Below are 144,179 nucleotides of genomic sequence, written 5' to 3'. Positions count from 1 at the left end.
AAAAGGTTAAAACTTGGGCATTGTCATTAACAACGCCCTTTCCAAGGGACCCCAGATCCAAACTCTCATTGGCTCATGTTTTCGCATACTTCGCTTCCTAAAATAAATTCTTCCTCTGTTCCAGTGGACACGACGAAGACTGTGGTCCAGGCTTTAGTGACTTCTAGACTGGCCTACGCCAATAGTCTTTACCTCGGCCTACCGGACTATCTCACTCAGCTTCTACAAGTGTTTCAGAACGCAGCGGCTAGAACGATCCTTACACCTAGGCCTAGAGGTCACATGACTCCCTTCCTTAAATCTCTGCACTGGCTCCGAATGAAAGAAAGAATTAAAGTCAAGGCCATGGTGATATTTTTTAAAGCATTCCATGGTCTTGGCGCTGAGTACCTAAAGAAGCGCACTATTGGTTATATTCCAGTGAGGTCCATAAGATCCTCTACCGCAGACCTTGCACACATCCCTAAAATACGCTTAGCACGCATAGGGGGAAGATTCTTTGGGTATCTGAGTGCAAAAACATGGAACAGCCTTCCTGCCTTTTTGAGAGCCTCAGCTGACCTATCAACGTTCAGAAAACATCTAAAACCTGGCTTTTCAGGATTTAGTCCCACTTCTGTACCCTGCCACTATGTTCACACAGGCACGGTTTTTCCATCTTAGCGCCAGGACACTCTAGCTGCAGTAGCTGTTTTGCGGTATACCAAATTCCTTTCAATCATTCATTCATTCATGTTTGGGCTGCTCCTTTATCTATATATTAAAGTCATGCATCAGTCTCTCAAGTAGCAGGGTAGCAACCTTTTGTTTTTTAAGTGATAAAGTATCTCCAGCCATGCATTTTAAGGATATTGCAAGTCACTGAGGAGTTCCATAACCATATAAAAGAGCGAGACTGAAGGCTGAGTACCTTTATAAGGTTAAGGAACTCAGAGGTGACTTGCAATATCCTTATCATGTACGCCAGGTGGTAACTTTTCTAATAATATACGTGGTCACACATCACCTTTACCACAAAACCACTTAAAACCTTGATGCCTGATTACGAGTCTTGCGACCACGATACTTGCGGTGACGCAGGAATGGCGGTCCACTGTTTTGCCGATTATGACTTTGTAATTAGTGTTGGCAGCAGACCGCCTGCTGTACCAGGAAACAGTTGTTCCCTGGTGGTGGTGCAGAAGGGCCACAGTGCAATATGCTGAGTGTGGACTGGCTCAGTACCTCCGAGCATATTTTGAGTGCCAGCTCCGCCAGCCATTTCATAGCGAAGCCCAGCCATGAAAAGGATTGCGGAGCCTGAACAAAGGGGGCCCTTCAGGGTCCCCATGTGGCCCCTGCTGTAGGGATACATTTAGGGGGGCACAACATGTGCCCCTCAGTCTGCATTCCCACAAAGTTCCAGCACGGCATGGGCGTCCATGTTCATGCTGTGCTGGAACTTTTTTGCCGTTCCCTTTGCGGTGTCTTGCGCGGGTGGCGCAGTGGAGCCGGCATTGAGCCAGCGTATTGCGCCAAACTCGTAATCAGCCCCTTATCTCTTTCAGATGAAAGAGCCAATATGTTTGCAAACATGAAGAATAAAAATAAAACCTCTAGTGCAAAATTAAACACATCAAAAATCATGTTAGATGCTTGTTGCAAACAGATTGTGGAAACAGTTCAATACAAATCAGTTTAAAATATTTTAAAAAGTAGCTCGGAATGTGTTGCTTTTCTCCATCTAAGGAATGCGAAAAAAAAACATATTCTCTCTGCTTGTCACTGTAAGCTTTTAAAATAGAACAGAAGAATGAAAAGCACTGTTCCATTTGCTGCTTTAAACAGCAGTTCACTCCGTGCCCTGGCCTGCCTTTCACCTTGGCGTCTGGCTGGGGCAGCAGGCATTGTGACATCAGAACTCAACGGCAATAACTTATGATCGTCGGGTTCTGACTCTTTTCTGAATTGTTAGCGACTGGGTGCCTCTCACAAATCGGCAATTATAAAGAAATTAGGGGCATATCAACAAGGGCTTTATCTCTGCTTTTTTGGCATTAAAAGCCAAAAAAGCAGAGATAAAACTAGCGCCCTATCAACAACAGGGTGCTAACACGCAAATTTGCATGTTAGCACCCTTTTACTCTACGCTTCCCCTTGCATCTCTAATGAGATGCAAAAGGGGCGTTCCAGAGTTAAATAATAGAAGAAATGTCACTAAGCGACATTTCTCCTATTATCAAGAATGTCGCTAACCCTGTTAGAGACAAAAAAAGCAGCGCTAACCGCGGTTAACGCTGCTTTTTTACATCTGGTATTTTTCAGACTTAGCCATGATATCCTATGTAAGGTGGATATCATGGCTAAATGTGCCTGTCCCTATCAACAAGGTAACGTGAGATTATCGCTGGGTTTCCAGAGATAATCTCACGTTAGCCTGTTAGCGTGAGGATTTTTATCGCTATTGAGATAAGCGTTGCTAATAGCACGCTATCTCAGCGATAAAAATTCACGCTAGCCGGCGATAATTATCCTAGCGCTAAGTGCGCTTAGAGATAATTATCGCCGGTTGTTGTTGATATGCCCCTTAGTATTTACTATTTTTTTTCGTTTATAAGGCACTTGCATGAGCACAGCATAATCATCTAACGGAAATAAATAATTTCAAATTTAAATGTGTCATTGCATAATGAACAAAAGTAAATGAATTAAAGGAAACACCTTTGTTGGAATTCTAACATGCAAGAGCAAGCTCTTATTTCAAAGGCACCAGTGTAACCACTGGGCTACAGCTGCTGCCTGCTAAGCACTCCTCACAGCAGTATCATCTATGTGAAGAGATGGCTGCTGGCTACTGGCTTAGGAACAAAGAGAAAGTGCAAGAGATTGGTGGCTTACAAGGCACTTTCATAAGCACACCACAATATTCCCAGTAAGGAATGATTTCAAAATGAAAGTTTTTAATATAATAAAATGAATCAACTACACGAAACACATTGGTTGGGATTCTAGCACTTAATAAAAGACGGATCACTTACAGCACATTGGAAACAAAAAATATCATATGGACAGAATTTTGTGTGAAAAATATCAGGCCCAAAATATCGAGATGGTAAGTGCAAATAGGTAAGTATAGATTTACTGTTCTTAACTCCAATCTACGTACCTTGAAGATATATATTTTGTCAACGTATATATATATGTGGAAATATATATAGTTACACTTTGCTTACCTATAGAAAGTACCTTCCCAATATTTCTGTCCTCGATATTCTTGGAACGATATTTTGTCCCACAATATTTTTGTTTCCGATATTCTGTCTAAACGCCATGAAAACAAGCTTGTATACTTACTCCAAGGCTGTGACATCAATACTGTACAAGAGAAGGGAGCTGCGGTCTGCTATCTAGGTGACAGTAAAAAGTGATCTGAAGTGAGCAGCTGGTAGCAGCATGTTGGGAGTGCCTGATTTTAGCCCAAAAAAATGCAATGACAAAGCCAAAAATCATTTGAAAGGCCAAACATTATAAACAAAAACTCAAAAATTAAATGAAATTAGACAATGCCTTACAAGCACTGTGACTGAAGTGCACTACTTTTCTCATAAATATACACATGGGCAGAGGTAATATGCCGTCACTCACAGTGAGAAGAGCCAATAAAATAGGCTGACCCATTGCCCCGTGCTGCATACTGGTGGTGGAAGGACACAAAATGTGTATGACAACTGAACAGACCAATGGAGAGGATCACTGCTTGAAAATTCCTGTAAGTATTTATATACTTATATATTTTTCATTCATGAATTTTTCTGAAAACATAAGACTGGCGGGAAAGCTCTAGGGCAGAACTAATTAGCCAGTACATCTCAGCTTGACTGCGTGCTGCAGAAATTTGGAAGGAGAGAAATGGGCAGGGAGGGGAAGAAAAGGATGACAAATGTGACTTCCATTTTAGAAGAGATGTTGGGGTATATTATCCAAAAGCCAAAAAAGCTGCGAAAAATTACATCGCCCTATTAACAAGGCGGCGCTAACATGCATTAGCGCATGTTAGCAGCCGTTTTTCAAACGCCACACTTTGCATCGCTAATGAGATGGAAAGTAGGCGTTCCTTTCAGGAAACAACAGGAAAATGATCGCTAACCGAACATCGACGTATTTACAAGCTGTCCCAGAAAAAGCTTAGCGATGAAAAACTCTGCGCTAACCACTGATATCGCCTAATACTAACGTCTGCTAAATTCTCAACTTAGCCATGTACATAATGGGAGGTGGATTGTTTGGTTACATCCACTTCTCCCTATTTACAACATTTTCTTCAGCGCTGTTCTAACATCGCTGGTTTTCATGCGATATTGATGACAATCGCCGTATATCGCCTGATTTCACATCGCCTGTTAGCAAATTGTTGCAAATACGCCGCTAACATGGCAATGTGATCTGGCGATATACGGCGATAATGTAAAACACGCTAGACGCGTTTAGCGATATTTATCCCTGGTGTTGATGATATGCCCCATCGTTTGTTCCACATTTGTGGCATGCTTAACACAAAGCAGGAAAACACATTTTTACATAATGTAAAGAAAGTACGCTAGAAAGCAATAGTGTTACATCAGTGACATATAATCAAGTGTAAAATACATTCTCCATGGACCTTCTTTTTTTCTGTCTCCCACTCTTCAATACTCTCTCCCCATCCCTCTGAGCTTCCAATAGCACTATCATCACTGTGAGTGCTTCATGATGCTGAATAGATTTGCTTCTTTCTGTTTTCAGTCAGTATCAAATATCTATAGAAATCGGGGCCCCTTCAACATCGAGTACAAGAGAGTCTGTAAACTACTGAGTGAGAGAAAAAGGGAGTCTAGACAGACCCAATTTTTCAATCTATTAGACTTGCACTGTTCTAACATCCTTGTTTTGTGAATGGACGCCTTTCACTCGTTCATATTAGCTGCCACTGGTTTGCTAATAGCTAATATCTCTAACGTAGTATCCCTCTGCTGTTGCTCCACTTAAAACATAGGGGAATATTAGCAAGGGCCTTATCGCCGCTTTAGCGGCACATTTTGCCGCTAAAGCGGCGATATTTGTATCGTCCTATTAGCAAGCTGTCGCTAACGGCTGTTAGCGACAGCTTTATGGCAAAAGCGACCGTTTTGGTGCCGCTTTGCATGACAGTGATATATATCGCTAATGATATGCAAAGTAGGCGTTCCCAACTTAAAGCGACTGAAAACAGTCGCAAACACAGCTTCCCCCTATTAGCAATGCCTGCGAAGAAATATAAACATTTGCGCTAACCGCGACAATCGCTGGAATCTAACACCTGCTAAAAACCTGACTTAACCATTCTAGTCAATGGGAGGTGGATTGTAAGGTAAAGTCCTCACCTGCCTAGGTTTCAATTTATTGCTGGATTTCTCACGCTATTGCTGGGTTTCGCCGCTATCGCTGGATTTTCTATCGCCTTGGAGATAAGCGTTGATAATAACGCGTTATCTCCGCTATGAAATCCAGTGATTAATTAATTAATTATCGCAATTTCTTGTTAATATCCCCCATAAGTTTTTCTAACCAAGATGGCTTCCTCTGCATTGGAGAGATTCTGCCCTTTTATGTATCTATTTTTGTCAGTGCTTACATCCTCCTGGAGGGTGCTGTGACCAGTCTCTTTTAAGAAAAACCTTGTTGGATGTTGTCACTTGGCAGAGTTTTATTTAACTAAACCTATTTGGGACCTACCCATTGCTAGTCATGGGGCAGATGCCGGGTGCCTGTAAACCTGGCCCAATCTAGATCCCTGGATTCTTATGATAGGATACGGTTGCACCACGAGGAGCATTGTTTGAAGAAATATTATTGGAACTGACCACCATGCCCGCAGACAGGAAACAATGAATGAATGTTTGACTGAGCTACATCATCCTGGAATTTTCCCATGGCACTAAAGTAGGCAGGCTGCAGGACAAGAGTGATATCCTTGTTTTAGGAAATACAATGAAAGGCGCAGCTCTGTCTTCCTGTCCATTCACAGACATGTGCCTCATAATCCTTGACTCCTGTAAAGGACAGACCGATTTATTTTGCTTGTCAGGCTAAATATTTACTCAGGAAACTATTTTATTTTAGCATTGCCCATGCAGCATGAAACCATTTTGCACTGTTTCTGCATTCATCTGAAATATATACATCAGTCTTCCAATGGATCTCTTGAAATCAATCAACATCTTCTGCTCAAACTATGCAGATGATACACAGGAGCCTGGACTTTTGTTCCCTAGGACAGCCACTCTAATGGTGGACCATCAGATGCTTTTCCATCACCTCAACTCCTCAGAACAAAACAGAGACTCTCACCTTTGTATAATGAATGACGTATCCCCCACCATCATCTGGCATCAGGAACTAGGACATCCACCATTAAACTCAACGCAAGTAAGGAATCTGGGAGTAATTATGGACTCCAACTAGTGCTTGTTCCAAAATTCAATTATATGACCTAAAATGCGTCTTAAATCATGCAAACATTAAGCAGTGTATTCCCTCCTTTGCCTTAGCCCACAACATCCTAATCTTGCCATGTCTAGATTATGCCAAATTCACTGTACATTGGTTACTCTGCACCACATCCTAGGATGCCTCTAGGTAACCAAGATCACAGATGAGAGGCAACTCCTGCATCTGTGCATATGGAACAGCATCTCTCCAACCCTGCAAGACTTCCGTTGCGTGCATGCAGCCAGATGAAAATCATATAAGGTCCTCTGCTGTGCCCACTAGGCCAGCTAGATACTTCATTCTAGGCGGCATCACAGACTGACTCCTGCCCTACCTAACAGCCCATTAAAGGATGACGTGTTGGTGGTACAACCTTTTCCATACAGATTCCTAAGCTCTACAGCTCACTACTGACATGTAAAAGGATGTCTACATAGAACTCAGCAAGATGGTAAACATCGAAGAAGAATGCATTAAAGGGGGTAAGTACACACAAATGTAACCCGATCTTTTATCGCAGTCCCAACTTTGCAGTAAAAAAAGTTACACACTCTTCACACATAGGCTGCACTATTTATTTTATTTAGAGTATTTTATAAAGCGCGTACATAACCCAAGGGTATCAGAGCGCTGTACATAGGGATGAATGAACAAAGTGATAGGTGTAGACAGGTACATCAACAGTACAGGGCCACAGTAGGCTGTTGCAACTGATATCATATAAAACGCTCATCGGTCCATTAATATTGCCTTAGCCTGCATTGCTCTAGCATCGTCATGGAGGTTATTGTGCTGCTGCTTTGAAATTATTCAGACTCAGGGGATCAACGTTTTCAAGGGTTCTTCTCCAGCAAAGTAATTCGGACCAATCTAGAGAATGTTGCCATTTTGATTACCCTTGCGCCCTGGAGAAGGGCTCTCTGAGAGTCTATGCAAGGAATCTATTTAATAGGATCTTTTTCACTTCTTATTTGAAAAAGTGGGAGGATGGGTTTGAGCTCACCTTGGGTGATAAGGAGTTCCAGATTCTTGTCGCCGCCCCGGTGAAGGGGCGTATGTAGCTTTTCCGTTTACGGAATCTAGGAGGTTCAAGCCTGAGAGAGTTAGCGCTTTTTAGGTAGCGGTTGCCACCGGAGAGTCTAATCTTTTCTGCCAGGTAACTTGGTTAATTAAAATGTAGTGCTTTGTGTGTAAGGCAGGCAATTTTCAGTTGAGTTCTTGCCTTGATAGGCAGCCTGTCTAGATACCTAAGGGAGGGGGTGATGTTGCCAAGCATCTAGTTCCTTTTATCTGTCTGGAGACCACAAGTGATTGTACTGCTTGTTTGAAGTCTGAAAGTGGCAGAATTGGTTTCCATTTCTACAGCAATCTGAGTTGGAATGTTACATTGTGCGTGGTAGCACTGATGTGAGCTCTCATGTATAGATTATTGTCTACTGTTATTCCAAGGGATTTTGTGGAGTCAATGATGGTAGGTTTGCAATTGAGGGCGTCTTGGATGAACGTGGAGCTGTTTAAGGGGGAGAAAATAAGGAATTCGGCTACCAGAGAGTTCAGCTTGAGGTTGTTTTGAGAGATCCAGGACTGAGTTTTGACTAACGTGTTGTTTAGTTGAATGACGTCTTCTAGGGAGGAAATCTTTAAGAATAGTTGTGTGTCGTCTGCGTGCATGTGGTTTGAAATGTTCGATGAATTGAGGCTTTCAGTTAGTGGTTCCATATATAGATTAAAGAGCGTGGGGGAATGGTCAACCCTTGAGGGACTCCTCATGTTACTGGTGCGGTGACAGAGAATGAGTTTCCTAGTTTGATGCATTGTGATCAATTTTGGAGAAAGGAAGCGAACCAAGACATCACTTTTCCAGACAACCCCATTCTGTGATTTAGTACTTTTAGTAGGATGTTGTCATTGACCGTGTCATGTGCCTATGATAGGTCAAGGAGGATGAGTAGGCATGAGTCTTTGTTGTATAGTATCTTGAGGCTGTCATACATTATGTGCATAATGGCTGATTCAGTACTGTGACCTGTTCTAAATCCTGATTGAAATGTGTTGAGTAGGTTGAATTGTCCAATGTGCTAGCTCAGTTTGTTGTGTGCACACTTTTCCAGCAATTTTGTTACAAAGGGGATATTTGACACAGGGTGAAAGTTCCTCAGGATTGTAGGGTCCGCTCCCACTTTTTTCAAGAGGGGAGTCACTTGACCAGTCTTCAGGCATTCTGGGATACTGCCTTGTTTTAGAGATGTCCTAACAATCTTTGTTAGTATAGGTGAGAAGAGATGACTAAGTTCCTTTAGTGTTGTGGAGGGGATGGGGTCATTGAAATGTGAAGTTGTCTTCATGGATAGTAAGACCTTGTGGTCCTCTGTTAGTGGTTTGAACTTGCTCCAGATAGCTTGATATTTGGTCTTGGAAGGGTGGATCATCATTAACTCCACCGCCTGGTATGTAGAGTCGTCGTCGGGATGGCGATCATTGGCTATATTGTTTTGTGAGTTATGTTTGTCTGTTGCAATTTCTTTTTCGATGTCTAAGATCTTTCCATTGAAAAATGAAACAAACTCTTCACATTTTTCCAATGTTTTATTGTAATTTCTTGGTTGACAATTTCAAACAGGCGTCTTGGGCGATTCCTTGCGTTGTCTAGCTGGGTTCTGAAGTACGATGCTTTGGCTTCCCAGATGTGTTTTTTGTAGCCGTTTTGTTGTTCACGTAGTTTTCTTAGACGTAGTGTTGAGGGTTCCTATCTCCATCTTCCTCCCGCTTGTCTAAGACTTCTCTTTTTCTCATTCAGGCTTGATTGTACCACGGTTGGGAGGATTTGAGTATTTGTTTCTTGAGTTTCAGAGGGGCTACTGTCTCCATTATATCTGATACTGTTTGGTTGAAGTGTTCGGATAAGTCAGACACATTCTGGTTTTTTGCTCGAGGGGTGAGGTGTATTTTGCACAATTCTGTCAGTGTCACCTTATCCATGTTGTTTTTGGTGTCTCTGATCCAGTATTTTTGTTTGGTTACTTGCCCTTTGGTGGCCTGTGCGTGCGTAATTAGGTGGAATAATATTGAGTGACTATCAGACCAGTCAATGGGTGTTATTGAGTCTATTGACAATGCCCTTTTGATGGATATGGTGTGTGTGGGGCTTGTGCAAGATTGGGTTGAGTATTGATCATCGAGGAATTGTTTAAGGGTAGTAACCTGTGTACCTTCCTCGTCATTCTAGTGAAGGTTAAATTCCCCAAGAAAAATAGCATTGGGGTGTAGCATGGACTGTAATGTGATTGTTTCCATTATCTGTTTAATGAACAGCTGGGTGATAAACAAGGTGTGTTTTGGCTAGAGATTTCTATGCTGTGTAGATTTCGGCACCCATGTACTCACAGGATGTGAGATTGTCTACCGGGAAGGTTTTGACTTGAAGAGAATTCTACAAAAGGAGCAGGTGGAGAAGACAATACGTGCATCTAAACTGGCTATTTCTTCCTTATATCACTTCAGTTCAATCCAAGTTTAATCAGTCACAAGTTTTGGAGCATATGTCTGAAGCTCATACACTAAAGCCAAGCTCTTCTTCATAGGCATCCCTATAAATCCATGCTCTACTATGTACAACAAACAGAGTGGCCTCATGCTCAACCACTGGCAGATCTTTGGGACCGTATCGGGATATGAGAGTGTATACATATACGAGAATATAATGTAATTCAATACTCGCAATGAACACATACACAGAGCAAGACAATTATAGGCTTCCATGTGCACATACAGACTGACACGCATACAGGCACTAACGCATTGAGGCAACACTTGTACAGGCACCCATACATACTTGTGTGTGTTTTTGAAGGGAGGCTTCATCACTCAACAGTAAATTTCTTTGACCAGATAACAAGACAAATTAATTCTATTTAAACAAAATACAGACCCTGCCAAGACTTTTTCAGTATAGTGAAGAATTTGCATTTTGTTTTAGCAATATTGGCTATTCCATACTGACACACCATTACTGAGCACCTAAAGATAAGAAGAAGCTTGGGAGGCGAATAGTGATGGATAGTCTTTTGGGGAGTGGAAGAATCGCACTGACAAGTCAGGACTTCGGAAAATCCATCCTGATGCGGTAGGGTCAGTCACATGGCAGACTAGGTGCTTTGACTAGACTGTATAGATGTTCCAGTGAGTCATGTGTTAAGCCAATACGACTGGAGAACGGTCAGTCCCATGTAAGGTGCACCATTGAATGGGCAGTAACCCTGAAAAAAGTAAGTTATATCTTAGATACACCTATACCTGGGTAGTAGAACTGTAAACTGAGCGGTAGAACTGAAAGCAAATCAGTTATATGTGAGATATAATTCTCGCAGGCCAGTAAGCTATGGGTAATATCAGTCAAACGCTAGACCCAACCTTGTAAGGCTAGTAGAGCTGAGATGCTTGAGTCACAACAGACACAATAGTGAAATGTCAGTGACACTATGGATAGGAACAGAGTCAACCACATTCCACACAGAATTAGAGAATAGTCAGTCACATGCCAATTGAACTTTCAAAAATATAGGTAGGACTGAAGAAAAGCCAGCCTCACTCTAATTGACACTTTTAGGGATGTAGGACAGGGGCGTGACCAGTCACATGCTAGAGGTTTAATTCACAGGCACTAGAAGCTCGGACAGTGTCAGTCACATTTCAGATGCCATCTTTGAAAGGCTGGTGGCACTGTTACTGAGTCACATGTCAGCATACCTGTGAATGATAATTTGTTCAGTAAGGTTGGGGGGAGTGTACGGCACATAGTACATGCACATCTGGCATAAAACATCAGGTCTTCTAAGAATACTTACAAAATAATTTAAAGAATTGATTCATTATTTCTTTTACGTTTTCCTTAGGTGCTTCTTTGTTATCTGTAGCTAAGAAAGATACATCTGAATTACATCTGTGTGTCGAATTTAGGACATTAAATCATGTGAGTATAAATGTTAAGTATCCTCTTCATCTTATCTTTGATATTTTAGCGACAGTGCTGGAAGGAAAAAAATGTTATTATACTATATCTATCAGGAGCCTATCATCCTTTTCAAATTAAATCGAATTGTCAAAGTGCCCAAAGCATCTATACCAGTAAAAACGACATCCAGCATAGCATCAAAAATACAGGAGGTAGAGGCAAAAAGTCAGGGGTAACCACGCCAAAAGATGCCAGGTCTAACACGTGTCCCCTCCAGCTGAAATGTGGGGAGAACTACCCACCCTCTTGGGAGTTCTCATCACTAAGGCGGAAAAACCTGGACAGACCGTCAGCATTGGCGTGGTCTGTACCGGGACGGTGTTCCACCGTGAAGTCCATCCCCTGTAGGGAAATGGACCACCTCAACAGCTTAGGATTCTCACCCCTCATCTGCATCAACCATCTAATGGGCCTGTGGTCTGTCTGAACCCGGAAGTGAGTCCCAAACAAGTAGGGTCTCAGCTTCTTCAGAGCCCAGACCACAGCAAAAGCTTCCCTCTCAATAGCACTCCACCTCTGTTCCCTGGGAAGTAGCCTCCTGCTAAGGAAAGCTACTGGTTGGTTCAAGTCCTCATCATTTAGTTGTGAGAGCACTGCTCCCACTCCATGCTCAGAAGCGTCTGTCTGCACTATGAATTCCTTGATGAATTCAGGCGCCTTGTGTACAGGTGCTGTACACATGGCCTCCTTCAGGGCATCAAAAGCTTCTTGGCAGGCACTGGTCCAAATCACTCTCTTGGGTAACTTCTTGGAAGTTAGTTCTGTCAGGGGAGCACCAATGGTGCCATACCCCTTGACAAAACGGCGATAGTACCCGGTGAGTCCTAAGAAGGCTCTCACCTCTGTCTGGGTCCTGGGGGTTCCCAAGCCCGGATGGTATCTATCTTGGCTTGTAGGGACGCCACCTGGCCGCATCCTACCTGGTGTCCCAAATACACCACTGAACCCTGCCCTATCTGGCACTTACTAGCCTTGATAGTGAGGCCTGCACTGTGCAGAGACTTCAACACTGCGCAGAGGTGTTGCAAGAGTTCTTCCCAAGTGGAGCTGAACACAGCAATGTCATCCAGATATGCGGCGCTGAATTGCTCCAGCCCGGACAGTACCTGGTTGACCAGTCTCTGGAATGTGGCAGGGGCGTTCTTCAACCCAAAGAGCATGACACAGAACTGGAAGTGCCCCTCTGGCGTTGAAAACACAGACCTCTCTTTGGCCCCATCAGTTAAGGCAATCTGCCAGTACCCAGAAGTTAAATCAAACGTACTGAGGTAGTTGGCAGCTCCCAACCGATCCACAAGCTCATCAGCTCTGGGGATGGGTTGTGCGTCAGTCTTCGTGACCGCATTGAGCCCACGGTAGTCCACACAAAACCTAAGTTCTGGAGTGGCACCTGGCGCAGCAGCTTTTGGTACAAGTACCACTGGGCTAGCCCAGGGGCTGCTGGAGGGCTCAATCACCCCTAGTTCCAACATCTTAGAAACCTCCTTCTTGATGCTGGCCCTGACCTTGTCAGCCTCCCAGTAAAACTTTTGTTTTACAGGCATGTTATCTCCAGTGTCCACATCATGGACACACCAGTTGGTGATACCGGGGGTCAGGGAGAACAGAGATGCAAACTGACCCAACACATGGCGACAGTCCCTCTGCTGTTCTTGGGTCAGGGTGGGCGAGAGGACCACTCCATCCACTGACCCATCTTGCTCCTTAGCTTCCAGGAGGTCAGGAAGAGGATCGCTATCCTCCTCCATCCCTGCATCTGTAGCAAGTAGCATTGTTACTTCAGACCTCTCAAAATGGGGTTTGAGGCGGTTCACATGTAGGACCCTCATGGGGTTCCTGGGAGACCACAAGTTGACAAGGTAGGTCACTTCACTCTTGCGCTCCACCACCTCATATGGCCCAGTCCACTTGTCTTGGAGCGCGCAAGGCTCCACTGGTGCCATTAACCACACCATCTGCCCAGGTTGAAACTCCACCAGAGTGGTATGCTGGTCATACCATCTCTTCATCTCATCCTGACTGGCTTCCAGGTTCGCCTGAGCGAGTGTCCTGAAGCGCTGTGTCTGGTTGCGGATGGCCAGCACATAGCTGAACACATCCTGGGGGGTTTTCCCAGGGGATTTCTCCCAACCCTCCTTCACCAGACTGAGAGGTCCTCTAACAGGGTGCCCGTACAAAAGCTCAAAGGGACTGAACCCTAGAGACTTTTGTGGTACCTCCCTGTAGGCAAATAATAGGCATGGCAAAAAGACGTCCCACTTCCGTCTCATGGGCTCTGTCAGCCCCATGATCATGCCCTTCAGGGTCCAGTTGAACCTTTCAACCAACCTATTTCCTTGAGGGTGGTAAGGAGTGGTGAACTTATCAGTTACCCCACACTCCTCCCACAGAGACTTCATATACCTGGAGATGAAGTTGGTACCCCGGTCAGATACCACCTCTCTGGGGAAACCCACACGGGAAAAGATCCCCATCAACGCACGGCCCACCACCGGGGCTGTGGTTGTCCTGAGAGGGATAGCCTCCGGGTACCGGGTGGCATGATCCACCAGGACCAGGATGAACCTGTTGCCCAAGGCTGTCCTGGGGTCCAGTGGTCCCACAATATCTATCCCAACTCGCTCGAAAGGGGTGCTCACTACAGGAAAAGGCTGGAGAGGGCCGTTGCACTTCCCTCCAGCCTTGCCACTTGCCTGGCAAGTCTGGCATGATCTACAAAAGGAACCGACGTCCGTCTTCATCCCGGGCCAGTAAAAGTGGGTGGCAAGCCTTTGTCGGGTCTTGTCCTGCCCGAGATTTCCTGCAAGAGGCACGTCGTGAGCCAGACCCAGTAGGAAGTCTCTGAACCCTGCGGGTACCACCAGGGTACGTGATCCACTGGGCTCAGCAAACCTAGGCTTACTGTACAACAAGTCATTCTCCCAGTAGAGAAAGAAGTTCTTTGGATCAGCACCTGCTGCCTGGTTTGCAGCCTGGTGCCGCAGACCTTCAAGAGTAGGGCATGTCTTCTGCGCCTGGCAGAACTCCACTCTGGAGGGACCACCCTCTTGCTGCCAATGGGTCAGCTCAGGTATGTCTCCCAGCTCAGCTACCTGTTTCCCTGTAGGCTCCAGGGCATCCCCCTCAGGGTCTGCTCCTTCCTGGACCGTGGGAACAGAGGGGGAGGACGCACCACACCCCTTGCCCTTCCTGTTTCTGGCAGGGATCTGGGCCACTGTTTCAGGCTCCAGGTCTGCTTCACAACCCTGTCTGGCTGCCATGGACCGAGTGGTCACACAGACCCACTCAGGCAAACCCAACATTTCCAAATGAGCCTGGCGTTCCTCTTACTTCCATGGGGAACTCTCCAGGTCATTACCTAGCAGACAGTCTACTGGCATGGATTGACTCACAACAACTCTTAGAGGTCCTGAGACCCCCCCCCACTCAAAGGGAACATGTGCCACCTTGCAAAGGCGCACAGAGTTGTAAGCTGACACTACAGGGTGAAGTACATCGGGAATGATCAGCTCCTCAGGGACCCACTGACACCTGACCGAAGTCACACTGGCTCCAGTGTCCCTGAGAGCCTCCACCCTCTTCCCATTGATGGTCACCACTGCCTGTACTTCTTAGTGTTATCAGAGACAGGGGTTTCCTGGACCATCTCTGTGTCTCCTAAAGAGACAAGGGACATAACTGCTAATCCTTCCAAATCACTAGAAATTAAATCCCCACCAAAAGCTACACTAGCTATACCCGGTGTTGGAGCACCAGAGGGTGCCTGGGATTTCTTGGGACACACAGGGGATTTGTGACCCAATTCCTGACAGTGATAACACTTAATGGGACCCCTGTTATCCGACCTGCCCTTAGGGGGCCAGGTTGGTTTGGGTTTTGACTTGGGGGGCTGGGACTGGTTACCCTGGGAACTGTTTTGGGGCCCTTGGGAGAACTCCTTTTGGTTACCCTTGTCCCCCCCACTATTCTGCTGGGGACCCTGCCCACCTTTGGCTGTGGTACCCACAAAACCCCTATGGACCCTGGTTCTGACCCAGCGGTCCGCCTCCTGTGCAAGCTCAAGGGGATCAGTAAGCTTGCGGTCTAAAAGATGCTGGTGCAGCTCTGGAACACATATACTACTCAAGTGCTCCCAAATGATCAAATTCAACAACCCCTTATAATCATTCACCTTGCTGCCCTTTATCCAACCTTCCAGTGCACGTGAGAACAGATTTACACATTCTTCAGTATATTTGTGCTTTCTCATCACAGTCATTGTAAATGAGTACCCTTGAGATCTGAGTGTGCCCTCATATTTAAATATATTAACATCCAACAATACTTTAGACCTATTCCTTATCTTGCCTTCTACTTTTCTCTCCCTTTACTCCATACTATGCCCTCGCCTGCTTAATACTGCAAGGCAGTTTGTGCAAAGAAGACGGTGCTTCACATGCCCTTGGCAAACTGCAAGGAATTCCTTTATCAGTAAAGAGCAAATTGCATGCTGGAGGCAAACAAGAAAACCATGTTAAAATTGTAATCCCAGTGTTAATTACTGAAAGTCAATACCAAAGCGGCTGTCTGACAGACAATCAGTGCTCCTGAGAATCAGAAGACGCTAAAAGCAACATCGAACATGACAGCAAACACTTGACTTATTTTCCGGGAGCAGTTTGAAGAAGTAGAACATTCTAGAAAAAACAACACTGATTAACTATACTGTTTGTCTTGCGCCAGGAGCATTATAAATGTGTGGGAAAGGCATATTTTTTCAATCAACCTCTCCATTACAGGCTTTGCATTAATGTGAAAAATTGATTTGACAGACATGTGGAGTGCCTACGTAAAGAGTAAGCCAAGCAGTGTATGGCAGTGGGGTCTCTACAGGTCTGACACGGAGTGGCACTGCATGGGAGCATTCAGGACATTCTTTGATAAAGGTGTCTTATTTGGACCTACTTTGACCTTTTGTTTTAACAAATGCATGATACATAATGAGAGAATGCTCTCTGGGCAGAACTTGGGGGCATATTAGCAAGGACTTGCGATAATTATCGCAAAGCGCGCTTAGCGCTGTTTTTTTTATCGCCGGCTATCGCTGGATTTAAATCGCAGAGATAACACGTTATCGTCAACGTTTATCTCAAAGGCGATATGAAATCCAGCGATAGCGGCGAATCCCAACAATAACGTGAGATATCCAGCGATAAAAATGCCATAGCTAATGGAAATCTTGCTAATAGGCAGGTGAGGACTTAACTGTAGAATCCACCTCTCATTGACTATAATGTGTAAGTCAGGCTTCTACCAGGTGTAAAATCTAAGCGATAAGCGCGGTTAGCGTGCATTTTTTTATCGCTTTGCGGGCCTTGGTAATAGGCGGAAGGTGTGCTTGCGACTGCTTTCAGTCGCTTTCAAGTTGGGAACGCCTCCTTTGCATGTCATTAGTGATAAATATCGCTGACATGCAAAGTGGCACCCAAAACGGTCGCTTTCGCCATAAAGCTGTCTCTAACAGCAGTTAGCGACAGCTTGCTGATAGGGCGATAAAAATATCGCCGCTTTAGCAGCAAAAAGTGCCGCTAAAGCGGCGATACTGCCCATGCTAATATGCCCCTTAGGTGTATGTCTTTTGTCTAATTACTTTTGTTCCATGCAAGACTCCTGCCTTTGTGGGCAGGAGCGTCTCTGCAGATCTTTTTCAAAGCAAGGAGGCGGATAGACATTGAAAAAAGACATAAAATGAAGCAATGCGCTCTATAAGATTGTTCACAATTCTCAGATTTAGATCAATACAAGACGTTTTATAGGCTCTCTAAGGTAGCCGTGGCTTTCACCATCGTGGCTTAGTTTAAAGTTTTACAAGCCCAGTCACGATAAGCTGTCACAGGATTCGATTTCCATACATTATCTGGCTTGGTATAGTGCAGGAGGAGGAAATAGCATGGGGCCTTTTTGGAGCAATAAAGGCGGAGATAAAGAAAATAGGGGCATATTTACAAGGGGGTTGCAGCACTGGTGCGCCACTTTTTACGATTCTTCGGTGGTGCAATGCTCTGCACCATATTTACAAGGCGCCATTAAGCCACTTTGTGTGGCTTAAAGCCGCTTTGGAAATATCATACCCTTTCACGCAGGTATCTGCATGAAAGGGGCATGCAATGGGTGCCGCTGTGGCCATTCCGCCGCAACACCCATTGCTTTTTGATGCTACCCCAGATTCACAAGGATGTGTAAATCTGAGGCAGCGCCAAAAACTAACGCCAATGAAAAGCAGGTGTTAGAGTGGCGCAACAATGAGAAATACGTTTTTGCTATTTCTATATGTGCAGCATTCTAAGCACACATAAAAGGAGCAAATCGCCTTTAATGATTGTTCCTTCCTGCACATAAACAATCATCCCAGCACACAGACACCCCTGTGCCATGGTGCAAGGGTGCCTGCATTCAGGGGTGATTTATTGCAATGCAGGCCCCCTTGCACCATGGTGCAAGGGTATCTGTGTTGGCGCTATGAAGTTTTTTTTAGCACCGGTGCAAGAGTAACCACAGGGGTGCGCTGTATTCTTGTGAATACGATGCATCTGAGCGTTTTTTAAATGAAGCAGCTCCATGCTGCGCCACTTCTTTGTGAATATGCCCCATAGTTTGTTGATTTCCTAAGGGAGGATCTTTCTTTCTGGGGTAGCAAAGGACTTACCTGTGTCCAGAGTGAAGCGCTCTCGTAGAGCAAGGACTGGGTCAAGGATGACTTGGACTGGGCTTGGGCTAATACAGAATAATGATAATGATCGAAGCTCAGGCCCCATCGAGAGCAGGACATGGGATCCTTCCATAGGTGACTCTTACATTACAACATGGGGAAACCAAGCAACAGTCTTTCTGAAACTTTTTACCTTTCATTTATCCTCAGGATGTAGGCATGATACACAGAGACGCAAACACTGCGACCGGATGGGCAGTCCAGCTTATCCAACAGGACGGTATTTTAAGTCTTGAATAACTTGAAGGAGGGTCACATCTGAGATTGGGTGTGTTGCACTGGGCTCAGCTGCGTGGCACCAGGCTGTGCATTGCAGATATCAGCACATGGGCAACCCACTGCCAGTTTTGACAACTTCATCCGTTTTGCAGCAGCTTATGTCTCCCGAAAACCCTGGATTTCCCGCAGAATTAGCGGTGCCATCCATCCTGACACGAGCATGGCGCGTGCTGCGCGCCAGCTCCCTATCTTCACTTTTGGAATCAGCTCATGGGGACCAAGGCTGACTCAAATCCTCTGCAAAATTTCCATTTCATTAAATCTGAGCGGCCAGTGCTGATTATGCCTTCTGTATCCCATAATGCAAAGCCTTTCGTTCCTCCACCTTCTGGATCCAGGCTGCAGCAGATAAAGTAGATTAATTTGTGGAAGATTAGGAGCTATTTTTTGCTTCCTTCCTTACTCCAGTTAATTGGCACTTCAAAAAGAAAATCACAGAATTTGGGACAGTTTGGTGTTACTATTTAATCCATTATTTCGCTGCGTTTTAACTAGAGCACTTTGAAGTTATGGTAAGGAGAAAACCTACATTATATAACACACCTAAATAAATAAATACTGTACCTTTAGGCTATCACTGTACTTCAAATAATTTCTGAACTAAAAATGCACTTTGCAATGCTGGGTAAATTTACTAAATCTTTCACACAACGCAGGACAGCAAGCAAAGTTGCTACGCTTGTTGTGCGAAAGGGACCGAGCAGAAATGTTCCATATTTATAGAGATATGGACCACGTCTGCTGCCTCTTAAGGCAGGAATCCTTGCACTATAGTTCAAGGGTGCCTGTGTTATGGGCAGGATTGTCCAGCAAACTTTGGGGGCATTTTCCTCTTTTTATGTGTGTTGTGGAATGAATCATACATAGAAACAGCAAGCAATGAGGAGAAAAAAAGAAATTTCTCCTTGTTACACCTCACTGGGGAAGGCATAGCATTTTGATGCATTCCCAGGTTTAATACCCTAAGTAAATCTAGGAATACAGCAAAATCCATGGATGGTTGCATGGGAAAGCCATACTCCAACCGTGGAATGCTTCGCAGACCTCAGTTTAACTCAGCACAAGGTTCTGCTTAGAGTAACGTTTTCTGTACAAATCACCCCTTACATGGCTTAGTAAGGACTTAAGTCGATTTACGACGACTTGTGTAACGCAAGGACAACGCAAGTCGTTAGTGACTATGGGCTGCCATATTTTGCTATGCTTTGCATCGCGTGAACATCTGGGCTAAGGTTGGCAGGGCTTTAAGTGGGTTGGCTTCCTTTGGCTCTCAGACACAGTAGAAATTAAACATAGGCATTGAAACGGGTCCCTATCAGGCCCTATGTTCTTAACTGGAATGGCAAACACAATGATCGATTTCTGAACAATGAATATAAAAACCTTAAGGAAATCCATGTCAGTGATTTAGTTCCTGTTTATATTTCACTTGTGTTACTTAATCTTGAGAGTGTTAGCTATTTTCAGGATGTTGTGTTTCTGTATTTTTTTCATGTAGCATATTACTCTTGAATACGACATATTTTGAATTAAGTCCGATCCAATTATTTATAACGTGCCATGACTTAGCGTTCAGGGTTTGAGGCTGAAGGCAGTGTGAGTTTTCACTGGGCCTGCTGTGGGTCAAAAAAGTGCTCAGACTACATGGTCATCCGTCCTTGGCCTCTTTGCAGAGCGCACTGGACAGAGCAATGGTCTTGTATTCCAGTTGTAATTGTTATTCAGTGCAAATGGGTATTAAGGAGTTACACAGTTTTCAAAATATGGACACAACATAGGTAAAAAAAAATGAAGCGCTTACAAGTGAGTGGGTGCATCCTTAGTTTGGGAGGGGGTGAACTGCTGGAGATGCGAGAAAGTCCACTCAGGAGGTGGTGAAAAGACAGAGCTGTAGAGGTAAGAGAGGAGGTGCAAGATATGCAGATTTACACAATGTGGAAAGAAAAAGGGCATACATGTCTAACAGAGTGAACATGACATAAGTGATTGAGACACACTGTAGAAAACCAGCCCTTCCGGAGGCCTCATTAATGTATAACACACAGTCTCACAATTACAGAATTGAAACATTTTTTATATTAATTATTTACACCAATTCCTTTGTGTGAGAAAGTGGGCTGTTGGTTGAGGAGGCCGTGAACCCTTTCTCAACCAACTGCCACAATAAAGTCAGGGTGAACCACAAAAGTCACTAAATTAACCTGTGCTTATTCCTCTAGTAGCTTGCTACAAAAGCTGTTAGGCTTAGATTAGAGACAATGCGTAAAGTATTTATGCAGCACATAAGCAGTAATAAAGTGAAAACACAGCACAAGAAAAATGCCACACCAATTTAGGTAAACAGAGTAAAACTCAATACATTATTTGACACCAAAATGACAAAAACGGAATAAGTAGAACCGGATATTTGCAATTTAAAAAGTTTAAGGGAAGTATCGCGCCAAAAAGCACAAAGTGCAACTTGCAATCATCTGGCCATGCTAGACTAGGGGAAAGACACAATTTGAGTGGAGCGCAGGCCAGATACGGGGACCAGATTAGTCCCACTGAAAAGTTATCTTCTCAACGTCCAGCACAAAGAGTTCAATTAGCAGTGGAGGAGGCCTTGAGGAGCAGGGAGGGCATCTCGGACAGACGTTCCTGTAGCGCGAATATCCTGTTGGGCGTCGTGGACGGTCATGGCTGGAGCTTCACATTGGCAGTCACAGCGAGCTGTTGATGCTGTAGCATTGCCTGTGTTTGACCTGGCTTTCTCGGCGTGGTTTCCCCTAACTTTGTGCCTTCAGACCTCCTGTTTTTGCTGACTTCGTTTTTGCTGGTTTTAGGATTCTGTGCACTCTACCACTGCTGACTAGGTCTAAAGTGATTATGTTCTCTCCTTAAAACATGGTAGCATTGGTGTATACACAATTGGCATATTACTTATAAGTCCCTAGTAATGTGCACTTCCTGTGCCCAGGATCTGTAAATTAAATGCTACTAGTGGGCTCACAGCTCTGATTGTACCACCCACTTAAGTAGCCCTTTAAACTTGTCTCAGGCCTGCCATTGCAAAGCCTGCATGTGCTGTTTTAAACTGCCATGTTGACCTGGCAAGTTAAACCTTTTGCCAGACCCAAACCTTCCCTTTTAATACATATACGTCACCGCTAGTGTAGTCCCTGGGCAGCTCATATAGCAGAAGCAATCTATTTAAAAAGCAGTACATGTACTTTTAAGTTTTACATGTCCTGGTAGTGAAAAACTCTTAAATTCGTTTTTCAGTACTGCAAGGCCTGTATCTCACATGGATAATATTGGGATTACCTTATGCCATTTTATAAGTGTAATTTCCGAATGGGGAGATATAATTGGTTCATGTTTGATGTCTCTGGATACCAAATTAAAATCCTAACATTTGGTAAATTTTAATTCTGAAAATACGACTTTAAGAAAGTTGCCATGGCATTTTCCTGCCTTAGTCATTTGGTCCCTGCAGCTTGTCTCTGATCATATGACTGGGTATAGTTGGCAGTTTGACTTTGTGTATTCCACCTAGACAGCCACAACCAATGGGAGCGTAGTTGTGACTGAGCTGGCTATCCTGACAGGATGGGAGGGAGGAGGGAGGAGATGGACCAAGCCTCACGTGCACCTGAATAGGCTGCCTACCCCCTGTACTTAGTCTGGAGCCAGAGCTGGGAGGGCAGGGCATCTGTGCACTTCAAAGACATTTCTCTAGAAGTTTATCCCCACTTTAACGGCACAACTGTGTATAAAATACCACCACTTTAGTACACTTCTGGACCAGCAGATACTCTGCCAGGAAGAAGGACTGCTGTGCTGCTGAAAGGACTTCCACTCTACTGGATTGTTACTCTGATGGATTTCTGCTTTGCTTTACTGACCTGCTGCCCTCTTGCCTGGACCTGCATCTCTTCAACCCAGAGTGACTCCAAGGGCTAGTTGGCAGGCCTCCTGATCCGAAGCCTCAGGGACATAACAGGCTTCCAACAACATTGCATCTGCACCTGGATGCTGTTATCAGTGAGTCTACCCTGCCAAGTGCTACCATCCCAGTGCTTGTTCCTTGGAAATGGCCGTAAGGTTCTTACCAGTGGAACTGACTCATCTTCTCTGCTGAGTGGTGCATCCTTGAACCAAACTGATGCATCTCCTTGGCTGCGATGCGCATCCTCGTGCGGAACTGAAACATTGTCACACATGTAAGGATTGGGCCCAGCACAGAGCTCTTCATCACCATTGCATCATTGGAACTCACACATCACAGATGACATGGCACATTTCTGACCCAGGTCCATGCATCCCTCATAGGCAGCAGCTTGATGATGATGGCCTTGGCATCACAGCACCGCAGCTCCTCAGAACTACTGGCATTGCCAGCTGTGCGCTCCGTCCTAGAAACCTGGACTTCACAGCACAAACCCCGTCGACGGGATCCTTGAGGATGACGCAACAGGACCTCACACCACTGCCTCGCCGCATCTCAGAATCGATATCACTTTGACTGCGCAACACTTCTTTACCTCAGATCCACGCAACACTCCACAATTTAAGGTACTTTGTGCAACGGGCCTAACTAGGTCCCTGTAGCTGCCTCACACTTGATGATGTCGGCCTGAACTTGTGACTTTGTCATTTGTATATCACCTGTTTCCCCAATTGGATGTTTGTCTTGTTTTATTTCTTAAAGTCTACTCTATTTTTCTAAACCTGATGTGGGATCTTTTTGTGTGGTGTTTTTACTGTTTTATTTTTTGAAGTGTTCACAAATACTTTACACATTGCTTCCCAGTTAAACCTGACTGCCTGCTCTGTGCCAAGCTGCCAAAGGATGAGCAAAGGTTAATTTGGGGATTGTCTGTGCCTTACCCAGGCAAGTATTGTCGTAGCTGCTTGACCAGGGTTCACACCTCAGTCAACCAACAACCTGATTTCTAACAGCAGGTCATTGCTGGAGTTTGCAGTCACGTGAAAGCAAGTCCAGTTGCAAGTCCAGGCGGGTCCAATGCAGAAGGTCAGGAGACTGGGATGAAGGGAGCAAGTCCAGTCTTCCTTCCTAGACAGTAGGGCAGACCTTCAACAGCAGGCTAGTCCTCTGGCAGCAGGGCAGTCCTTTTTCAATAGTATCCAGAAGTTCAAGGGTATGTTGAAGAGTTGGGCTGTGGGTCCAATATTGTTACCTGATGCCAGCTTTGAAGTGGGAGAAACTTCTAGGCTTCCTTCACATCTTATTCAGGAATTTCCTTCCTCCATGCCCTTGTCCTGGGATGTTTGGAACCACAAATTGCTAGGTGAAGCTTTGTGTGTGTGTGATGAGACAGCTCCTTTGAAGTGCAAGTGTGGCAGGTGATAGCTCTGCCCCTGTCATCAGGTCAGGGTGCCTCATCCTACTGACACCCAGTCTTGAGGAATGCACAAAGGCCACACACCAACTACACCTTGTCATGTTTCCCAGCATAGAGGGTTCAGGCACCAAAGGTTAGGACAAGAAATTACCAACTTTCTAAAAGTGGCTATTTCAGAATTGTGGCTTTTAAATTACAATTAATTAGAGACCAAACTTGACTTTCCTACCTGTTCCCAATCAATTCATAGCACTTACGATAACCCAATGTTATCCTATGGGAAAGGTAGGCCTTGCAGCACTGAAAAACTAATGTAGGGGTTTTTCACAACCTTGTAAAACTTAAAGTACAAGTCTAACTTTTTAAATATACTTTTCTCTGCCTTATGGGCGTTTTAGGGTGACTTATATGTATTAAAGGAAGGTTTATGCCTGGCAAAAGGTTTATGTGTTTGTCGAAATGGCAGTTTATAACTGCCCACAGGCTGAAATTGCAGGTCTGAGACATAATTAAAAGCTTAAGTGGGTGACACAATAAGTGTTGCACTAGTAGCATTTAATTTATATGCCCTGGGTACATGTAGTACCACTTTACTTTGCGCTTATATGTAAATTAAATGTGCCAATTGGTTTTAAGTCAATTTTACCATGTTTTAAGGTGAGAGGAAAAGCACTTTAGCACTGGTTTGTACACAGTCCTAAAAGCTAACAAAAACAGATTCGGAAAACAGGAGGGGTGAAGGCAAAAAGTGTGGGGGTGACCCTACAGAGAGGGCCAAGTCCAACACATTGCTGTTACTCATTTATCTTAAACAGCTGACAATCACTGCCAAAGCCAATAGTCTTGTCTAGTTTTAGGTATGTCAGTTGCTGTGTTATTTATCTGTCTGCAAAAACATAAAGCTCGGAGAGGGACCAAACGGGTGGTACACTATGGGAATCACAGAAAATTAGGGGCATATTATGAAAAGTTCACGCAACGCTGAGAAGCAAGCAAAGTTGCTGTATGTGTTGTGTGAACAGGAGAGAGCTGAACAGTTCCATATGATGCCCTTCAGCTCTCTGCCTGTGCTGGTGCACTTAAGGCTGCCTCGCACCATTGCAGGGACATTTGCACCAACGTGCAAGGATGCCTATGTTAAAGGCATATTGTTTTAATGCAGGAAGAGATACTTTCCTGCATATACCCCGCACAAAAACAATCCTAAGAGCCAATTTCCTTTTTCTGTGCGCGATGCAGTATGAAAGAGGAAGTAGTGAGAAGAAATAAACATATTTCTTCTCATCCATGGTCGGGCGATGTACATTGGTGCAATCCCAGGTTTACTGATTTCAGTACATCTGGGATTGTGCCATATTCTATTGGTGGATGGACAGGAACACTCATGCTCCATCCATGGAACACCTACCACTAAGAAATGTAAAGCAACACAGCACAACCCAGTGCATTGGGAATACTTCATTACAAAGTCACGCATGGCAGCGCAGTCGCCTACTGCGTGGGTTTGTAAATCTACTTAAGCCTTTGTGTGAGGGGACGCAAGGATAATGCAAGGGCTTAGAAACCGTGTGTCTTAGTTTCCGTGTTTAAGCCATGCCCTTAAATATATAAGCTAAGCCGCTTTTAAACCCACCCCACACTTTTGCATCCCACGTAAAGCCCTGGGCCCCAGAGTCAGTTCCCTATGCATGGGGTGAGCTTGCACTAAAGAATAAAAATGGGACTCTAAAGTGGAAAATCCCTGTCTACATGTGAGATGACTCTCCACAGATCTTCTCATTGGATTGTTTAGTAAAAAAGAAAGTTCAAACAACTGTGAAATGTATTTCTAAAATAAATATGCACTCATGGCCTCTGTTGTGATTTGCATTCAGGTGACAACAAAATAAGTATTTACAGCTAGGTTTGTACTTTATAAATCCATAAAGCCCTGCAAACACAGGATTAGAAATGAAGATGTTTTTAAATTAGGCACTGTTACTGTGGTTGACATCTGTACCAAAATATGTGCCACAAAATTACTTTCAATAGTGGTTTTCATTTTGGCACCAGAGGAGACTCAAAAGGGATTGAAAACAAGCCCATCTGATAGCCATCGCTGTCATTTACATACATTTTTTAAAGGTTAGACCAAAACAGCATAATTAGTGGGGTCTCATATTAGGAATCAAAGAATAATATAGCTTATCATTGAAAGGTGAGAAATGGTTCTGTTTTTTTGCATCTTTTATGAAGGTCTACACAAAAATACTCAATTTTGAAAAACTTTACGTGAAAATTGTTAAACTGCTGACAAGTAATATCACCTATAGCCATATTTAAATCAAGCAAAAGTGTTATATATACGATACGCTCTGCAGAAAAGAGGATTACAAGTGGACAGAAAAAGGTCAGATATAATATCAACACATCAGGATGAGGTATTGACTGGGTGTGGTAAATACCTCCTGTTCTGAGCTTTCATCTCGAAAATAAGGAATTCCAAGCAGATTTGGTGTTTCCGATATTGAATTTTGCTTACCAAAATAACCCACATTTTATTCTGGTAAATTTGAGCACATTTGACTTGCCAAAATCAACCAGAGGTAAATGTTGGGGTACGGAATTTACTGCTCAGCATTCCAAACCATATTCACATTGTAGTTTACGAAGGGAGTGGAATTTAGTGGTCAAAACTGATGGAGCGCGATGGTGCTCTAAAATTGTAGGGGTGCCTCATAATCATGGATAGTCCGCATCCACATATATTCTTGTGTTGTATTAACTTTGATCAGTAGAATTGTATTGTAATAACAAACATGTGCAAGTGAATGAACAGAAAAGTATTAATTAAATGGCATATATATTTGAAACTGTAACGTTTAGTATATTGCAATGGCCTAACGAAAAGCTTATGTGTGATGTAATGCATTTTGATTTAAACGTGCACCATAATGAAGATTGCACGAAGAAATAATGAGTTATGCTTAATGTGTAGTAATTGTAGATGTTTGCAACACAAACATTATTAACATGAGTGTATAATTTGACGTGTAAAGGCCTAAACGAAATGCTCATGTTGTGTATACGAAACACCTCTACGTGTATTCTTATGTTGGCCGAATTGTGTAGACCTGAAAATGTAATTTCCCTGGTAGGCGCTCGCATTTGGAGGTAGTCAGCGAATTTCATGTGTATGCAAGGATGTTCTGTTCACACGTTTCAGTTGCAGGTGGAAGAAGCTGCCATTGTTAGTTAGGACTAACACCTTTTGTTTTAGGAGTTAGGCATGGAGGAGAAGTGTTACTTTGTAAATAGAAGGTCGATAATTGGGAGCCAGTGTTCTTTCTCGCTGAGGAGGCCCGGGAACCAAGGTCATCGGACTACACTTGGTAAACTTGAGGAGGACGGTGGAAAACTACCTCGGAGAGGTGTCCTTCAGCATGAGGTGATCTATGGGCGTGTTTTACATCTTTGCATTTTGTATTAGTGACAGTGCCCCGGGGGTTGAGGTAGGAGAAGGGGTGAGGAGACTGATCTGAAAAGAGCATCTTAGAATGAGCTCTGTAACTTTGGCTACCTGATTTACTCTTTGAATGTACTTCTTAGGAAGTCTTCACGAGCTAACACCTTTAACTGACTTTGCCTGGGAAATGCTAAGTAGGGATGTCACCTTATAGATAGATTAGGGATAGCTTAATGCTTCTTAATTTTCAGCCACAGATGAAGTCTGACTTGCATATCGGAGCAGTTCTTGCTTGCGTCTTATTTTTAGAACTTTTTATTCTCTTCATGATTCATCGTAGATACTGATTTGTATTAGTTCCCATGTATTTTTACAACTCGTCTTGAGGTGCTTGTATATTCAGTTGATTTTGGCTTTGTAATAAACCCCTAAACTGGAGTTCGGAGTCTGTGATCTTTTGAGCCATAGTTATTACTGACTGTTGAATTGACTAAAATGAGTTGTCTCTCCCCTTTACGCTTCTCAGCAGGTAATAAAGACCCATCGGCCCAGGGTTCCTAGTTAAATTTGGTAGCGGAACCGTGACCTTATCCACTCCTAATCAGGGTCTCAATGTTCCTCTGCAGCGCAGTGCCATTCGACAGAGAGACGCTCTGCTAAAAGTAAACGTGCAGATACATTTTCATCAAATATCTGCACTTGTGTGAAGAGAACCTCTGCAAAAAGGAAACGTGGACAGAAAAAGTCTGCATTGATTTTTCAGCTCGACTCGTGTCCAGTGGAGTCAAAATTATCTAACAATGGAAACAAAAAATGCACGTGGGTGACTGGGAAACTTTTTATATGTTGTGAAATGTGTCAATCAGTAACTTTGTAAAGCTTTGATGACAAATCTTTTCATACCTCTACTAACCACAGAGCAATATCAACCCTGCAAACTCACACGGTGCCACCATGTGTCACGTGATTTTGAGCCCGGTCACCCCACCTGGTAAGGAACTGATATCACATGGTGGCAGGGAAAAGGAGCTGAAAAACACTGTGAACAGAGGCAGTCAGCAGCCGATGTCCAATGAGAGGTGTGAAAACACCCCAGGACATCGGCTACATCCATCATGACCCTTGTTTTTTTGGGGTGGGCATGAGGGAGAGTGCCTCTTAGATAGCTTTGTGCACCAAATCCCGCCCCTTCTTGCAAGGTGAAATTATTTTGTAAGTTGGCAGGTATGCAATATAATTCTGAGGATACGTAAACATGTTTGATCTTTAGAGTAGATAATAGTAGAAACAGAGGCATAGCAGAAACACTGTTGTGGTCACCACTTGCATGATCCGTTTCTGTTTTAGCAGACTTTTAGAGCACAGGCTGAAAATTTGACATGTATGACATACATAAACAGATGACCAGATGCTACATTTCTGTGCCAGAGTATATCAAGAGAAATATAATTTATGTAGAAGTCTCTTGCAAAAACACAGAGAACTATTTTGTCAAGAATTCCAGCTCAGTTGACTTGTCCTTGCATGACCTAGCAGAAGCATATTCCTGTTTCGCTGTCAACTTTGATTTTTCAGAAAAGACGACCTGCATCATCAGAGACCACAGAGTGTGTTACACTGATTAGCAGAGCCCCACGGTATGTCTGGCTGAAGTTTTTCTGAGAAATACTTGAACCTGTGGCCCAGATTTACTATGGATTTGTGATGTGGAGGATGTAATTTACACATTAAGGTGTTTTGCATTCAAAATGTGCACTTTTCTCTGCGCAAAAAAAACAAAAAACGCTGTCTGCCATATTGTCATGGGGGCATTACTGGGGGCAGAAAAGCACAAACACCTGTTTTTGGTGCAAAGTCCAATCTACTAAGATAGCCAGACCAGCCTTTGCATTTAAAAGTAATGTCCACTGGAAGCAAGCTCCAACCAGGGGAATGTGTTGATGTCTACCAGAAACTAACTCATTGCATGTGTACTGCAGTGCACAGCATTAATCAACTGCATCAGAACATTCTAGGGGTTTCTACACATAGGAATTTGTACTGGAACGGTTTTCTTACTAAACAAATTCTTTGCAAGACAATGCAAATTTGAGGATGACAACAGCAGCAGGTCAGTCTTTGTGGACAGCACTGAACTGTGCTTTCCTTTTCTTTGGTGCAGTGCTGTGGTGCATGACATTTTAAAACAATCTGGGCCATTGTCTCCAATGCAACCCATGCAGTCCTACTGAAGGTAGATTAATTATGATATAATTTAAGAACAGGATGTTATGGCACAAACATTCTTGAATTTACTATGCACATCTCCTTAAATATAAACACAGAATTATGCATTTTCCTAAAGAGAAAAAAAGCAGTTTGAGCAATATATGTGCTGCATGCGATGCATGTGCTAACCTAGCTAAACCGAGCGTTCTACCTCACACCAGACTAGTAGAGTTAGGCCTCGCAACTTCCCAAAGTGGATGTGCTTGGCTGGGGTCAGCAGACCACCATGTCTGTGACTGCTTTTTCAATAAAGCAATTTTAATTTTTTTTTTTAAATGAGGCCCATTTTCCTTAAAAGAAAATGGACTTCATTTAAAAAGAAAAATAATTTTGCACCCATTCACGAAGAGGAAGGGGTCCCCTGGGGACCCCTTCCCGTTTGCGAACGGTTTACCACCTACTTGAAGTATGTGGTAAACTGCGAATGTTTTGCGACCGCAAATGCAGTCACAAAACAATGGTACATACTATTTGGATCCCTATTAGGAAGGGACGCCTTTGGCATGCCCCCTCCTAATAGCAAGTCGCAAACGCTATTTGTGAGTCTGTGACTCGCAAAATAGCGCTGGTACATACCACCGCCATTTTATGCGGTCGCAAAAGGGTTGAATACCCTTTTGCCACCGTAAAAAATGGTGGTACATCTGGCCCTAAATATCACCAAGTGTAAACCAACAGTCCTGGCATGTGCCAGCCCATATTCCTTTCAGTAGTGTGGCTTTAGTAGGATAAATGTGCATTGAATACAGATACAAGCAAAAGGTTTGAGGTGAAAATTCAGGGTTCGTACCTCAGTTGCAATCCAAATAGGAGGGAACATGCAAGCAAAATATTCTGTGGTTCACATTAGGCCTCTTTGAAACGTTCCACTTTTATTTTGAGATTTTCCTTTGAGGATTATGGTCTTAAAACTTTAACTGTATGAAAGGTGCTGGACCCCTCATGAGCTTAGGCAAGGTACCATCCAATGAAGATCCAATCTTTGTCAACCAGATGGAACATGTAGAACATTGGATTATTACTTGTGTGGTATGCACAAGTAATCGTTTCACAATTTTCCTTTCTGTGCACAAAGCACCGCATAATAGTTCTTGACTCTCTCAGGGTAGCAAGGCAGAGCATTCAAGGCCTAATCACCGTTCACTGGCATACAATAATACTCAATAAATGATTGTCCAGTCAGTACTTTTTCTTAACATAAAACAGACGTACATTTATGCACAGACACACACTGCTAAATACTACGCAGTAATTTACAAATATGTGCATAGGTAGATAAAAAATACCATACATGATCACCTTTGACCCCTAAAGTGGTCATACAAACGTATCAAGAAAGTCTATTGGCTTGGGCAGGAGTTCAAGAGTAGCAAGCCATATGTTAAAGACATCATTTTGTATCAATCACTAATAATCATGGGTAAATGCACCTATTAATGTCAATGAAGCGTATTCGCTTTGATCAATAATCATTGTCAGCATTAATATGTCAATAAAGTATTTAAAATTAGCAAAACGTGTCTGTGTACTTTTATTATGCTTTCCAACCATGAAAATGCAATAATAAAAACAGCCCCTAGAGAGAATTGCATTTTGACTACATTAACATGCAACCTCAGACTAAAGGGCAGCTTTACAAGCCCCTTACGCCACTTTTGCGTCACTTTTCCATTGCTAAAAGTGACGCAAAAGTGGCGCAAGGGGCTTGTAAATCTGCCCCTTAGTCCTTAGAGGGCACACCAATGTATTCATCTCCTTTGTACACCTACAGGCCACAATAATTAGACCCATAAAATCAGCCCCTAGAAGGCACAGCACTCCAAGCTGTGGAGGGAAAGCTCCAGCCATGGGGGTGCTTGAAAACATTGGGAAAATCCTGGCGGGGCCCTGGATTCAATGACCCTGCAAACATAGGGTCATTAGTTTTATAACAATTCCTTGGAGGGAGCTGCTGCACTCCTGTAGCCCACCATGCCTTCTTTTTAACATTGGTGGTGCCCCTGCCCATTTTGGGGGCTACCACAAGGGGATAAACATTAGTACTGAAGAGCCCCACAGGTCATTATGGTTTGCTCATTAGGGAGAAGTGAATATTTTAGTAGCGGCTCTCACGTTGTGCCATGGAGAGCCACCTAGCTTTTCCTTTTGCTTTTTTTTAAATCCTGAGGCTGCCCAGTCCCACTCGGGCACCCCCGAGTACTCCACATGGTAGAGGCAGCTCAGGGAGTCAACCCCTGGCTGCCCCACAGACTCCCTGTGTGGCAGCTGAAGCTGGCAGTCTCTTCTTCCCTGCTCACTCCTGCTGGCAGGTGTGCACACAGTGGTGTCCACCTGCTCCCTCAGACATGGACAGGGGAATGGGACAGACCTACCACCAGTGGGGGGGGGGGATGCAATGGCACTCCCCATGTCCTTGTGGCACTCAGGGTTGGGATGGGGTCCCGGATCCCGCCATTATCAATACATCCCGAGGGATTGAGTCCCTGGGCCCAAGGGAGAGTCTGGGCCTATTTTGATGATCTTTGGCTCATTTCACTCATGGTGGAGAGCTCTAGCCACCAGGGGCAGTTGCAGCAGACCTCCAAAGTGGTGCAGTCCTCAGTGAGCTGGTTCTTCTGGCCCCCTGCACTAGCCTTCCTCCTGGTCTTGGTTTCTTGGTACAGGCATCCAGGGCTTTCCCCCGCCTGGTTTTCAGAGGGTGTAAGGAGGCCAGCCTCACTGGCCCTTGGGGAGAACCACTGGTCGTGGGGTCAACTGGGCATAGTTCTTAGCCCTTTGTGGGCATCATGAGGGTTCTTCTTTCCAGTTCTCCATGGCAGCCCCAAGGTCCAGCAGCGAAACGCAGAGAAGTCGCCAGACAAGAGAGCTTCCCTCCCTTGTGAAATAGTTTTTAATGGGAAGAGGCAGTTTCCAGAAGCCAGCCACCCCTGGCCAATCCTATGGTGCCACATGAGCTCTCCACCCCTGTCCCAACCCTTCTGCACAGCATGCTGGGACAGTTCAAAATGGCATCATCCAGGAGTCACTAGTCACTTCCCCTCTAGGTTTCAGCTCTGCCCCTCGCTGACATCACTGCTAAGGCCTTTCTCAAAAGATTTTCAAAGGGGAGCCCCTGCCTGTGTTGGCTCCTGAGGTTTAAGCTCCCTCCTTTGTTCAGTGGGCTTGAACAGGCACATCCCTGGAACAGTGTGACAGCTGATTGAGTGATGCAGATCATTCCACCCCACCCCTTTGCTCCTCAGGAGCTGAGCAAAGCACTTTTAATTGCTCCCGTTGTATGAGGAGGCCTTGGTTCCTGCTGCTGGAGAGAAATATAATTAACCTGGCACAGCAGATTGACAAAAAGCATAACATGCTATGAGGAGACTCCACTGAGTCGGGAGTGATCGCCAACTGCCAATTGTCATTTGCCTTCCCACCTACGCAGGCCCTGAGAGGCAGCAGATCAGTGTCAGCCACTGCCTTAGCTTGAGAACCCAGTTTTTTACTGCTCTGATGTTTGAGCAAAAGAATAGCTATGTTTTGAATCAGTTAGTGTGAACAGAGTCATGTAATAGACATACAGAAAAGAAACCTTTAGAGTGGTCTCTATTTTATTGCGTAGTATAAACCTTAAATCCCTCTTTATAAGTAGTTTGGATTTTCGACCTGTAATTTTCCACTGGTGTGGACTGAATACCACACACTTGCAAATTACTGTTTATTTCTTCTGAGATTCAGACATTGGAATGAGGTTTGACCTGATGAATTAGATCTTCACTAGAGGTCGGCTGAAGTCGTGGAGTTTAACTCCATGGAACTCTGCTGAGCTACATAAAAACTCTGCAGAATTCCGTGGAGTTCCTCTCACACGCTCTCGTAGTAGGGTAGTACTGCTGTCAGTTGTCTGGGTAACATCCGGGCAATTCTAACATTTCCATTTCCATCGCGGAGTGGACACTGCAGACACCTGTGACGTTCAGTGTGCCCTGCTTCATGGCATAAGAAAGTGTGCTCTGCCTTTTTTCAGTCACTGGATTAATGAGCATCAATACAGCAGCATGGAAAAATAAAAACAACACACTTTGCTTACTTTATCCCTACACCACATTAAACGGACCTTCTCTCAAACACTGAACACAGTATTAGGGTGTTGCTGGAAGCGTTACCAGCAACATCCATGGCTTTTTGTCACTGTCCCTGATTTACAAGAAATCGTAACTCTGAGGCAGTGCCAAAAACATATGGGGGAGGCGTAAGTGAGGCACAACGAGGAGAAATATCTTTATTTCTCCTTGTTTTTCCTTATTCTATGTGTGTTGCATTCTGAAGCACACATAGAAAGAGGAAAAAGCTTTTTGTGATTGTTTTTTGTGCAGGAAGGTCTTCCTCCCTGCACAAAAACAATAATCCGCGCAACGCCCACTGTCCACCCCTTTCATGCTAACCATAACTTGAAAGGGGGCCTTATGAACCAGGCAGCGTTAAGCCAATTAAGTGGCTTGATGCTGCCTTGTACATAAGGCGCAGCCCCTATCGCCACCCCAAAGTTGGTAAAAGTGATCCTGTGTTGGCGATAGGGGCTTGTACATATGCCCACAATGCCAGCACGGCAGGGAAGAATCAATTAGGCTACCCATGCTGGACAGATGGGATTTATAGGGGACGCTGGAGTGAGAAGCGTGGAGTGGCAAAACTCTGTGAACTCTGCTGATGGAATGGAGACAAGAGGTTACCCAAATTTCCTTGTTTTTTTACCTTTTTTCCCCTATTATATTTCTGAAGGTATTCCCTGGTGTGATATGCATGTAGAAAAATCCGATATGTAGTACTTTTGTACAACTCAGAATGCTTGGACTGTGCGCTAACACTGACTGCTCCCAATTCTGGAATTTCCTAAGTACTTGTAAGGAGGGCCCGATTGTGTACTTGTGTAGTGAAAGTGAAGGAGGTGCCTCTAGATAAAACTCAACTGCCCTGAGACACATCTCCATAAAAGATACCATATTAAAGTGGTGTGGATCTATGGATCAGCATGGACACAAGCAATACACATTTAATTGTTGCTACTGACACATTAGGGAGACTGGGGTCTGGCAGTTGTATGAAACACACTAAGGAAAAGATGAGGGAAAACAGGTAAAAAGCAATAGCTAGAAGACAGGGATGCTGGTATCTGTTTTGGTATAACAACTCATGCCATTCACCACAACCATTTAAAGAAATGGTCTGTGTAATTAAAAAAAGTCTGCAGTGTACCATCTGTGCTTTTAATTTCCATGAATGTCCAGGTAGTTCAATAAAGCCTGGAGGGTTTTCAGTTTTAGACTGCCTTAACCTTTCTTTTGTATGTAACTCTAGCTTGTGATTTTGGTCTTTAATTGTATACCCATATTCATTTTTCTCAGCTACTGGCCATGCAAATTTAGCACATAAGGTTGGGTGTGTTCAATCATGAAAGTCACATGATCACCTATTGAAAAGAACCTTTTGCTTATTCAGAGTCATTTATTGCTTTAAATTGCAGAATCATATTTTTTTAATTAAAGATTTCAGTGCGGTACTCCTTCTTTCTTCAGAACGTTTATTTTCTTAGTCAGATGGTTTTCTGCCAAGGAGATCCTGAGGTGATGACATGGTATTGTTCCGTGTGTACTAAATAATTAGTTTACTTCTGCAAATGTTAAATAAGTAATTTGAATAATTTCAGAAAGTTAAACAAAGTAATTACAGTAATGCCACCGAGATCGTTTTGCATGAATGTCAGTACACATTTTGAAAAAACCATGATTTAGCTTTAATAAATCACTGTCACTATAGATATGGATGAAAATCCACTCAAGTGTGGAGTGTTAAGAACGTCTTGCAGAGCAAGAGCAAAGGTTTCATTGGCATCAGCTGCTTCTCTACACTGATCAGCCACCCTCGCCTTCTGATAAATAAACCCTTCCCTCATCCTTCATTTTAGGTCTGTGCTAAATTGGGTCTTACTTGTTCTATACTGAATGAGACACTTCGTCCAGCTTCGTCCAGCAATGCCAGTGCTTCTATATGCTGTGCGTGTTGAATTGCTTTATAAGGGCACCTCTGGTGGGTGCTACTGCCAACCTATTCTTACCATGCTGGGTCAATATCTAAATCATTGTTTTGCATTTTTGAATACTGCTATTGATTAATGCTTGCTCAATATAATTGTGCAACACATCTCACTTTTAATGTCGGAAAGAGGATTTCCAATTTCAAATTTAGGGGGATATTCTCAAGGAAGTGTGTGGTGAGAGTCGTTAGCCTCCTGGGCTTCACGCCTCTCACCGCCACTTCGGAAACGCGAGGCTGTACCCTTTTCTCAAGAATGTGGTGCAGCCTGGAGTTTCCCCCTGCGATGGCGCTAAGTTTCACGACTTAGCGCCAACGCAGACATCCTTGCACCAGAGTGCAAGGGTGTCTGTGTGCAGGGGAGGGTTGTTTATGTACAGGAAGGTGACCCTTCCTGCACATAAACAATCCTAAAATACAATTTTGCAACTTTCATGTGTGCAGCACACATCAAAGTTACAAAACGGCATTTTTTTAAAGGTTTGTTCATGTACAGGAAGGGACACCTTCCTGTTCATGAACAAACAATGGCATTTTGCTCTTTCCATGTGTGCTGCACAAGGCAGCACACATGGAAAAAGCAAAAATGTGGAGAAATAAAGCATTTCTCTTCATTTCGCCAACTTAAGAACAGGATTTTTCTGGCCACAAGTTCGGCACTGCCATCTATTATCGCCGCCCTTGATAATAGGTGGCAGCGTTGATCACAAGGGGTGTTGCAGTGGAACGCCCACCGCAACACCCACTGCACGCCCCTTTCATGCTAAATTTAGCCTGAAAGGGGCCTTATTCTCAAATTTAGCCTGAAATGGGCCTTATTCCCAAGGCAGCATTAAGCCACTTAACGTAGCTTAAAGCCACGTTAAGTGGGTTAACGCTGCCTTGAGAATAAGGCGCTGACCCTATTCCCATGGGAACGTCAGAAAAAGTGACGTTCCCGTGTCGATAGGGGCTTCAGAATATGCCCCTTAGTCTCTCATTTTCTCATGGATGTTGCCCAATAATGGCTTATTTCAATTCTAAATGCACCAAAATGCAAAGCTCACATTTTGTTTCCCCTCGTGACAACCTTTGTATAATCAGCCTCCTAGGGTTGGTGAAAACTCAAAAATGTCTTAGAGCTGAACCGAAAAAGAAATCTGTATAGTAGATGTTTCTATAAATATGACTTCATCAGTGAATTTAAATTAAGTCTGTTTTCTACATAACTCTTAATTTAAAAAAAGTAATCAGCTGTAATATAATGAATACACATTAGTATTGTGCTTTCATTGCTGGCAATATATATTAACTTCGCCACCATTACCAATATTTTAGTACCAATCATGACAAAAAAAGTAATATAGGCAAAGTCAGTTGAAGTTGAGGCTTCGTCTTCCTCCTCTTGAGAAATAATACATTAAATAGAATTGTATTCGATGGATTGAATACTCCAGTATTAATGTGAAAATCAAACTCTACATCCTTGATCTCAAATGATATCCAAGAATACTTCTCTGTATCCAGTAAGTCTTTGTTAACTCCAAATGAAAGTTTAATATGTTTCAATCTCCTGTCAACATACTTTCAACTGCAGTAACTAGGTATGTTGATTGACTAGAAAGGAACACTAAAACATGAGGAATTATATACTGTGAATCCATGATGGGCACCAACACTGAACATTTAGTTTGCCTGGACCCCACTTGAATGTTTCCATACTACAGTTTATAGGCTTAAATACTTTAGAAGAATTCCTCTGCCACACATTAAGTCAGCCATTTAGGAATTCTCGTTCATGCCTGTCTCACATATGCTCCTCAAGTGCTGTGATCTGTGACCTGCATTCACTTCTTTGCGCTCAGCTGGAAGGTGGGCACAATACTATGACCTGTCTCATGATGTGCATATTCAGAAGAAGGAAAGACTGTAGCTGCATCCATAGTGTTACTATTACTTGGAGAGAAGTTTCACATCTTTGCATTATGCGAGACTTGAGTAGAAGCAAGGAAGCTATATGTCCCATGAAAACATGCAAGTCTCAGTGGCCACAGCAATTTTGAAGTTATTGAGTACAAGTTCCTCATGCTTCAGAGTGCCCTTGCCAATCAAGATAGATTGTTGCTCGAGACAGGGAATAGCTGCCAGAGTTAGTAGATAACCTTGGAGACTGTTGTGATAATCCTTTGGATTCAACAGAAGTTCGAACTGATTACAGAGAAGTGTTCTTAGGATTTTAATGATATTTTTTTGGAGACAAAAAACTGTTGCTTAAGTTCTGCTTCAGAGCCATCCTTTAAGGATTACAAACTTGATTTACTTGCATACCTTGTTTATGAATATGAAGAATGGGAAGGATCCTCATCACTTTCATAAACTGATACATTTCTTGATGCGCATAGTGTGTGAAGGTAGCGATATGGGTTTGGAAAGTGATTGCTTGTTATGCAGGTGAGCTTCATAATTCTGCTGAATGTTTGTTATGTTTCAGTCTAAGAAAACAGCCTTGAATGTATTTTTGAATCAGAGAGTGTGTCCTCAACAGATGGTAGTTACATGCCCAGTATAAGAAGAAATATAATTAAAATCATTTTATTTTAGTTTTGCAGATAGTATCTAAATGTCTGTACTAAGACTTTTTAGAGTACCTCCACATCTGAGGGAGTCGAAAACACTGAGATAGTCCAAAGATGTACTGTTTATAATTGTCACAACCCTTGCATAACCAAGTGCCAGAAAGTGAGGGCAATCCCTTCTTCTCTCCGGGTACGCTTACTTCCTCTATGAGATTCCAGGATAGTGATATGGTTATGGATGTTTGCAAAGGTAAAAGAGACCTGGGAAAGATTGAGAATGAATTTAAATGGTGGATGTTCAGCCATGGTGGTTCTGCTGGACCTGTCTGCAGCATTTGACACGGTATTGTATGTTACGCATCTAGACTAGCTAAAATAAGATGGCATTCATGGCAAAGCTCTCTCATGGATACAATCCTATTCAGAAGGAAGATCCCAACAGGTGCATCTCACCCTTTTTCATTTCCCCCGAAGCCCCTTTTATATGGACTCCCACAAGGCTCAGCCTTGGGCCTGACACTGTTCAATTTATATCTGGCTCATTTGGTGGGCCTCATTAAATCCTGGGGTGTGCAGATGGTATCATATGCCGATGCCACCCAGCTCCTATTATCCTTTCAAGAACATTGGAAGTTGTTCTCAACCAACTCAAGGAGTGGCTTAAGGGAGTGGACGGATGGATGGATGGATGCGAACTCCCTCAAATTAAACTCTGATAAAACAGAAGTTATCTTCTTCGGTCCATGTGGTCCTCCCCACACCGAGCCCCAGGTGACTGGAGGACTTCATTCCCTCCCTGGTTCCCACTGCCTCTGCCTGTAATCTTGGTATAAACTTTGGTTCAGTTCTATCCTTCTGTGCCCAAATTAAGAAGATTTTGTCAGTATGATTCTCTAAACTGAAATCGCTGAGGAAGCTGCTGCACCTTATATCCTAGGACACACGAATAACAGTGGTTCAAACACTGGTTACCTCCCACCTGGAGTACGCCAATAGTCTATATGTGAGCCTTCCTGCCTTTCTAATTCAAAGACTTACAATTTTTCAAAATGCAGCAGCAAGACTTATCCTAAGAGTTCCTCTCTGGAGGTCTATTACTCCCATTTGAAGCAGTTACATTGGCTGTCAGTCATCAAGTGCATTAAACTCAAAGCCCTCAAGTTGGTGTTTAGAGCATTTTCAGAGGAAGGTGCACTCTATCTGAGAAACAGACGTCTACCCTATGAGCAACATGGATCACTCAGGTCCGATCATTTTTGCCTGATGCAGGTCCCCAATTTTTCTAACAACTGGTGGTGATTCAGTCTTGTTCTGTTTTGTTGTTATTGAGACATGAACAGGTGGTGATCATTTAATTTATGATGAGACTAAACAATTTAACTTGCATTGGTCTTCCATCTTGTGCATATGGACATCATTTGCATGACAGAATGGTCACAGTTTCAGATCAGCTTCTTGACAGGTAGTTGGACCTCGAAAGGTATATATGTGACTTGCACCTGATCCCAGGCCCAGATTTGTGAGACGTCTAAGAGGATACAGGCAGCTGCTGCTCTGACTTCTAAGAATAAAAGCAGCCGCGGCTTGTGCCGGTAAGAGCGGTGGGGCGGTGGGACCGGGTGGGAGGGATTTCAACAGACGACGATGAGGGGAAATAATGATTTATTTAATTTCCCCTCACAGTCGTCCGGCGAATCCCTTCCCAACCCAACCTCACCGCTCTTACCTGCACGGGCCGCGGCTGATTAAGAGGCGGTCAGTAATAATGGCCAGAAGCTTGGTTTTGATGCTGCGGAGAGGGTAAAAGCAGATTAGCTATATGGTTCGGGTTTGTGATTTGCCAGGGTTCCAGGTTAAATGTTGATGAAATGCTGAAGCAAGAGGGAAAGAAGTTGTGTGGGAATGTATGTGTATGGCTGTTGCTGAGATGAATGGTGTATTAGTTGGATTCTGGTATAGATGTTAGAGATTTCAAAGAAGATGAAGGAAGGGAAGTAACTGTATCTTTATGTTGAGGCTAGGCAGTCCCTAATTTGAGCCAGTGGTTGCCGGTGGGGGCCGTTGGAACTTATTTTAGGGACGGGCTCTCATTTTTCTACATTGAACAGTTGACTAGAACACTAACCTTTGGTGTGGCCAAACTCAGGAAGAGGTGGTGTGGCCAAACTCAGGAAGAGGAGGAGTTACTCGCGGTTGCCGCCGCCGCTTGCTGTCCGTTTTGCTGTCGCTGCCGCTGCCTTGTTGAACGGCTGAGCGGCTGAACGGCCGAACGGCTTCACGGCTTCACAGCTTCGTTGGCGGCTTGTAGTCTGCCGCCTGACGCTCCCTCCTCTCTCCTCGCTAACGCCTTCATTCTTTTTGGGGCGAAGCTAACGAGGCTAACAAGGATAACAAGAGCACGGCCACTACACTCTGCGGCCTGGTGAGCTGAAAACGCTTGAAAAGGCTGTGTGCACCGGAGGGAGATGCCGGATTGAGATGCCGGGCCGGGGGTTTGGCCTCGACCATGCACTGTGTCAGGGCTCCAAGGGGTGCCTCGACAATAGTGGGCACAGTGTTGGGCGGAAGTCATTGGCCAGGAAGAAGAATACGGGCCAGAGGCAATGGCTGGACCAGGCTGAATCCGAAATGGAATCTAAAGATGGCCGCCGTTTTCTAATCTTCGCGGCGGTCTAGTTTATTTTTTCCCCACAGGTGTTCAGAGGCAGTTTGAGGCGCGCGCGCTGGAACAAACGCGCACTTCACCGAAGAATTTACGAAGTACGCAGGTTTAGACTTTGGCTCCTCAGAATAGTGCAGAGTATTACCTCGTTGGGTTTCGTCCGGTATTAGTTCGCTACCTCCGTCGGAAGTAGACAGAAACAGAGTAAACAGTTAAGGTTCTCTCCAAGTTTTTTGACAGAAAAAAGAAGTTTGCTGAAGTATCAGTTGGTGGCGCCTCTTCCCTAGTAATCAACTTCAGCTGGTGAAAGCAGCTCGCCGATGAATATCCAACGCTGACAGAACCAGAAGGAAGAAAGAAGATATAAGCTAAGTGACCAAAAGAAATGATTAGAATATGTCAGAACTAATTGTAAATCATTGTATATAGTTAGAGACTTAAAACAATACCTATCTGAAAATAAGATATACAGCAATATTCCTGCAAGGAAGGAAAAGAACGTTAAAACACTCAAGAGACGATATTACAGAACAGCTAAGAAAAGACATAGACTACTACAGGTTAGGAAATTAGATATAATAAACGAAGAGTTCCTTCAGAAGTAAAGCACACACACACTCAAGTAAGTAAGATAGGCTTACCCCCAAGAACAAGAAAGCATAGGGGTAAATCAGGAAATAATTACATTAAGTGATATCTTGTTGACAGGTGAATTCCAGGGGTGCTTTTTTCAAAAGAAAAAAGAAAGAGAGACAGTAACAAGAATAATAGAGGAGAGGCACAGTACTTGGAACTATGGGTAGGTAAGGAACATAGGAGGAGAATAGAATGTTGGAATACAGTTAAGTGTAAAGATTATAATTTAATGCTTGATTTCTAGATTCTCTCAGTTGACCACGCAGTCTGCAGATTGAATGAAGAAGCAGACGAAGGAGAGAAGACAAGTTTCAGGACCAGTCTCTTCTTGTTTATTATTTTATCCACTCCCCCTTCCCCCTTAGGGGTAGATTTGAGGGTCTAGATATTTAGCTGGACCACAGAGATATCCTTAAAGGGGAGTTGGGAATTAGTGTCTCTGTTCCCGTGCAAGACATCTGAAGAATACTCTTGAACCCTTGGCACACTGCTGGCTGCAGGGCTGCTGGGCTAGTCCTGGTCTGGCCTGGCCTCTGGATCGTCCTAGGACCATTGCATTGCTCTGGCTGGCTGGCTGAGAGAGTAGAGAAAGCTAGCCACAAGCAAGCAAGATGTGTGCGAGCTGGCCTAAGGTCTACCCAGCCTTCCAGGACTTGGACCCAGAAAGCATGAACAAGTGAGTGAGAGGAGCGGGGGTTTGGGAACCTACACCTGTCCACCCGGCTGATAGGGGGTGGACAGACCTGGTGAGATATCTGGTGAGGCATCTGGGGAGGACCCAATGGGACTTCTGCTGCAGGACTGTCATTTTGCCACAAGTTTGCAGCGTGTCGGCGGGAGCCACAGGGTGTAGTGGACTGGGGGTTGATTCAGGGTCATTGGCACTCCAGCCACACCCCTTTAGTGGCGCTACAAAGTAATGTGGAAAAAGTGGAAAAGTAAACACAAGCAAACGCAGTGAATAAAAGGTAAGTGATACTTACTCAGGGTGTCTAGGTGTTTGCCTTAGTGGTTTGCGGATGCCATCTGGGCACTCAGCGATTACACTCTTGGCCTGGAACATTGAGATAGGGAGACAACCAAATAACAACCAAATAACAAAAATAAGGAAACAGGGAAACGGCGAATTATGAGGTTAGGATGAGACAGAGCACCCTTCCCTCCAAAGAAAAGGAGGAAAAAAAACAAGGATTGATGGCTAAAATCAACAAAGCAAAAATTGAGCGGGAAGCTCAAACATTAATTTTGCCAGTATTTTAAATCTTCGTAAAATCAAACAATGCACCAAGCAAGTTTGACTTTTTAAAAGACCCAGCGGGAACAATGCTTACTAATCAAGAGGAACAAAAACAATTACCAGTACCACTCACACCAACAAAGAAAACAATAACAAGGGACGCACAAATTAATGATACAAATGAAACAAATGACACAAATGTGACCATAGGTTTAATTGGGGTTCTGTCAAAACAAGTATCAACGGAACACAAAGATAACTCATGGGGATCCATAACAGACTTGGAACTTCTCACAACTAGAGAAAAATCCCCACAATCGACTAAATACCTACAAGAGGAGTCCGACAATCCATTTTTGCAAAAAACTCAAGAATAAACACTAAGAATTGGGGTTCAACAACCAATTGAGGTACAAGTAAAAATCAATAATCAACCATCAAAGCAAATACACCACGTGGAAGTAGTTCAAAACATCCAGGCTCCATCAAAAACTATACACATTTTAACACCATCACCACTAAAACAGTCGCCCACAACACAGAATAATTGAAAAAGGGAAGCATCAGAATGAGACAACCTAAGTTTGAGCATCGAATGCATCAAACGCATGGCATCCCATAATACGGCGGAAGAGCCAGAGGAACATAGCATGCCCAATAGGATGCCTAATAGGATGCCCAATAGGATGTCCAACAGTAATGAAAGTACACTAACTCGTGCCAAAACAGCAAGCGAAACAAATTCCAGCACCAACCTGCCCAAAGGTATGAATCTGTGTCAAATCCTCGAGATAAACGACTCAGTATCAGTAACTAACACAGTGCCAGCAACTGACTCAGGAACCATAAGGGATATCTGCTTTAAATGCCACAACTTACTTTAGAGGCACTGAATTACCAATCAAATAAGATGGATGTCCAAGTAGACCTGCTTAATATCATGGCAAACGCAATATCAGGGATTGATAAAAAATTGCCCAATTTGAACTCCCTAATCACACGGACACAGGCTTGCACAACTACACTAAATACGGAGTGTGCCTGTTGCCCAACAATTGATAAATTAGCAACAATCCCGGAAGTCCTGACCACTCTCATTGAGGATCTAACGATCAAAGTAACCAACGATAATTGCAATAACATACTTGCAAGGCCTCAGCATAACACTGTGAAAGAGGATTCAAGCAAGGTCAGCGCAAACACAGACTCAGCATTTGACAATCAATTGATAGTCACCACAGAAAAACCACATATGGAGGATAAGCAGAAAAATTCTATCCAACTTACGCAGGCGAACCTGACACGATGCATGAAGAAAAGGCTAAGAAAACAACAGAAGTGTGAAAAGACCACACAAATTAGAAGAAGCTGGGGGCAGTCAACATATGCCTCAAATGAACCAGTAAGAAAACTGGCTCAAAAGCAGGACTTGCAACTGAACAAATAACCATATCTGATCTTTACTAAAATTTCAAAAGTAAATAAACAGTCAAGAGATGGTCCTGCCACGGCGAATATTACAACCGAACTAGCTACCCAAGAAATACAGGCAAAATTTGAAAAAGTGGAGGTACCAAAGAGGGGCCCACCGGTTACAACAGAAATCTGCTTGGATAAATCGTAAACGAGCACCTCAAAGAAACAAGGGGTGAAGTAAAGAAGCAACTTCTGTGATTAGAAATACACCTAATTTTTCAGGAGAGATATCGTGCGAAGGAACCAAACACCGGCATAATGTGATTGGCAACAAACCCCATCTTGCTGACACAAGTGATACAAATCAAAGTATCTTTCAACCACTTTATAAATCAAAGGGTAGGCACGATACATTAAACAGGGGAAACTTACTAAGGCTCCTTCAACATATGCCATCACTGTCCAATACAACAAGTGCAGATATGCTGAGAGTTCACTTTGAACCAAGGGATCAAGATTCCCCCCAGGAAAACACCGTAGTGACCTGGATAAATCATCACATTCCAGAAGCGGTGCTCATGGAAAAAGACATCTTTAAAAATTGGGGAATTGCAATAATGATACCTGAGCAAGAAAAATATCTGCTAATTTTACTTGAACTATCAAACAACGCCAACTACACAAAGAAAGTCAAGGAACATTCCCACAGTATATTGAAAGGTACCTTGAATATACAACTAGGTCAGAATTACAAAAACCTAAGTATATCTGTCAGAACACAGGAGGAGACAAACATAAACAGAATAGTAAAAGACAAGGCACCTCAGAAAATCCGATGGAGGGAGCAATATAACAAGACTAGTAGTGAAACACAGAGTTGCACTCACCATACCTGACACAAAAGAGCATATTGCTGATCTCTCGGGGGACCCACAAGCGCAGCTCGACACAAAATTGTCAACAGCTGTAAATATTAGCACTCCAAGCCTTTATCAAAAGACACAACATAGTCTCAAAATTGTCTCCTGGAACATGGCAGGTATACAAAAAGCTCTTAAACAAGTCACAGCAATAAATAAACTGTGAGAGCGAGATATTTTATGTCTACAAGAAACCTGGGCCACAGAGCCGGTACATCAGGAAGGCTATGTTGGTTTCCACAAACTAGCCACCAAACAAAATCGGTACAGAAGACCATCAGGTGGGATCTCGACTTATGTTAAACATGTAAAACAACTAACAGTAAGGATCATAAATACCGACTCACATATGCTGCAGGCACTTGTAGTTGAGGGAAAAGAGGACAGGTAAGACAGCGTTTCACTGCTCATAATAAACGTATATCTAAATGCATTTGGTCAGTCGAAATTAGAGGCCACAAAATCCATGATTACACTAAATACAGGAAATTCTATGCACGTGCTTGTCACCGGCAAAATTACTTGTGGGGGACTTCAATTTGCATGACTTGAGAACGAAGCAGTGCGAAAGGATGCACTTAACTAGCGCTGAAAGAACTTTCAATAACTTCTTACAAAACTATGACCTCAAGTGAGTTGAGAATTTATTAAAAAGTTCAGACCCAAATAGCCCAGGGATGACCACCTTTAAGAATTGCTCAACAATTCAGATGACACTAGTGATCACGCAATACTCCAGGTTGAACTGAACATTACTATCAAACAACGGGAAAGAATCACCACGGTAGCTCAATCGATAGGCATTGAGGAATATGCCCTGGTCAGAAGAATAAAATGGAACAAGCATCGGGCTACTGCATTTAAGGCATGGAAAGAGGAACAAGAACGCACAGGCAAACATTCTGGTGTTGAGCCCAGTATGGAAAATTGGACAGAGTGGACCTCTGCCCTGAAAACAGCTCTGAACAATAGCAAGAAAGCTGACCTCAAACCAAAAGAGAAACCTATTGTACAAACCGTGCATAATAACACAAAACTTAGTGGCATAACTCGCAACCTAAACAAGGCAAAAAGAGCTCATAAGATTGCAGGCACGAAAAGAATACTGGACAAGCGCAACAAACGGCATAATGAGTGGAAACACTTGCTATGGACGCTCAAGCAAAATAAGCTTGTGGAAGAGTGGATCAAGATCCATGAGCTAACAAAAGCCTGATAAACATCGACAACTTTGGCAATACATAGCCTAGCTGGAAAATGATAAATTGGAGAGGCGTAACTATGTACACGCCGACGCATGGTTGAGACATGTTTCCACAATTTATGTCGAAAAGGAAGGCTGCACTGAACCCGGAAGGAGTGTGGATTGCTCCACGGAGAGTATAAACAACGTAGTGGAACTTACTACTGAAGCCATGAGCAAAGATCAAAGATCAGCTGTTGAAAAAGTAGTTAAAAAGAGAAAGACGGGGCACCTGGGCCTAATGGCCTCCTGGGCGCAATTTTTAGGGAAGATCCAACATACTGGGGAGAGTCCTATCCAATCTATTCACTGAATGCCGACTACAAGCCAGGGTGCCAGACTCGTGGCGCGGGTCAATTTTACAACCTATATACAAGAAAGGTGATAACACAGAACCAAAAAACTACAGATTAATCACCCTCCTGGACATCGAAGGGAAAGCCTATGCAAACCCCTATTGACAGAATTAAACAGATGGGTCGAAGAAAATGAAATCCGTCCCCCCTATCAAACAGGGTTCCGCAAAGGTTGTTCAACAATCGATAACATCATGGCAATATCATATTTAAGCCAGCAAGCCAACGTCAAAAATAAAAAAACAGTCTTTGCCTGTTTTGTAGACTACTCAGCAGCCTGCGGCGGGGTGCCACGCTGTAAGCTTTGGTCCAAATTGCGCAACTAGCAAATTCCACCAGGCCTCCTCAACGCCATTATCTCGTTATATAGCAATACTCGGATCAAAGTTAAATTAACAAAAAACACTACAACAGAAAAGTGTCTTACAAATCGAGGCCTAAAACAGGGATGCATACTTGCCCCAACACTTTTCAACTTGTATACAGCAGACCTGGGCAAGACGCTCCATAACGCCAATCTTTCAGTCCCTAAAACCGGAGCCAATAAGCTCCAAATCTTACAGCATGCGGACGATCTAGTGGTGATGGATTATACAAAAACAGGGCTACAAAGGGTGATGAATACAAGCCCCAGCTAGGCCCGCAAGAGACAAGGGTTCGCTCTTCTGTAACGATATCTATAAGGAAGTTGGCACGGAAACTGCAAAGTACAAAAACAACGTTTATTAACCCTTAAGGGTGGTCCTACAATCCACACAACACTCTTCAGTATTGCAAGGAGTAGCACACAGAACTTGCGTACATTGTCCCCTTTTATACACAACAGAGGGGCTCATGAGTGGGTGGATACCACATGAAGTCGAAGAACATTACCATTTAGGGTCATTCTCGATACCAAATCAATACATGGGCGGAGCTAACACATTCCTTGGGCCCGCGAAAACACATGGTCAAGCAAAGCTAATTATAACAGATGTGGTCAAGTCTGGGCATGCGCCAGATGGACGAGAGGGCTATTTATAAACTGTTGCTAGGCAGATTACAAGAGCAACTAACACAGAGGTCGGACTCTCCTCGTGGTGAGCACGTGGCAGCATGTCAATACAAAATGGAGTCCGGACTTCGGCCAACATAATGAGGAAAACACGATAAAAGGGAAACACTAATGTTTTCAGTGAATGCTTAATCACATTCTGCCTTAATTTACAACAGACGACCCTTTCAGCATTTACTGAAGACATCCGGTTTCCAAGAATAATCATCGTATATGTCAATTATCATCATTCCTTTAACCTCTTTAGCTAGACCCTTCTGGCGGGCAACATCGGCAATAGCTTTCTTATTTGGAATGCAAAATGAAATGCATACGGAACAGCACAATGGTCCACATTGAATACACATACAGAGAAGGAACATAATTGCTACAATAATGCAGAGACCAGTTAAGACCTTCCATCCCCAGGCAGTAACCAACGCCCAAAACCATCCAGAAAAGGACCAAGTGCCGTTTTCTGTGTGGATTTCAGCTGCTATTTTATGCAGCTTATTAATGGCGTTATAAACGGATGGCGTATGATCAGGGATGAACACACAGCAGCTACTTCCAATAATTTTACAGGCTCCTCCTCGATCAGCTAGCATCACATCCAATACCATACGATTCTGTAATGCAACAATCCTGGTAATCTGTAATTCTTCCGTAAGATTCCCAAGAGCAGCAGCAGTCTGATTAGTCACAGCTTCTACCACTCTTGTTAATCTTCGGATCTTCCTACTATTCAAAGCAGCTCCAACAAAGAAAAACAGTCCTAAGTTGAAATCAATATACTGTTGCAAGCTAGTATCAGTTTGATCCACCTCATTAATAGATAGAGTACGTTTATATCTATTTACAGTCACATTATTCAGCAATTTCAAATCCTTATGATATGACGCGGGTGCTAGAAATACAGGAGGTAATAGGAATGATACATAGCATACCCCAGACCACCCAGCCGGCAAACGGTAATAACCTTTATTTCCACATACAAAATAGGTATTATGGGATGCTAGGAAGGTGCTATTATTTAACCCATCAATGTTTAACACAGTTATACAATCACTGACACCGACAGGGATAAAACCCACACTCTGGACGCACAGGTCCGCTTGGGCTTGTGCCACTTGGATTACAAATTTTTCCTTCCCCACAGTGTCTCTGGTATTCGTGAAGATATAGGGAATGGATTCATTGTCCGGTCGGTACTCTTCCCATTCCCAAATTGTCCCATTCGCTTGTGGATATCCATTCTTGTCCTGATGGCATTCTTTATTAAGTCTGAAAAGCAATCGTCCCACTGTCGGTTTTCGAGTGGCAAACAACAGAGTGTACCATGCTCTACAAGAGCCATTGTGAGAGAAAGGAAGGGGTATGAATGGCGTACCTCCTTTCTTCTGATGGGCTGGCATCATCCCACATATCCAACAGTTCGTAGCATTTGTAGCAACGTGGGTGTGATGCAGCATCTGAATGAAAGTGTTATTCAAATAGGATTGTCGATGCTTCAACTCTTGGTATGGCAATGTATAAAAGTAGTGCTCCGCAGGCACTGGAGTCGTCAACACAAGTGTCTCTCGGGCAGGAGTTGCCTCCTCCACAAACCATGTGGTTATACCAATGATAGCTACTGTTAGCATGAACCCCAGTGCACAAAGAATTTTCTTCTTCTCCATGTCAAAGGAAACAATACCCTGGTATCTTCCTGTAACTAAAAAGGTCGTTCAGAACTCTTCCCCTTGGGCAGCGGTTGATTTCTTCACCAGCGGGCCAAGACGGGTGTCACTACACTAATGCAGGGCTGATCCCCCCCCCTTGCCTCATCGGCTCTCCGTTTCACTAACCCAAGGGCCGTTCTGACAGTATGTCCCGGTACTGGAAACCTCACTTCCTTGGTCGCAGATGATATCGCCTTCCTCCAGAAGTCGTGTGGTCCGAAAAGAGCTCCTCAGTGTCGTTTGGCTCTGCAGCACGGCCTGTCTCTGCTGCTAGGATGTCTCGTTGATCGGTCAGCACGGCAGACTCCACCAATCCGGGCGGTACCTTTCGACAGTGCAAGGAATGGATCCAATTCTTCCTGTTCGAGACTCGCACAGCCGTCCTCGTTGCAAGAAGGACTTGCTCAGGTCCGACCCATCTCGGCTCCAAACTGTTCGATCTGTCGAAAACCTTTATCATCACATGATCTCCAGGCCGGAGACCATGTCCTTCGCCAGTAGACCGATCAGGGAGCGCCTCTCGGACCTGTTGATGAATAGAAACCAAGTTATCCGTTAACTGTGCCAGATAATCACTCATCATCACACAGGGTACATCATACACAGCCTTAGGTCTTGGTGGACCCCAAATATTCATTGGGCGTCCAAATACAATCTCATAGGGTGTAAGGCCGGTTCGAGAGTGTGGCACCGACCTAATTGACAATAACGCCAGTGGCAAAGCGTCTGGCCAAGTCAAAGACGTTGAAGCTTGAATTTTGGCAATCTTAAGCTTCAGTGTACCATTATATTTCTCGACTAGTCCTGCAGACTGAGGGTGGAACACGGCGTGAAACTTCTGGGTGATGCCTAGGCCCTTCAAGACATACTTTATAACATCCGCTACAAAGTGAGGGCCATTATCACTCCACAGAAGTCTACAGACGCCGTATCGGGGGAAAAACTCTTTCAGCAATAGCTTCGCTGTAGTCATTGCAGTATTGTCTTTCGCAGGGTACGCCTCGACCCATTTACTGAAGGCGCAAACCACTACTAGAACATACTTCAAATTGTTACAGCGCTCAAGCTGGATGTAATCCATCTGCAGAACCTCAAAGGGTGCAGTGGGTGTCGCAAATCCTCCTGCTGGAGTTCGCGTGCCTTTCCCTGGGTTATACTTCAGACAGATCATACAGGTCTGCACCACCCTCTTTGCCGTGCTAGCAATCTCTGGATGCTCCCAGACTTGGGTAAGCAATTTCACAATCGCGGAAGCTCCAACATGTGCTAGCCCATGTGCCATCTGGACCATAGGTTGTACAAAAGCCGTGGGTAATTTCCATCTATCCATCTGCTTATTTCTCCAGCAACCCTCGTCATCCAGTTCTCCTTCGCTAGCCCATTGTTCCCGCTCTTTGTCAGAAGCGGTCTTTTGCATTTCTCGCACTTCCTCCTTCGCATCATGCCATCTCTCCACCTGTGACTTCACTACATACATGGCAGTAGTACCGGGCTGCATCGCAGTCTCCCGTGCTACTCGATCCGCTAACGCATTCCCTTCTCCAACCTTATCAACTACTTTCCTATGGGCACTACACTTAACAATGGCAATTTTCTTTGGGTATGTCAATGCAGTTAAAAGATTGTGGACTAACTCCCCATGCATTATCTGCACCCCATGTGACGTTAGAAACCCTCTCTCCTTCCAGAGTAGGCCGAAATCGTGCGCTACTCCGAAGGCATAGCGGCTGTCTGTGTAAACATTCACACACAATCCTGTACTAAGCTCACACGCTCGTGTTAACGCTATCAGTTCCGCTGCTTGGGCTGATTTCTGTGGTATGCGTGCTGTCTCCACTATCGTCTGTAACGTGGTAATTGCATATGCTGCTGAAGTCGTACCATCTGGTAGCTTCAGGCATGATCCATCTACCCACAACTCTCCATCTACCTCTGAAAAGGGCGTATCCTGGAGATCAATACGACCCTTTGTTTGTTCCTCAGTCACAAGAATACAATCATGCGCTTTCTGTGCCTCAGGCTGTGTCTCGGGGTATGGCAACAATGTGGCCGGGTTTAATGTCACGCACCTTTTCAACGTAATGTGAGGAGCTAAAAGCGTCAACTCATATCCCGTTAAACGGGCACTGGTCAAATGCTGCGTCTTTGTTTGATTAAGCAGGGCATCAACAGCGTGGGGAACTAACACCAACAGTTTATGGGACAATACAATTCCTTCACTCTGTCGTATTGACACAGCTGTCGCCGCAACCGAGCGAAAACACCCCGGCAATGCTCGGGCGACAGGATCAAGTACAGCCGAAAAGTATGCACAAGGGCGCTGCTTATCACCATGCATCTGTACTAAAACTGATAATGCACATCCATCTTTCTCATGCACATACAACGAAAAGGGTTTTGCATAATCAGGGGTCCCTAACACTGGTGCTGAACAAAGGGCCTGTCTCAATTGCTGAAAAGCAGCATCACACTCATCTGACCAAGGGATTGGGATAGGCGTATCTTTTGTCAAGAGGGCTAGTAATGACTTAGCCGTGTGTGAAAACCCCAATATCCACTGTCTACAAAAAGAAACAAGACCCAAAAATGCACGCACATCCTTCTGCGTGGATGGCCTTGGTGTGTCCAAGATTACTTGGATACGATCTGGTGTGAGTGCACGCCCCTCCTTAGACAAAAGGTGACCCAAATAAGTCACCTTTGGTCTACAGAATTGCAATTTCTTCCTAGAGACCTTGTGATTGTGGGATGCTAAAAAGGAAAGTAAGGCTATCGTGCTTTTCTCGCACAACTCCAGGGTGTCAGCCGCCAACAGGATGTCATCGACATATTGAATGAGGGCGACCCCCTCGAGTAAAACAAAGGAATCCAACTGTCGCTTCAAAGCCTGACTATAGATACTAGGGCTTTCTGTGTAGCCCTGGGGAATTCTACAAAAACGATAAGATCTGTTGTTTAGTGTGAACCCAAAAAGAAATCGGCTATCAGGGTGAATGGGAATAGAAAAGAAGGCATTTTTCAAATCAATCACTGAGAACATGGTCGCCGTAGGCGGGACCAAGGTAAGCAACGTCGTGATATCGGAAACCACCGGGTACTGAGGTATCACGATCTTGTTTACCTCCCTCAAATCAATTATGAACCGATAGACCTTTGCATCCGTGTCCTTTTTCAGAATAGGGAGAATCGGACTGTTACAGATATTATAGGGAACTTCTTCCACTACTCCTACTGCGATCAAATCCTGCACAATCTGTATGAGAGCTTCCTCGCCCTCCTGGGAAATACGATACTGTGGGAGGCGTGGTAGCACCGCCCCCTCCTGGACACTAATGTGGACCGGAGGAATCACCATTTGTCCGACATCTGTGTCTGAAGTCGCCCATAAAGCTTGGGGGAGGGTAGCCAACAACGCATCCTCTGAGATCGTACACATCCGCCCAGATCGGGGGTAGTTGTCATTTAAAATCACCCTCACACCCTCAGGGGAACAACGAATTGTAGCCCTAAAGTACTTTAACATATCAAGGCCCATAATGTTATCCGGTGTGTACGGAGCAAGCAGAAACGGACAAGGCGCAGAAAAACAATCAACTTTAAATGCAAGGGGCTGTGAAAGAGGGCTTCGGGAAAGTGTACCGTCAAACCCTACCGATGTAACTATTGAGCCGGATGGGGGAGCCCCCGGAACCAAGTACCTAGACAATGCACTACGTGTCGCTCCTGTATCCACTAGGAACTGATCAGTAGAACCTAAAACCTCAGCCGATACATAAGGACCCGTCTGATCGACCGGCACCTCAACTGATTCGGACCCCCATCCTACGCATTCCTATGCATGCTGAGAATCATGATATCCTGAGCGATCGATGTCCGATACATGATACTGATGCTGGCGATCGAAAACATTTGAGCTATCTCGGTGCTGCCCAGCAGTGTCGAAACGGACATTATCGTTAGAATTCCCTCTAAAGTTCGAGAAGCCCCCTCTACCTCTTTGGCCACCCGGAGTGTGCCCCTGCCGCGAAGCACGCAATGCTGGGCACTCCCTGGCCCAATGGCCCAACTGCTTGCAATACGCACACTGGTTCTTATTCAAATCAGATCGGCCCGAAGGGGGACCATAAGATCCGCCCCTTCCCCTGTTATTATTACCCCGGCGGGGCGGGCCATATACTTGTGCTAACATCACTTTGGTTTTGAGATCTTTCGATTTCTTCTCCTCCTGGCCCTTCGCCTCGTGCTCCTGACGCTCATAATACTGAGCGATGGTCAGAAGGGCCGTCGGTGTCGCGGAGGACCAAGAACTCTCACTCGCTTTCAACCGGGCCGCAACTGCCGGCAGCAGATTGGCCACATATTTGTCCGCGAAAAGGTGGCGGCCTGTGTCGTCGGTAAGCGACTGGCCACTAAAGTCATGGAACGTTTCTTCAAAGCGCGTGAAGAAATCTGCAACTGACTCATCAACTTTCTGCTTACATGCCGCTAACATATTCCAGTCAATCTTTTTAGGGGGGATAATCGTCTTCAACTTAGTCACAATAGCCGCAGGGAGATCTAGAATATTCTGGGGTGGTTTCTGTGCGGGCTTCCGTTCCCTATCCTCATCCTCAAGCTCAGACCACCGGGCCTTAAAAGCAACTGCATCATCCACCTTTCGGACAGACCGCCACGTGTCCGGTGGTAGAATAAGGCCAAAGAACAGATCTATATCCGCTAAGGTCATAATGCAAGAATTCAAGGCCCCCTCGACTTCTTCATAGAAGGCCGCTGGATTCTTGCGGGGGTCAGGCAATGCATTCTTTAACGCCATAACATCGGCCCTATGCCAAGGAGTATAAACCCAATTATACACAAAATATCCCCTAGCATCGGCGGAGTTAATGTCCGAGCTAGTCCCTGCTCCTTTCGGAGGGACATACAAAGGTGCCGCCTCTCGCATCGGTTTAGCATGCACTACATTATCCTTATCTGACTAGGAGGTGGATGGGTGGCCCCCTGCCGCAACTGAATCCGACCGCTTCTCCTCCTCCGCTCGTTGGCGTGCTTTCTCTCGAAGGGCCAGCACCTCGTCCCGCAAGGCGAACAGCCGCCGAGCCGCCTCAGGAGCCTTAGAGGGAGAAAAAGCACCGTTACGTATTGCTCTGGCATCCGAAGACACTTCGTCAGGCTCAAAAACATGAGAATATTTTCGGAAAGCATTAATCACTTCATCCGCGAAATGACCCAGAAAATACACTTTATCTCTCTCCTGCCATGGCCCCCAAATTTGAAATAATTCCTCCATGGATACCTTGCCTTTAAGCGCACGGAAGGAAATTTGCCGAAGCTCAGCCATTTGCTCGGCCGGCAGCATGGACCGTGTGTCTACCTTACCCGAAGCCGGGTCAGAATCTTGCGGCCGCGGAGCGGATGCGCCAACATAAGGGGGCGGAGAGCGATCTAGCAAATAAAAATCATCATCAGGATTATTAAGGACAGGATAAAGCGGCTGGCGAACAACATATTGACCCGAAACTTGCAGCCTACGCTCTTTCTCTTGTCTGTCCGTTTGCTCTTTGTCCTCCCGATGCTTCGCTTCCTGCGCTCGCATATGATCATTCTTTCGTTGCTCCTTATCAAACAGCGCTTTCTCACGTTTCTCTCGCTCACGCACTTCCTTCACCCATAATCGCACACACTCAAACATATCCTGACGAGCACGTCGCTTACACATACACTGTTCCACATACTCAATCTTACGTATATCAAACGATCCATACAAAGGCCATCGCAACTCAGGATCCTTCCTAGTATATTTCCTCCATAACGTGCTGTACATTATGGAAGAAAGACCATGCTTCACGTACATATCCCTATTAGGAGTCCCCTCTGGGGGAGCTGGAGCAGATTCCTCGAGGTTCAACCGGTTACCCAAACAGCAGCACCACTTACGGAGTGCGCTAAAAGCAGGCATGCTAGGAATAATGCAAAATATGCAGTATTATCAAGAAAAATGGCACTTAATCGTTGCGCCGTTCCAAGTTTACACAGCTCCGGAGAAATTTCTCCACATTACCTGCCTATATGTGTTGCAACGCATATATTTTCACAAAGACAAATTCAAAATATGACTAGTCACCATCAATCAAACTCAAATAGCCAGACCAGGCTTCAAAACTCGGAGCAAGTACCGTACAACGGTTCTTACCAATCAAGAGTCCAGGTTCCAACTGCCAAGCTCCACAATCGCCCAAACGGCTCTCACGGCAGGACCGACAGAAGAGGTCTCAGTCGATGACCGGCGCCACCCAGATGGTCAGCTCGGAAGGGAAGGAAGAAAAACCTCGGGATGCCAGGGCTAAGACGCCGCTGGCAGTGATCACGTCCCCGGCCAAACTCCTCACCTTCGTCGCGACCAGTCCTTCGAGCATCCGAGTCGCCGATGAGCCCCACGTGACGGGCGCCAATTGATGAATACAAGCCCCAGCTAGGCCCGCAAGAGACAAGGGTTCGCTCTTCTGTAACGATATCTATAAGGAAGTTGGCACGGAAACTGCAAAGTACAAAAACAACGTTTATTAACCCTTAAGGGTGGTCCTACAATCCACACAACACTCTTCAGTATTGCAAGGAGTAGCACACAGAACTTGCGTACATTGTCCCCTTTTATACACAACAGAGGGGCTCATGAGTGGGTGGATACCACATGAAGTCGAAGAACATTACCATTTAGGGTCATTCTCGATACCAAATCAATACATGGGCGGAGCTAACACATTCCTTGGGCCCGCGAAAACACATGGTCAAGCAAAGCTAATTATAACAGATGTGGTCAAGTCTGGGCATGCGCCAGATGGACGAGAGGGCTATTTATAAACTGTTGCTAGGCAGATTACAAGAGCAACTAACACAGAGGTCGGACTCTCCTCGTGGTGAGCACGTGGCAGCATGTCAATACAAAATGGAGTCCGGACTTCGGCCAACATAATGAGGAAAACACGATAAAAGGGAAACACTAATGTTTTCAGTGAATGCTTAATCACATTCTGCCTTAATTTACAACAAGGGGATTAGACACTTTAAACGCCTTCAACCAGATGAATGAATTAACAATAAACCCAGACAAGACCAAAGTATTGATCTTTGGGCGTTGCATAAAAAAAACATTCCTCAAATGGCATGTGGGTAAAGAGATAATGGTTGTTTCGAAGTCTTACAACTATCTCGGGTCCTGACTGAGTGACTCGGGTAAAGCAACTTTGCCTTTACACAAAATGAAATCTAAAGTAGAGTCTACAATCTACGCCTTGTGCAAATTACATGAGAAAATGCGAAGTCCAACGACCATCCCAATCAGAAAGGTGTTACAATCTAAAATAAGGGCAATTGCGGGGTACGCACAGCAGGCATTCCCAGGCAAAATTAACACAATGTTGGAAAAAGCGCAATGCCAGGCATACAAATGCATAGTCAAACTACCAAAATACACCCGCAATAGCTGGATTCGCCTGGAGTTCGGCCTGGTGCAACAGAGCAAAGAATGCTTGGGTGTGCATGCAAAATATTATTATCAAGTACTCAAAACTCCGGATGGAAGCATGAAGAGCATGCTAAAATCCATCAATGGAGGGCTATCTAACCCATGGCAGGTCAATATGCAGAAAGCAATAGAAATATTAGATTTGCCAACACAGAATTGGGGTCAAGAGGACATAAACTACCCGGCTATCAAAAATGCAATCAATAAACAATGCTATCAATTGTCACTAAAAATTGATTTAGCATATTTTGGGACTGGGGGTGGTCAATCTGGACTGATTGCAACATACATAGAGCATAAATCCCAGCCTTACCTCCACCAAGCGTTGGGAAGAAAGGCCCTAAAAAACATTCAGTGGGCCAGACTAGTGCCCCTCCCAATTAAAGAACTGAGGGGCATATGTATCAAATACCGTTATTGCGATTCTCAAACAGCGATTTTTAGGGAATCGCTATTTGAGAATTGCAAAACGGGATGTAATAAAAAAATCGCAAATATTTTGCGATTCCTTGGCATTCCTTAATTGTGATTAGCAAATTGAGAATCGCCATTAAGGAATACCTTCCCATTCATTCCTATGGGCTAGGAGGCCCATAGGAATGAATGGGAAGACATTCTCAATATGCGATTCGCAATTAGAGAATCGCAAAATGAGAATGCAATTTCAAAAGGACACCCTGTTGCACCCCTGAAATATGTATCTGTGCACATGTGGCGCACATACATACCCCAAGGGCATGTATGTGTGCCACATGGCACTTTGAAAAATGCAAAAAAGTGAATTTTTCAAAGAAATCGCAAATTACCACCAACTTGAAGTTGGTGGTAATTTGCGATTCCTTAAGGCCAAATCGCACTTTTTCTGTACTTCATACATTGCATTTAAGGAATCGCAATTTGTGATTCCTTAAATGCAATCGCAAAATAGAGAATCGCAATTTTTGCTATTCTCTAATTTGCGATGCCCTTTTGGGATGATACATCCCAAAAGGCCTTTTCCCGTTCACAAACGGGCCGATTCTGAGAATCGGCTCGTTTGCGAACAGGAAAACGGCTTGATACATATGCCCCCAAATCCTGGGTGAAAAAACCTTGATCACAAAATCAGCTGTAGAATCTGCGGGCCCGATTCACAGAACTAACTTAAGACAAAATCCGAAACTTACTACCATTTTGGTATTCACAGAAGGCACTTACTCATTTCGGTATTCACAGAAGTTAGGAGTCCTAACTTTAGGACTCCTAAATGCCTTCTGTGAATACCGAAAGTCTTAAAATTAGGATTTTTCTCAATTTAGTAGTCCTAAATCTAAATTTAGGACTACTAAATTGAGAAAAATCCTAATTTTAAGACTTTCGGTATTCACAGAAGGCATTTAGGAGTCCTAAAGTTAGGAGTCCTAACTATACTACTACTAAACTGCGAAAAATCCTAATTTTAAGACTTTCGGTATTCACAGAAGGCATTTAGGAGTCCTAAAGTTAGGACTCCTAACTTCTGTGAATACCGAAATGAGTAAGTGACTTCTGTGAATACCAAAATGAGTAAGTGCCTTCTGTGAATACCAAAATGGTAGTAAGTTTAGGATTTTGTCTTAAGTTAGTTCTGTGAATCGGGCCCTGCAATTTTAACACAGAATCATTACTACATTTGATGTGCTGCTGTCCCGGCCTGTTACAGTCTTGTCAGAAGCTATGGAAGCCAATATGGCTACGCAAAGGTGTTCGGGCACTGAAAGAAGCAGTCGCGGGTCTATTTTCTTGCATTCTACCGACCGATTTTGCTAGAATCGGGAGATATATGGAGGATGTGCGTTCCAGACTTGTTAAAGAATAAGATCTCGACAACCGCGAGAAAATAGACTTGCTGTGGATAGATTAAGGTATACTTTAAAAATGATATAATAACTTCCGTCATAATGCTTCATACACAATTATTTGCTTTTTAGCTTTTAACTTTAAACTTTAATCGTATTTTCCCTGAAAGGAAATTGTTCAAAATCTTAAATGAATTCTTTTTAACGTTCTGATTTTAAATTCTTTTGTTACACTGCAAATCGTTTTAGGTAACTGTGCAATAAATATTCATTCATTCATTCGTTCATTGAACAGTTTCGGATAGCAAGAGAAGAAAGAAGAGAAAGATGGAAAAAACTGTCACCAAGGTATAAAACAGGCAAGAATGCGATAAAGGGAAGTGGCTGGCAGTGGATTAAAAGGGGATGACTGACCTAATATCGAAGCACACAATATCTAAACACAAACATATCAGAAAATAAATATCGTTAGCTAAAATATCGGTTCCCTATACTTAACTAATAAAACCACAAATATAAAGAGCACAAATCTCATTGATAAAAAAAATGATTTTACTTATATCGCAAACATATATATTGGAAATAAAAATAGTGTTGACTATAAATATACTATAATATATAGACTATAAATAAATATAATGTAGAAATTGGGCACTGGTTGCCTGGGGTCTGAGCCCTGGTCAAACAGCCATCACAATCCTTGTCATGGTGAGACATATGATCAATCTATCAATCAGGGATTTGTGAAGCGTGCTACTCACCCTATGGCTGGTATTTCCCTAGTTAGGTCTCTTCAGCCAGGTATAGCTTGGTTCCAGTGGTACAGTGACTCCGAGCCCCACGTCTGGGCATACTGGAACCAAACTGTACCCGGCTGAAGAGCCCTAACTCGGGCAAAACAAGCCCTAGGTTGCTTGTGTTCTGGTTCAGTGCGGGCCTGGCCTGGCAGTTTGCACTAAACTGTTACCATGAGGAGCCAGGTGAAGGCTGATCTGCATATGGCAGGGTCCAAACTGAGGTGGCATGGTGGGGAAAAAACTATAGATTAAGTTGCAGCCCAAGTGAGTGCCAGTGGCTGAGATTAATTCAAGCATTCCATATATCGCCTTGCTGTTTTGTAAATCACAGTATGTCAAGCAGAGCTGCAAAAGAGTTCGCTTCACAACCTTGGCTGGGTAAAAAGACTATATATATATATATATATATATATATATATATATATATATATATATATATATATATATATATATTCACTTAAACCATAGGTTTCACACATTTTATAGTTAGCTGGACATTTCACTCGTAAAAAAACAATGAAATTCCCCCGTTATAGTTAGTTCAGATAACTATAAATCGCACGCCCGCAATCCACTGCTCATGACGTCACATATTACATCACTCATGACATGGTCAGTGGCATCACTCATGACATCACTGATGACATCATCCTTGTGATAGAGTGGCGGTCGCGCGAGTTATATTTATCTGAACTAACTATAACGGGGGAATTTCATTGGTTTTTTACGAGTGAAATGTCCAGCTAACTATAACATGTGTGAAACCTATGGTTTTTTAAGTGAATTTGCAAGGTTTTTTAAATGCTAATTCCTAACTATAACGTGTGTGAAACCTATGGTTTTTTAAGTGAATTTGTACGGTTTTTTAAATGCTAAGTTATGTATTTATTCTTTTTTTTTTTTCAAGGTTTTTCACCGTGCGCGCACCGTGCGCACACCCCGTAATTTTTTTCAAAAATAATAAAATGTTTTTTCCACCCTTGGGGGTCCTTCTGTGACCCCCTGCCAAAGGCTAGGGGGTCAGGAACTCTCTTCCCTGCCTCCTTTTCACGTTTTCCACCTTTTTTCCACCTTTCCTTTTCAGTGCGACAGACAAAATGTCGGCCGACACTTCCTGATTTCGACCGATTCGAATGTTTACTGACATCTATCAACCAATCAGAATTTCGCTCGCGCACGGTGCACGCGTATAGATATTTATATGCTTTTAAATGCTATTTTCTCAGGAAATACTGAACAGATTGACACCAGACCTGCAAAAGGCACTCCCCTGACCTGAGGACTACCTCTCTGCCAAATTTCAAGTAATTCTGTTCAGCCGTTCGGGCTGTACCTTCGACTAAAGGTCCTATGGAAAAATGCATGGGGAAAAACGTGTTTTGGGACCCCCCTTTTTTCTCGGCCCCCCCTTGACGAATCACCCCGAGACTTTCAGGGTAGGAGCTGAGCGGAGCGCCCCATTAGTTTTGAAAATTGCGCGAGGATTCGTCAACCGGCGCCAAAGTTATTCAAAATAGAATTTTCAGATTTCCTATGGAAACACGATCCTAACTATAACTATCTACTGGCGACCGCCAGTAGATAATATATATATATATATATATATATTCAAAAACAAGAAGGTTGCCCAATGAAGCCATCGCACACGAAGGGGGTGAGCACACACGTGCCTCAGGCGGTTGCAAATACAGCTTGCTGGTCATGCTTCTTGATGGCAAGCCAAACGCGTTTCGAGTAACTCTGTACCCTTGTTCACTGGCAGGTAAGCATCACGATTGTGTAAGGATGTAGCAAAACTTTGAAGGGACATCTTTATTAAAATAAACAAGCTCCGCCCATGTGGGCGTCAGCGGTTGCAGTGGCTTTCTGGTTGAAGTAGTCCATAGAAATAAGCCATACTTGTAGTCCCATTCAGTCCCAAGTGGGTTTTTGCACATCCCAATAATGTTCAACCACAAAAGTAAAGTTCAATTAATAATTTCTAAAATAGAGACAAGCGCTGGACAAGCTTGCTGCAGTACATCCCAATATGTACCTGAGGCTCAGGTCCCCCTTCATTCCAGCTTCAAGCTCGCGTTTGCAGAGCTCGAGGAGCCGCTTTCTCAAGTGGCGGGACGGCTTCGCGGCCGGACCAGCCGCATTTATTCAAAAACAAGAAGGTTGCCCAATGAAGCCATCGCACACGAAGGGGGTGAGCACACACGTGCCTCAGGCGGTTGCAAATACAGCTTGCTGGTCGTGCTTCTTGATGGCAAGCCAAACGCGTTTCGAGTAACTCTGTACCCTTGTTCACTGGCAGGTAAGCATCACGATTGCGTAAGGGTGTAGCAACACTTTGAAGGGACATCTTCATTAAAATAAACAAGCTCCGCCCATGTGGGCGTCAGCGGTTGCCGTGGCTTTCTGGTTGAAGTAGTCCATAGAAATAAGCCATACTTGTAGGTCTCATTCAGTCCCAAGTGGGTTTGTGCACATCCCAATAATGTTCAACCACAAAAGTAAAGTTCAATTAATAATTTCTAAAATAGAGACAAGCTCTGGACAAGCTTGCTGCAGTACATCCCAATATGTACCTGAGGCTCAGGTCCCCCTTCATTCCAGCTTCAAGCTCGCGTTTGCAGGGCGGGACTCCGTATTTAATAAAAATTCAGCTGTTCTTACATTGACTTTGTCCTGCTTCACGCCGCCAGTGATCAAGAGCTCATGGGAGCTCGAAAAGCGTATGGCCACAAGGAAAACAAGTAGCCTGCTACCATGCTGCCGCTTGCGAGGTGTTGTGCGGATCCTTCTGTGTGTGGCGTTCTTACTGAGGACAACTCTGTGTTTTGCATTTATGCGGTTGGTCCAGCCGCAAGAACGCCCTGGCTGCGAACAGCGGTTCCTGTGTGATCGTAACCACGATTACACGTCGGACAGAGGGTGCCTCATCCGCTTGGAAACTTGACAGCTGGAAGGCAGTGCTGGCGTTGCTTTCCTACCCACCCGGGATTAACATTTTACGTGAAGTGGGAACAGCATCCACTTGGTTAAAGAACTATGGAGTCTGTTTTGGCAGTATAGTGAACTACTTGTACCAGCATGCCATTGCGCCCACATGGGCGGGACTCCGTATTTAATAAAATTCAGTTGTTCTTACATTGCCCTTGTCCTGCTTCACGCCACCAGTGATCAAAAGCTCACGGGAGCTCGAAACGCGTATGGCCACAAGGAAAACAAGTAGCCTGCTACCATGCTGCCGCTTGCGAGGTGTTGTGCGGATCCTTCTGTGTGTGGCGTTCTTACTGAGGACAACTCTGTGTTTTGCATATATATAAACAGCTCCTACTGGAACGCCGGGACCCTCGAAGGGTGGCGTACCGGAACTCTTATTCCAAACCAAAATTATATCACGTACGCTCTCAGGAAGAATAGGCAAGCAAAGATCTAGATATCCAGTTTATTCCACACAACGCGTTTCGGCGAAAGCCTTGGTCACGTGTGAAAGTAAACATCAAGGAAAGTGACAAAGCTGTTCCTAAAGTGAATGGGACGGACCATGTAATGATCAAAGGAGTTTTGTGTTTGGATATTGGAACCCTCACACAACCATCAGGATGTCGTGAATCACGTACCCTTCAGGATGTGATGCATCATCATCGGGCTGCTCCTGCGTCGAGTCGGCTGGTGCAATACCCGATGGGCTCTTGTTTAGGGAGCACTCTTATGGAGATCTTTTTATCCACTACAGCCGTTAGGTGAAGTGGGAGTATGGGGCTCTTTAATGATGTAGATGAAAAAATGGTAGTTGCTAATTAAAATAGGGGGGGAGTGCTATCTCAATCAATTTATTATGAAGCCTCCTCACCTAATTAAAAATTGTGAGGTGGAGTGTTAGTAACTTAGGTTAATGTTCTAGGTTATATACACTGCCTCATCGGGGTCAACATGTTTCTCGCTTTAATTGAGGAATACTCGAGCGATTCTTCAGGACCTAAAATATATTCTATCTACATATACATCCAGACTGTATTTTTTAGTTAACAGTATGTATTCTCATATATAGCTGGTGTTTTACCTGCGACTCGGTCTACCTGTGAAGGAGAAGGAAGACCATGATAGTTATAGAATACTTAAATACAATCACTGTATCTTTACATGGTGCGTTTAGTGGACTATTTGGTGCAGCTGCAGTGATGGTGCACTCTATACATTTTGTGATGGAGGAAATTTAAAAACATAAGCCACGTGAAGTGATCACTCAGAAAGGTGTTTAAAAAACTGAAAACGGAGAACAAAAGATGTTTGTGGACTTACCCTATAGACTCCATAGGATAGTACACTGCAGTTCCTGGTAGGCTACGCAAGGAGTTCCTCGCGTTCTGTAATTGCATATTACTATATACTAACATACCCCAGAGGGCCACTCTTGATGTGGTGGAAAGCGTCCTCAATCACGAACCTTGGGAACACAACACCCCCATTAGCTTTGTTATGGACTGTGCAACTTTAGCCCTCACAGAAAATTTCTTCGAATTTAAAGAACAGATTTACCAGCAAACACAAGGTACTTGTTTGGGCAGTACATTTGCGCCTAGTCTAGCCTGTTTGTACATGTCTGATTTTGAGACTCGCCACATCTTTCATAACTCGAACCCTTTTGATGCTGACATATACCTTTGGAAGAGGTTCATAGATGATATTTTAATACTATGGAAAGGAGAAATGTCAGCGTGGATCGAGTTCTGTGGATGGATCAACACCCTTGACCCACATCTCAAATTTACCCATACGGTGTCTGAAAACAACATCCCCTTAACATCAATCTGCACGGAGGTACACTCTCAACAACGCTGTACAAAAAACCAACAGACCGCAACAGCCTGCTACTCTACTCCAGCCATCATCCGCGGAGTTTGAGAGATAACCTACCGATAGGACAATTCCTGAGGGTGAGACGTAATTGCAGTAATCTATCAGACTATAAGGTTGAAGCAGAAAACTGGCCGGACATCTTAGGTCACGTGAATACCCAGTCAAACAGATTGCCTTAGCCAATAAAAGAGCTCGCAACAACCATCGGGAGGCCCTGTTGGAACCCAAAACGCAAGCCCATACAGAGACCCTCACATGTGTTACTTCATTCACCCCTGTATCCAATCAGATTACTAAAGTAATTAACCCCTTGAGTGCCCCGCCCTTTCCCCGCCCTGTGCCGGCCCTTTCATTAGCGGGCGGGGTTCATGACGAGATAGTCTCGTCATGGGCACAGCGCAACCGCGGCCCATGACGAGACCATCTCGTCATGGGCACTCAAGAGGTTAAAAAACACTGGAACATCTTGAATACAGGCACAATGACTCTTGAAGTCCCCAGGTTCTCGTTTAAACGTACCAAAAATCTGAGGGACACTTTGATTCACACCCGCCCACGCACACAGAGGCCTGCTACCCAAAGACAATTATGGAACCTGCCACCTGTTACTGGGCACCACCCATGTGGCTCTTGCTCAGTATGCTACCTCACTGCAACACACAAGACCGTCCAATTTAGCGACAGCTTCAAGTGGGAACTACGTCACCATACCAACTGCAATACGACCAATTGCGTGTATATGATCACATGCCCCTGCAACTTACAATACATAGGCATGACAACCCGCCCAGCCAAAACACTCATCATTGAACATCGCAGCAACTTTCGTTGCAAAGGAATTAACACCAGAATGTGCGCGCATTTTCAAGAAAAGGGACATCCTCCAGAATCCCTTAGATGGCTTATCTTGGAAACATTCCCTAGCATCACTAAAGAAGCCATATTAATCAAAGAACAGAGGTGGGTGTACAGATTGGGCACTCACATCACAGGGCTTAATGACGCCATCCCCTGGTCCTCTCTCAAACCATTCTGAGAGTATCCCCCATTGCTACAGCCAGCTTTTGAGTCACCTCCCTCCTGTATGACATCCCCATAAACGCAGCGCCAATTCTATATGTACACCTTATATACATACATATATCCTTTCTCCCTCTGACTATCCCCGTGTTTCATCTACCACTGAGGGTATGAACCGCTCCGTCAGTCATAATGACACACTTTAGCCGTTTAAGGGAGTATTTGGATTCTAAACAAGAAATTCTTTTTAGGCTGATAGATCAGACACGGTTCCTAAGCCATCTTCATATTTACGATATAAAACTTAAGCTATGTACCTTCTATTCGAAGTGCGATGCACATACACCTGTTATCTTGATAACAACTGTTACTCCGCGCGTTCATGCGCTGTTAGTTTGACCCTCACCCAAGATGGCGGCCACAATGAACCACTACCGTTTTTCACAACAAGCGAGTGGTAACAGCGCTCCCACTTCCGCCTCTAAGATGATGACATCCCATTTATACCCACGCGATACTTCTAATCCTTACCACCCAGTCCTGGTAGTGCGGGGTAGGTCTACTGGCGACACGGACTCGGCGTGTCTGTGAGTACAACAGTGTATTTTTACATTTTATCTCTTTTTACTGGCTATCTCTTAACCGAGAGTACGTTAACCCTCACAATGTCAATCTGCAGGAGGGATTCTCACAATAATAGAATAGGGGAGGCCAACCGGCAATACAGCGTCAATGCTTACTTAAACCGAAATGTCACCGTCTATAAATAGGAGATGGGTTACATCCTAACTCAGGTGGTTTATCCGGACAACGCCCCCGTTTTCTGGGGCAAGTCCCAATTGTATAGGCTTACACGGGCCAGTGTTTTAGTTTTACTCTCCCCTTTAATCAAACGAACATCTGCAGGTGTAAAAGAGACAAGGGAATCACTAGAACGCGGGAGGTCGATACGAACCACCTCTCCCGAGTTCTCCTCAGTATACCTATGTGCCCATTTGTCAATTTAAACCGTTGTCAGCTGAACATACAATATGTACGATGAATGAATGATACTAAGGGCTGTCTCAACCTTGAATCGTACAACTTTGCATCTAACGTTCACCTTCTCTTGAGCTTACCATAGGACAATATCACTTGTGGGTTTTCTAATAAGAGAAGGGGCTTACACAACCCCGGAGTACTGTGGTTTTTAACCATTTTCGATCCAAAAAGCTCTCTCCCTATGCAATTACAGAACGCGAGGAACTCCTTGCGTAGTCTACCAGGAACTGCAGTGTACTATCCTATGGAGTCTATAGGGTAAGTCCACAAACATCTTTTGTTCTCAGTTTTCAGTTTTTTAAACACCTTTCTGAGTGATCACTTCACGTGGCTTATGCTTTTAAATTTCCTCCATCACAAAATGTATAGAGTGCACCATAACTGCAGCTGCACCAAATAGTCCACTAAACGCACCATGTAAAGATACAGTGATTATATTTAAGTATTCTATAACTATCATGGTCTTCCTTCTCCTTCACAGGTAGACCGAGTCGCAGGTAAAACACCAGCTATATATGAGAATGCTTACTGTTAACTAAAAAATACAGTCTGGATGTATATGTAGATAGAATATATTTTAGGTCCTGAAGAATCGCTCGAGTATTCCTCAATTAAAGCGAGAAACATGTTGACCCAGATGAGGCAGTGTATATAACCTAGAACATTAACCTAAGTTACTAACACTCCACCTCACTATTTCTAATTAGGTGAGGAGGCTTCATAATAAATTGATTGAGATAGCACTCCCCCCCTATTTTAATTAGCAACTACCATTTTTTCATCTACATCATTAAAGAGCCCCATACTCCCACTTCACCTAACGGCTGTATTGGATAAAAAGATCTCCATAAGAGTGCTCCCTAAACAAGAGCCCGTCGGGTATTGCACCAGCCGACTCGACGCAGGAGCAGCCCGATGATGATGCATTACATCCTGAAGGGCACGTGATTCACGACATCCTGATGGTTGTGTGAGGGTTCCAATATCCAAACACAAAACTCCTTTGATCATTACATGGTCCGTCCCATTCACTTTAGGAACAGCTTTGTCACTTTCCTTGACGTTTACTTTGGGGCATACCTAGCTGGACCTCCCTCTCAAAAGCCCACTCCGCCCCCCCTTTTGTTTCTTTGTCACGTGTGAAAGTGCCATATATATATAAATATATATATATTCACTTAAAAAAACATAGGTTTCACACATGTTATAGTTAGCTGGACATTTCCCTCGTAAAAAACCAATGAAATTCCCCCGTTATAGTTAGTGCAGGCAACTATAACTCACGCGACCGCAATCCTCTGCTGATGACGTCAGATATTACATCACTGTATTTAGACACCTATTTACCCATGTCTTCTTCCATTAATCTTTAGCTATACATATATTACAAATATTTATTTTTCAGAAAGACACATATTTAATCAGTGTTGTAATATCTGACGTCATCAGCAGAGGATTGCGGTCGCATGATTTATAGTTGCCTGCACTAACTATAACGGGGGAATTTCATTGGTTTTTTACGAGGGAAATGTCCAGCTAACTATAACATGTGTGAAACATATGGTTGTTTAAGTGAATTTGCAAGGTTTTTTAAATGCTAATTCCTAACTATAACGTGTGTGAAACCTATGGTTTTTTAAGTGAATTTGTACGTTTTTTTAATGCTAAGGTATGTATTTATTAATATTTTTTTTTTTTCAGGTTCTTCACCGTGCGCGTCCTTCAGTGACCCCCTGACAAAGGCTAGGGGGTCAGGAACTGTCCACCCTGCCCCCTTTTCACATTCTCCACCTTTGTTTTTCACTGCCTCAGACTGCGAGAGACAAAATGGCGGCTGACACTTCCTGATTTCGACCGACTGGAATGTTTACTGTCATGTAACCACCAATCAGAATTACGCTCGCGCACGTCAGCGTGTGCGTACGGTATGCTTACCGTACGCGCACGGTGCGCGCCTATAGATATATATGTACTTTTAACTGAAATCTTCTCAGGAACTACTGAACAGATTGACTCCAGATATTCAAAAGGCACATCCCAGACCTGAGGACTTTCTCTTTGCCAAATTTCAAATAATTCTGTTCAGCCGTTCGGGCTGTACCTTGGACTAAAGGTCCCTATGGAAAAATGCATTGGGAAAACGTGTTTTGGGACCTCCCTTTTTTCTCAGCCCCCGCTTGACTTGTGGTAAATAAAATCTTCTTTACCGGACTGAATTTCATACGGAATCTTAAAATAAAGTAAAATAGCTCAAAATAACAAGAGGCAGAATCCGTGGTATAAGAGGTTTTCTAAATGGGCTTTATTCCATAAAAAATGGCCGACTCGAGTCGCGGCCTTCAGGTTCCGTCACCACGAGGGTTCAGGAAGTGAAGTACAATACTTTATTGACAGACATGCATTTTTATAATAAGTACATTACAATGAAACGAATGTAGAAGGCGTAACATTTGATAAGAAAAGTGACATAACAGGTATGTAATCGAAACTAGGCGTAATAAGGAATAAAAGAAACATGATTGGTTAGGATTATCAGACATAGGTGGATCTATAAGATAATACTTGGCATAGATGCGCGCGCAGCAGCATGACGTGTGAGTGACGTGCAACTAGGGGGTGAAGGGGACTTGACATTTAGCTCTACATGTGGAGACGAGAAGTCTGGGGGGTCAAGTCAACCTAATCCCAAATCATATCTAACATCCTATGTTTAGAGAACTATGTTATCCACAAGGAAGGACTCTCGGACAGAATCTATTCTATACTAACTGTGTGTGCGTGTACAAGCGTCTAAGTGTCTATATGAGATGCGAGGGGCAGAAAACTTTCCATGGCAGCAGGGCTATGAATCACTTGCAGGAGGACGGGAAGGCTGAGTCCTTTGCTTGTGAGCTAAAGGAAATGTTTTACCTAAATCACTAGACAGGAATGCATCGGCTGGAGAGCAAAATAGATAATTCGAAGGTGAAATACAGCTTCTTGGCAGGCAGGCGAAAACTGGCCGAGGCAGGCACCGTTAGCTGCACAGGGAGTAGGACAAAGTTCATGGATACAGATGCGAGCTCAAGCTGAAGCTGTCAGAGACAGAGAGCAGGGAAAGGCTTTGAGGACAGAATCGGGCCTACTTGCCTGAACTGTAAAAATGGAGTAACTTAGCCATATAAAGTCGGTGGCCTTTCATACTTAGGAATCGAATATCCAGCCCATTGATGGCGGATCTGACAGAGAACATGTCGACGGTAGACACACATATGTTTGCGTCTTAGAAACTGGAACTGGAGGGAACATACATGTACTTGTAACATGCATATAGAACCGTTGGGGTCCAAGATAGGGGACATAACTGATCAGGAAAATCCACATTTCCACATTCCCTCCTTGTCCCCTACTTGCCCTTCAAGAGATATCAATCTTCATCATTCCATCGATTTGCTCATGGAGCATCATTTCTTCTTCCTTCTTCTTCCGGTATTTTGAACGAGAACTGTGATATGGAATGCATGATGTGGCACACAGACCACAAATCGCTGGTCCACATTGCAGGCATAAACAACAACTGAAGAGCATAAGAAGGCCAATACCTAGGAAGGATAGAACTCTCCATCCCCAGGCTGATATCACACTCCAAAACCACCCGGACCACGTCCAAGTGCCTGGATTTTCGTGTATCTGGCTTACAATCTTATGAAGGCGTGTTATAGTTTTATATACAGATGGCGAATTTTCTGGTATGAATATGCAGCAGCTGGATCCGATGACCCTGCAAGCTCCGCCCCTATCGGCCAGGATGACGTCAAGGACAAGACGATTCTGGAGAACAACAATTCTCATCACTGATTGTTCCTCTGTCAGATTGCCTAGGGCGGCTATAGTCTCGTTTACTACAGCTTCAAGAGTCTTGGTTAGTCTGCGTATCAGCTTACTATTTGATATTGTACCTATATAGGGAAAGATACCTTTATTGAAATCCACATACTTGTCCCATGCCGTCTCAGTATAATCGACAACTGGGAGATCTCTACGCTCTCTATTGTGTACTAAATGAACATTTCGATAATAATCAGGGGGAGCTAGGAAAACAGGTGGCAGAAGGAATGCTATGTAACAGGTACCATCCCAATCTAGAGGCAGACGCATATATGCAGTCTGACCACATATAAAGTAAGAATGGCGAGAAGCTCTAAATGAAGATTTACCTTGATCACTATATTCTACTGTAGTAACGCATTGGCTATGGCCCATATGTATGGAACCAACTTTTCTCACACATAATTCACCCTTAACTGGAAATACTGACATAGTGGGCAGAATTAGTTCAACTTCGGATTTGACATTCAAAATCATAAGATTAGGCGTAAAATTACCTAATTTATACACTTCATTTTCTAAATCAGTTCCTGTTCTACTGGGGTGACCCTCCTTATTGGGGTGACAGACTTTGAATAAAACTAGATTCAGATTTCCCCATATCCAATGTTGTTGATAAACTGCTGTGTCTGGGTCTATGGAATTTAATAAACTAAACCATGCTCCACAGGAGCCATTGTGTGTGAACGGATGTGGAAAGAAAGGCAGAACTCCTTTGTTATTCTGATAGGGAGGGAGTCGGCCGCACACCCAACAATTGGTGGCATTACTAGTCTGATGGGAATGATGTAACATACTAATGAATGTGTTATTGCGCAGCGCAAGTCTATAGGACAACTCATGTGGGGGTAGGTCACTAAAAGAATGTTCATCAGTTATATTGAAAGCACGTTTAGAAACAGGATAATACATATGCAACAATATACTTGCAGTAACTATTAAAAAACTCAAGGAAAACAAAATTAATAAAGTCACAATACAGTGGCTACGCAGTAATTTACAATAAGCATGTCGTTTCATTATGATTCTGGACTCTACATCATTCAGACCTAAGGGATACATGTCGGGACAGATTCAACCGCTTCACCTTGGAGAGGACTTAAACAATCAAATCGTCCGACAGTTTGGATCTGGACCTGAGTTTCTGCTTATAGAGTTCGGTGCTACTGGCCTCAGCCAAGGGTAGCTTTGAGTCAATGGGGGAAGACACACGGGGAGCACTGTTTGTGTCAGGAGGAAGTCCATGAAATTTCTTTATATGGCTGGAATGCACCCAGCCTTTTCTTCCTTCGATCTTCACAGCTGTTCTGGTCGTCAGCAGGACCAACTTAGGAAGCCTCCACCTTGGCTCCAGTTGGGTTTTCCGATCGAAATTCCTGACGAGAACATAATCGCCGGGAATTACATCATGAGGTTTCACCTCGGTGTTGTCGGGAAAAGCTGCGACTACCTGTGAACGACAAGATTGTAGTGCAGACATCAAGGAAGCCAGGTAATCTGTCAGCATATTACAGTCAACATCAGTTATTTTACGGGGTATAGGCGTCCCCCACATATTCGGTGGTCTACCAAAGATCACCTCATAAGGGGATAGCCCTGTTTGAGAGTGTGCTACCATTCTCATGTAAAATAGCGCAACTGGCAAAGCTACTATCCAGTCCACACCTTTTTCCTGACATATTTTAGACAGTCTGATTTTTAAAAGTTGATTATGTCGTTCCACGAGACCTGCTGCCTCGGGGTGTCGGACACAGTGGAATTTCCACTGATATCCCAACAAAAGTGAGACATGTTTCATTAATTCGGATGAGAAAGGCTGGCCGTTATCTGAATATACAACACGTGGTAAACCGTACCGTGGGAAAAATTCTCGAACTAGCTGCTTGGCAGTAGTCGGGGCAGTTTAATCTGATACGGGATACGCCTCTGTCCAGCGGGAGAGAGCGCAGACAACTACGAGAACATATTTGAATCCTCGACAACGTTCCATCTGAATATAATCCATCTGGAGGACTTCAAAAGGATGGTCAGGAGGCTGAAATCCACCCTGCTCTACGGGAACACCCTTTCCTGGATTAAACTGGCAACATATCATACAGGTACGAACTTTTTGTTTAGCTGCTGCTCGTAAATGTTTGTTGAACCAAATGTGCTGAATGCTGTCTAGCATAGCCTTCTCTCCTAAATGTGCTGGACTGTGAACTGTAGCTATAATGGCTTGAACCATGGAATCAGGGAGAAACCATACAGATTTCTCCTTCGTCATCCATCCTTGATCTGTCTGGATCCCTCCTAGTTCAGTCCACTTCTTTATTTCTTCTGCTGTGGCATGTGTCTGTATGTCAATTACGTCAAGTGCGGGATCCTTAATTGTCATACACTGTGTTGGTGTCTGAACTATTGGCTTTGTCATGTCTAATGTGCGATTCTGAGCAGTCTGTTTAGCTGTTCTGTCAGCTAAATCATTGCCTTGAGAAATGATATCAGTAACCTTCGTGTGTGCTTTACATTTCATAATCGATATAGCAGTGGGTAGATGTATTGCGTCTAACAAAGCATGAATGAGGGGTCCGTGCTGAATGTGGGCACCATGGGAGGTTAAATAACCTCTCTCTCGCCACAGCACGCCGAAGTCGTGTACAACTCCGAATGCATAACGTGAGTCAGTGTATACATTAACTTTCTTATTTGTGGCTTGAATACAGGCTTGTGTTAGAGCAATAAGTTCTGCTGCTTGGGCTGACAAAGTATCTATACAATTTGTCTCAATAACTTTAGTGTCTGTTGTGACTGCATACGCGGCCACTAAATCTCCTGTACTTGTTCTCATGCACGATTCGTCTACATACAACGTCAGGTCTGGATCTAACAATGGAACGTCTGTCAAGTCTTGTCTAGGTTTCGTCTTTATTTCAATGATTTCAACACAATCATGAGCTAGTGGGTCTGTTCCAATTACAGGTAATAGTGTAGCAGGATTCAATGTATTACACCGTCGGATCTCTATGTGTGGTTGAAACAATGTCAGTTCATAACCGGTAAGTCTTGCTATGGTCAAGTGTTGTGTTTGTGTTCGGTTCACAAGAACCTCTACTGCATGTGGTACTTGTACTGTCAATGGATGTCCTAACACTATGGCATCGCTTTGTCTGATTGCTAAAGCTGTCGCTGCCACTGATTTCAGGCATGCAGGCAAAGCCTGAGCTACGGGATCTAATGTACTGGAAAAATAAGCACATGGCTTGCGTGATCCTGCTTGATCCTGAGTGAGTACTGACAAGGCAGTACCTTCGCGTTCTGTAACAAAGAGTGTAAAATGTTTGCTATAACATGGTGTTGCTAAAACCGGTGCTTGACATAAAGCTTTCTTTAAGCTTTCAAAAGCTTGTGTATGTTCCTGAGTCCAAGGGAGAACAGTCGATGTGGCTGCCTCCTGTGTGGTTAACTGAATGAGTGGTTTTGCTAGAAATGCGTACTGAGGGATCCACTGCCTACAATATGAAGTGAGGCCTATGAAAGCCCGCACCTCCTTTTGTGTCTGGGGTATTGACATGTTAGCAATTAACTGGATGCGATCTGGTGTAAGCTGCCTTCCCTCCTTGGACAGCGAGTGACCAAGATAAATAACTCGCTGGACACAGAATTGCAGCTTAGAAGGAGACACCTTGTGCCCCTTGTCGGCTAGAAAATGTAAAACTGTCAGAGAAGCTTTTTCACATTCTGGCTCGCTTCTCGTGGTGATCAGCAGATCATCGACATATTGAAGCAGTGCAGTATTGACTGGCATGTGGATACTGTCAAGTTCTCGTTTCAGTGCTTGGCTGTAGATGCTGGGGCTTTCTGTGAATCCTTGGGGAGCGCGTGAGAATTTAAAACTGCGCCCATTTAAACTGAATCCGAACAAGTATTGGCTTTCCGGATCTATTGGGACGCTGAAAAAGGCATTCTTGAGATCGATTACAGTAAAGAATGTTGCTTCGGAATCAATTGCTGTCAACAATGATGATATATCAGGGACCACAGGGAATTGTGGTACAATACACTTGTTTAGTTCACGCAAATCAATAACCAATCGGTACACTGGTGGGGCAGTAGGATCAGTTCGTTTAAGAATCGGAATTATCGGTGAATTACATACATTGGAGTCTGTTTCTACAACTACTCCCTGGGCAATCAGCTCATCAATGATTTTCAGCAAAGCCACTACAGCATCATGCGGTAACTTGTATTGTCGCATTCGTGGTAGTACCACTCCTGCTTTCAGTGTGACTCGATAGGGTGTAATGTTCATGCAGCCAACATCCGTAGGGCCTTGTGCCCATAGATGCACTGGTAAAGTCTGTAGTCGGGGATCCATGTCTCTAGACACATAGTGACCTTTAAAATCACGCAAAAACAACCTTACTCCTTCCGGAGAACAACATATTATGGCTCCTAGTGCTTTCAGAGTTTTAATTCCTAACAGATTTTCTGGGCATGATTTAGTAAGCAATAAATCTGTAGTTCGTGTCAAAGGTCCTATCGTAAGTGGTAGAGGCTGTGATACTTCATTAACAATAGGTTTTCCTGAAAAACCAAGGGAAACATTTTGAGAGCCTGAGAGGGGTGCCCCTGGAACTTCACTACGTTTTATAGTTGTTCGACTTGCCCCTGTATCGAGTAAGAATTTTCTATCTTGACCTAATAATTCACTATGTACATAAGGTCCTTCTTGATCTACAGGAATCTCGATAAGCGGTAAGTCAACTTCCCTCTCTAGGCTGGTTCATGCGTAACGCTGATACTCAGGATATTCATACTGTGCAGTCTGATACATTTGTCGTGTTGTGGTTTGTGTGGCAGTAGCAGGCAACGGTGGTGCAGCTGGCACAAACTGTATGGGTTGCTGTGAGGCTGGCATGGACTGTTGTTGAACTGGCATGGACTGTCCATGCTGCATAGCTCCTTGTTCATTCTGATCTTGTCTAACTAATCGTGGTCTCTCCTTTGCAATACCTGTAGCTATATTACGTTTCAGGACTGGACAATCGTGTACATAATGGCCCAGTTGTTTACAGTAATTGCAGGTTCCCTTTACAGGAACTGCAGAATCACCAGAATGTGTCACACCCTTTTTGTGACCATCTGCTGGTACTGTCTGAGAAACTAGCATTTTCATTTTTGTATCCTTCATGCGTCTATGCTCGTGTTCTTGTTCATCCCTAATTCTATTGTGATGATACTGTAACATTTGTAGCATTTGCGACGGAGTGTTACTTTGCCAGGTACTCTCGAATTTCAATATTCTATTCTTTACTGGAGGCAATGCATTTTCCACTAATTTTGTCACAAATAAATGTGGATATGAGTCACTACTTGCTTTTATACCACTATTTATACCAAAACATTTTTCAAATCGAGCATAATAATCGCTTGTGTCTTCATCTTGCTTTTGTTTGCAGGCTGTGATTGCACCCCAATCTTCCTTTTTTGTAGTTAATAAACGTGGCAGTACCTGTACTAGTAAACCTGGTAACAGTTTAACTTTATCCCCGAGCCCTGAACCTGCAGTTCGGCCCCTTTCTTCCTCTGCTAATGCTGTCCAGTCTATCTTTTGGTCTCCCACTTCCCACTCTTTTTCTTTCAGTTTTTCATAAATGCCAGCAGGCAAAAGCACCTTTAATATCGTCATAATATCAGGAAAGGTGTACTCTCCCATCAGTAACATGTCTTTAATTTCTCGGTGGAAACCCGCTGGGTCTTTGTCATGACTAGGTACTACTTTTTTCATTTCTTATAATTCCATTTTTGATATGGGTGTGTAAACAAATACACGGTGAAACTCATTGTCTTCGCCTTTTATTGGGTGCACTTCTCGTAGGGGATTTTGTCTATCCATATAGTACGGCGCTCTTTCTCTGCGGGGCAGCGAGAGAGAATCCGGACTTACAAAAAGGACATACTGCTTACGTGACACTAATATCTCTTTAATTAGCTTGTTACTAGAACCTCTCCATCTGTTCGTGAGTAGTTCCGTTAATATATCAGGTAAAGGACCAGGGTCAGCATGTTGGCTCTTATATAATATGAGGAGTTGCTGAATCATATAGATTCCAGCTAAACGTTGTTCATCTGTACTGAGATTAAAAAACGTGTGTGCTACGGTCTCATCACCGTATTTTTCAGGACTGTCAATCCAGTGAACAGCTGATCTGGCTAATTCTTGCTCATCCATGGAATCGAGGAGGTGGTAACCCCTTCGTTCTCGTAGTATTTTATCTGCGGCTTGAAACGAATGTTCAGGAGACTTCAGATTTATTACAGGCGTCGGATACGTTCTGCTATTATTTGGGCATACTGAGTGTATGGGATCAGAAAAACATCTAGCATTATCACAGGATCCTCCTCTGCCTACATAGGCTATGGTCTCTGACTGTCTTGCGGAATTCCCTGATTCGGACACTTCATCTTGCTCAAACTCGTCTGTTCCCAATCTCTCTTCATGAATACGCTCTATTTCTTTACGGATTTTTCGGCACATGGCTATTATACAATTTTGCTTATCGTGTCTCCCTTCTGATATATTCTGACTCCATCTTGTAAGAATAAGCATTGCATTCGGGTCTACCCCCGGACGGTCTTGATTTCTGATCACACAGTTTATGAGGAAACGTAACAGTTCCCCCTGTATCTCTACTTTCTGGAATTCCATAGCTCTGTTAATACATCCTGGATCTCGTCCTGTTTGAACAAAATGATATATGTTATCTAGATGCGTAATCATCCCTGGTAACCTCGCTAAATACTCTGCGGCTCGCCTGATACGTAATGATGCCAGGACCATTTCATCCTCTTTACCAACCACCGGATCATATCTACAATTTACAAGGAGTTCTTTAAGCGTACGTTCACTTACGAATTTAGGTGTACGTGAATGTGCTGACTCTTGAAAGACAAGTTTATTTATTCTAGGTGGTGTAAAGGTACTGCTAGCACCTCCCGTGGCCCCATCTGGGGCGTCGGGTGTGAATGGGTTCGTTGAACGTGACACAGCAACTATGGGCGTCGACACCCCTGTAGAATCGACTGCGGAGACAGATGCGGAAACAGATGTGCTTGCCGAAGCTTGTATCGGGACTTGCTGTTGCACGGGGACAGATACCTGATCCTGACGTTGAACCCCTACACCAGACGGTCTATGTGGTGCGGCGTTAGCATACTCGGGAGCTGCGTCGTCTAGATATGAGGAAAGAAAAACATCTTCTGCGGTTCTGGGATGCCCTTTAGGATGTACCTTAATTGGAAATATTGGGGGTGGCAAGTCTTTTGGCATCTCTGGAGCAGCCTTAGGTAGTCCTTCGGCTAGAAGGGGATACATACCATTCATAAGAGCATTTCTTTGTCTATTTACTTGTTCTGATTTCACTCGGATACCTTCCTCAATTAATAGATTTTCTTGAGCTTTATTTGAACTTTCTTTACTCCTCTCTTCTTGTCTACGTGCTTTTTCTGTACGTCTATGAGATTCTTTACGCCATAACTCAACAGCGTCTTTCTGTGACTGTCTGACCTTTCTTTTCCATAACTCTTCCTCTACTTTCATGATGCACTCTGCATCCCAGGTTCCCGCTACGGGCCACCTTTGACTTTCCGGCAATCCCTTGGTATAATCTACCCATAGATCAAGAAACAATATGGCATCTAAGCCATGCTTATGGTACATAAAATGCCCTGGAGTGTCCCTAGGAGGAATAGGAACTGCTTCTTCAAGCACCCCTTTTCTGGTAGTAATCTGTCTTAACTTCGAGAAAAGCGGCATATTGACAACTGATCTGATACTTACTCTTGAACTTACTTAATACGAAAAACACAATAATGAACAGTGAACAATGAACAATCATTCATACCACAATATGCAAGACATTTAAACACTTTAAATATTGAACATTAAATATTTTAACAATGACCGACAATGATGACAGTCTGCCTAACTAATCACCACGCTGAATTCTTGACAGTAACTGCATACTTCGGAATACTTGATATACTGCTAAACAGTACATATACACTGCTAAACAGTGCAGACCGGATTTGTGTACCCAAATCCGTCTTGACCGGCACAACCTATGTGCGCGTCAACACGCCTCCCCGGCGATGGTACTCACCGAGTAGCTCCTTGAAACGGAAGGCCTCAGAGAATGGACAGGACTCGATGACTGCGGACAGCGGACCCTCTGGACATCGGGATTTCGAGAAACCTGGTGGGCCTCTGTATACCTCGGATCTTGCTCTCTCAGCTAGGCTCTGGTCGGGATACTTCGCACTTCTCACCGCCTCGTCTGGGTTGATCGCAGCCTCAGTCGCCCCCGCTTGACCGGAGGGAGCTTACAGGAAATCCTGCTGGTACGCGTTTATGGTCCGTCCAGTTGTGGCAGGAGACCGGGCCTGCAACGCACCGCCGGCGCGTGAGATGAGAAAGTGTCCCTGTTCGGGCGCCATTATGTGGTAAATAAAATCTTCTTTACCGGACTGAATTTCATACGGAATCTTAAAATAAAGTAAAATAGCTCAAAATAACAAGAGGCAGAATCCGTGGTATAAGAGGTTTTCTAAATGGGCTTTATTCCATAAAAAATGGCCGACTCGAGTCGCGGCCTTCAGGTTCCGTCACCACGAGGGTTCAGGAAGTGAAGTACAATACTTTATTGACAGACATGCATTTTTATAATAAGTACATTACAATGAAACGAATGTAGAAGGCGTAACATTTGATAAGAAAAGTGACATAACAGGTATGTAATCGAAACTAGGCGTAATAAGGAATAAAAGAAACATGATTGGTTAGGATTATCAGACATAGGTGGATCTATAAGATAATACTTGGCATAGATGCGCGCGCAGCAGCATGACGTGTGAGTGACGTGCAACTAGGGGGTGAAGGGGACTTGACATTTAGCTCTACATGTGGAGACGAGAAGTCTGGGGGGTCAAGTCAACCTAATCCCAAATCATATCTAACATCCTATGTTTAGAGAACTATGTTATCCACAAGGAAGGACTCTCGGACAGAATCTATTCTATACTAACTGTGTGTGCGTGTACAAGCGTCTAAGTGTCTATATGAGATGCGAGGGGCAGAAAACTTTCCATGGCAGCAGGGCTATGAATCACTTGCAGGAGGACGGGAAGGCTGAGTCCTTTGCTTGTGAGCTAAAGGAAATGTTTTACCTAAATCACTAGACAGGAATGCATCGGCTGGAGAGCAAAATAGATAATTCGAAGGTGAAATACAGCTTCTTGGCAGGCAGGCGAAAACTGGCCGAGGCAGGCACCGTTAGCTGCACAGGGAGTAGGACAAAGTTCATGGATACAGATGCGAGCTCAAGCTGAAGCTGTCAGAGACAGAGAGCAGGGAAAGGCTTTGAGGACAGAATCGGGCCTACTTGCCTGAACTGTAAAAATGGAGTAACTTAGCCATATAAAGTCGGTGGCCTTTCATACTTAGGAATCGAATATCCAGCCCATTGATGGCGGATCTGACAGAGAACATGTCGACGGTAGACACACATATGTTTGCGTCTTAGAAACTGGAACTGGAGGGAACATACATGTACTTGTAACATGCATATAGAACCGTTGGGGTCCAAGATAGGGGACATAACTGATCAGGAAAATCCACATTTCCACAGACTAATCACCCCGAGACTCTTAGGGTAGGAGCAGAGCGGAGCGCCCCACCTATTTTGAAAAATTTGCGAGGATTCGTCAACCGGCGCCAAAGTTATTCAAAATAGTAGATAATATATATATATATATATTACCTACTGGCGGCCGCCAGTAGGTAGTTAAAGTTAGGACCTATTTTCCATAGAAAATCCGCAGCATTCTATTCCCAATGACTTTGGCGCCGATTGACGAATCTTCGTGAAATTTTCAAAACTTTTGGCCAGCTCTGGTTCGCTCCTACTATCCTGAAAGTCTCGGGATGATTCGTGTAGCGGGGGCCGTAAAAAAAGGGGGGTCCCAAAATGTGTTTTCCCCTTGCAATTTCCCATAGGACCTTTAGCCGCAGCTACAGCCCGAACTGCTGAATGTAATTACACCAAATTTGGCAAAGAGGTAGTCCTCAGTTCAGACTCGTGCCTTTTGCTTAAATGGTGTCAATCTGTTCAGTAGTTCCTGAGAAAATTACAGTTAAAAGTACATATATATCTATGGCCGCACTGGTTCCGCGCACCCTGCGCGCACCCTGAGCGCACCCTCCCGATCGTGCATTGAATGCTAATTGGCTGTCAAGTGGTTGTCAACATTCGAAACCAGGAACTGTTGGCAGCCATTTTGTGCCTCGTTAGAAGCGAGGCTGAAGAAGTCTGTGGAATAAGTGTGCAAAATGTATAAAGGGGGCAGGGTAGAAATACCCTGACCCTCTAGACCTGCTTCGGGGGTCCCAGAAGGACTCCCAGGGCCCCCCCCCAATTTTTTGGGGTTTGTTTTTACACCGCAAAGTGCGCGCAGGATGCGCGGATCCTGCCGTAAATAAATAAATAAATAAAATGGAGCTTTTTTTATAATTAGCCCCCGGGGCGGCCAAATCCCGGGGGCAAAATTATTCAATTTAAAGGGGGCCCAGAGGGGCCCCTCAGCACCGGGGACTGCCACCCCCCCATGGCCACAAAATAAATTGGGAGGGGCTCGAAAGCCCCTCCCAGTATAATTTGTGGGGGGGCTCAATGGCCCCCTCAAGCCCTGGGGACCACCACCCCCGGGGCTTTATGTATTGAGGGAGGGGGGCTGCGTGGCCCCCCCTCCTAGGGCCCTTGAGGGTCCTGGGGACCGCCACCCCCAGGGCCGGCTCCTGCAGTGTCCTGGGGTGTCCTGGGGTGTTGTTTGCTAGGAGAGGGCGGAAGTCTCCCACCCTCCCATAGAAAACTTGGTTTGGATTTTGAAAGAGAGAGCAGGGAGACCTGCTCTCTCTTTCAAAATCCAAACCATATTACTTTTCCACATGGGGAGCTTCATGGCAGCAGCTCCTCATGTGGAAAAGCAATGCTGGCGTTGGGGCTCCCCTCACGGTTCCCAACGTTTTTTATAAGCCCCGGGGGATGGGTTACCCGGGGGATAATAAAAATTAGTGATAGGGGCTATTTTTTTTTTACGGTAAAATTAGGAGTCGCGCATCTACCGCGGCCCCCTGGTGTGCACGCGTTGGATGCAAGACTACTAACCTGTAGGGTGCGCGACTTCAGGGCGTTTGGTGCACGACTTCTACGCTTCGGATGCACGATTCTAACGCGTTGGGTGTGCGACTCCAAGCAAAAAAGTAATAAAAGTATATTTAAAAGAATATAAAATAATAAAAAATATATATATATTTATTTAATTTTTAAATATTTTAAAAAAAATATGTGTATTGTAATTTTTTTTAAAATATATAAAAATAAGTAGATTAAAACATTTAGTTAAAGAATATAAAAAAAATTAGAACAAGAAATACATTTTAAAAATATCATTTCAAAAACCTTTGAAATTCACTGAAAAAACCATAGGTTTCAGACATGTTATAGTTAGGAATTAGCATTTTTAAAACCTTTGAAATTCACTGAAAAAACCATAGGTTTCAAACATGTTATAGTTCGGAATTAGCATTTAAAAAACCTTAGAAATTCACTGAAAAAACCATAGGTTTCAGGGGTGTTATAGTTAGCTGGACATTTCACTCATACAAAACCATTGAAATTCCTCCGTTATAGTTAGTTCAGCTAACTATAACTCACGTGCCCGCAATCCACCAAGAACTTTAAGCACTTTAAGACAATTGTTAATAAAAAAACCTTCATAAAAATTATTGTTTACAAACAGCCAACATGTGTTTTGGGGCAGCAGTCGCTTCTTCAGAGCTAATGAATGTATCCTCCTGCTCAAGCAACAAATGTTGCGAAGAAAATGTCTGTCAAAGTCATAGTCATCTGAAGCAGTACAGCATGTTGTTAGTAGCAATAACTATATATCTTTTCAAGTTATATTTCTACCCATCCACAAGATAAAGGTGTCCAAAAGAATAAAATGTATTGTCTGTATGGATAACTTGATAATTTCGTCAATTGAATTCTATTTAATCTTCAACCACATGAATGAGGATATTGATATTGATTGAGCATTGTGAGAATCTCAGATCTCAGGATAAATCCACCAAACCATTATCACCTTGACGTAGATGACCTTTGGATGATGGTTGACAAAGGCAATGGTGGGATCTATATATCATTAGACCTCTCTGCTGCATTCAATACTGTTCATCACTCAATTCTACTCCTAACACCTCTGGCAATGATATCAGTCTTCACCTGGCTTTCCTAATTTGTATCAGATAGATCACAAACAATACAGTACCATAGTTTCCTCTCTGTTTTTTAACATTTAGTTCATCATTCCACGCTACCGACAGTTCATGTTCAGGCTATCTGTTATTCCTTCTGACTCTACGTACAAGTTATCTAGAGCTTTAGAAACTACCCAAAGATCGGTGTCCAATAATTTATTTAAATTGAATTCCCTAAAACCTGAACTTTTATGTATCTGTAATAAGTATGAATATGCGCTGTAGCCAGCATCCATAGTGGACTGGCCAAAACCAGTGACTTGGGACCAAGATTTAGGAATTCGTTATAATTCTTAACTCTCTTTTGAAATTTAAATCACTGCTCTACATAAATTCTCCCTTCACCACCTGAACAAAGTGAGCAGAACCTTCCCTTTTATGTTTTGTTCTGACAAAATTACAGTAGCGAATACCTCAATCCAGTCTAGACTGGATCTCAGCAATTCAGTTTACCTACACTTGCATAAAAAGATAGTCACCCACCTGCAAAGACCTCAGGTTGCCGTTGTCAGGCTATCATTTATCTTAAAAACACCAACAAATTCAGCTTAAAAGTGCTTGTATAATCCTTTTATGGACATAGCATGAACTTGTTTTAGACAAATTGAAATCATCAAGTAACTTGGAATGTGTGGCCAAAAAAATGATGGTAACTAAAAATGGAGGTCGCTGTGTCCAAAGATCTGATTACAAGAATATGTGCTATTTATCGCACCTGGTAAATAACAACACCACTGTGTTCGCTATTTATCTGATGCGATAAATAGTACCAATGATGAGTTTGTGGGGAATAACATGCAGATTTTGCTGTTTAACTCATCAACATCCGTATGATCACCAAACACCATATGCTTTTCCACCGTTAGATTTTGGCAGGTTTGGCCTGCCGAAATTTAACAAAGGTTGAGGTATTTAATACATCCAATAATCATCGGATGCGTAAAATAACTCCCAACTCGCAATTCTGACCTTGCATTAAAAAAAACGGACTCATAATCAGTCCCCGAGGAGTTATTCTCTTGAACTCCATCCTTAAAACCTACCTCTTGCTTTGAAAAAATATATTCAAGCCTTGAAACACGTCGGCTGTTGTGTGTGCTTCGTTCCTTCATCTCTGGACCATGCTGTTCTTCAAAGAATACATTGATATGCAGTGGTCCGTATCATTACATTTATGCAATTTCAAATGCAAATCTTTGTTTTCCCTGTGATTTGAGCTGCCTGAAATACAGGCAAAACTGATGCTCAAAAATACGAGTATAAATTAAATGATAAATAATAGGAGTGCCAGGGTACAACTGTCAAATTAAGGTTTAGCACAGGAATCTGTTAGATTGTCATGCATTAAGACCCTAGGTAGTGGGGTGCCCTGTTACCTCGATCAGCACCAAGACTTGTGTTGTACAGAACCCAAAATAATATTACGTTACTCACATCCAAAAAGATTGTTCTTACCCTGAGGTGCAACTTCTTATGCCACCACTACCCCCTGGTTATATTGTAAAACAACCAGCTTTGCCTGGAACTTGTCCAACTCCTCCTCTGACCCAACCTTCTACCTGGCCCACAAAGGATTTTGACTACCACAAAATGGACAAAGGGCCGCTGGTCGGAGCCTTTCTGGGCCGCCTCTCGGTTTGTTTTCTGATGCCGCAATTCAATGCTGGCAGTTGGAAATTAAACCAGCCAGTCATTACGGCTGGCTTCAGATGGGCTCAAGGAGCTCAGAGGCCAGTCAGAGGCCAGCTCATAATCCTAGAGGGCGGTCTTTTGAATTATGATACTCGGTCTCTGGCAAGCTTTTCATGCCAGGCTTTCTGACATTGAAAGCCTGCCAGAGAGTGAGTATGGGGGCCCCTAGCAGACCCCCCTTGCCTCTGAGGCCTCCGGTTGGGGGCAGAGGGGGCACCTATGGTGCCCCCCTGTTCATCCCTGCACCGTGTGACAGGCACCCTGAGGTGCCTGCCACACAGTGCAGTAACGAACACAGACACCCATTCCTCTATGGGAGTTTGTGTTATGGCCGGTTTACAGCCGTAACACGAGCTCCCATAGGTAAATGGAAGTATGCGACCGAACAGTGTTTGGTTGCATTGTGATTAGGCGGTTAGGACCGCCGACCTGAGGTCAGTCCTGTTTCCGCGTTATGTCCGCCAGACATCATGATCAAGTTGTAAGTCTCAAGATAAAATCTCTGACTGGCTCAACTTGGTTGGTGTATCCGACCAGCCAGCGCTCCATCGCAGTCAGCCTGAAATCATGCCTATGTACCGGTCCACCATGACCATTGCACACCATTGTTGGTTTTATTTTGGTGGTATTTTACTTAAAACTTGAACAATTCACATCTGTGGTTCCCCTTACTGGATTCCTGCCATTTTGATGTTTCAATTATTCAATTATTCTCTATTTTTATATATTAGAGTTGTATTTCTATTGTGTTGTGTTTTCAACATTTTGATTGTGTTGATAGTTCTAAATGAGTTATACATTTTCTTAATTTTAGCCTGTGTGCTCTGTGCCATAACTTCGAGGGGCTGAGTTTAGGTTTAAATTACTGAAACCTTTAACTGGACCTAACAAGATAGTGGCCTTATTATTGTGGTTGACTACCATTCACCACAATCAATAATTCACTCCATCACAGAATCTAAATCATGAGCAGCATTGCCCCAAGCTACTTCCGATTACAAACTCTGCACCAGTATCTGAGTCGTGTGCTACTGTAGACCATTCTAATTTCACTGGCAGCATAATAAACACAACATCAATTCTGACAGTCGATGCATAACTTGAGTTGGGCTTTGAAGGACAGAGATAACCCATTTAGGAGCATTTACAAATATCCCAAACAATGCTTTCAGTCTGGTTGACAATGTCATGAGCTGAGAACTCCAGGAGAATTGGAGCCACTTCCTGACTTTCATGAAATGTGATGAAGAGCTCCTCTCTGACATCAACCAGAGCAGACTGTGTCCCTCTTGCAGGTTAGAACCCTGATTGAAAATGAAACAAATGATTTAGTTTATTTTAATCCTGCAGTTGGGTCATTATTACTCTTTCTAAAACTTTCCTGTAGTAAAATGAAAATCATCCCATACTTCGGCAATACTACGGCATCTGATGCAGGTTTTTTTTAATAATGGAGAAATGATTGCACATTTCAGATGACAGGGAAACATGCACACTGACTAGAAATACTTTTTTCATTTTGGCTATGTCAATTGTTTAGGAGCAGAGGACTTGCCTTATGCAAGATGTAGGACAGTGATCCACAGGCAAGTCAGACTCTTTAATCTTTGAGGATAGCTTGGCTAGATCCTCTACTAGAACTGGTTCAAAGTGTTAAAAGGATTGCAATGTCTAATGGAGAACTGATGGAAATTTACTAATGAAATACTGAGTTTTAAATATGTAAATGCAAAACTCCTGTGATTAGAATATTGACAACTGACTGACTATCGACTACCAAAATATGGTGAAGAGATGTATATGTAGGTAAGATTAGGCTTACTAAAGTCAACTACACATATAGGTTCTCTGACAACACTTATGCATATCATCAAGGTACAAGGATGGTAAGTTAGGAATAGTGATCTACACTTACCCGTATATTCTTACCTTAGCAATGTACTGGGAAAGATTGGCTTTTTGGGTTCTCCTCCTGTTGTCAGACGTTAAAGCAGTACCAGACAGAGACACACACCGTTGTTGTTTGAGGGTTTACCATTCTTTCTTCAGTAATGGCAGTTTGGAAGGAACCATTTGTGATCCATTTGAGGCTCGAATTTTAGTGGGCAGGTAGCAGCCTGAGTAGGAGCCAGGTAGCCCTACAGTGTAAGGTTTATAAGGGAAAACTAAAGAATTTGGAAATGCATGTGTATGTGTCTGTGTGCGCATGAACATGTATGTGTGCCTTTGTGTGTCTGTCTGTGACTAGCTAGTTGTGAGATTGGTTTGAGTTTGTGTATGTGAATGTGTATGTAATACATTGGGTATGAGTATGCCCTACCCACCGCTGGCATAATGTTGCAGCTGTCTTAAAAAACGTCATTTATAATTGTTTAAAACCACAGCTCCACCTCGATGAGAATGAGGACAGAGGGTCTAGAAGGGGGATTACCAGCAATATTGAGAGCCCACATTATGCTTTCTAACCCTACATGTGGCTCTCACATAGACCGCCATGACTAATATAATAGCTATGACATGGAACGTGAACGGTCTCATAGAGTGCATTAAACCTGGGATGGTCCTGCGATTACTACACCGTCATGCTCCTCAGATTGTGATGCTACAAGAGACCCAATTGTACCTTCTTTGCCAGATACAGCTATAATAAAATATATAACGCAGGATTCACCTGAGGCTCCAGAAGAGTGACAATCATACTCCACAGATCCCTGCCAATGGTGGCCTCTCAGGTTTCCTGTGACACTGTAGAAAAATACGTGTTGTTGGAGGGTTCGATAAATGGAACCCACCGTAATTTGCTTAATGTGTATGTTGCCCCACAACTAGGCTCACCTACACTAAAGACACTTAGAGATCTCATACTGCCCCTGCCCCTTGGTAGGACAATTAGAGGGGAGGGTTAATGATATACTTGATCCCTACAGGCTCCAGAGAGCAGCTCCAGGCCACAGAGTGGACTGACCAACTAGGCTCTCCGATTATGCGACGTCGGGAGGGTGTGGAATACTGAAGCTAGGGAAAATACACATGCCTCTGCAGTGCCCACACCACATTATCCCCTATTGATTTTTTCTTACTCCCAGCCCCTGACCTTCTGCATACACGAGGCTCCCATATTCTTGCGAGGGGTATTTCGAACCATGCACCTGTCACAATTGACATTGGGGACGAGTGGATGGAGGTAGAAAAGCAGATGTGGTGCCTTAATGCTTGGTTTCTTTCACAACAGCAATTCATTCAGATACTGGAAGCCCAATTGAATGACTTCCTAAATGCCAACCAGGCCAGTGCACTCACCGGGGACACTGCAGAAGGCTTTTGAAGCCACTATGTTAGCAGAGGCATGATTCTATGTTAGGGTCAATCTTGTGAGACATATCCCTGAATTTCAGAATTGGAAGCATCTATTTTTACACAAGAGAACAAAAGCCAGCACAACCTGACGCAACTTATGAGCCATCACCTGCTATTGAAGAGGGTCACCTGTCATCAAGAGTGTATAAATAGGTCGAAAATTCCAGCAAACACCTTTATTGACTTGCCACTAAGGAACTGGAGTCTAGAGTGGTGCCCAGTATAACCAAACTGAACGGAGTGCAAGCTGTGTCCTCCTGAGATAGCTTCCACCTTTTGCAGAATACTACGGTTCCCTGTACACCAAACATGCACACTGAGTAGGCGAGGCATATGCCTTGCTAATTGCTGACATCCCACTGCCCAGTCTGACCCCCATGGAATGGGAGGACCTTAATCCACTACTGACTGTAGAGGAGAACAACAAGGTTCTCTTGGATCTTAGCTCAGGTATGGCTCTCAGAATGAATGAATTTGCAAAGGTCTACTATCATACATTGCGCCAAACTAGTCTACCTTCTATTTCAAATACATGATATGAAGCCATCGCTTAAGGTAATTTCCCTACGGCGATAGACCTGGCAACCATAGTAGTGCTGCCGAAACCTGATAAACCACCCGACCGATGTGGCTCCTGCTAGCCTATCTCTCTTATAAATACCGAGGTTAAATTGTTCACTAAGATCATGGCACGATGCCTCACAAACATGCTGAGCAGCCTAGTCCATCTGGACCAGTGCATATTCATTCACCCCTGCAGCACAAGTCATTGCACCTGAAGAGTCTCTTTGACTCTGGCTCACTTCTGAACACTACATTGCTCCACAGCGTCAATGCTACTCAACTTTGAAAACCCATTTGATTCTCTGGACTAATCCTTTCTACATAGAGTGCTAAGAAAATTGGGCCTTGGCACACTTTTGCAATCCTAGGTTCACATTCTAAATGCCAGGCCACAAGTGAACGGTGAAACATCCCCCAGATTTCTGATCCGGCGGTGCACCAGACAGGGATGCCCCTTGCCCCCCCTTCTTTTCACTCTCACAATAGAAACGTTGGTGGCCTGGGTGCAATGCAATTGCCAAGTCTGAGGATTTGACTGGGTAATGGCAATGGAGGACAGGATTACCCTCTACACTTATGATGTTCTTTTTTTATGGCCTGACCAGTTGTAAAAGGTCCTTTCCTTATTCATATTCTAGATACCTTTGTGTCTGCATCAGGTCTAAATGTGAACTGGTCTAAGTCTCTCTTTGCTCCCTTGAGAGAGAATCGAAGGGACAAAATCTGGTACTCTACTCTCCCTAATTGATTCTTGAGTTTCCAGTACCTGGGGATCCACATACCGAGGGAGTCACAACTGTCCTGGAGCCTTAACGTCCATCCACTCACTTGTGCAATTCAGGAAGACATAAACAGATGGGCCAAATTAACTCTCAACTTGCTGGGCCCGGTGGCCCTGTATAAGATGATGGTTTTCCCACACGTGTTGTATGTCCTCCAGAACTTCCCCTTCCCTATCCCAAACTGCTGGTTCGTAACTATCACCTCTGAAGTGTGTAGATTTCTATGAGCTCAGATAATGACAGAATCCACTTGCACCAGATGCAAGAAAAGAATGGAATATTTTTTATCAATTAGTGTGGGGATGTTCAATCATCCATGGATACTGACTTAACATATTTGTGATACTCTCAGAGTTGTTGGGGCAGACAATTGAGGATTCTCCCAAAATTGATCTGTGCAGTATTATGGATGAGTAGGGATGATTACACTTTGGTAGGAACTGAGAACGCTACTGGCAAAAAGAGATGTTGCAAAATACTGGAACATGCCAGAAGCCTCCCTCCCTATTGAGGGAATGGAGGACAGATATGAACGTTGTGCGTAACTAGAAGAGCCCATTTAAATAGCATGTGGATGCCCAAAAAACACTAACAAATATGAGGGAAATGGTGGGTGTATTACGGGTTGGACAGGGGGGCACCTGAAGTTGAATGGATGGGAAGAAATGGACATGGGGAATAATGTATTTGGTTCCTGGGGGTTCCCAGGGAATAAACAGCAATGTGTGTGCATTATCTGTGCCTATATTCATTTAAAAAAAAAAAAGTAATCGTCATTCAAGGCAGCCCACTGATAAAGATTGTGATCATGGAAAATTGTTGGGATCCTTGGAGTGATGATGCTCTGCCCTCGCCCCAACATATTAGTGGTAGTTGCTGACAAGACTTGCTGTTGATCTCCTCTAGAACAGAGCCGGCCCTTGCATAATGGTGGCAATTCTTGGCATAATATAGCATCGATGGCATGACGGTGTCCACCTCCGGTAAAATGGCGATATTTTCTGACCTGTCAATAGCCTTGTCCCGTAATTGACCTTGGTATAATTCTGGTCCTCTCATAATGGCCGTCCATAGTGCTACATCTACTTGCAAGACAGAATCTAACCTAGTAATTACTTGATAAAAAATGTGAAACTTATGCTTTGATACCAAACGTATAATTAGTAAAAATTAAAAACCTGTATTTCCATGAAAAAGATAATCTTTCAAATATTTGTATTTGATAGCAATATATTCCTGCTTTCACAAAGTCGTGGGCTAAGGGTTGGGGGAAAATCTATTGCATTTCCTATAATCTTGTTAAAGGTGTTGTTTGAGTGACAATCGCTGCTGCCAGCGACCCTAGTCTGTGCAACAACAGTCATTGTAACTTCGAAACACAGCCCTCAAATACTATACCGATCAACAGCATTAGGATTGGTCAAACCTGTGTTGGCCCCAATGTCATGTACTAAGCAACAAAGGAAAGCAGAATACTTTTCTTGACAATGCGCCCCAGTGACAGAAGAGTGGGGAGAACTCAGAAACACTCCAAAATGTATCTATTTTGTAGCAGGATGAGTCTTGAAACAATTACCTTGATAACCACAATGCCTGATTGTGGCCAATTTGTTTAGAGGCAGGCACGCCTTTTACACCACCAGGAATTTGGTACATGCTACAAAATAAACAAGCATTGGTAATGCATCAGTTTCGCCTATGTGATGTATAAAAAGCAGTTTTCATCAATCATCGTCCGGGAGAAGACAAGAGCTCCCTGACAGATAAAAAAGGCAAATGTTTATGAAAATATAGTTCCACCAAAGCGGATGTTAACAGCATTTCGGCTTTGGGGAACTAATAAGAGAAGCAGAGGAGGAGCAAGCGTTGGAAAACACAGGAAAATATGCTACAGCCAACAGAAATGGAGGAAAGGTAAGTGGCAGGAACAGGAACCAGTGAGAATCCAGGAAAGAAAGGAGGTGGGATGTAAGTCCCTTTTAGGTTTCTTGGGAAACCTAAAAAAGAGGAAACTCATAACATGTTGCATACTTGTGTATATGTCAAATTAAAAGGACCCACTATAAAGATTCCATAAGTAGGAAACAGTGATGGACAATACACAGTTGAGCCCTTACTTTGGAAGTGGGGCAGGCTATGGGTGTGCCCCACTACTGAGCACTCATCATCCCTGCATCTGCATCTCAGCAGTGAGGGCTGCAGTGCACACACCCCAGGAAGGTGCCATTCATAGATGAAGCTGAGGTGTTCATGCTGACATGAATAGGAAGAGGCTGAAAATAATATTCTTTTACATCTCAATAGTTGTAAAATGCCCCCAAATGCACTTTCTTCATTTTATGATGTGGAACATCTTTTGCAATGCAAAAGACGCAAACGAATATTTAATCACCGCTAATTTGCATGACTTTTACCTCTTTCAAACTGTAGTTAAATGAAATCCTTCTTGAAGACCTCATTAAAAGACTTCACATAATTTTACCAGAAGTGCAAGTTAAAAAAGTTCTGAGGAGACTGCGGCAGAAATCTGCTTAGCAGAGAGCTGCTGCATGGAAAACGCCGCTGCTCAGCCTTATCTCTAACAGCTACTGTAACTTTCCTCTCTGTGAAATCCTCCTCTGTCCTGAAGCAATTTCCCCGTCTTTGTTTCCTAATCCCTAATCCAGTCCTTGCTCGCTTTTCCCCAGCAAGCCCTGACCTGCCGTGATTTTTCTCTACTTTGTGCATGTTTGCCTTTGATAAAGTGGTTACCGTGGCAACATAAAAAAATGATGATTACTGAACATTTTTAAAAATAAGTCAAAAATACAGTAATAAGCTTCCTTGTACATTCGGTGCCACCAGTGAAATATTTGGACGTGAAAAGCAGATGTCAGTGGGAATGTCACCGTGTGGGTGATTTTCTGCCAATCAATGGAGTACCAAAGATGTTCTACATCACTAAACCTACATTGTAATGAGATTACAAACTTTTGATTCTGAAGATACCCTTTTCTTTTTTCATGCCTCTGTTAGCAATGGAACATCTAAGCGCACAGGGATCTGCACCAAGTGACACAAAAGGCTATCTTTAGGCGTATCCCACATCTGGAACCGTCACGGAGGCATCCCATATGTGTGAAAGACTTCTACCTGGGGTTCCCCGTTCGCATACAAGAACTACATGTGGGTGGATGAAACCTCCATCACGGAGGGCTGGTCTGTGGCACCCGTCCCTCCCTGCTTCATTAAGTGTCAGATTCACCCCATAGGCGCCACGTGGTTGGAGGGACAAGGGCATGAAGATATCGACTGGACATGGAGGTGCACCCACTGTGGAAGGGAGACTCATGTCGCTGGATAGACACTAGTAGGGGTGACTCAGGGTAATACTGAGGAGGAGGAAGGGCCTGGAAAAGGCGAGGGCTGACAAGGCCGCGCCGCCATTATGGCGGTCGCACCAGTCCCCAGCCACCAGAAGGGGGCGGGAGGCTGCGTCAGCGAGTGACGCGGCACTCCTCCCCCCGGAGCAACCAATGAGTGAAGTGGTTGTTGTGCGCCGGAAGCACTCCAGTGCTTCCGGCGCAGAAACGTCCAGCTTGCGTCCAGGCTGACCGGTCTCAGCCGGTCAGCCTGGGTGCCCTCTTTAAAAAGAGGTGGTGGGGATCAGAACAGTCTCTTGTTCTTGTTCCCCACAGATAGGGTCCCGGTGGCGAAGGTGTCTGGGAGATAAGCAGCGACGCGAAGAATACAGACACGGGCAAGACGGCTGATGCAGCAGCACCAGCAGGTATGAGGGCAACACTACCTCCACTAGGTTTGGGGGAGCTGCGCTCCGAGAGGGAGCAGTTGGGGCGGCATCTGTCAAAGGAGACTAAGGAAATGATCTGGAGGGGGGAATACGTTAGCATGTTTTCCCTCTTGATTGATGAGGCAGACAGGGAAGAGGCGAAAAGGAACAAGGAATGGACACACTACGAAGAATGGTCCAATATAGTCCTGAAATACAGAGTTGAAGAGAACTTGGCCAATTGGATACAGGGTTTCACTATATTCATGGCTGTCATGTTAGAGCGTTTCCCAGAGGTTGGATCTGAAATGGCGTGTTATCACAATAGGATCACAGTCGCCCATGCTACACAAGGTGGGGATGGGTGGAAAGAGTATGACAAGGAGTTTAGAAGGGCAAAGGCGCAGGATCCAACCCGTTTATTCATCTGAGACACTTGGTGCAGGGCACAGTTGAGAATGTGTGGGGGCAGGTACCTGACGCAATGCGGTCTCAGCCCTTTAAGACAGGCCCCACCGGTAACACGGGGGGGTTCATGGGAAAGGCAGGGAGCAATGGAAAAAAAGGCGTCTGTTTTGACTTTAACAAACGGACCTGCAGTAGAGCACCAGGCACATGTAGGTTCAAACATTCCTGTGGTTACTGTGGTAATGCATCCCACCCAGAGTCCAGGTGTCACAAAAAGTCCAGGTGCAGAGGGGGAAAGAAGCAAGAATAGCAGCCTACTACTAAGGAAGGCTATTTCTCCTATTAACATTAGCACTATGATACCTTGGTTGGAGTCTTACAATTGCCCCGAGTCAGCCAGGACGATCAGAGAGGGGTTTGTGGAAGGTTTCAGGATACCAGCCCTGGGTTACAACGGGGTGGCGCACTGTCGGAACCAGCTGTCAGTGAGGTCCAATGTAGGCATAGCGACAGCAAAAATCCTTAAGGAAGTGAGCCTGGGTAGGGTGGCCGGGCCTTTTGATGACTTCCCAATGAAGGATTTTGTGTGTTCCCCTCTAGGGGTAGTACCTAAGAAAGCGCCAGGCGAATTCAGACTGATTCACATTCTTTCTGCACCAAGGGACAGTTCAGTGAATGATGCCATCTCTGACACACTTTGTAGTGTGAAATATGCATCTTTCGACCAAGCGGTAGACATGCTTAGGTCTTTGGGTCAGGGGGCTTTGTTGGCAAAAGCTGACATTGAGTCTGCATTTAGATTGCTGCCAGTGCACCCTGCAGATTTTCACTTACTGGGTTTCCAGTTCCAGGGAAAGTATTATGTCGACAAATGCATGCCAATGGGTTGCTCAGTGTCCTGCGCCTATTTTGAGAAATGTAGCTCGTTTTTGGAATCGGCATTCAGACGGGTGTCAGGGCATCGCTGGGTGCTGCACTACCTGGACGATTTTCTGTTTTCTGGGGGCGCCACAATCTGGGGAGTTCAGGTCAGCATTGTCAAAATTCTGTGCATTAATGCAGGAGTTCGGTGTGCCTTTGGCGCCTGGCAAAACAGTGGTCCCAAGCACAACAATCAAATTCTTGGGGATTGAATTAGATTCTGTCCAAGGGGTCTCGAGGTTACCCGCTGACAAAGTCAAGGATTTCGGGGCGGCTTTGCAGCACTGCCTCAAGAAAGAGAAGGTTACATTGCACCAGCTACAGCAGGTGGTGGGGCACTTGAATTTTGCACTACGCATAATCCCAATGGTGCGCCCTTTCTCTCGCTCTATCGCGCATGCAATGTCAGGCCTCAGGGAGAAGCATCACCACACCAGGCTGTCCGGCGAGGTCAGGCAGGACATGTTGATTTGGAAGACATTTTTGCGCGATTTTAATGGGAAAGTGATGTGGCCCAGCCCACCTAAGTCCAGCCCGGAGTTGGGCCTCATGACTGACGCTGCAGGTAGCGAGCGTTTCGGGGCCATCCTGGGGCGCGAATGGGTAGCTCAGCGTTGGCCAGACTGGTGGAGGGAATCACCACGAACATAAGTTTCTTAGAGCTTTTTCCAATTCTAGTGGCACTGACTGTGTGGGCGGAAGTTTTAAAAAATCAGTCTGTGATATTCTGGTCCGACAACATGGCAGTAGTAGACTGCGTGAATAGCCAAACAGCTAAATGTAGCATGATGCTGCGGTTGTTGAAGGAGATTGTGTTGCAGTGCATGAAATTGAATGTCCTTTTTAAAGCTAAACACGAACCAGGTATTCTGAACCGCGCAGCTGATGCATTGTCTCGTTTTAAAATGCAGGCTTTCAGGTCACATATTCCAGAGGCAGCAGTGCACCCATCACCTTTCCCAGAACATCTCTGGCAGCTTGGTGCCCCCGAGTATCGAACCTCGTGGCAGCGAGCCTAGCACCCAGAACCAGGAGTGCCTACGAAGGGGCGTTTGGGTCTTTTTGCTGGTTCTTGGGGGAACAGTGGGACCACAAATGGCATGACCATGAATCAGTAGTTGAATACCTGGTGTTCATGAGGGAGCAGGGGTGCACGGTTGCAGGGGCAAGAAGGCATATCTCAGCCATATCATTTTTTGCAAAGATGAAAGGAAAGGGGGATCCCACAAAAAACTTCATAGTACGCCAGGCGCTGAAAGGGTGGCAACGCTTTCGGGAAGGGCAGCCGGATGTCAGAAGGCCCATAGATTTAGAAACACTAGGGAAGCTATTGGGGGCTCTGCAGCGGGTTTGCACTTCCTCAGACGAAGTGATCTTGTTTCAAGCTGCATTCTGCATTGCATTTTACGGCGCTTTTAGGGTAGGCGAGCTAGTGACAAAGAATAAGGAAGATTGGCTGGGGGGCCTGCAAATGGGACACGTTAGCCTAAAGAAGGATTCAGTGCTGATTTCCATCCGGAAATCAAAAACTGATCAAGAGGGTAAGGGAGAGAGCAAAGTATTACACAGGGCAGGGAACACACCATGCTGCCCGGTCTACAGGCTTGAGGTTTTTATGGCCCAACAGGCACGCACTCAGGGAGGTCCTCTCCTGATACATGGAGACGGGACACCACTCACGGTATTTCAGTTCAGGAAAGTCATGCTCCTAGCGTTGAAGAGTGCCGGGCTAGACCCTGCCGACTTCGGGACTCATTCGTTTAGGATAGGAGCAGCCACCGAGGCAGCAGCAAGAGGGCTGGGGGACGAGCGTCTCAAAAGGATCGGTAGGTGGTCCGCTAACTGTTTCAAGAGATATGTGCAGCTGCACATGCTCTAATACGGTGTGACTGTCCAACTTTTAGGTGTAAAATGGGGCTTTGCCTTTTCTCCCTGTTACTCAGGGAAAGGGGTGTTTCAGTGTCGCTATTTGATAGGCGCTGGACGCCGTTTAGTGGAATTTCGTGTGTCTTATGCCAGCATGGCAAGGCACTTACCTTTGCCCCCCTCTTTTTTGTTTCATCGTCATTTGCAGTTTTCCTCATCCTGTGACTCAGGAAAGGAGCCTGGACTCTTTCGCACTCACAGAACGCAAGAGCAAGCAGTAGTACGGCGGGCGCCGAGTTGCGGACAAACAACAAACATGGTGGCGCAAGTTCACTCTTCACACCAGGAGGATCAACATGTGTGGATGATAGGGCACTCATACGTTCGACGTTTGAAGAATTTCTTTTCGGGAGCTACCAAGACTAGGGCCACTCAGCTAGGGTAAAACTTATCCTTTTTAGGTCAGGGTGGCTTGTGCGTAGGTCAATTCAAGGAGTTGGTGAACCGAGCTTTGAAAACAAGTACGGGACCACCGGCAATCTGGATCCTGCCCTTGGGGGGTAGCGATTTGGCCCGATTAGGCAGGAGAGTTCTAGTGGAGGATCTCCTCACAGAAGTTGGGTGGCTAGCAAGGCAGTGTCCCCAGTCGATAATAGCGTGGTCACACATGATTCCCAGGTCGCAATGGAGGGGGGGGCGAGTCAGTTAGAGCGTTGAATTACGCGGTAAAGCGGATCAACAACAAATATGGCAAACTATTTAGGCCCCCTAGACTAGGGTCCATAGGACACATATACATCAAGGGGGAACAATTTTTTCTGCAGGACGGGGTGCACCTTTCACATAAAGGAAATCAGGCTTTCATGGAGGACATCCTAGCTTGGGTGGAGAGCGTAAGGCGCAGTACATGACCTTCCTAGGGGGTGAGGGGGAGACCAGGTAGTCGGGCAACTACGCTAGCCTGTGGCGGTAAGGTCATGATTGGTAAGCATAGTATTCGGTCCTCAACGGTCAGCACCATATAACTCCAGGGGGTAGTGACAGCCGGTAGGTAGGCTGTCAGGGTGCGGGGGCCGGGGGAGTCATCCTTCCCAGTGGGCCTGGGGCCACCCCCGCACGCGCATGCGCATTAAGGCGCCATTATGCAGAAGTCTGCAGCCCCCCGTAATGGAGTGTAAGGCACAGGGCATCGGGGGAAGTATCCATCCGATAAGCTGTAACCCCCTGCACAACCTTATTAGTACACAGGGACCGGGGGAGCTGCCAGTCATTGATTTTGCCGTAGGCTCTAGATGGGACACGCAGAAAGTAAATACATGCATTGATAGATTTACGGTAGGAGTGTCTTGTGTATTATACTGTGTTAAGGTTAGCCGTGGAATATCTGACTATCCAAATGTATCTGTACTTTCTGCGTAAAGTTTCTGTATATAATGTTTTAATTTGTTTGTCAATGTTAATAAATACGGCCGGGGGGGGTTACTCCCCCCTAATCCAAAAAAGTAAAACTATCTGTGTGGTCTCCAAAGTGTTATGCTGAAGGGGAGGGAAATGCCATCCATAACGCCAGGGTCTGTAGGTAGAGTAGGGGACATGGGTAAGTACCAGCCCATATGAGCAGGCGGTCATGGAGGAAATGATGCTCCGGCGAAGAGGGTGGGGAATTAGAACAGTATCAGAGGCTGAGACGCTGAGCAGGCATCTCTACTTCCATAGCGGCATAAAGAAGCTATTGTAGGCGATCTCTCGCGAGACTCTCTTCCATGTCCCTGAGTGACAGATGCGTTACACACTGCAATGCTTGTGAGCAAGTAAATCTCCCTTGAGTGTGCAAGACAGCACAAAGCATACAGGAAACATATTTCTCCCCTGCGTGGTTTGTCCCATTAGAGGCTCCAGGCTCGACTCAGTATGGAAGAAGGCAATAATACTGTGTGCACACAAGCACGTGCACCCCGAGTGCCCCCCATTGTGAATGATACTTGCACTAAGCTCTGTCCAGGACACACTCACTTCATGCGCTCAAAGTGTGAGTATAGCAATGATGTAGCAAAGCTGCCTCGGGCCGCAATAGAAGTGCCCTCACCCCCTAGCCCGTTTGGGTATTAAAAGACGGATTTCTTGGGGTCTGATTTGTAGATATGCATGACACAGCAGCACAATGGGGTCTTCACGTTTCTGTGCCCTACTGCCAGTGCACCAACTGCTCAAACATTGAGGCGGCCACTCAGGATGCACAGGCTCATTGGCATACATGGTGAAAATTTTGTAGAATCACGGATGTGCTTGGTACATACATGCGTCATCCTGCAGTGCATGCAGTTTGGCCCTTGGTTCAGTTATAAAGTTAATACAGTTCGAAGCAGCTGTAATTGCATTAAGTGATGCAAAGACCAGAGCGCAAGCACTGTCCCCTAGGACAATGTACCATCTATGTGCAGCAATCCAGCATGTTGCTTGGATAGGTAAGGCGGGCACTCGGGCAATGGGCGATGGCCAGTATCGGAGTTGCAGCTGTGGGCCACTTTTTTTGGCTAGTATGTCTTTGCTGTTCAGATGCCGCCTCAGGCCCTATGGGGCCAGAGCTGCCTTTCCGGAGGCAGATGAGCCCCTATTACCTCCCCTTTACCAATGGGCGGAAGTCTCATTCCCAGTCTCTCATTGGGCCAGCCCATTAATGTATGCAGATTGAGCCCAGGCAGGGGTCTAAGCATAAGTGGCCTCAATGATATACTGGTGTGCTTCATCAGTGTGAACCAGCCCTGGCAACATTTAGATATTTTAACTCCGTGATGGTAGGAAAACATGCATCTTTTAGAGAAAATCCCCTCCTTTTCATAATAATTAAAATAATAATGGAGTGTTATGCGAAAAGGCGCAATTTGCAAATGTGAGCAACTTTTTCTTAGGGTGCCCCCGTCTACTTTTGATACCATTCCAACCCTTGCTAGTATGGTGCTAGGTAACAAACATGCTAGCGCTAAGAAACAATTTAAGCCACCCCCACAACCATCAAAGAAGATCCGTATCTATATCTGTACCTGTAAATTGCAAACAAATCACCCCTAGGGGTCTCAAGGGGCAGGGGGCCCCGGAGATTAAGTGAGCTACTGCCCAGAGTTACAGGGTGCTGAGGTGAGCTGCAGCCGGGGATGAAACCGTGAGCCCCATGATCTGGAGTCAGCCGCTCTGTCCGCTGCACCACATCTCTCTCTCACAATAAACAAGCATTGGCATAGCCAATAGGTCTCGCCTTTGGGACCTTATAAGTATTTAGTTATGCAGCACAATATCCTTGGTGCAACTACATAAACTGTTGCATGGCTAAACACTTATAAGGTCCCAAAGGCGAGACCTATTGGCTATGCAAATGCTTGTTTATACTTTCAAACGCTTATGATGAACCTTGTGCTGCGTCATGCAATGTTTTCTTGTCAGGGTGGTACGGGTTCTTGATAGAATGTCATGGTATGTGCTCCTGATGGAAGGTATCGTAAGTGTAGAAGGGACTGATAACATCTTTCAACATGAAGTTTGAATCCTGTTGGAAATGCAGTTGACCAATTGCAGCGGGATTATAATGGCTCCTGTAATGGAGAAAATACCATTGATTTTTTTTAATACTCCGTAGTTTCTTGTGTTGTTTTTTTGTTTTCTCACGTGTACACATAGGATTCATTTTTTATTTGTTAAGAATTTGGCTCCCATCAACTGGCTGTAGCAACCTCAAATTACTAGTCAGCTATAATTTCCAGCATGTTGGTTAGCCTGCAATGTCGAGATACCAGTGTAAATCAATCCCCTTTGTAGGGTGGAGCACATTTCAACTTATGGCAAAATAAAATGTTTGTCTTAAATGCTTTTTAAGCAAGTTTAATTTGTATTTTACACACATAAAAAGAGAAGCTATTGCTGCTCAGTGTATCTGTTAATCCCACTGTCTTAAGTCATTTTACTTCTTAAGGAGACATTGGTAAAGCCAACACACCAAGCTTCTCTTGAAACTGCAACGCAGACCTTTTTGCTTGGCCATCGCTTGTGTCTTTGTGCTATTTTGTAGTATTAACACGTTTAAAATCTGTTATCTGTATGTGCAATCTATTGCATGTATCCAAATTTCAGTTGCTTTTTGTTCATTAGTGCCCTCATGTTGGTACACACCAGTGTTTGTGTGAGTGCTTCAAAGTGTGTTTTGCTTGCATTCGGCTTGTCTGTTGTTGGTCTGTGCATGTGCTTCAAGCATGTTGCTTTGTGTGTGTGATCTCTGTGGCCATTTAGTGTGTCTTGTCAGCAATATGGGTACCCAATTTGACTGTTTTGAGTGGAGTGCTGCATGTTTTGTCTTTGAGTGCATATGCTGTACAAGGGCCAGAGCAACTGGCTTTGTCAAATGCTTGTTTTTTCTTCTTGCCTAACATTTGATTGGTTTCTGTTTACTTTTGAAGGAAGTTTTAAATGCTGCGTTTGCTAGTAAAGTATTTGTCTGTTTTCATTGTATGTCGAGAAATATACCATCTTTGCTGATGTCTCAGTAAAGTGCGTGATGATCAAGTGAAAAAATAAATGTGATAATGATGTGATGTGCGAAATATGGATCGTTGGATGTGAGATAATAGGAGCGTTTGTCGATTCTGTTATGCAAGAATACGTCGAGGTTGAGTTGAACGTAGGTCAGTAAGAATAACATTGAAAACGATGATGGAAAGTTTTGGGATCTTAAAAGGATTAGCCAGTGTCTGATGCAGCGTTAAGGAGTAAGGTGTAACAATCACGCATACTGGTGGCTTAGGGGTTGGTCGGCGCTGCTGATTTTGGTGCAGGAAACCAGGGATCGAGCCTCGGGGTCGCGTCCACATCCTGTGATTGTGGGCAAATCACTGAATTTCCCCGTGCCTAAATATGTAATGTAAATACGGTGCTCATGTAAAGCGCTCCAATACCTTCGGGTCGAGTTCGCGCTATATAAAAGATGCATATGAAAAAAAAGTAGACCGGATCCTGGTGGATTTCTCTTCGTCAAGTGCAGAGTTCTGCGTTCAGTTATGACTTGCATGGGTTTATCTACGCCTAAAACACTAGACCGCGTGTTTGTTTTAGCCCCAGTGGCCATTTTAGATGTATATTATCGCGCTACCGCACGACCAGCTTGGATTTATCTACACTTTCCGACTACAGTACAGCCTAGTGTTGGACGAGTTCATGCCATGGCAGGCTAGCCAGCTCGCGAACATTGACGACGTCTGGGCGGTCTCCAATCTGAGGTGCAGCCCAGTGTGGGAGGGGCAGCAGGTAAGGAATGGTGCGAGGGGTCTAAAACAATGTGCCTGATTTGGAGTTTTTTTTTGTTTGTTACTGAACAGCACTTTATGAGCTATTTACAGTATGGGGTTACTATTCGTAGTTCTCTCACCATGCCTGGCACAGCTTCCCTCTCTGGTCGAAATGCCAACCGAGGAAGTCAAGTGCTGTCACGGACGTCTAGGGTAAGCTGCACGAGTGTTGACTTGCACTGCAGAATCTGAAAATGGGTAAATGTTAAGAAGGTTCAGTAGGGAGGGTTGAAATTTGTTGAGAGTGGGTCGGAAGGTACGTGTGCTGAGCAAAGCCCGATTTGTATGGTTAAGTGACCTCATTACACAAATGACTTGGGGGCATACGGTAAACTTTTGAGGGAATTTTGAACTATCAAGCCTGTGGAGGAAGTTCCGGGATAAAGGACACTGCTGCTCGGGAGGAAAACGTCTGCGGTTCGGGATGGTCAGGGCCTGTGGGTGAGGTTGGGTTTGTGTGTGCCCGTGCGTCATCGCGATCGCTCTGAAAGCGAAAGTGATCGCGATGACGCACACGAGTTTTCAAAGTGCTGCTGGCGGACGGCTGCGCGCGTGCACGATCGCGTGAACGCAAGCGTTAGGCCAGCCAGCAGCACTTTGAAAATCCCACATACAAAATGTCTCTTCGAGTCAGCGCAAGCGTTGTGGCTCAGCGAGACCTAAAAAGCGGAATGGAATGGTGAAAACAAATTACAGCTGGCATAAACATAAAAGGTTCAGTACTATACACTATTGTATAACAACGACAACAATCACTTGGTGACAGAATATGTGACACAAAGTGTATAAATTTTCTTCTTTATTGCTCTTGGATGGAGATTTCTTGTGTTTCACATTTCATGTTCACATAACCGTAGCCAACGCGTTTCGTCTCACACGAGACTTCTTCAGGGCTACCAAAAAAAAACATACATGAAAAGTTCTCAGATTTCCTTTTTTATAATAATTTCTCCAAACATATTATAAAAGATATATACTATCTCTTTAAAAACCAAAGCACCTCTAACAGTTCATTACCTTTACCAACTTTAAGACAAAAACAAGACCCAAGCATTAAATCGTATGAGAAAAACTTGTTTGTAATAGAATATATATATCTTGCATCATAAGCTACCCACATTATGCCATTTTTCTAAGATTCCTCACGTTTGATTGTTTAGTTTATATTGAGCCTTATGAGGCAAACCCATCAGAGACATGCAAGCTGTTATAATTTCATGAGGTCTATTCTGGGTCATCACAAGTCCTCACAGACAATGTATTACCATGAACGTTCCATGAACAAGAGAACATTGTATATTTTCAAATATGTCAATTTCATTAAACATTAAAAAAAATTTACTTAAAAATTTTAGTAGCTAAGAATAGAGTGACAGATTTAAATAAAATGTCGCTGTTTTATACCCAGATCATACATGTATCGCATACCTCAAATATGTTATATATACGATCCTTCTTTTGATAAGGATTTCCTATGATATGGATTCAGCGATGAACACTTCTCAAAGCCACATAATATTCTAAAAAGAAAAAATTATAGATATATACACACAATCATGATGTCAGTCACAATGTTCCTTTTTAACAAATATCGTAAACAAAATAGCACTTGAGAGCCTGTTGAAATGTCTATGGGCTAATTGTCAATTATTTCATATTTAAAACCGTATAATGTGCCACTAAGCAATACTGTTTGCATGATTTCTTCCTTGTTCATCACATGTGCATTCAAGCATTATAATGCAAGCATAGATGCAGTACAATATGCCCGCATGGAAAATCATTATTAAGTTTAAAACTTAGACACGTACTAAGATCCGGACACGTATTTTGAGGTCCGTAATAATGTCACTATATTCCTTCTCATCGTTCAACGTGTATAATCACACAATCCTGTGCTCGTTATTAAGAAGCCGATTCAGTTAAAAATAATGTCACTATATTCCTTCTCATCGTTCAACGTGTATAATCACACAATCCTGTGCTCGTTATTAAGAAAAAATTCCCGTTAATGTTTGCTGTTTCATATTATGTGAATATGTATAAGTATATTAATTACAGGCCAAACCACAAGTAAATATAATGCCGTTCTACGTTCGTCTTTTACCGATAAGGCGAATACACATAATGTCATATTACATTTACCTTTTCGCCGATGCGATGTTAAACCGATTTACTGAAAACTGTGGACGTTACTGCGCTGTATTCACGGTTACGGACATGGTCCAAGTTATTTGCCTAATGATTAATTAATTATAAAAACATATGGTACCTACGTTGTGATCTACGCGAACCCAACTACAACAAAAGTAGAGATAGCAAAGTGCTTCTCACTTATATTTACATTCACTCAATTCCTAGTACCATTCAATTTCGTAAAAACTAATTATTTGTTTAACTTACTCGTGGTGGTCTGGTAACCAGCTTATTCAGGTCATGGTTTGAGCTAAACCGCCCATGCATTAGTCGCGGTTTTTTATAATCAGTACCCGGAATTCACAAAATCATGTGACTACCCTAATACTTCGGTGTATTCAACTAGTGTAATGTCAGAAAAACATGGCGGCCATCTTTAAGTGGCCAAATGAACCGATGTATTAATATCGTCATATATTATGACACGATGGTAATTAAAAATGATGACATTATTAGATCAGTATTCGCCTCATTAAACATTGCATTATATCACTTTTAATTAGCTAGCGTATTATACGTCCCACGATATAAACTTATTTCTGGGAAATATCACGTGAAGATATTCTCAATCATTGACTATATGAAGTAATTCCAAACCTCAGTATAATGTAAACCAATATTAAGCAGTAGGGTTTAACGCATGCCTCACAGAGTTATATCCTTAAGCTCTATTATATATAGAGTATGTCGAAAGTGGCAACTATGGCGGCCATCTTAAGCTAGTCAAAAAGTATATTAAAGTAATAGTTTTTCTTTTTCATTAGTACCCAGACCAATTGAAACAACAACATTATTGAGATCATGTATACATGATCCATTAATATGTTATATCTATATATGCATAATCATAGTAAAGGAACATTGTGAATGACATCATGATTGTGTGTATATATATATAATTTTTTCTTTTTAGAATATTATGTGGCTTTGAGAAGTGTTCATCGCTGAATCCATATCATAGGAAATCCTTATCAAAAGAAGGATCGTATATATAACATATTTGAGGTATGCGATACATGTATGATCTGGGTATAAAACAGCGACATTTTATTTATATCTGTCGCTCTACTCTTAGCTTCTAAAATTTTTAAGTAATTTTTTTTTTAATGTTTTATGAAATTGACATATTTGAAAATATAAAATGTTCTCTTGTTCATGGAACGTTCATGGTAATACATTGTCTGTGAGGACTTGTGATGAGCCAGAATAGACCTCATGAAATTATAACAGCTTGCATGTCTCTGATGGGTTTGCCTCATAAGGCTCAATATAAACTAAACAATCAAATGTGAGGAATCTTAGAAAAATGGCATAATGTGGGTAGCTTATGATGCAAGATATATATATTCTATTACAAACAAGTTTTTCTCATACGATTTAATGCTTGGGTCTTGTTTTTGTCTTAAAGTTGGTAAAGGTAATGAACTGTTAGAGGTGCTTTGGTTTTTAAAGAGATAGTATATATCTTTTATAATATGTTTGGAGAAATTATTATAAAAAAGGAAATCTGAGAACTTTTCATGTATGTTTTTTTTGGTAGCCCTGAAGAAGTCTTGTGTGAGACGAAACGCGTTGGCTACGGTTATGTGAACATGAAATGTGAAACACAAGAAATCTCCATCCAAGAGCAATAAAGAAGAAAATTTATACACTTTGTGTCACATATTCTGTCACCAAGTGATTGTTGTCGTTGTTATACAATAGTGTATAGTGCTGAACCGTTTATGTTTATGTATGTTGATGTAGGATTCTATCCTGCATTTTTGAGAGTAAAGAGGGGAGTACTCTCTGGTTTCGTGCACTATTATCCACTGATTACGGTAACCACTGATATTTGCTGGGTGCGAATCTTATCAGCCTCTACCCTCATATTTGTGTTTTCAAATTACAGCTGGTTCAGAATAATTCAAGAATTGTGTTCAAAACGGGATTAGAGCCAAAATGGCACCCAGGGCCTGCTTTAGCGCAGGTGGCACCCAGTGCAACAATCTTTTTAGCTCCATTTGTTTTATAGCGCCTTACATTGCACACACATTATACAGATACAATTAATCATATATGTGTAAATCAATCTATAGGGAATGTACCATATTCCTTACAATTTGCATGCAGCTCTTTGATGATGGTTCATAGGTCGCTGTATGACTGTAATTTGTGAACTGCAAGTAACAAAAGCATCTGTGACACACGCGGTAACCCACTGAGCTAACCACATTAAAAACAGTTCTGTGATCTGCATGGCACATGTTCTTTTCAGTAGGCATCTTAACCTTCTGTGCTACTTTATGATGAGTCAACCTGCCACTGACAAAACTCCATCTGTCTCCAGCAGGCACATTCATCACCAGAGAGATCTCGACATTTTTATTGTTGCCTGAAAACTGTCAGGCTTTTAAAACAATACGTTATTTCTAAACACAGTGTCCCCCCATGGTCAGAGCCAGGCGCGGCTGCACCGGTCGCCCCGCCCTTGAGCCAGCCCTGAGGGCACCTCCCAGATGTTGCGATCATTAAACTGAATTGGATAAATAGCTTTCAAGGTTGGTGCTTTCCTCACTGTGTGACGTCAAGATTGCTGGATGTGGCCATCGAGGCTACGAGGGAACAACTACAGACCCAGATGCTGCTGTTCGCCATGCCAGCCAAAAGGTCGATTTCTAAACAGTTTTCATGTTTCCAAACGTTGTCTGTGCCGTAGAAGGAACGATTTGGGACCTATAACCTGAAACTCAATACACTGATTTTAAGAGAATGCGACAGTCTTTCTAAATAGGTGCAAATGCAAATAGCCTGGCAGTATTAACATTTTCAATATGCTTAGCCAGAGTGTCAAGTGTTGCTAATTACTACCAACAGGGAAGCATCTGTTGATTATTTCTCACTTTCTTCGGATAGGAAGTCCCTTTTCCATTGGAGGGTTTGGTAAGAGCTTTATTAATTAAAATACTTCTTTGTAATTCAACTGTGTTTAGTATCTTTTGAGGGGAAGAGGCATTGTTGATCGTACAGCAGTATCTCACTGCCATATTGTTACCTGAGCGGGCACAGGAAATGGCAAAAATGATTACAGTAAGATAAATCTCTACAGACCCTTGGGTACTTGTCCTTCAAAACCACAACTCATCTCAAAGGACACAGAGCAGAAAGACCAGATGCCTGTCAAAAAGAGGAAAAGTAGGCTAAACAGAAAACTTGGACTGGATCTCCACATAACAGGAGCCCAGTAGGGGCAGCTATAATTTAAAGGAAAGCCCAATTGGTTGCAGTATACTGATAACCGTTCTTCACAGCACTCAGTAGAGAGTAGGCACTCAGAAATACTCTGCAGATGAAAGGAGCAGTCACACTGAGTATGGTAGAAGGGGTGAATATGCAAGACTGAAAGCTAAAAAGGGGACGTCTCAGGATATGAGTATGAAGAAGGAAGAGAAAGGTTCAAATTCTCATTATATAAAGAAAGGCAGTGTCAAGCTCGATCAAGAGAATGGAAGAAACATGCCGCGGAGAATGTGAGTTTTGTGGAACAGCAGGAGGCGGCAGTGTTTATGGATAGGACAGTGGAAATACCAATAGCTGATCAGACTCCCAAGGGGCATCTAGAGTCACAACTCCTAATTATGAATACATTCAATTAGAAACACCAGATGGTCACGTGAATTCTAAAGATGGAGTTTGCAATTTATAAATACATCTTGAGGGTGATATGTTACATGCTATAAATGTAGTTTTCTGGTCACACTTGTCAGAAGCCTATAATATTATGATAGCTAAGGATGGTTGGCCTAATTGTTTTGTAAGGCATCTCCTCTTGGGAGGAGCTAAACTTGGAAGCCGTTTCTTCCAGAGTGCCTGATGATATCGGGCACTCTGGAAATCTGCACAAGAGTGGACTTTGAAACACGCTCTAGTATTCTGCAAAAATCATATGGGGTGGGTTAAAGTCTCTGTGCTACATGTGATTGCTCTTTGGAGTTTGTGGAATTTGGTAACTCCACATTTCACTTGGAACGAGGAGTTCCTGATAAATTCCACCTTCCACCACATAGCCGATCTTTTTCCTGTTGGCGTGTGCAAGACTTGTTTTGGCGCGCGCTGGCGAGTGCAACAAGAGTTGCTGCTTGTTACCAGGCTGCTTGAGAGTCTTGGAGGCCACTAGTGGGGCTTTCAGCACATTTTCATGACGTTGGCGAGCAACCACAGCTGCACCTCAAGCAGATACTCTACTCGAGAAGCAGCTAAATCTACTGGAAAAGGGGTTTTTGAGTTACTATTCTCCTCCAACGGACTGTTAAGGATGTTTTCCAGTGCTTTTCAGTGCAAGAAGCCTGTTTTTATGTAACTTTATTTTCCAACAAGAAGAAAGTGCCCCAGACATTCCAACTTCTTGTTCCTGTGCAGCAGGATCTTCGCAGTGCTATGTCCATCTCCTGGTCACTTTTCATTTAGATTTGGAGCTAGAAGGATCAGTCTCTTTGTCTACTGCATATATACCATTGTATTTAAGGACTTTGTTTTTGAGATTTCACAAGTAAGCTCAAAAACTCTTGTATAAAAGTGCTGTTTGCTTAATAGAGGGCATGCTCCAGTATTTATATGTACTTTTATTCGATTTTTTAAATTCATTTTACAGGATGGCCTACAGTTTCAGTAGGGACCTAGTTATATTTTTGGATTTAATTTTTCTTCTTTAGTATAGGAACAATGTTGCACAGTTCAGTACATTTTCTCCATGTTTGTTAAATTTGCGATATTTATTTATTAAACTATGTGGTCTAGTCTGCCAATGGGCTGTCCAGTCAGCAGGCCCAGGCCAGTACTAGTCATGGGGCATGAAACAACTCTTACTTTGGTATATTTTAATTAAAACATAATTTAGGGCTGGGATGGCATTGGATTAAATTAAAAAAGAGGTTTTTTTGTGTTTCACATTTTTTGTGCATGTAAAAAGTGTATATGTGGGTGAATATTTGATGTGTTGAGAGGTTGTGTGGTGACTTGTTGCACATTTTCATAGCTCAGTTAATTTTCATTGTTGGATTGCGGGTTCAATAGTGTTTTCTTCAGTGTTACCAACCCCAACTTTGTGTGATCAGTGTCTGTGTGTTTCCAATTGACCACCATTTCGGTTTGTTCTCCATGCCATGTGGCCAGCGGTCATTTTGTGTAGTCAGTGTCCATAGACATTCATGTGTTCTTTGTTTTCCATGGTTCCTTGCTTGTTGTTTTTTGACCATGTGGCCGGTGAGTCAGCGACCATTTTGTGTAGCCAGTCAGTGTGCTTTTGTTATAGGCCTGCATGTGTTCTTTGTTGTGGCCATGCCTCCTTGCTTGCTGCTTGACCACGTGGGCGGTGGCCATTTTGTGGAGCCAGCCAGTGTACTTTTCCATAGGCCTGCATGTTTTCTTTGTTGTGGCCATGCCTCCTTGCTTGCTACTTGACCATGTGGTTGGTGGCCAGTTTATGTAGGCAGCCAGTGTGTTTTTACTGTAGGCCTGCATGTTTTCTTTGGTCTGGTCATGCCTCCTTGCTTGCTGTTGTTGACTGACCATGTGAACGGCAGCCATTTTGTGCAGCCACCATTTTTTCCAGTTTTCAGAGGGATATTGATAGGAGAGGGCTTTTTGTATTAGTTCATTTTTTTTACATTTCCATGATTTCAGTATTATATTAATATTATGCTTGAGGAACATTATAGTATATTTGTATATTACCAGTTTTATATTATATGCTTTTTGCAATGGGTTTCTCATAGTCCACTAGTAGCTCCTAGGACACCAGCAATTCAATTTTGTTGTTATTTTGTTTTTCTTTTAATTTTTTCTTTTCTTTTTACTTTTTTCTTTTCTTTTTTTAATTTTCATTATTATTTTATAATATGTTTTTAGTAAAAAAAAATCTTCTATTTTATTGTTATTTTTTTCATTTTTCTACCATTCAGACACCACCTGCCTTCCATAGGCGCACAGTCACACAACATTAGTTTTTTAAGTATTGCATTTTCTTCTAGATTCCCTGTCTGCCATAGGAGCACAACACACACCAGAATTCATCTTTTTACAGATTATTCCATTTCCCCCTTCCTGCTATAGAAGCACACCAGCATTTTTTTAAAGTATTATTCACTGTTCCCCTACACCTCCCTGACTGCCACAGGTGTCTCCCTTAGATGCACACAAAGCAAACAGTTACATCGGTATGTTGTTATTCTGAATGGCAATTAAATATTACGTTCTAGTAGTGTGGTTTGACTTTGAAATGCACTGTTTTTGCTAATTATTTATGATAATAATGATAACTTAAGTAACCACACTAAATTATATTGTATGTACTAATTCAAATTGCAACAAAACCGTGTTTCACTACATGTTTTTCTTGCTTGTTTCGTTTTAGGTGGACAACAGACATCACCCACATTACTGGCAGACAGTCATGTAAGTCCTCCAATAACTTCTGATGGTGCAGCTAAGTGCTCCTGCCAACTGACAGCTTCAAGATGGCCCCAAAGAAAGGAGCTGCCAAGAAAGTGGCCAGTGGGGAGGACAAGAAGCAGATTTCCACCACTGGCATGCCGGCCACAACCTTTTTCGGCAACCTCACCAGCCTCCAGGGATCAAGCTGGAAGCAGCACTCCTGCATCAGTGGCATTGCCCCAACCTAACACCAATGTCATGGCAAGGCAACCACTGCAATCCTGTCTATGCCGAAGAGCAGTGGCATTGGGTTTTTCTCTTTTGCAAGGTAGTACCCAATCGTTGCAGTAAAGTGGACAGCAGCCGCAGCCAGGAATGGATCTTACTGAATGAAGTAGGAGCAGAACAGGAGGTTGAGCTTCCTGCTCAACAAGAACTTCCTCTTTTACAACCATTGACTTCCAGATCTCCAGTAAGAAAAAGGAACGGTACTTCATCATCTTCTCCAGGCCTCTCTTCTGATGATTTGGACACAGATTAGACCCCAGCTGAGTCCAAGACACGCCAGGAGAGGCTTGGGAAAAGTAAAGTTCCTAAAAGCCTTACAATTATGAGAGGGGATGAGGATGATGACCGATATTACCCTTCCAAGTATTCAACCTGTTCCGAGGGATGTTGCACCATCATCACCACCAGCGACAGCTCCCATATTTGTTATCCTCAAGAGACCTGCATCCACCACCATCTCAGTAGAAGTATGCACTGTAGAGAGCCAATCGTCATCGACACGCCCGCCTACCTCCAGTTCTTTAGGCATTGGCAGTGGCATCAGTGGCCCACTCAAATGGTACTTCTCCCCAGTTTGGGACTTATTTCGTGTTAGCAAGCAGGAGGATAACATTGCAATTTGCTCCATTTGCAACACTAGTGTTAGTCGAAGTAAGCTTGGTATGCACTATGGTACTGGAGGCCAAGTGAACCTATTTGAAAAAACATAACACACTCTGCTGAGAGGTGCACCTCAATCAACTTTCTGCTGGTGGTGCTGGTCAAGATAATGTGAGAGAAGAATTGTCTCCAGAGCCTCCGAACAGCATGTTTAGGCAGGATGGGCCCTACAAACACAACCACCCAATGACACATTTGTACAACAGGAAGCTGGCTAAAATGTTAGCGCTGGACGTCCACCCTTTTTCTTTTGTGGAAAGAGTGGGCTTCTTAGAGTTTGTGCCAGCCTTCTGCCCACAATGGAAGGTTCCGAAAAGGACCTACTTTTCCAGAGTGGCTCTTTCAGCACTCCATCATGATGTACTCGAATTGGTTGGAAAAAAGCTTTGGAGCAGAATGCTGTTCACACTATCCCCCAGATGACAAACATGTGGACCAGTTGTCATGCCACTGATTACATGTGTATCACTGCACACTGGATTTCTTTTGTGGGGGTTAAGCAACAGATAGCTTCTGGTCTCAGCACTGAAGATACTTTTATGGGCGTTTGGTGGCATGCAACAGTAGCCTTGTTTGCCAAGGAGAAATCCCATGCAGCTGCAAACATGTTGGAAGACTTAACAGCAAGGTGTTTGAATGGCTGCATCCCAGAGGTCTCAGAATTGGTTTTGTTGCCACGGACAATGGCAGTAACATACTTAAGGTGATGGCAGACGGTGGCTATTTCAGGGTCCTGTGTTTGGCACGTTGCAGCAATATCATTGTGCAGGACTTTGTCAAAAAAGAAGACCTAGACAGCAACTTGCTGACCTTCTGCAGAAGAGTCTTCACTCATTTCTGCCATTCTTTTAAAGCCCGGAAGCAGTTGAGGTGCATTCAGTGTGCTAATAGAGTACCTGTTAAAACCCTCATACAGGAGGTGCCAACACGTTGGAACTCAACTGTAATGTCAGTTTGAGCAGTACATGCAAACAATGAGCGGGTCATGCAAAGAGGAGGGGATGTAACTAAAAGCATGACTATTGGGATAGACAAATGGAAACTAATCTAATGTCACACAGAGACTTTTGAGTTCTACACACGGGAAGTCAGCAAGTAGGACAGCATGATGGAACAAGCTATCCTGTTGTTGTATCTGCTAAGGGACCACTTAAAAAGCATTTTTGACAGGTCAGAGCTGTGGGTGATAGAAAACAAAGATGTAAATAGTTATACCTTGGTTCAGAGTTTAATCCTTCGCATGGCTGAGAATACAAGGCTGCAAAGAGACATCGTGTCATCCATGGAGCACATCTGTGCCATAATACTGGATCCATGTAACAAAAAAAACAATGGCCACTTTCATACCTTTTTCGGAAGGGGATATTTCAGAATACAAGACGTGGATTGTTTAGCAAGCCAGACCCCTGGAAATGGAAAGGCTGGAACATAGAGCCCCACTCACAGACAGAAGTTCGGGGGTGCTGCCTTCAACCTCCAGAGATATTAGTCCTGGTGTTTCACAGCTGCGGACACCAGCAACAAGAACACCGGTTGCAACAACAACAGGAACACCAGAATCATTCAAAACCCCTGCATTGGCTTGTTATCAAAGGGCAGGGCTTATGCCCAGTGCAGAGGAGAAGGCAAAAGAGGTAGAGCAAGTGGCAGCACCAATGAACATTGAGAAGATGTTCCATGGGTAACTGGATGACCCAAGAGAGGTTTATGTAAATGTAAATTGATACTTGTATAGCGCACTACTCACCCGCAAGGGTCTCAAGGCGCTTGTACAAATACCACTGTGGAACCCATCCTGGCTTTCCCTGTGAGGCGTCCACTCCTGGGCACCCCCAAGGTGGAGGCCAGGAATCCTTAGCGTTGTGGGGGCCGTTGTGGAGATTAAGCAAGCTATTGCCCAGAGTTGCAGAGTGGGAGTCCATGATTGGAATAGGCACCGAGGCGAGAATTATCAGGTCCGTGGAATTTTTGAGCCCAAGACCCGCCGAGGCAGGGAATTGAACCCTGGTCCCGGGCTAGACCTCTGCATCAGGGTCTGCCGCTCTAATCATTGAGCCACACTTCTCCTGGATCTCTGGATCAAAACCCATTGGTGTATTGATATGCAAAAATGCACCAATGGCCACAGCTCAGCAGGCTGTCAAAAAAGTATCTGACCTGTCCGGTAGCCAGTTTGTCTGCTCAGTGTGAGTTCAATGCAGCTGGTGCAGTCATCACAGTGAGGACGACCAGTCTCTTGCCTCAAAACATGGAGAGATTGACCATGATCAAAATGAACCAACACTTTATATTGCAGAATTACACAGTTCCTGGAATACTACAGGAGGAGGATTATGATGATTGGTCAGACTCAGATTAGCATGTGTTAACTGACCAATGTCTGGCAAACCACTTGAGTTTGAGGACAAACTCTACTTCTCTGACTGAGTAGGCTACCATAGAGCTTTATATCACTGAACTGCTTTGTAAAAAAAAAATGGATATAGTTAGGGGAACATTATTTTTATTTTTGTGAGTAACTGACATGTATGGCTGGATTGGAGTTGGACTAGTGTGCCTTTCCTCCATCCCGTGCCTATCCTTCTTTTAAACCCCTAGCAGGACTGCCTCAGAACATTTGATTTACAAGACTGTCTAATGTGTGTTAATCAAACAGGTAACTATTGAACCAATGAGTGATATATGAGTGATTGTGAGGAACGATAATTCATGTTGTAGGAGACAGTGAGAGAGGGTTTTCAACTATAATTTGCAAGCTTAATTGTGATGATTTTCAATGTTTGTGGCCTGATGTGTGATAATTTTTACTGAAGGTGATTGGGCCTTCCCCTTTCACACTTAGCGAGATTTGCTTGTCTGGTCCACTTCTTTTTTTTCGGTTCACACTTTTCAAAGAACAGACCAGTCTGTTTAATTAACAAACACAAATCAACACAGAAAAATACTCAATATTTCTCTTCTTGTTCATCAACAGCAGTGCATTACAGGTCGATCTCTTCCATTTGGGTTGGGAGTCAGGGCAGAGTTGGACAGATTTGTTACTCGGACTCAGGAGGATGATGGAAGGACTCAAGGTGGGGTTTCCTCAACTGCAGCCAGAAGAAGGAAGTTATCAACTTCAGGGAAACCAACATGCAGATGACTCTAAGAGGCCTACTCAGCTCTGTGGACTGATGAGAGGTGCATTAATTTGGGAAATTAAATTCTGCTGAGTGTGTGTTTGTTGGCTCAAATGTGAAATTCCTCTATCATGTGGTGTGGCTTAAGGTTGCGTAGGGGGCCTATTGTTGTAAGTAATTGGAGGCAGGCATGTGATGTCATATCATCAAATTATGCACGCACTTGACTAGAAATGTTATGATGACAGTTGTGAGTTTGATCAACCCGGTACATGCAGCCACATGTGCGTGATTGGTTGTAAATTGTTCTGACTTCTCAGTTAATCGATCGCACATGAGTCATAAATTGAATGATTGCAGCAAACTAGGCTCTTGCCCTGCTTCTGAGTCTTCTTGATACACACCTCATGAAGATTACCTTCTGTCCTTCTCCTTGACTCTACAATATAATTTCTGTTTTGCAATCCACATGCCTTCTCTTATCCTGCACACAGTATCACTTATGTGGGCAACATGAAATGCTGTTATTCCCAGCAAGCTAAGCCATTCTCTAGCCTTCAAAGATCAGACTTGAAACAGAGGAGACGTAGCCCATCAGCCTCACGCCGTTGGTGTAATGATGTTTTTACTGTTAACGTCAGTAAAAAAAAACATTTTCAGAGGGCCCATGCATCTGCAACACTGTGACTCTACTATTCCTGGCAAACCAAACTTCCTTTACTCCTATTCCTACTAACTTTATAAAACATTATGTGAAAAGGATTGTCCCCTGCTGTGTTTTTATGGTGTGGAATCATGTGATAAGATTGTATTTCGGCAGTGTATAAGGTTGAAACTAAACCATTCAATCAGCGGGAACAGGTAAAAGGATGGCATGGCCAATACATAATTGCTCTAAGTAATTGAATATTTCTAAATTGGTAAGCATAATTTTCTAAAGGTTTACACCTCAAGCCCTCGCTGGGAACCAATCAACTTTTTTTGTAGAAGCAACATGTAAAAACGTAAATCTAAGCGTAATTCTTGCTACAGCAGAATTTATAACATGTTCGAGAATCAAATTCAGAGACTGATGCAACTTTGTTTAAAATGTAATCCCTGTACTGCACCATAATATCAACAAAAACCTAACTTTGAGAGCTGCTACGAACCAAACTAATAAAATAAACTACTACTCAGAGGCTTGTGTCTACCCATTTGGTCTTCCTTTCAATGTCTGTTCCAAAAGTACCACTTTAAAGTGGGACACTTTGATGATGGTCAACAAATGGGGGATTACCATGGAAACCATCAAAACTTCCTTCTCCACCAGGGCAGTAGTTTAAAGCTTGTGTACCTCCTCCAAGCCAACACGGTATGATTTTTTTTACGATAACCATTTTACTTTAGGACCCTATGAAGTATGGGTGGGGGAGAAACATGCATTTCTGGGAACTAAAATGATGTTTTGTGTAAATACTCAATACATTTAAAGTACTTAAGTTCTGCCTAACAAAGTTACATCTGCCTGGGAAGTTCTCTTCCGACCCTCCTCATCACCCAACCTTAAAGAACTATCACAAGTTGTCGGGTGCTCTTTATGCAAGGGCAAACTAGTCCTAGCATTTGGCGTCATCGGGCAGGAGAGGTGCCAGATTACCCAGAAAAGCAGCTAATGTGATTCTGTTGGCAGAGGTGGGGATCAGAAATGAAACAGGAATTGGCAGGGGTTGTCTTCTTCCAGGCACAAGTGAAGGGAAATGCATGTCCAGTTGATAACAGCAAGAACCTAAATGCTGCCAGAGATTCAATACTGCAGCAGACATGCACCCCATAACTCACGGTGGATCAATTTCACCAAAGCAACCATTAACCAGTCGGAAAAACAGAGGTCATAGTGAATGATATACATTAGGGATGTTTCCAAGTTTTTTGCGATCTTGTTATTGACAGCTTTAGCTGTTTGTCACAGACAACATTGTAACCAACACTTTAAGATCTGCTTAGAGTGGGCTTCCAGTCTGCCCTTGCCCATTATTGTATGGTTTTCTTGTTTGTTTCAATTCCCTTATTCTGAATCATTGTCTTTCCTTTCAATGTTTGTGTTTGTCTAGCCAATGGGGCATTTAGGTTTCACCCTGCCTTTTGCTTGTTGGAGGGTATCCTTCCAGTGATTATGTCAGGCAACTATTTTTCTGGTGACGTTTTGTGGGCAGTTGTAGGTTTACCACTCATTATGAACACATGTCTTGCTCCTTAATCTCTCTTGCTTTGTTTCTCTCCCCATCTCTAGACACCCTCCATCACTACTCCACCATCAACCTTAGTTCCAACAAACTGACTCCATATACTGCCACCTCCCTCCAACACCAACTCCATGCACTGCTGTAGCTCAGTGCCTTATTCTCTCTCTGTCCCTCACACATTGCCCACCGCTGTCACTACTGGATGTGCCAATGCTTGTCCTGCAAATTCTCCAAGCTATGGCAAAAATATTACAGGCAGGAAGCAAGCATCAGCAAAAAGAGACTGGTTAGATTTGCTAGTGCTTATTTTATCTGGAAAATACTGTTCCCATATGTTTATTTATAGAAAACATTCCTTAAATCTTAATCATGGCCTTGACCCTTGGATGTAGTTAAATTTGAATTGTAAATAATTCGTACACTTATGTGTTGTTTTTAACCCTCAGGTTCTAGAGATAATCCTTTCTGAGGCCTATAATATACATGGAAAGCTGTAACGTGTTAACACCCCCTCAGGGCCAGCCCACCATACAAGAAAGACAAGTTAAATGAGGACACTTCTCATGGCGTTAAAGACTTGTACAAATTCATTGCACATATCTGGTATGTTAAAAGACATTTGTTAGGCCCCAAACCATAAATCAACTCTAAATGGGAGCAATTTAATATTGAGTCATACACGCATTGACTTGATGTGTGAATGAACTGTTGACACAGCAGTTTTAATAGATGGAAGCATTTTTACTACCATAAAAGAAATACATATATCATGGGGTCATAAGGCTTGATACTATTTGAACTGTTGCTGCATTTTTTATTTGTGATGAATTAAATAAATGAGCATTTTTAAATTTTGGGTTTATAGTCAGCAGCGATTAATTAGCTGCTACTTTTGTTTACCACAAAAGATATACATTGGTCTCTGTGAAAAAATACTCTCAGGGACATATTATCAAGAACGTGTGATAATCATCGCAAAAGTAACTTAACGCAACCTACAACATCGCAGTCCATCGCGGGAACATTACGCCGTGTTAACTAAGTATTCACAACACGGCGGTACCATGCAATAGTTACCAGATAACTCGTCAAATTGCGGCGTCAAAAACAACACCACGCCGCAAAAATACGAACGCAAAAAAAGCTGAGATGCGGCCAAGCGTGATACAAAAAGTTGCGAAAACCAGCCACAGGCCTGCAAATCCCAAGCGTCTGGCGGGAAAATGCACTATAAAAGACAGGAAAAAAAACACCAAAACCAATTCAAACTGCGTAGCACCATGGATGCACCCGGACCGAGTGTAGAGGACAACCCGAACCCCACAAGCCTCACGGAGGACCAGCATGGAGCCCCATGTTTGGGGAAGGGCGAGGAAGACGGGGTTCAGTCTGCAGGAAGACCGGATCATCGTCACGGAGGTGATAGAACACCATCAACAACTGTTCGGCACCTCCACTGCGGCACTGGCAAACCCAAACAGAAATATGGCAGTCCATCGTCACCAAAGTCAATGCAGTCGAGTGTTGAGGAGGTCAATGGAGGAGGTCAAGAGGCGCTGGCATGATGTGAAAAGGCAGACCAAACAGAAATTCGCCAACAGGAAGGCAGCAATGGCGAACGCAGGTGGGAGTCCAGCGACACAGTAGGAGCTGGATGAGCTGGGGGAAATGGTGGCCACAGTCAGCAGTGTGGAGACGGTGGCAGGATTTGGGGCCCTGGAAACAGCTCGATATGACCTGACCCAACAGCAACAGGGTGAGTAACGACCAGGGACTGGGAGTACGGGGGGAGATGGGCACAATGGCACACATGCACAATTATGTGTAGCACACCCACAAAGATTGTGGACCATGTCCCTGATACCCTTGGAACACTGCAGCACACATAGAAACACTAAGTAGGCCCCCCTCCACAGTGTGCACAAAGGGGACCCCCACCCTATCACCAATATCACAACCTACACATGCACATGTGCTGAAACCAGCAAAGAAGCGGCTCTGTGAGCCACACTGACTGTGCAAGTGACACTGCATGCCCGATAGCATGGCAGCATCCAAAAAACATGACATGGTTCACAAATCTATATGGAGGTGTCCCAGTGCGGATCACATCCGTAAAGGAGCAGGTCACACTCTGACATATCCACATGGACCCACAACCCATGCCGTACAATACACGCAGCAGACGAACAATGCACCAGGCCACAAAATCTGCCAAGAGCACATATGACCCAAGTAAAAAAAAATACGCCACAGACCTTGGCTGACCTTGCTGGGGCCATTAATCGGATACAAGAACTGTCTGGTCAGACAGACACCAGCGATGACAGCACAGAGTTGGCACAGACGTGGAGGTCAATGGAGACCATGGAGTAGATGCAAGCTGGACATATGGCTGCCACGGCTGAACACCAGCGAGTAGTAGCTGGGAACTTCAATGCCCTGCAGTTCATCATCTTGCCAATGCTGCCACTGAGCCTGTCCCAGATGACTGCAGCGGGAACATCAACACACACAGCTCCGACCCCTGAGTGTCAGTTGCACACAGTGATGCAGCCCCATCACCTTCGCAGTCTGATGTGTCAGTGGCACACAGTGGTGCAGCCATTACCCCGCCACACACACTGGACATACCGGACACAGAACCCGTATTAGGGGAGTAAGATGGGGATGGTAATTACTGTGTGAGGAAGAAAGCAGTAGCACCCATCAACGCCATATGGCCTGTCCCTGCCTGGTTCTGACCTATGCATCATGCCCTGGGACAATACCTTCCACTGACCCCCGGAACACTCAGCAACATTTACCCGGACCCCGACACGGACTGCCATATCTTCACTGCTGGACAATTACACAGCAATCCTGCTGCGGACTGCACTCCCCCTCTTTCTAATCACTTTTCAACCCCCAAAGGACACTGGTTGGCCCACCACTGAGCTTCCATGTAATTTGGGCTTGGATGGCATGTACAGCTCCAGCTCCATCAATCACCAGATTGTGAATAAAACATTCTAAATCACATAGGTGTGTCATGACTATGTTCACTCACGTATGGAAGTATGGCTGGATGTAGGGACAATGATTGTACATCAAGGTACTCCCTGGTAACTGACATCTATGTGCATGTTTATCCCTGAGGCCCATGGCCAATTGGATGACTGTGGAGGTGAGTTTTAGCTGTGTCCCCATTGCACATCAACAACAATCTCACAACCCCCCAACTTGCACACATCCATGTATTGAATAGGGCTGTGTGTAGGAATGACCAAATCGGTAGCAGGCCAGAAGTGGTGTCCTTCATCACATGTGACAACCGAACTTCACGTTGCATACCTACCCACACACATCTTTGTGGACATGTCCTGTTATCATTCATAACATTGCTCCACATGTTCTGAGTTTGGACACCATACTCACATTGCTGAAGTCACGTAAGTGCACAGGTCAGCCAGCAACTATCCCAAAACAATTTCTGGCTCACAGAGGTGGAGCTTGCAAAAGGGAGCCACCCCCATTGTACATGCATGTAGGGATGATGCTCATTGTGGCACACGAGTGGACAATCTAATCAACACTCATCAGTGGCAGACACCAGTGGAGTTGCATAGACCTTATTGGCATGTTCATGTCAGTATGGACAAGGCTACGGCCACAACATGTAGGGACATTCTTAAGACACTTACACCCAGCATGGGAACATGTAGAGGTGCAGAAAATAGTGAGGCAAAAATGGCCAACAATCATCACGGATGGCAACGGTCTCAGCCCACCTTGCCATGCTGGACGAGTCATTTGTTTTTTGGCGTCTGCCCATTGCCCCGTATGAGGGGGCACGACTCACTGCCCATGGGATCTGATTAGTTCTCTGTCACCGGAGTGTGCCGTGACTAGGTGAAAGGGTCCGACAGGTTCACATGTCGTGCTACATTGTCATGTGTGTACTCTCCCCCCTGCAGTGTGTCCGAATTGGTAACGTTGCCAAACGACGCTGTGTTGCTCGGACCTTGGACCTGCATCACCTTGCACAGGTGTGTGTACACACGCATAGTTCCACGCACATGTATCCAGAGTCCTGACAAAGGCAGACATGTCCTCTGTTGTGGTGGCATGTGTGAGCATTCCCCACGATGCAACAAGATGTTGGGACCTGTGCTGTGGGTGACGATCTGATGTGTCTGCAGGAACGTAGTAACTCTTCCATGAATGCCCGCACAGCTTCATGTGCAATATGTTCCAATAGTACGTCGTTGTCGTGTTCAAGACACACCAGGGTGAGCCAGTCCATTAACTGGTCTGGGCAGTTGTGCTCAGTTCACGCCGTTTTCACGACTTTGGCTGCGCTAAAGTGCCGTTATCTCGGAGATAGCTCCTTGAGAATATGGCCCTCAGTTTTCTTCATTGAGAAGCTGCTGTAAGTAATGTGTGGCTCTTTGCACATAAACTATGTTCTTCTGCAAATAATTGTCAATAGTGTCAAAGAGACACTTTTACATATTCCAAATACGATTTTAAACCTAGCTATAAGTTAGTTTACTTTCAAAATTCTGCTATTCAGTGCTAAATTGCTGCATTGCATTCTAAAAAGCACATCAGCACATCAGTGTTAAAAAACTAAACAACATAAACACCAAAACAGAATTTAGAGTGTGGGAGCGCTGCCACTCCAGGACTAATGAGCACGTTTTGTGTAGAACATTATCCCCAAAGGAGAAAGCTGTATTTTAAGTGTGGCAGTATTCCATGCTCAGTAATTACAAGCATTTATTGGATAATTGGTAAATAAGGCTGCACACCCATCAGGGAATGGGAAGAAACATCCAGTCTGGTTACATCCAAGTAAACAAAGACACTTAGGTTTCCCAACAAATGAATATGGATCCTGTGGTGATAATACTGTGAACTAAATTGCCCAGCACCACTGTCCCACATTTTTTATAATTAGTATAAATCTCCTGGGGAAGGCAATTATTCTCCAAAGTGTTCTAGATTTCAGAAAATTACAACAGAATTAATTTCCGTTTTTGCAACTGCTCAATTTACATGAAGTTGACGATTGTTTTAATGTTCACCAAGGGCCTATCGCATCTATGATGTAAGATTGTTCAACAGTTCATGTCCCATTGCTTGCATGAAAATAACAATTTTTCCTTGTGTTCATAGATATTTTGGGGTAGGTTAACATTGGCACTTTGTGCCAGTTGTACAAAGATTCCACTGGCAAAAAGTGGTGGCAAATTGCACACTGACTGTCTGCAGAGGGAATAGTATTTTGTGCTCTGGCCTATGTACGAATAAGTCAATAAGCAAAATCGTAATTCGCAGTGGTTTGCAGAATGACCTGACTAATTATTAGGCAAGTCTCTATTTGGAATCCCATGTGATTGGCTGCATTCACAGTGATGCAGTACTGCAAGTGACAGTAGACCACTATTCCTGTGATTGCATTCCGAAACAGATTTTTTTTTAAATGAATCGGTGCTGGTTTATAGAAAAATCCAGTTTGGAAGACTTCATGGGGAGCAAGCAGTGATTTGCAAGGTAGAAGTGGTCACAAGGAGACCGCCTCCCCTTTATGACTCAATTACTACCTCTTTTGAGGAGATGGTAACTTTTCAATAGTTTGCGACCTGAAGTAAGGTTGCATACTATTGGCACATCCCATACCAATCTGCAATTTGGAGGGAATACTCTTTCACTCCCCTTTCAACTTGCTATTTGGTATGGGTTGCAAAACCAATTTTACAAGATGCAAAAGGTTTTGCGACTTAAAAAATGAGTTTTGTACATTACAAAAGAGATTTTGCGGTGACAAACCTAATGATTTTTCAAACCACAGGGTTTGCAACCTCAATTTCATAGACAGTGACCAGTGTGATAAAATGATACCAAAAGGATCAACACTAGTCAGTTTTAGCCTAGAGAAAAAAGGCATTCAAAGAGGTGTTAATCTCTTAAAACTGTCCCAGAAGACCATGAACACAGGCAGCACCAGTGTTAAACAAGGTGGACTGCAATTTTAGTGCAACGCCTAGTGCAGTGCTTTTGTGTGATTGGTGCTGGCTGGCAATTCATGCACCCTACAGAAATATCTCAGGGGCAAGTGTAATTGCTTGACATTCAAGTGTGTTCATGTAGAAAATAAGTCCATGAATGTATTTCAGAGAATCTTGATTTGAATTCAATTTCAAATCTTTAGTGTTCTGATTAATCCACAAATGAGTTGAAATCACCGATTACAGCCAATGTTTTGACAAACGACAGGTTTTGTTCCAATATGGATGTTTTCAAGGCTGCAAATTACATAAACCTATATAAATGTATTTTAATGATCGAAAATATTATTGACGACAACATATATGTTGCATAATTCTTTTCCTATGACCAGATCTTGGAACATAGTAAGGGAACAATTATACTATGTCTACATTGCAGCAGTCAATGAAACATTTTCAAGACCACCAATATGTTTCAAATGAATAAAACATAATTCTATTGTAAATGACACATCATCACCTTATTGATAGGAATTGTGAGAGATAGCCTAATATTGCCCATAAATACAGTGTTTAATGTGAAAAGTTTAAAATGTCATTATAGCACAATATTCTATACAATGGTGGACACAGTCCTATAGTACCAATATACATACAGTTCTCACCAAATATAGTTCAAACTCCTTTTGACTCTGAAATTATCAAGACAATCACTATTGCTTGGTTTGATTTGGTCCCTTCGTGAATTTTGTCAGCAGTGCAGTATGTAAGTACCAAGTTATTCTAAAATGCGATCCCAAATGCCAATTATCAGGGACAGTGCAACACAAATTAAATGTATGGACATATTTACATGAAATTTCATAAATTAAAATGTACCTCTTCAAAGACATTCAAGGTATGCCAAATTTAAACAGGTTCAAACTTTATATTAGTCATACTGTCGTCTATACTGAATGATTTATGAAATGCTGGCATGGTAATAGGCAGTTGACAGAAATGAGCAAAAGGTGAAGGAAAATGAGTTACAAACAATAATAAATGAAACTATATTCAATTCATAGTGCCATGGTATAATTTCAAAACTCATAAGTAAGCCTAGACTCATATAATCCAATAATTATAATATTTGACACTTTATAGGCAAATCAATAATGGTTTCTAAGAAAGTCGTCACTGTCTGGTACATATATCTAACATATTAAACACATATGGAGAGCCAAATGCCATCTATATTTAAAAAGTTTAGAAATCGTCAAGTCCAAATGGAGTGCATCGATTTCCGGGCCTAGGGTGGATTATAAATTGACATCTCATAGTCATATGAAGAACAATTTTAGAGAGAACCAAGTGCCATCCATAATTTATAAAAAAAACAAATATTGTCATTAAGGGGTGGCCATATTGGATGCAGAAATTTCAAATGATGGGACGGGCTATAGGTTGACATCGTATAATTGTATAATAATCAGTTTAAAAAAGAAACCACCAATGTATGGTTAGCAAGTTTAGTACCTAGTTAAAGATGAAATTAACTATGTTACAGGTCATATCAGATTACAGTTACATTTTAGAAAAGCCTTTATAAACTAAAAGGGTGGAAGCTGGCATTAGCCAGTTGCCATTTTGCATCACTTGATTTTAAATCACTGGTGCAACAAAAATCTCTACACATGGCAGAAATCATCTCTTAGGATACAATGGTATTTCTATCTTTATATTTATGGTAAGATACAATAGTATGAGTTTGATACAAATGTGGAACAACAGATATTCAGTTATATAGAAACCAACTTCGAGCAATAGCAAACAGAGCAGTAACAAGCATTTGCAATGCAATAGGTCACGCATTTGGGAGAGTTAGAGCTATTGACGTTGAAAATGGTAATATGTTTTACCCATGGGTTTTGGTTTGGACTGTCGTGGATGTATGTGGTGTGGAGAAAAATTATATGGGTTGTATTGGAATTGTTAGTTGTGGAATTGTGTTGGGTGGAATTGTGTGCAGTGTATTTGTGTTGTGGAATTATGTGGCATGGTGAATAGATAGGGGTGAGAGCTGCACAGAATAGATAGAAAGGAAGATAGAGTGGGATAGGTAGTTTGTACAGGAAGTGGTGAATTACCTACAGACACTGGAGTTGAAAGAGTGTATGAGACAGAGAGAAATGAGTGGAGAACAGGCCACAGACGTATAAAGAGTGAGGACCTGTGTACTCAGAAGACACCCTTAGAAAAGGAGAAGAGCATGGGTTTGAGGGACAAATAGTTTGAAAAGGCACAGAAAAGAAACTGTGCTTATGATGTGTAATCAGGCAGTATAGAGACTGGGAGTGTGAGATAGAGATGAGAGGGGCAGTGGATGTGTGGGGGACAGCTGACAGGGTTGTTGGACGTGCATGGGAGAGGCACGTTGCACCTATCTTACAGGCTAAGATCTCGGACAATAGAAAGTGATGATATTAAAAATGGCAAGAATTGTTACAACCAAACATTTCACCAAAGTGAGCTCCATTGTGCCAGGAATATCCACAATATCTTAAGAATTATTATGTGGGTTGACATTTGCCTCATAACTCACGTCCGTATGCAGATTTGCGCTATTACTCAGTAATCCTTAAAGCATTTTGAAGTCTTTCACTATCAATCAAAATACTAAATGCCTTTCTTTTATGCCATGACTGATAACGACAAAACCCAATGGTGGAAGCTTAATGGTGTGCACAGCAGCAGCAGTTGTTTAAGTAGTAACAACTGTAGCTTTATGCTTATTATTACTCGGACTTCTTTTATCGTATTAGGGCTGATGATACACAAAAGCACACAGCAGTTCAAGGTGCTGCTACAATAGAATTTCTATGTAATGCAATCTGAAGGTCCATAAAGATAGGTTTGTGTTGTATCAAATAACTCTAACATTATGAATATAGCCATTTGCGCAGAAGGATACTGTTTAGTCAATTGGGAAATAGGATGTGTTTCCATGTTGGAAAATTTAGAACAGGGCTGTTTTCAGCTACATTTTGTATTTGTGATGTTGCATTCTGTAGGAAAGTAGGATCTGCTTCATATGGTTACCCCCACTTTTTGCTTGAGTAATACATTTTTTGACTAGTCTGACTGGGATCCTGTTAATCAGGACCCCAGTCTATCTACTTTCTCACTAAACTGTTATGATATGTACTTAGGTACATTCCAGATTGGATACCTGGGTACCTTTGCCAGTCCCTAGTATATGGTACACATGTACCCAGGGCATAGGTACCCCAGAGGCCTCCCATGGGCTGAAGCATGTACTTTGCCACCCATGAGAGGCAGTGAAAAATGGAACTACAGGCCTGCCATTGCAGCCTGTGTAAGTTGGTGCATGCACCACTTACTTAAGATATAGGTTTACTATATCTAAGTATCACTGCACTAAAACCTATAAGTCACGCCTATAGTAGGCCTTTACAATCCTGAAGGAAGGTTGCTTGGTTTTAAGTGGGAGGGTGCCCCTGCAGCCTACGGAGTCCATTCTCCCGGGTAGTCAGTGAAGCAGCCATGTACGATATATAGAGGGGCATTACGCAACCGTGTGATGACCAACTCCAAAATGGCTGAAACAAACCCTATTGTGCTTGGAGTCAAACATGTTGGAATCATACCCTCACATCGGTAATTGGTGTGGGTCGTATGATTCCACCCCTCAGAAGCGAGCTTCGTGGGGTCCCTGGTGTTCCCAGTATTAGGCCTGGGCTAAAATTCCGTTCCACTCATGAAAATTGCGATAATTTGACATTTTCGTGTTCCGCGGAGAGTGCGAAAATTTCAAAATTTCAGCAATCCGCATCTTACCGTAATTTTTTTTCTTGCTCGCGCTGTAAAAAAATACATGATCGCGTGCGCGCGATCGCCTTACCTGAATCCCCGCGTTCGCCGACAAGTTTTCCCGATCCGGTCGCGTTCTCCACGAGATGTTGGATTGTTGGTAGCCATTTGCGCTGTCTCGCGACAGTTCGCGCCCGCATTGACGTCATTTGTCATGCGATCATGTCATTCGTCGCGCAATCACGTCTTTCTTCTCGCGATCATGCACCGCTAGAGTATGAGATGATTGAGATCTCGCACCCGTGAGCAACCGCATGGGTAAGTTGGCGAGCCGCGATCATGCTGAAAATACCGAGAACGGGCGGGAAAAAAACTTCTGCGTCTTCGCGATATTTCCGTGTCTTTGCGGAGATTTTTAACATTTTAGAGATAGTTTGCGAAAGTGAATTTCGCAAATTCCGCCCACCCCTACCCAGTATCAGCCTTCTAACTCCGGACAGCACAAAATGATTGCTGACGACCAGAAACACACTTCTGCCCTCCTGCTGCTGAGCCAATCTCGAACAGGGGAAGACAGAACAATAGGCATCCTTTCACAGGGAGGTGTGACCACTTCCCAGACAGGATTTAGTGATTTAGGGCTGGGTGGGTGTGCTTGCCAACGACTACCAGTCACCTTGAGGAGATCATTTGGTTTCCCTGTGCATTGTCCAGTTCAGACCATTCCTGGGAGCCGTTGGCTCCCACTCTGGTGCGAAACTGGACGCCTCGGCAGACTTTTGCGCGTTTGAATCGAAGCAAGACATCGTTTGAAAACAGAACGAGGAAGGATTCCTCCCGTCCATGCTCCTGTCATTAGAATTTTTTGGAAAACTGATAGTTACAGTATCAACCAGAACGCCCTAACTACGATAAAACACGAGTATCGTGGGATTTCTAAAACTCGCGAAGGGTCTTATTATGCAATAACTATCTGTCCTGAAGATGGTCTGACGGACTTCTGCCCTCCAAGACCGAAACGTCGACTCCATCATCTATTTTCGCAATATTTGAAATATACAGTTGATTATTTTCTCAATAACGAGATTGGTCTCTGTTAAAACTGTACTGAAATAGATGTTTTTTGATGAAATGTGGATCTGATGTAACCCGCCTTTCATGATTTATTGCTCAAACCAATGGTTCTTATGTACTCCTTTTTATTCTGATTCATATATAAAAAGATTTGTGTTTATTTCACAAAAAAAGAATTCCCGTGTGTGTACTCTTTATATCTGATGATTGTTCTTAATGATAAATTCACAGCTGGTGTAAAATTGATTTAAATACACCCACAAAATAATTTGTTAAGAAATAGAACCAAGTAACTACTCTGTCACGAACAAAATCCCTTGTCGGCACTTTCACCTTATCAAGCAAGGTGTTTAAGGCCCTGGCTCTGCCTAGTCAATGGCTATGTGTAAATAAATAAGACTCTTCTCATTGCTCGGTAATCCCATCACACAGGAGGAAGTAAACCACCAGTCATTGAACTATTGTGGCATTGTAAGTGTGGAAGCACGGCATGAAGCATGCCATAAGGGTGCTGAAGCCATAAGCTGGATGAGGCCTGAGGGACATAGAGGCAGGCAAGACAATTGTATATTTTCCTTTCCCTATAACAGACTACTACCAGGGTACTATGCTTAGGGGCCCCCTGCAGCTCTGCCTCCTCACACCGCGGGGGCTGCGGGGGCCTATGTTATGCCAATGGCACAAGGCAGTAATAATATGTGGGTCACTCCTTTTCTGAGGAGAACAAACATGCTGTTTTTGCCCCTATAAATGTTTTCAGTATTACTGGTACATCTTGTGTGGGCTATGTATGAGTGCAGCAGTAGACATCCGGCTACAAGCGCAAACATCCATTTGTGTGTAACCTGGAATTTGTGGGCAAAGGTAGGCATGGGAATATGCACTCCAAAATAGACTACTTTGAATGGGGGAAGAGCGCAAAGACATGTGCGGGGGCAGGAGACTAAAGTCTAGCAACTCCCCTCCACCCACGAATTAGTCAAACACGAGTGACCTTCAAACCGGCCAATGAGCAAAGTGAACGGGACCAATTAAGAGGCTAAGCAGAATGGGTCCTAGCAGTAGATGTACCTTTCCATTTTTTGGGCTGATGAATTTCTGTCACAGGATCTGGCGAGTGGGTGGAAAAGACAATAGCATTAGAAACAAGTGTGGCGTGTCTGTGTTAATTGCTTCACTTAAGCTTTACTGGGAGTAACTTCTTGACGTCTAATAAGAGAATAAACAGAGCACGTTTTTGGAACCCACCAATTCATGTCTATGAACTCCTGCATGGCAAAGCTGTGTTGTTTTAGGCAACGTGCGAGTATTACTTCAGGCTTTGTATGCTTTTAAATAAGTTGATAGTATGCTCTGTTTCATTTATGTAGGCTTGTATCACATGCGGTTAGCTTTAACCAAGTTTGCTGATACTTATTCAATTAGTTTTGAAAAAGCGTACTTTTGTTTGTAGTCCAGTGTCCCTTCCTTTACCTGCTCTCATCAGAGTCCCAACCGCGTTACAGAACCGTCAACCGAGATCTGAACTTGGTTGTCTTTTAGATGCGTTCACGTGACTGCTTGGTTCTTCTCAGCATTATTACAGTTTGAGAGCCCTTAAATGTTGTCACATGTTGTTCCTTTACAAAAAGAGTTCTGCCAAAGAAGACATAAAGAAGTCAAGCATCCAGTGCTCCTCAACCTTCAACGGAAGTGACGCATCTGCTCCGTGAACGACTTAGGAGGCAGCAAAGAAAAGCGACAAGGGAGTGAACCAATGGCAAGTAACAGAACAGAATAAAATTGTTTTTGGTCTAACAGACAGTGCATGCGCACTGTAAGCTCAACCTGAAAAGGAGCCTAACATTCAGCAATAGGCTTATTCGGTTTACAGCAGTACGCACTGCAATGCATTTAGGGCCACATTATGAGATGGGTCAGAGTTTCCTCCTCCTGACACCGACTTGGAATCGGGACCAATTACGATGTGACCGGACACTGTGTAGTCGGATTCCTATTGACTCCTATGGGAGCCTGTGTTCCGTCCGACAGCACAGGCTCCTATAGGGAAATGGGGGGTGTGCGGAAAACTCTGCACCCTGTCGCAGGCACCCCTGCAGGGTTTTACAGGGGGTCCCTTATATACCCCCTTGGCCCCCAACAGGTGGCAGCTTGATGAAGGGGGCCCTCCTAGGGGCCCTCAAAGTCACTTTCTTAAAGCCTTTTTGTGCCGACTCGAAAAGGCTGTTGGAAACCAACATCGTAATAGCTCGGTCAGAAAGCGCAGTCCATTGAGCTGTACGAACAGTGTCCGGCCGACACAAATTCTCTGGGAACTGGTTGGAACCGATTCGGAAAGACCATGAAGTTTACAAACTGACCTCGAACATCGTAAGGGTTACGACACGGTCCAGGAAATTCCGACAGTAGGAGTCTTTCCTCCCAACATCGTAATCGGCCCCTTAATTGTAATTATTACCATGTGACTTTGTTATTTTCATTTCAACACTAGCGTGCCTTTGTCTGAAAGCCTTGAGGACACACGAATGCGGTTGTATTGTGTGATAATATATCTGTTAACAAGAATACATGTCATAATACGTCTAGTTGTTATCATTGACATGTCACTTCAATATTTCAAATTTCAACAATAGCCTGCCAATTTCTACATTTCTTACAAATGCTTGAAACATAATCAAACCTCAAAATAGGATGTGAATATCACAATGGTATTTTGGAAGGCCCCACAAATGGTGGTGTCCATCTTAAGTGTATTTTATGATGATATATCCTAGGTGTATCTTGTGAGAATAGATCTGTTAGCAATCTGTTGCTCCAACCCCCTAGACAATGAGAAGCTTTGGATAAGATCCATGTATTGCAATTTTTAAATTATACAAGAGTAGGTGTGTTAATACCCGCATATGAGGGCAATCCCCCACTGAATTAAACCTAATCTTCCATGGTGCGCCACGAATAAAGCATATTATAGAATCACTCAAATCATAAGAACATTGTTCAGAAACATAGTGAAATATAAGACTGAAATATAATTAAAAAGAGGGATGGATACAATGGTTCAGATCGAAATCTAAACTGGAAAAATTGGTATGTAATGGTAGCACCTATAAACAATCTTACCTCTACAGTGTAACAGAACGACGTTGTGATGCTAGATTCTGTCTGGGTGCGCCGAGGCAAAAGACATTCCTTTCCCTGTCTCCGGCCTTGGAGAGCCTTGCACAGCGCATCCTCCCTCTGTCCTGGAGATAAGCATAGAATGCACAAAAACAAGCTCAAGGTACAAAATAACCTCACGAGGTATGTCTTGCACCAGCTCGTATTGGTTTACGCGAAAAACATGTTTATGTTACTGCTGAAGTGTAACTATAGGTCAAAGCAGCACAAAATGGAAATGCAGTACAACAAAATGGAGGATCAGAGCATCACATGGAATCGAGGTCAACATGCAGTTTAGCACGTGAAAATGGCAAATGCAGTACATTCCACCCCATGACCCTCGATTCACCCATCATACCCCATTGGCCTAAATACCATGGATCTGGGACGAAGAAGGGAGAGAAGATTAGGAATGCATTGAATACAACAACATAGTGAGATAGAAATGCAAATAATCACTACAATAACACCCAAGATATAACAAAGCTGTCCAAAATTAGGTAGCCACCCAAACAACCAATCCCACCATCCTTGATCAACGTTTTGGGTAACCCCTTTCACTACATCTTTTAAAGTATTAATATGCACATGGATATATGTAGAATGATCAGATAAATAGAAACAACAGAGTCCATCTAAGTCCTCGCAACCGTGGTTGTGTTTTAACAACAAATAGTCCACAGCTGACCTATTCTGCAAAACAGCTTTTTTCGTTCCTTGAACATCTAATAACAAATCAGCTAAAGCCGCAGAAGTATGATTGAGATTCTTCACAAGTAAACAGGCAAGCTTAGCAATAGTTCTTGCATTATAAATGGACAGTCCTGGCACTCCTACAATGGAAATAGTCAAACTAGTATACTCTGCTCTAGAAAGCAAATCAATATTGGAGTCACAATCCTCAGGTAATTGAACAGCGGCTCTAGAAGAGCGAATGTGTGTGACAGAATGCATGGGAAAAAGCATAAGACTTAAACGTGATAAGGCACCAGGTCCTCCAGTTATGTTAGCTGGTATGTAAGTGTATGAAATATTGCCGCACGAGAACAGCAATCCCTTAGATAATTTCACATGGTTAATATGGCTAGCGGTTAATACTGTATGATTACAGACTATATAATTGGTAACATTACTGAAAAAACTGTCATGTCATGACTGACATAATGTTTGTTGATCAGTGGTCAATTGTGTGCTTTTCTCTAGTTTCAATTGGCCACACTTGCCAATTTTGGCAGGGTCACAAGTTAGTTGATAGCAAACGTCTCCAGTAGTGATGTTATAGGTAACAATACTTGTCATGTCCCTCCAGAGGTTATCTGTAACCTCCGGGCAAAAACGACAGTACTCATAAAGACTCAGATGTGTTTGAACAACATTTTCCTCCACTACCCCATCAAAGTTGGTTTGGTTAAAAATGTGCAGAAGCACATGTGCAGGGGTAGGTACGGCAACAAGACAAGTGGATATCATATCAGCTGTACTCTAAAGATTTCTCATACAGAAGTGGGAAGTGTTCAGCACATTCTCGGCCAAGTAGGTCCAGATGTTATCCGGTTGCTGCAACAATGCTGTCATCCGACTTGGGAGGTTGATCCCGTTCGGCATCCCCGGGCCCTCCCGGACCCCTGCGGACACGCCCAAACACAGACCACACAGCGCAAGCATCGCAGCGGCAATCCATACTATGATCTAGAAACAGAAAACAAACTGGTATAATCACTCTCGTAAATAACATTTTTCAGCAGGTACATTTTCCCACTTTTCCTGTCCGGGTCTCATGATGACAAGGATATTATCCTTTCCCTTAGCGATTAATTCTGCAGGTTCAGGAGGTTTGTTTGGGGACTCTACCCATACTTTCACCCCTGGGTTCTTGTCGGTAGATCCGAACCCGCCCTTTCCTCGCACAGTTAGAAGAGCTGGGGCCGTCCTCTTCATGACGTTTCCTCCATAAACCGACATGATGACCATTTGGGCAACTCGGTCACCGGGATGCCTTTAAGGTCAAGCCCAGATTGAGGAGCGATCAGTCCGAAATGGTCTGGGGTAATTTGAACTCCAATTCCTGTCTCAATCAAGGTAATGTCTCGTGGTTGCAGTCGATAGAGTTTCAGGGCATGCAAATCAAGAAGACCAGCAGCCTCTGGTGTGGCACGATATGGAGCTAAAGCTCCAGGAGCTGTCTCCCAATACAGAATCGTGTTTGTGGTCACATAAGGCTTGATCTGCAATGCTGGGGTCAACATGCACATCAAAGGAGTCTCTGCATTGGCAAGGGGTCGGTTGTTCAAAATGTGCAATGCATCAGCCAAGTGATCCCTCCACCCCTTCAATGACCCATCAGACAACTTTTTCAACTGCTCTTTCAAGAAACCATTCATTCTCTCAATCAAACCCGCTGCCTGTGGGTGGTAAGGTATGTGATAGATCCACTCAATGTTAAGCTGCACACAAAAATCTTGCACCATCTTTCCTTTAAAGTGTGACCCATTGTCACTTTGGACCTGCAAAGAAATTCCGTAATACAAAATCAACAAATTCAAAGTTTTCATAGTGTTAGACTGGGTTGTTCTCTTGCATGGAAAGGCGATGAGGTAGCCAGAATAGGTATCCACCACCGTGCATGCATACTGACATCCTCGACTCATTGGCATTGGCCCGATGAAATCAATTTGTCATATTTGCCCTGGCAACTTCCCTCTGCCTAGCTGGCCCCTCACTACCTGTGGAACTGGTCTGTGTTGGGTATGCTGACAAACGGGACAGTGAATGATCGCAGTTTTAATCAAATCTAGGGGAATATACATCCCCCTACTTTCTGCCTACCTGCTAGTGGCTCGCTCGCCCAAATGTCCGCTTTTCTGATGCGCCCATTTAGCCATACCCACCAAGTCATAATCCTGCGTCGCCACCTCAGCTTCACGAATTTTCGCTTCTTGGTCTGCAAAGGAATTACACCAACGCTCTAGTGAGTCAGTCGGGCAATGAGCATCAACATGATAAACTGTGACTGTACTCTGGGACAACAATTCCCAAATCTCCTGCCACAACTCCTTTCCCCAAACCTCCCTATTGTGAATCATCCAATTATGAGCATGCCATGTGGGAAGCCAAGTGGCTAACCCATTGGCTGTAGACCATGAATCAGTATAAATGTGACATGTACCAGGGAGCTCTTGCTTTAAAGCCTGGTAAACCGCGTACAATTCTGCAAACTGACTACTTCTTCCCTCTCCAGTAGTCGACAACAACTTTTTGGTCACAGGATTGTATGACACCGCCTTCCAATGTCTCTTGGTCCCCACATATCTGGCTGAGCCATCTGTAAACCACACATGCTTTTTGTCCTCCGCGGACAACTCTGAGAATGGCCCGCCCCATTTCACTGGGACTCTTGTACTTTGGGTACATCTTGCAACATTTCCGCATCTGCTACTGGAGTCTGCACCACTTGCTCATGCAGCACTGCGGTACCTTTAGGACCCACTCGTGCTCTGTCTTGTATGTACCACTTCCACTTTATGACGCTAGCCTCCTGTGCATGCCCAATCCTGTGTGTCTTGGGTGAGCTCATCACCCATTGCATGATAGGAATTGCAGGTCTCAAAAACACATTGTGCCCCAGGGTTAGTTGTTCGGTATCCACCAGAGCCCAATAACATGCCAACAACTGCTTTTCAAAAGGAGTGTTCCGCTCTCCAGCATCAGGTAATTTCTTTGTCCAAAACCCTAGGGGCACTTTTTGTCTCCCCTGTTTTTGCCACAGGCTCCAGGTCGCATACTGATCCTGGAACATTACATTCAAATCAATGCTTCCCTCTCGTATGGGCCATATATCCAGGGCACGCTCTATAGCCTCCTTCGCTGACTTAAATGCCTGTTGCTGGGCCTCCCCCCACTCAAATTCATGCTTCTTCCGTGTAACCTTGTATAGAGGGGCCAAGATCTGCCTCAAATGGGGAATGTGCTGTCTCCAAAAACCAAACAATCCAATTAAACGCCTCCTTCCTGTTTTGCGGCACTGCAAACTCCTTGATCTTTTGCCTTACTTGTGGCAGCACCTCTCTATGCCCCTGATGCCACTGAATACCTAAAAACGTCACACTCTGGGAGGGTCCCTGCACCTTCACTGGGTTAATCACCCACCCTTTGCTTTGCAAATGCTCTACAATTCTGTCTAGCTGAGCCTGCACCTGTTCTTGGGTCTCTCCTTGAATCGACACATCATCAATGTAATGACAAAGTTGTACCCCAGGAATAACTGACACCTCATTCAAATGCTCTGCCACCAACCGGTGACAGATTGTAGGGCTATGTAAATACCCCTGTGGCAAAGATTTAAATGTGAACTGCCTACCATTCCGCGAGAAGGAGAATTGTTCCTGGGACTCGGAGGCAATTGGAATCGAGAAAAAAGCATTGGCAATATCAAGTGCCGCATACCATGTTCCATTGTGTTTCTGAATTTTCTCAATCAAAGTGATGGTGTCTGGGACCACGGCCGTCAACGGGGGCGTATGCTTATTCAGCACGCGGTAATCAACAGTCATGTGCCATCTTTCAGCCGGTTTGTGCACGGGCCACACAAGGTTATTCCACGCCGTGGTAACCGGTCTCACAACCCCGCCTCCACCAAGTCCCATATGGTTGCGGTAATCTCATCATGTCCTCCTGGGATCCTGTACTGCTTCATGTGAACCACTTTTGTTGCTTGGGGCACCTTCACTGGGGGAATCTTCAAGAGCCCCACCCTCACAGCAGCCACCGAGAGGTCCTCCTTGGACCCAAACTGAGAGCATCCGTCATCTAAATATAGGGTCATACCTTTCAGAATGTCAATACCAATGATGTACTCGGTAATGGGCACAATCAAGACAGTGTATGGTCTCTTGGGAAGTCTGCCTATTTTCATCTGAATTACCGTTTGCACTGCTGGTGTCTCCTGTCCACCCAAACCCGTGATAGTAAAATACTGTCCTTTAAATTTTCGTGGATTGCCATGTATCAACGTGGCCTCCGCTCCGGTGTCTACTAAAGCCCGCACCTCCTGAACGTTTCTATTTTTCCAATAGATCTCACATGCGGTCTATTATCTTTGCGAGCCCATCCCTGCACCGGAGCTTGGCCCATTTCCTAATCTAATTTTCTCTTGCGCAGCTCTGCATCTGCCCGGCACAGGTCCTGGCGCAGATCTGAATACAATGTCGGGTAACCCTCAGGGAACAACTCCTCCTCTTCCCGGTCCCATCTGAATCTGTACAGTCTCGGTCCCAACCTTTCTCTTTTGTCACTTTCACATGAGATTCCCTCTCTCTCTCCCTCTCCTGACTTGCTTTGTTATGCTTCTCCTCAGACTCTGCTTCCCTGCGACTTATTTTCTTATTATCTTTTCTATTCACATGCCTACTCACCTCCTTCCAATCCAGTCCTCGCTTACGGTACATTTCCCACATACTTTTGATCTCGATGCCATCAATCTCACTCCTTGACACCCCATCCTTTAACTGCGCCAAAAACATATCCCGTCGGGTCACTCGGTTGTTATCAGTGTGGGACTATGAGCGCGAAGCCCTGTCTGGCTTGTTCCATTCCCCAAGCTCTCCCAGCTCACGGACCGCCTCGACTACTTCTCCTATGGTATTACCAGTTTGATTAATTAACAAAGTCATTATCACCGCTTTGTATGCAGGGGGTGCCAAACGAATGATTTTGTTCCGCATGGACACAGTCATTATCTGACCCATCAGATTATGCGCCTCACTTATAAGGATAGCCAACTTCATCCCCTCCTCCTTAATTCTCTGTGAGGCATCTCTTAGGGTAAACCATGGTTTTTCATTCCCAGGCCAGTCTGAATCTGTGGGGTACCTGTGACCACACCCCTGTGCGGCTAGCTGCAACAGGGTAGTTTGGTCACCATCGTGGAAAGTCCGAAAGTGTCCCTGCACAGTGGGATCAGTACTGAGAGTACAAAATTTGGCAGCATCCCCACCGTCTAACATGACCCCAGAAGCGCCTTGATCATAGAGGCGCACCATCCAAGTTAATAGTGCCTCGCCAGGTTTCTGTCTAAATCTCTCTAAAATATCACTGATCTCATGTTGAGTAAAATCCTCCAGACTATTTAACATAACTCCATTCGGGTTCTGTGGACTGGATTGAAGTTTCCGTCTTAGAATGGGCTGCGCTTCCACTCTCTTACTATTTTTTACCTCCTCCTCCTGTCTTTCTCCCTGTAAGGGCTGCTCTCCTTCTGAGGAGAACTCTGATGATTCCCAGATGTTAGAATCCCAGGTGGATGGATCAAAATCTAAGCCTGCTTTGGCAATCGCTAAATTGACTTTTCTCTTACTCGCCCTACCCCTCCTTTTCTTGTATCTGTATTCAGCGACGCGGACTGCAGCCCGTTCTGCTATAGTTTGATATGTTTCTAATTTGTCTTGTAATAGCTTATTCTGGCAGGAAAGCATCGTAGACATATTCTTAGCTTCTATGAGTTGTTTTTCTAAGCTCAACTGTTCCCGCTGCAGAGATAAATATTTGTAAAAAACTTGATGGTAGGCATGCAACAGAGCCCAACCTCGATGGCTCACTGTCCATAACTCTTTACCTTTTTCTACAGGAACCTTCTGTAAACAATTTAAAACATCTTCTGGCGTTGCTTCGCCCAAACAGTCAAACCAGCTCTCACTTAATTCTGTGCTTTTAGAATACCCACGCACCAGCGCGGAGTACGGCGTCACCTTCCATCCAGGAATTTACATGGGGGCAAAAGGAATTTCACTTGGTGCCAAGGAACCAAAACCACCTTTCGTCTTTTTAAACATGTTCCTACCCGCGTTATTTTCTAATCCTGCCGACTACGCCAAAATGTATTGCCTTGCCCACTTGCGTAATCTAAATTTACGCACACCACTTACTGACACAGAAACTCCAACACTCCTCTGGAGGTAAAATGAGCTTTATTAGTATCGTAGACAAGGGCAAGAAGTCACTGGAGCTAGTAAGTTCTTAGGCACCAAGTGAAACAATAAATACACCACACTATATATATACAAATATGAGATCTTGAATATAGATATATAAACAGTTAATGTACAATGCACCTCACCAGATGCATCTGCACCGGAGTCTTCAACATCCCTGGCCAAGCACCGAAGACACCAAGTCGGGAACCCTGTAGAGACCGGGGCACAGCAAGTAATCTCTCCGGGCACCAAAGTCGTCCCGCGAGTGCGTCCACTCCAAGACTGAGTTCTTGAGCTCCACCCCACAGACACCGCTTTTTATAGTTAAATCAACACGTTTGAGAACCCTCTAGCAGGCGTTCTCGCCTATCTATCCATCATAGGTGCTGGCCGCATCTCTGCTTCAGATCCCCCCATACAGACCTGTCCAGATTCTGTCTGGGTGGTACAAAGGTACAAAATAACCTCACGAGGTATGTCTTGCACCAGCTCGTACTGGTTTACGTGAAAAACATGTTTATGTTACTGCTGAAGTGTAACTATAGGTCAAAGCAGCACAAAATGGAAAGGCAGTACAACAAAATGGAGGATCAGAGCATCACATGGAATCGAGGTCAACATGCAGTTTAGCACGTGAAAATGGCAAATGCAGTACACGCATCGACGCTAAATGGTATCAATAGCGTGCAGACATGTCCCTCATTCACCAGCGAGGAGGCGAGGAGATCGGATGTAGGTGCAGAGGCAGGAGTTCTCCCCATTCACAGTAAAACCATGTATGGGATGTATGAATGTGTTGGTAATTCTTGGTAACATACTCCAGGCATATGTTTAACTGTTGGCATCATTTTGAGCATAACAGCACCCAGAACACTCCTGAGACATGTTTTCTGACCCCACCTGGATTTTTTCATTTTCTGTTAATGTTATGTTATGTTATGTTATCTGGAGTTTTATAAAGCGCTCAGCTACTCAGGCAGAGTGTCCCGGCGCTATCAGACCCATAACCGCAGAGCCCTGGCAGGAAAAGAAAGCCTTATTGGCCGAACAGCCATGTTTTGAGCTTCTTTCTGAAAGACATTAAGCTCTCGCTCTTTCTTAAGGACAGTGGGAGGGCATTCCAGGCCCGAGGAGCAAGATATTTAAAAAATCGCCCACCGATCTGGGCACGCCTAATTGCCGGGATCGTGGTGATAGACAGTGACGCCGAATGCAAGGCTCTAGCAGGCAGATGAAAACCAATCCTCTTCCTCAGGTAGAGGGGACCAGTGCCATAAAGTTCCTTAAATGCCATAGTGAGCGCCTTGAATTCAATGCGCCTCTGAATTGGCAACCAGTGAATAGACTCCAACAGTCCCGTAGCATGGGAGCGATGGCCGAGGCCAAAGATTGCCCATGCAGCCGAGTTCTGCACTACCTGTAGGCGTGAAAGAAGGAACTTCGGAAGACCCAGATAAAGGATATTGGCGTAGTCCAGCCTAGATCCTATCATGGCCTGCACCGTAATTTTCCTATGGGCAATGGATAGGAAAGGAAGACATTTTCTTAACATTTTCATAATCCCAAAGCATTGACCAACCAGGCTCATAATCTGTGGTTTAAAAGTAAGACAATTGTCCATTTTAACACCGAGATTCTTAGCCACCGAGGCCACAGCGGAAGGGGGAAACATATCCGCTGGTCACCAGGACGTCCAACGGGGATTCGGAGGACTGCCGAAAAAAAGAACTCTCCTCTTTATTTAGCGCTTGACCAAAGGGGTCTCCCCACCTCACTCTCCTATGGGGCTAGTAGGTCCCATCAGTTAGGGTAAGCATTGGGGACCATGCTCCCCATTTTTCTTTTAAGTGCACAGATGAATGTCACAACTTATGCACTTATAGCCACGCACTTATAATTTGCATGAGTATGTGGCATACCAGATGACCTTTACCAGCCTTGTAACTGTATCACTTGTGTCTGGACTTCACTTTTGTTTTCTTTTCCTACAGGCGTTAACCTTAGACGCATACACGGTGGCATGTGAAAGTGTTCACCCTACCAAGTGAGTTTGAAAGAATCAAGGGGTGCCCCTGAGATTAATTCCTAAATCAGGGTGCTATTAACATTTAGTTGTAGGATAATTTAGGAATATTATTTAAAAATGCAAAATACAAACACCTACAAAACGGACAATTTGTGACAATATATCTCTGAGAACTTTTGAGAGTGTATCAAATACATTTTATTCATATCATGGTATATGTACATTATATATAGAATTCAAATCCTATTCACACATTTCGGTTATTTTTAAACTCAAAACAGAAGATCAAACATTTGTTTTTTACTCCTTATGAAGTGAGTGAGAAACTTCAACATAACATAAGAATTCAAATATTTTTTGTTATTTAAATTACATACAGAAAAGCAAATTACATTGGTGAGTAGTTATGGCAAAATCATTGGTATGTCCAAATTACATATAGGGAAACAAGTTGCACTGGTGAATGGTCATGGCAGAATTGTTATATGTCCTACGCGCGTTTCGGCTGTGAAGCCTTCATCAGGATGCCATGTGCATGTGCTTTTGTTGTCCTCGAAGAAATAGCACTATCCTCCTGTAGAGTGGAAATGCTGACAATCCGTGACCGGATGAAGATGCCAGAATAATGGAGCAGAGTGCTATTTCTTCGAGGACAACAAAAGCACATGCACATGGCATCCTGATGAAGGCTTCACAGCCGAAACGCGCGTAGGACATATAACAATTCTGCCATGACCATTCACCAGTGCAACTTGTTTCCCTATATGTAATTTGGACATACCAATGATTTTGCCATAACTACTCACCAATGTAATTTGCTTTTCTGTATGTAATTTAAATAACAAAAAATATTTGAATTCTTATGTTATGTTGAAGTTTCTCACTCACTTCATAAGGAGTAAAAAACAAATGTTTGATCTTCTGTTTTGAGTTTAAAAATAACCGAAATGTGTGAATAGGATTTGAATTCTATATATAATGTACATATAACATGATATGAATAAAATGTATTTGATACACTCTCAAAAGTTCTCAGAGATATATTGTCACAAATTGTCCGTTTTGTAGGTGTTTGTATTTTGCATTTTTAAATAATATTCCTAAATTATCCTACAACTAAACACCCTACCAAGTGAGACCCTCACCAGCAAAGCACAGTAAGGGCGGAGCCCGTTTATGCAGTATAGGTCCTGATGAATACCACGGACCACTCGGGGCCAGCAGGCAGAAACATGTTGACGACTTATAGTACGGTGGGGGGACAATATAATCCCCAACCATTCATTTTAAACACCATACAGATGCCAGTTACATTAAAGTAAGTATGACATCTGTAATGGCCTTTTAACCTCACTCTTTTTTTGTAAGGGCCCCCACTTAGCTTTAGAAGTGAATCACTGTCTTCAGGTGTGTGCACACCCTCTATCAAACCAAGTTTTTAGAGGGCGAGGACTGGTCAATGATGAAGAATGACACCAGGTGGTGTGTGAGACCAGTCTTTCACTTTTTGTGAGATGCCTGCACTCACAAGTTAACACTATTACACTATAGCACTTAGGTCATCACACTAGGAGCATCTCTTTTGTGTTAAACATTATAGTTTGGAGACTGCATCTCCTAGCACCCCGTGCCTCTAGTTCCCTTCCCCAGGTCTTCCCTGAGGTTTTGTGGCTAAACATTATTTCATTACACCCTTTGGTGCCCTCCCCTCTCTAATAGAATTCCCCAACATCTTGAATCCCTGGTTTGTAATCTGGGATCCGGCACTGATAAGACACAGGTGCAGTTCACTTGGTCACCCTAAAGCATAAATGTGTTAATCATTTCAGTTTGCTATTCACTTCTTGTGGGTATTCAAAGAAGTTTCAAGTCATGCTGAAGACCTCAATCTGCTATTCAGTTTATCGTTCTCTTACAGTTCTTAAGACCAGGCGATACTTCGGTTTTGATGTTGCAGTCTGGGCAGGTGCAGAATGGATGCGTGCAGCGGTCCTGCCCCTGCTGCAGCATAATCAGAGCTGTCAGTGCCAGCCTCACTTGGAACTTTAAAGACTTTGAATCGTTTGGAATGGCCCCTACTTGTGGCACTTTTCTTCTTTGGCTGTTGCAGCCTTCTTAAGCCAGGTATAGACAAGACGCTGATACGGTAGGTATAGTCTCCCGGCTGAACTTGATATCAGTCAGCAAAAGAGCCACCTTCAAGCTCCTCACACACACCTACCAAGCCCTCCATGATGCCGGACCAATATACCTGGACAACTTCCTCTCATTCCACGTACCCACCAGACACTTCCACTCCGCTCAACTGGACCTTGCCACCGTCCCTCAGATCTGCAAAACCAGGACCGGAGGAAGATCCTTTTCCTACCTAGCTTCCAAAACCTAGAACACCCTGCCTCTCCATCTCTGGCTATCCCCATCGCTGACCCAATTCAGAAAGTATCTCAAGACCTGACACTTTGTCTGATGCGCAGCACCCAGTCCGACCAGCAGCACCAGTCTTTCAGTCACAATGGGACGTTATCCAGAGATGATAACTGGTTTTGCAGAAGGCTTGAGTCGGTTCACAAACCATTTAGGGAGGCTGTGGAACCTCTTCCACACACAGGGTGCTCCTGGCCTCACTCCTTTGCAGTCAGTTATTCTGGCTATTCCCCACATTGGGCACACACTAGGATTCTAGGCCCTAGGCAGACTCTCGTTCCTCCAGCAGAAAGTGCAGATTCCATGTGATGTTCCCTCACCTTTGGGAGACTGGCTGTCATACACACACCAGCCCTGCTAACACAGCAGTCCTTTAAGTACTCTGAGGAGTACTCCCCGCATGGAAACACACAACTTGGAACTGGAAGAAAGTGGGCTGGTTTGAATCACACTTTTATACACCTTTTCCAGACAGGGAATGTTAATCCACTATCTATGGTTTGCAAACCAATTTGAGGTGGCTCTCTTTCTAATGTCATTTTCTAGCTGATTCTCAGACATAGACTTTGTGCTAGTTAATTGTGGGTCCAAACGCTCACCACTAACCATCCATCAAATGTCAGTGCTGAGGAAGGGGGGAGCCTGTTTCCAGTTCCTTCACTTCAATGTGTCCATCTTCACCCACCAACCACAGGAATGCAGTAAATACATGTCCATTGTCTGGGGAAACTGCATCCACTCTCCATTGTGTGTAGTGTTAAACGAGTAGGCATGGATCGTACTGGTCCCAGTACTTACACTCTCACCACAAACAGAGTTTGACTAACATGCAGGTGCCACACTCTTTGCTCCGACACTCACCGGAGACACACACGGATTGTCAGTTTCTGGAGTTGGGGTTCACATAAGAGCAGAACTTTACATGAGAGGACCTCTGCAATAGAGAGGTCTGAAAACAACCCTTGACCTGATGCAGGGAAAACGCTCTGATCACAGAACTGATTCTGAAAACTCAGTATCATGCCACCATCGCTTTATGTAACTTACCACATGCATGGATAATTGGAAAATATCTCCTGAAAAACAATGAGTGTGTCCCTGGTGTGCCCGTCCAGGTCCCAGAATATGTTCTGGACTTTGTATTACTAGGGACAGGAATAAGTCTTAAAGCACAATCTAAAAATGAGGATAGCAGTTTCACAAGAAGTTGAGTACTCAAGGCATTGATTGGAACACTCACTTTCCCCTTGCAGGGAAACATTCCGTCCCAACTACTGCCATTTAAAAAAACAAAAAACATTTTAATACACAGTAAGGACTGAGGCGGCCATCTTTTTATAGACGGGCTAAGGTGAGAACACATCCAAATTCACAACTTGCAGCGCTGCAATGGTGTTGGGAGCTGCCGTACGCATGACATTGAAGAACACAACAGAATACCAATTAAGTATCTCACAATATCAAGCAAATGAAAATGAAAGATCAAGAATTCATTAACATTTGAATGTTCGCCTGGGGTGGGAAATTGTATTGCTACACGATGTTTCGGTAAAAAAATGCATTTGAAAACAATTTGCATTTCCGGATTATGAACATAACAGCGTGCTTTGCACCTCACGCGGAACAGCAAATATATAGTCCGCTGCAGCATGGTCTGGTGCTTATCAGAATGGAATGAATGCATTCACAGGCATGAGAGGTATCATAATGCCCCATTACACTCCAGGAAAAGCAAACAGAAACCGACTCGTAGAATGTTTACATCTGAGCTATCTATGGCTGGTGAAAGGATGCTTTCATCGACCCATCCCCAGCTTCGTTAATCCCCCAGAGCATGGCTCCTCAAGTACTTGCAAATAAGGAAGGCCTGGAGGCGCAGCTTTATTCATTGGGTGCGTTTCCAGACAATCTTGACTTATATACAGCAACTGAAGGGCTTTAACCGAGAACATGAACTGTGATCGTGGATGCCCTGGGCTTGGGGTCAGTGAGAGGGGTGGTGGGGTCAAGGATGTGGTTAAAAAGAGAAACATATTCTGTAACAGGTTTGTTATTTTCCTAACCTTCAAGTAACTGGGTAAACAAAACTGTGCACATGTTAAATGGAAAATAAATGGAAGTTAAACGAATCCATTTTAGTAGGAAACCTCAGTTTCCTCATGCAATTAAGGCAGATGTCTGTTTGTGGCCAGAAAGCAGCACCAATAGAAGTATGCAGCAGGAAAGGACCAAAGCTAAGCAGCAGGGTTTAATAAATTATATTGCAAGAAAATGCAAATAATACAACTTGATGTGGCACATTTCATGATAGTATTTCATTGTGTGTCCATTTGTACACATGTGAATACTGTCTGGGCAAAGATTTGACTTAATTGATAACAGTTTCCCATCCGAAATACCCAAGGAGCAACTGAAAGGTGACTAA

This window comes from Triturus cristatus, chromosome 5_1 (assembly GCF_964204655.1).
Source record: "Triturus cristatus chromosome 5_1, aTriCri1.1, whole genome shotgun sequence".
NCBI classification, from domain to species: domain Eukaryota; kingdom Metazoa; phylum Chordata; class Amphibia; order Caudata; family Salamandridae; genus Triturus; species Triturus cristatus.
This window is presented reverse-complemented; position numbering follows the sequence as displayed.